The sequence below is a fragment of the Capricornis sumatraensis genome, chromosome 3, assembly GCF_032405125.1.
Source record: "Capricornis sumatraensis isolate serow.1 chromosome 3, serow.2, whole genome shotgun sequence".
Lineage (NCBI taxonomy): Eukaryota > Metazoa > Chordata > Mammalia > Artiodactyla > Bovidae > Capricornis > Capricornis sumatraensis.
Window position 1 is genome coordinate 75286460 of NC_091071.1, and position 144179 is coordinate 75430638.

The 144179-nt window shown below is 36.6% G+C and overlaps 1 protein-coding gene across 4 annotated transcripts; it reads right to left on the bottom strand.

The window, feature by feature from the left end:
• Window positions 1-13642: 13642 nt before the first annotated feature.
• Window positions 13643-99373, bottom strand: LOC138075333 (sodium channel protein type 2 subunit alpha). 4 transcript variants are annotated; one of them, XM_068967022.1, is made up of 26 exons: window positions 99107-99373; window positions 98103-98221; window positions 86287-86376; window positions 85424-85552; window positions 84764-84855; window positions 83611-83883; window positions 78571-78634; window positions 76909-77050; window positions 76561-76767; window positions 74470-74757; window positions 68646-68846; window positions 64075-64207; window positions 59584-59822; window positions 57569-57742; window positions 55387-55743; window positions 49809-50288; window positions 39624-39744; window positions 35553-35707; window positions 33933-34106; window positions 30371-30493; window positions 28899-29180; window positions 27580-27637; window positions 22248-22381; window positions 21775-21879; window positions 16407-16677; window positions 13643-14838 (listed from the first exon to the last, which is right to left on the bottom strand). In XM_068967022.1, exons 1-26 carry the CDS (start codon window positions 99371-99373, stop codon window positions 13643-13645), a joined length of 5874 nt encoding a protein of 1957 aa, XP_068823123.1. The 4 variants fall into 4 exon arrangements, with proteins under 4 accessions (XP_068823123.1, XP_068823121.1, XP_068823124.1 ...); XM_068967020.1 differs by having other exon boundaries at window positions 22248-22385; window positions 27584-27637; window positions 68499-68846; XM_068967023.1 differs by lacking the exon at window positions 84764-84855 and adding an exon at window positions 84951-85042.
• Between the last annotated feature and the right edge of the window lie 44806 nt (window positions 99374-144179).

Genomic DNA, 144179 nt, shown 5'->3' on the forward strand with positions numbered 1-144179 from the left:
AGACAGTATGGTACTGGCACAAAGACAGAAATATAGATCAATGGAACAAAATAGAAAGCCCAGAGATAAATCCACACACATATGGACACCTTATCTTTGACAAAGGAGGCAAGAATATACAATGGATTAAAGACAATCTCTTTAACAAGTGGTGCTTGGAAAACTGGTCAACCACTTGTAAGAGAATGAAACTAGATCACTTTCTAACACCACACACAAAAATAAACTCAAAATGGATTAAAGATCTAAATGTAAGACCAGAAACTATAAAACTCCTAGAGGAGAACATAGGCAAAACACTCTCTGACATAAATCACAGCAGGATCCTCTATGATCCACCTCCCAGAATACTGGAAATAAAAGCAAAAATAAACAAATGGGATCTAATTAAAATTAAAAGCTTCTGCACAACAAAGGAAAATATAAGCAAAGTGAAAAGACAGCCTTCTGAATGGGAGAAAATAATAGCAAATGAAGCAACTGACAAACAACTAATCTCAAAAATATACAAGCAACTTATGCAGCTCAATTCCAGAAAAATAAATGACCCAATCAAAAAATGGGCCAAAGAACTAAATAGACATTTCTCCAAAGAAGACATATGGATGGCTAACAAACACATGAAAAGATGCTCAACATCACTCATTATTAGAGAGATGCAAATCAAAACCACAATGAGGTACCATTTCACACCAGCCAGAATGGCTGCAATCCAAAAATCTGCAAGCAATAAATGCTGGAGAGGGTGTGGAGAAAAGGGAACCCTCCTACACTGCTGGTGGGAATGCAAACTAGTACAGCCACTTTGGAGAACAGTGTGGAGATCCTTAAAAAATTGCAAATAGAACTACCTTATGACCCAGCAATCCCACTGCTGGGCATACACACAGAGGAAACCAGAATTGAAAGAGACACATGTACCCCAGTGTTCATCGCAGCACTGTTTATAATAGTCAGGACATGGAAACAACCTAGATGTCCATCAGCAGATGAATGGATAAGAAAGCTGTGGTACATATACACGATGGAGTATTACTCAGCTGTTAAAAAGAATACTTTTGAATCAGCTCTGATGAGATGGATGAAACTGGAGCCGATTATACAGAGTGAAGTAAGCCAGAAAGAAAAACACCAATACAGTATACTAACACATATATATGGAATTTAGAAAGATGGCAATGACGACCCTGTATGCAAGACAGCAAAAAAAGAGACAGATGTGTATAACGGACTTTTGGACTCAGAGGGAGAGGGAGAGGGTGGGATGATGTGGGAGAATGGCATTGTAACAGGTATACTATCATGTAAGAATTGCATTGCCAGTCTATGTCCGACGCAGGATACAGCATGCTTGGGGTTGGTGCACGGTGATGACCCAGAGAGATGTTATGGGGAGGGAGGTGGGAGGGGGGTTCATGTTTGGGAACGCATGTACACCCATGGTGGATTCATGTCAATGTATGGCAAAACCAATACAGTATTGTAAATTAAAAAAGTAAAAAAAAATAAATTAAATTAAAAAAAATAAAAAATAAAAAAACAAAGCAGATGAGGGCATGCATTTTTTATAGCCAATAATATTTAAATAACTTTGTATGGTGACAGATGGTTACTAGACTTACCATGCTGATCAATTCTGAATACATGTAGACATCAAATCACTGCATTGTACACCTGAAACTGATATAATATTGTATGTCAACTATACTTCAATTTCAAAAAGAAAAAAAAATAAGATTTCTCTGTGTGGTTGGGATATCAGTAATCTGTTTGTTTCTTTGTGAGGGCATACTTTTAATATGTGTGGGTGTAATGAAGGTTTCCAGTTGGTTTAAATTTATTTAATATGCAATTATTTTTAGAGCACTTTTCGGTTCACAGAAAAATTGAGAGGAAGAGACAGCAGTTTCTCATTACCCTTGTGCCCCTAGGCATGCACGGCCTCCTCCATTATCAATGCCCTCTGCCAGACTGGTACCTTTGTTTTAACTGATGAACCTACACTCGTATATCATAATCACCAACCCATAGCTTACATTATCGCTCACCCTCGGTGCTGTACATTCTATGGGTTTGGACAAATGTAAAATGACATGTATGTGTCAATACAGTGACCACTGAGACTTCACTGCAAAGAAAGCAAAGACTTTCTTCTGCTGACTTTGAAGAACAAGTCACCATGGGTTCTATAGCTAAAAGGAAATAATTCTACCAATCAGCACATGAACTTTAAAGAGGACCTCAGGCATCAGATGAGACCTCAGCCCTGGCCACTATCTTGACTTCACCCTTCTGATGCCCTGAATAGAGGGCCTAGGTAAGCTGTCCCCAACCTCTGATCCATAGAAGCTCTGAGATAATAAATAAGTTGTTTGAACCACTATGTTGTGATTATTAGTCAGCAGTTGAAAGCCAATATGTTATCTAATTGGTATTTCATGTGTTGATTTTTAGAACAATTGAATTGAAGCACTTTAGAAAAAATCTACGTATGATTTATATATTGATTATGAAGTAGATTGTGGTATATTTCCAGATGTTTCTAAATAAAAGCCTATGATTAAGCTTTTGTTTCTAGATATTTTTTGCCAGTTCCATATTGAGCCATTTCAAACTGTCTGTACTGGTATCCCTGCTTCTTGTTTTATAGAGGACTTAGTAGTGATATCATTCTGATTTTGTTCAGAGGATGGTCTTTATAGTGTTTGTAAGATTTCTGAGGAAGGCTTTGCTTCCTGTTAGCATGTCTTGGAAAATGGTAACTAACTACTCTATAAATTAGCCCAAGAATAGCTGTACAATACTCTAATTATATGGTACTAATCAGAATGCTTGGATCATATTTTCTCTGGGGATTATATTTTCTTAAGCTATTTCTTCCTTGCCACAATTGGGATTTGTTGTTTATGGGAGCAGAAAGACTTTCCTTTTGTAAGAAGAGTAACTTACTGTGTGGTTTTGGATCTGATGATCTGAAAAAATGTTCTATACATGTAGATAAATGACATTTCTTGTGTTGCTTTGTTAAGAAGCCCTAGCCATATTAGCTCAGGGAGATTATGATCTAATTATTTTATTTTTGATAAGGCTTCAACAAATGTAGCTTTATTAATTTAATACATGATGATCTGTTTCATGAGTCATAGAAAGAAGTTAAGGCACGAGGTGAGTTGGATAATCAAATGTTACTGTGCTCAGGAAAATACAGATACTTTCAAGACTCTCTCAAGTACTCACAGTAATAATGAAGAAATATTTGAAACTTTGTGTTGATATGAATACCTGGACACTTTGCTCGTTAAGCTTTTTATGAGTCTCTGAAATGCTTTCCATTCACTTTTTTCTTTTAGTTTCATAATTTAGTCATGTTTAATTTTTGAACTAAGAGGTCTTCTATACTCAAGAAACGATATCTTAATACACCTTTTGCAAACTGCTTTTTTTCTTGAAGAGGTATGTTCAAATGTAAACCATTGTTTTTCCAGGAATTTTTCCAAATGTACATTTGCTATCTTTCTTTTTTTTTTTTAATCTAAAATAGATGCAAAGTAAGTGTTTTTGCAAGGCTAACTCCTACTCTGCCAAAAGTGTCATGCTTCTCAATGGATGTGGCGCCCTCTAGTGGATAGAGTTGCAATAATATAAACTTTTTTTCAAACAAATTTCCCTTGAGGAGAAATTCGCAAAATATTACCATTTTAAAGTGTACCATTAAGTGGTATTTCGTGTATTAACAATGCTGTGAGACAGCTAGCTCTCTCTAGTTTCAAAACTTCTTAATTATTCCATAAAATACCTCATAACCATTAGCTCAGTTCAGTTCAGTTCAGTTCAGTCGCTCAGTTGTGTCCGACTCTTTGCAACCCCATGAATCGCAGCACGCCAAGCCTCCCTGTCCATTAGCTAATCCCTCCCTATTCAATGTTCTGCCATACCCTTGCAAGCTCTACTTCCTGTCTCTATGGATTTGCTTAATCTGGATATATCATTTAAAAGAAACATACAGAATGTGATTTTTGGTGGCTGGCATCTCTCATTTACATAATATTTTTGAGGTTCATGTCAGTGACTGAACTGAACTGAATATTTCATTGTATGTATATACCACAATTGACTTATCTGTTCATTCACTGGTTGAAATTTAGGTTGTTTCTACCTTTTTGTTGTTACAATTAATCCTATTATAAACTTTTGTATACAAGTTTCTGTGTGAATGTATGTTTCCATTTCTTGTGGGTAAATACTTTGCAGTTTAATCGCTGGGTCATGTGGTGAGTCTGTATTTAATTTTCTGAGGAACCACACATGCGAAAAGGCCAACCAAGACACATCAGAATGTGGTTTTCTAAAATACTGTCATGTTTTGCAAGAGAATGCTTCTTCATGTGGGAAAATAATGACAATACTTATAGTTACTTATATTTCCCTCTAATAATGCCAGTCTTTTACAGAAAGCCTTTCTAGAATTTAACATGGGATAATAATCTTCCTTTTCCCATAAAGACTGACTTCAATGATGTGCTATAAGATTTATCAATTAAAATATATATGATTATTTAGTATGTCAAGATGTTTGTGTGACCTATTGTATTTTGACTTCTAAATAAGTTTTTCTCCTTTTTCTTGACTTCTTTTCATCTGAAAAACATGACTTTTTTTTTGTTTCAAATAACAGGAATTCAGATATCAATTATATCAATTTAGAGGGGAAAAAACATTGTTCCTCTTCAAACTTGATATTTATAAATTTACAGTAATGTTGAATTTTTACATATTAAGACTCAAAGTTCAGAAAGTTGAATAAAGTATAGACTCTAAAATAGGAAGAGTAGTACATTATATAAGGGAAGTTCTTGTCTCACAGGAAACGGAAACCATTTCCTGCTACTCGTCAGTGGAACAAAAGAGAAAAAATTAGGAAGAGAAGGAGATCAGATATTAGTGACCTGATTCTCTCTTCCAGCTCATAGCTAAAAGTAGTATTAGAAGTGGTGGTGGTAGACTGTTACCATTCAAAGATGGATTTAAGTGACTCTCAAGCAGAGGGCATATTCTGCACTTTTCAGGACATAGCTGAAAGCTGGCAAGTAGATTGATACAGCCACCATGGAGAACAATATAGAGGGTCCTTAAAAACTAAAGATAGAACTTTCATAAGACCTAGCAATCCCACTACTGGGCATATACCCTGAGAAAACCATGGCTCAAAAAGACACATGTAGCCCAATGTTCACTGCAGCACTGTTTGTAATAGCCAGGACATGGAAGCAACCTAAATTTCCATCGATGGATGAATGGACAAAGAAGATGTAATACATATATACAGTGGAATACTACTCAGTCATAAAAGGAATGAAATTGGGTCATTTGTCGAGATGTGAATGGACCTGGCATCTGCCATACAGAGTGAAGTAATTCAGAAAGACAAAAACAAATATCGTGTATTAGCACATATATGTGGAATGTAAAAAAATGGTACAGATGAGCCTATTTGCAGGGAGGAATAGAGAGGCAGACATAGAGAATGGACAGATGAGAAGGGGAGGATGGAGTGAACTGGGAGATTAGGATTGACATATACACACTACAGTGCATCAAGCAGATAGCTAGTGGGAAGCTGCTGTATGGCCCGGGGAGCTCAGTGCAGTGCTTTGTGATGATCTGGAGGGGTGGCTTGGGGGTGCCGGAGGGAGATTCAAGAGGGAGGGGATATACGTATACTTACAGCTGATTCACCATGCACAGAAGAAACTCATACAACATTGTAAAGCAATTACACTCTAACTAAAAATTAACTTTAAAAAAGATACTCTTTAATATGACAAAAAAGAAATCCCTACATCTGGGACTTCCCTGGTAGTCGAGTGGTTAAAACCCCGTGTTTTCAATGCAGGGGTTCCATCACCCTGGTCATGAAACTAAGATTCCATATGCCACATGGCCAAAAATAAATACATAAATAACCTATACCAAACAGCATACTTAATAGTAAACAATTAAAATATTCCTCAAACTCAAATGGAAAGTAAACAAGCTAACTATTATCATCATACCCCTTAAATGTTATAATGGATGTCTACGCAGTCTAGTAAGGGAAGAAAATGAAAATGATGGTAATAGGATTAAAAAGAACAGAAATCAGTAAAATAGAAAACTGAAAAACTGTAGAGAAAAATCAGTAAATCACAAGTTGGCATTTTTGAATACATTAGTGAAATTGCGGAAATCCTTATTGACTATGCCAAAGCCTTTGACTGTGTGAATCACAATAAACTGTGGAAAATTCTGAAAGAAATGGGACTACCAGACCACCTGACCTGCCTCTTGAGAAAGCTGTATGCAGGTCAGGGAGCAACAGTTAGAACTGGACATGGAACAACACACTGGTTCCAAATAGGAAAAGGAGTACATCAAGGCTGTATATTGTTACCCTGCTTATTTAACTTCTATGCAGAGTACATCATGAGAAACGCTGGGCTGGAAGAAGCACAAGCTGCAATCAAGATGCCAGGAGAAATATCAATCACCTCAGATATGCAGATGACACCGCCCTTATGGCAGAAAGTGAAGAGGAACTATAAAACCTCTTGATGAAAGTGAAACAGCAGAGTGAAAAAGTTGGCTTAAAGCTCAACATTCAGAAAACGAAGGTCATGGCATCTGGTCCCATCACTTCATGGGAAATAGATGGGGAAACAGTGTCAGACTTTATATTTTGGGGCTCCAAAATCACTGCAGATGGTGACTGCAGCTATGAAATTAAAAGACGCTTACTCCTTGGAAGAAAAGTTATGACCAACCTAGATAGTATATTCAAAAGCAGAGACATTACTTTGCCGACTAAGGTCCGTCTAGTCAAGGCTATGGTTTTTCCAGTGGTCATGTATGGATGTGAAAGTTGGACTGTGAAGAAGCCTGAGCACTGAAGAATTGATGCGTTTGAACTGTGGTGTTGGAGAAGACTCTTGAGAGTCCCTTGGACTGCAAGGAGATCCAACCAGTCCATTCTGAAGGAGATCAGCCCTGGGATTTCTTTGGAAGGAATGATGCTGAAGCTGAAATTCCAATACTTTGGCCACCTCATGCGAAGAGTTGACTCATTGGAAAAGACTGATGCTGGGAGGCATTGCGGGCAGGAGAAGGGGACGACCGAGGATGAGATGGCTGGAAGGCATCACCAACTCGATGGACGTGAATTTGAGTGAACTCCGGGAGATGGTGATGGACAGGGAGGCCTGGCGTGCTGCGATTCATGCGGTCTCAAAGAGTCGGACATGACTGAGCGACTGAACTGAACTTAGATAAGCTGATTACGAGAAAGAGATAAACCACACATTTTCAATAGCAAAAATGAAAAAAGGGATATGACTAAAGAGGGCACAGACATCACAAGCATAAAAAAGGGAAGATTTGAACAATTTATACAACAAATGCAATAACTTAGGAATTCTTAGAGGAAATTCTTAAAAAAGTGTAACTTAGCAAAACTAAAAGAGAGAAAAAAAAAGCAGGAAACAATTTCCATAGCCTTATATTTGTTGAACAGATTAATGTCTTAAATTTAAAACTTCTGCACAGGGAAGACTCAAGTTACAGACGGCTTTACTAGTGAGTTTTATCAATATGGAAAGTGAAAGTGTTAGTCACTCAGTCCTGTCCAATTCTTTGTGACCCCATGGATGTAGCCTGCCAGGTTCCTCTGTCCATGGAATTCTCCAGGCAAGAATACTGGAGTAGGTAGCCATTCTCTGCTCCAAGGGCTCTTCCTGACCCAGGGATGGAACCCAGGTCTCTTGCAAGCAGTTTCTTTACCGTCTGAGTCACCAGGGAAGCCCCATATGGAATGGAGAAATCATTCCACTCTTATAGAAATTCTTTCAGAAATGAACACTTTCTAATTTGTTCTATGAAGACAGCATTATCCTGATACTAAAACCTGACAAGTTATCCAGAAAGAGCACTAAAAATGAGAGACCCTATGAAACATGAAAGAAAGATTTAGAAATTTTAACACGTAACTCTCAAAAGTTCCAGATGGAGAGAACAAAAAATATGACATGAGACTATATCTCTAATGCTAAAAGTTAGTGTTTTTGAAATTTTCTTAAAGATACTGATAAATATCTTCAAATTATATTAGCAGGAATTCTGTCAGATTAACAAAAGTAATTTTATAATGACACAAAAAATCTAAAATAATTAAAAAATAATTATAACTAAGCTGATCTATTAAAAATGTGGCTGACATCTTCAGAAAAAGAAAAACCAAGTCAGCTTGCTGTCCACAAATGTCACTAACAGAATTTCTCATATATTTCCAGAAGGAAATAGAGCACAAAGTGAAGTTCAGTTCAGTTCAGTCGCTCAGTCGTGTCCGACTCTTTGTGACCCCATGAATTCCAGCACGCCAGGCCTCCCTGTCCATCACCAACTCCCGGAGTTCACTCAGACTCGCATCCACTGAGTCAGTGATGCCATCCAGCCATCTCATCCTCTGTTGTCCCCTTCTCCTCCTGCCCCTAATCCCTCCCAGCATCAGAGTCTTTTCCAATGAGTCAACTCTTCGCATGAGTTGGCCAAAGTACTGGAGTTTCAGCTTCAGCATCATTCCCTCCAAAAGAAATCCCAGGGCTGATCTCCTTCAGAATGGACTGGTTGGATCTCCTTGCAGTCCAAGCAGAAGCAAATTTAAAGAAATTATTATAATTAACATCTAAATAAGTCTAAATAACCACTGCCTAAATAGATCCACAATAATAATACTGTTTAATTCATTGGGTGTCAGACAAGGTAGTAGTATTAAAATAGTAGACAATAAAAACACAAGAAGTAAGCAAAGATGAAATCAGCTAGAAATGTCATTGTTCCAGATAAGGGTTCAACTATTGATTGTATTTCACTATTTAAGCATGCACATTAAAATTTTAAAGTAATCACATAAAAAGGAGCAAAGGAGAAGGAGGAAGGAAGGAAGTATGTATCTTCACAACAGTAGAGCTGGAGGGGAAATGATGATAAAATTAATGCAAAAGAGGACAATTGAAAAGAAAAGGAAGAAAAGCTTAAAAAATCAAAAGTACAAAATAAGGTGATTAAAAATAAAATCAAATACATCTGTACATAAATTAAACATAAGATAATATAGGCTATTAATATAAAATGTCAGGTTGGCTTTTAAAAAATATATATGTTCTTTTAAAAAGATATGCTAAGAAGTAAAAATACAGATACCTTTAAATAAAAGAGATGGGAAATGAAATCTCTGTTAAACATTAGCAAAAATCAGTCAATGTTCCCTTATTACTATCATCTTAAATAGGCACAGATGTATCTGATTTCACTGATCATTATCTTGCTTTGGTGCAATCAATCACATCCTTCTGCCAACAGAATAAATTTCAGACTCTAGCATAACTTTCAAATTTCTTCAGCTTTAGCTACACAGTTCCTTTGGACAGTGAAGTTCATCTTTGATCTCTCAGCTCCTATCATAAAGCTAATATGAAGTAGAACTCAAATATTTATTTAGTTCAGGTGAAAGAAAAAAATCATGATTCATGTAACCATTGTGACATTTACTTGCATAATGTCCTTTCCAGCTTTTTTTAGATATATTTTTCTCTGAGAAAAAAACAGAGAGGAGGAACACATTTACACTGTGGATCTAATGTATTGACAACTAAGCAAACTTTCTTTCCCACGTGGCTCTTCTTTTCCTGTTTCCCTCTATTGCTGTGCATGGCAACAACAAAAGACTATTTTTTCAGAGGATAATTTATGAAGAAATCCCTTCTGTTTCTTATACTCCCTTCCTTTCCTCAATTTTCCCATTTTTTCTTCCTTCTTCTTCCTTTTCCCCCTCCCTGTACCTCCTCTCCCTGCTTTTCTTCACTCCTCCCTTCTCTTTGTAAGTTGATCTATATTATTCAGAGCTTAGGAAAACAAGTGATGGTAAGAGGTGCCCAACACAAAAATAGAAAGTCTTTTCTGTTTAGGTTTGTGAATTGACAATGACAAATTAAATGAATATTTTATATAAGCTGCCTCTCATTTGTCCAGACCTAATGGTTCTTACCCAACAGGGCATCTGGACAGCTATTCTATGAGTCCACACTCTTTCCTTAATCATCCTTCTACGCACTAGGGATGGTTGGGGTACAGTTTTGCATGTGTGAGTGTGTATGTATAATCTGAAGAAGCTCTCTAAATTATTCTGATAGAAAATCCTTTCCACCAACTATAGTCCTAGAAGAGAATCCCTGATATAAATGGGACAGTGTCACACCTGAAGATAAATACCTCTCTCTTGTAGAGTACAGCAAATGATATTCGGTATCTGGTGATAAACCATAATGAAAAAAATACTCAAAAGAATACATATGTATGTATAACTGAGTCACTTTGCTATACAGCAGAAATTAAACACAACATCGTAAATCAACTCTACTTCAGTAAAATTTAAAAAACAATAAACACCTCTTTCACTACAAGCACCTCCAATGTCATCATGTTGGGAACTTGTATCTGATGACTTATACAATGAAGCCCTGAAGGGGACAGGGACATTTTCTATAGGATACGTTTTTCATATTGAGCAAGGATACGCTAACTCCTTGGCCCTCAACCTAAGTATGAATCAGCATCAGTGGGGAGCCTTAAAAAATTAGATGCTTAAGTTTCATCCTCAGAGATATGAATTCAGTTGGTCTGACTTTTTGGTCCAAAAGGCTTTTTTTTTTAAAAAGCTTCTCAGGTATTTCTAATAGGTAATCAGAACTGAGAAATCTTTCCCAAACTTTTCATAATTAAATCGTCATTTGGGGAATGTTTATATATTATGCAGAGTGAGATCCAAGCTCACTTAGAACTTTTGCCTCCAAAATTATAGATATGAAGATATATGAACTTTTTGTGGTGCAGCAGATTATTAGAAGTCTAAGTATACAGATTCTGTTATCTATAGACAGTAATAAACAAAAGCTTTGGCAAGCAGAAAAGAAACAAAGAGAATACCCTTAATGAAAAATACTGAGAGCCTAAGGAAGTGATGAAAAGTATATAGAAAAGTAGATCAAGGATACACAGGGAAGGAACCAAAATGGGAAAAGAGAATAACAAGACAAAAACAGAGCAGCGGGCAGACAGGCAGGAGAAAGGATGCACAAGCTAAAATGTTAGTCAATTTTTTATTAATTTTTGTAATTTTCCACTACTCTATCCAATACCATATCTAGGTTTTTGGCCAATATTAAAACTAGATATCCAGTACACTCTTCTTAATTACTTTCCATTCCATGAAAAATTTAAAGGTGAATTATTATATTTAATGTGTATTTTTTACATTTTTTTCTGATAGATCATTTTACATGATAGAAATGTACCTTTAAATGGCATTTCCAAGATAGAAACAAAGAACAATTAAATACAAAACCAAAAGCAAAACCTTTATTCTTTGCCTTGATTGTAATGTGGTTTACCGTTCTTTATGGTAATAGCATTTTCCTGCATGCATTTCACCAACACACTACAAGTCAATAGCTTTAGTATAAAGAATCTACATTTAATGTCGCTTGTGAAAGAAACACAAAATGTTTTGCTGTGACTGGTAATATAATTTCATTTATATGATTTTTGTGGAATAAAGCTTGGATCTCATATCATATCTGATAAAGTTCTAATGTCATATGGGTTGGTAAGAATACAATCTATCTGTGTAAACAAACACTGGAAAAGACTGATGATTTATTGAATAAAAAGACTAGGTGGAAACATCTGATTCAAGCAATGCCAAGAATATCAACTCATCGTTCCTTAAGCCTCTTTCGATGATAAGGCATCACTATGAAAGCAAATAAATGCTGGACTCAGTCTGAGATTCGTTTCACATTGAAATGTGTGCAAAGTTTACAGTACTAATAAAAAGCAGGAATCTACGCTGCATTTTACTCTTCGTTTCTTATTTCGTGAAGTGCTTTAATTTAAAAGTGCTAGGAACAGAAACTAACAATAGTGACTGTGACATCAACCTGAAGATACTTTTAATTTCTCATTTATGTACAAAAAGGCTGAAAAAGAAAATAAAATGAACTTTGTACAATATTTATATTTTCTTAGAAAACTCTAACCATATATTTTCAACAGAATTAAGCAGCTTGCAACCTGTTTGTACATTGGGCTTTTTACCATAGAGTATTCAATTAAGATTGGAAGGATAAAATGCAAGAAGCTCTTCATTGTTTGCTGCAACCTATTGCTTAATGACATGAAGAATGAGGTCTTGGTAGAACAATTTGCTTCACTTTACCACTGACATATGGCTTCCCATATTAGACTTCTGAACAGTGGAAGGAATAAGAGGCAGCAGCAGAGGCAAGATAAACATGCAGCAGTGACAGCATCAAACTATAATGGAACCAGTTACATCATATTACCTGTTGAAAGCTTGCAAACTCTACTTCTGTGGTACATATTTGATGCAATAAATACTGTGCTTAAGTCGTCATCTTTGTTTGCTCAAACATGCACCACTGGGTAAAATTACTATTTACAAAGCAGACTTTTTTATGTTTTAAAGTGACATATTCTATGTCAACCTTACCAAGAGCAGAAGATGGCTAAACAATACTGTAGGAAAAAGCAGAATCAACTTTATACAGTGGTGGTGGGGGATGCTTTTTGGTCAATTCAGGTTTTTAGAAAGGACTGATAGGATATTTTTATTTTATGCCAAAGGACACTTATCAAAAATGTTATAGTCATGCTGCCAGGACTCAGAATGACTATGTAATGGTGTGTGTATATGTGTGTGTGTGTTTCTCTCTGTGTGTATACATATATATGTATATACATGCACATATACATATATACATGTATATGTAATGAATTATGTAAAAATAAAACAACTTTTTAATGCTTGTGGATCCTATGGAACATTTACAGGCACAGTAAAATTTTTCTGGATGAAATATCTTAAAAACATGAACAGCTATTTAAGCACCTCAAAAATCTGAAGACATCCTGACACAAGAAGTAAACTCTTCCCTTTTGTGACGTGATTTTTTTTTTTTTACATGACAATGAGAAGTGCAGCATGCTTTCATTTAAAATATATCCAGTTATACAATAGAGAAACATAGAATTTCTTACCTTTACTCCCTCTCCCCAAACGTAAACCCATTTACAAAAATAGTCACATATAATAGTAAACAACCTGTGCATTAAAAAAAAAAAGTGACCAATTCACAGCATACATTTTGTAAAAATATGGCAGGTGTGGCAGTTAGAACATAAACAGCGGTGACAATTACTGTTATCAAGTGTCACGTGTTGAATTTACATAAAAATTTAACTTCCCTCCCCCCTTTAAATTGGTTCCTAGAGTCTGAGTAGCCATTACTCTCTGCTCTTCAGCAGTGTCAGCTGGTTGTGGACACAGAAACCTCCTGTCGATGCTGTTTCTCTGGTTTGTTGAGTCCCAGTTTGCTGACCAGAGGCCCCTGTCTTGTTATAGGCACTGACCTTAAGTATACATTTGTAAAAACAGTCAGTTTGGCATAGACCTCCTGTCGGAGTCCTGTTGACACCAACACATCACCATCACGGGCTGTAAACAATTGATCACAAAATGGAATATTGTTTCCTTTTACTTTTTACTTTCCCTGATATCTTTCCCTTTGTCTTCCTTTTCTGATTTGTCTTTTTCAAATTTTTCTTTCTCGGGTTTGGTCACACTGTCATAGGAAGGTGGAGACGTGGTGGAAGGGGTCATGTCGGTTTTCTCTGGAGTTGAATTCTCATTTAGTTTATCAATGAGGATATCTTCTTTGATGGGTGTTCCCTCACCTTCTTTGCCTTTGTCTTTCTTATATATACATGAAACTTTTTTAACTTTTTGCTTCAAGAGGTAGCGTCTATAAGCCCTCTGGATAACAATAGCAGACACCTCCTCTTGTTTGCGTTTCAGAGTGGTTGTAATGGGCTCATATGAGACTTTGGAGGGGTTCGATGCCATGAATCTTTCTTCCATCTGGATTCGAAGGGCATCCATCTCTCCACTCTCACCCAAAACACGCTTTGTAAAGGCAAATAAGATGTCAAGGCAGTGGATCCTGTCCCCACTGACCATGGGCAGGTCCATAGCAATGAGCTGGACTTTGTTCGGTTTTGCTATGAGAAGAGGAGGATCCAGGGCAGCTGCAAAATCAGAGAGCTTGGAGAACTCTATGAACTGGGTGGCGTCGGGATCAAACTTCTCCCAAACCTCGTAGAACATCTCAAAGTCGTCCTCACTCAGGGGCTCTGCGCTTTCTTCAGTAGCAACACTGAAGTTCTCCAGGATGACAGCAATGTACATGTTCACCACGACCAGAAATGATATGATGATGTAACTGACGAAAAAGAAAATCCCAACAGATGGGTTTCCACAGTCTCCCTTAACTGAGCTGCCAGGGTGATCTTTTTCAGGGTCACAGTCTGGAGGTCCACTGTTGAGGATAGGTGCTAGCAATCCATCCCAGCCAGCAGAGGTGGTAATCTGGAACAGGCAGATCATGCTGTTGCCAAAGGTCTCAAAGTTGAACATGTCGTCAATTCCAACCTCCCTCTTAACATAGGCGAAGTTGGACATTCCAAAGATGGCATAGATGAACATGACCAGGAAGAGCAGGAGGCCGATGTTAAACAGCGCAGGAAGGGACATCATCAGAGCAAAGAGCAGCGTGCGGATCCCCTTGGCCCCTTTGATCAGACGCAGGATTCGGCCAATCCTGGCAAGACGGATCACTCGGAATAGGGTAGGGGACACAAAATATTTCTCTATCAGCTCAGCCAGAAACATACCTATGGAAAGCCAAGATACAACAAAAATAATGTTATATGTAATGGCAGCAAACGAAAATGTACATTTCTAAGATAAGCACTAACTATTTTTACAAAATGTGGACATGAGAATTAGGTATACACATACACACAAGCACATACTAGTTTTATAAAATGTGGACATGAGAATTTGGTACACACACACACACACACATTTACATATACATAATCTGCAATATTCAGTTAGCAAAATGAAACTGGTATGTTTAGTGCTATAACATTAACAGTTTTATACTAACTGAAGGTATTAATGGTCATTTTTCCCAGTTCAAGTAAAGCATATACCAAAAGACACAATGTATATGGTAGCCAAGTATAGAAATGGATTTATGTTTCTGAATACTAGTTTTATACTAGTATTTGCATAAGGACTAATGGATAAAGCATGTAATTTTAGATTAGGAATATGAGACTTATTCTTCTCAGATGGTTTGATCAATTTTATTTGGGAGGTGGCAGAAGACACAACCCAGGCTTTCCAGACAGACATACTTGGGACTGAATCCTGGCAATGATTTTATCCATTGCCAAATGGTGATAATAGCTATTAAATAGTTTTGTTGGTGGTGGTTAGGCTCAACATTTACTAAGTCTTCTCTTTGTGCTATATATAAGTGCTAAGGGCATTTACTTTCATAATCTCATTTAATCCTCACAACACCACCTTACAAAAATATTTCTTGGGAAACCAGGGATCGGAGAGGTGAGATTCCTCTTGCCATAGGTCACAGAACTGGTAAAGAGTGAAAACATGGATGCACCAGGTCGTCTCCCAGGAGTCTCCTCCCTTAATCACTACATTACTTCCCTATAGCACCATCATTGGGATCAAATGGAATGACACCTTATTTCAAAGTTCTATTTAACTAAGAAAAGTATATAAACAGTGGAATATGACTGTTCTATGTGTATGTACTCTTTCCTCAAACAGGCAGAACTTTACTTCTAGCACCTGATTTAACATCCTACACACAAGCAATACGTATTGATGAAATGAATCTGCTTTGATTTTTTTGAACAAAATGTCTACTTTTGAAAAAGAATATTATGCACTGTAGAAAATTATCTGAACCCAAAGATGACATGAGGCTCGTTTGAGTGCAAATATATATAAGCACACAACATGTTATTCCAATTATCAAGGACAATTATTTGACTACTTCTACTGATTAATATGTGTCCATGTGTGTGAATTGTTTATTCAAAGCAATACTTGTCTATACCACAGGAGTATGACTGTTTATTATGCCAAAGTTGCACTTATTTTCTTCTGGCATGGGACAAGATGATACATGAAAGCTACGTGTATAATATAAATATAAATAATATAAATTGTCTCTTTTTTTTTACATATAGTTTTATGCACAGCACACAGTTAGATAAATGGCAAGCTGAGAATGGACTCTTCATTAGACTTTATTTGAAATTTTGGGATGAATGAGAAAGTATTAGTTAAAAATACTTTAAAGATTTAAAACACAAATTTTTACTCCTAAAAATTTCACTTGAGTGAAAGCACCTCTTCTTACCTACAATAGAGAGAATAACCACCACAAAATCAAAAATATTCCATCCAATGGTGAAATAGTAATAACGAAGAGAGATCAGTTTCAGCACACATTCTCCAGTGAAGAGAACGATAAACACCAGATTAATCCAGTACAGAATGTTGGTCATTTCTTGACTCTGGTCGTCAGTCTCCACCATCATGGTGACCATGTTGAGGCAGATAAGGATCATGATGCTGATATCGAAGACTTGTTTGGTTACAAAATCAAAGACCATCCCTTGGAATTTGTTCTGCAAAAAAAAAGAGTATGTGAAATTCCCTTAGAGACTGAAAAACAAATCAAGTCCAAGTTATCTGATTTTAACATAGTAATACGAAAATATAGCTTTTATTATAAAACATTCCATGTTTGTTTTACACTTGGAAGAAAATTTTGTATACTGGAATATCCAGCTCTTTCCAAATGTATTTGTTCTATTTACACTGTTTATGATAGCAGATTTTGTAAACTGACTTAATGTTAAGAACCACCTTTTAGTTTCTCAGTGCCTCAAACATAACCATGTGTACAGTAGACAGTAACTATTGATCACTATAATGAATCTTTGTTCGGAGAAGGCGATGGCACCCCACTCCAGTACTCTTGCCTGGAAAATCCCATGGACGGTAGGCTGCAGTCCATGGGGTCGCGAAGACTCCGACACTGAGCGACTTCGCTTTCACTTTCTTGCATTGGAGAAGGAAATGGCAACCCACTCCAGTGATCTTGCCTGGAGAATCCCAGGGACGGGGGAGCCTGTTGGGCTGCCGTCTACGGGGTCGCACAGAGTCGGACACGACTGAAGCGACTTAGCAGCAGCAGCAGCAGCATAATGAATCTTTGTTATCTTCTATGTTTGGGGTGAGCATCAAAATTAACTTTGAAGAACTAATGAATGAATACTTTTTTTGGGTCATTCCCCCCCTAGTTTCTTCCTTTATATTCCCCACCCACTATGTGCAGCAAAGCCACAGCATCTTAAATTCTACCTTAAGGTTCAGCTGAGAAGATGCTTTTAAAATTATAGTTCAAGTAAAAGGACATTGGTGTCCAGTTGGTAAAATCCAGTTAAATTCTATATTTTATTTAATAGTATCATACCAGGGTAAATTTCTTAGTTTTGCTGACCCATCTATGGTTATGTAAGATGTTAAGACAAAGGAAAGCAGAGTGAAGTTTATATGAGGTAACTGCTACAAGAATAAAATCATCTTTTAAAAAATTATAGCTTAAAATTTAGATGTTCAAACTTTGCCCTATTCAATCTGGACTTAATTTCCAAGCACTAACTAGCCTTATGTCTTGTTTATGAAGTTAAGTCCTCATCTTGTAAAGCAATTATGTTCACTGCCCCCTGTTTTTTTTTTCCTTCTTTTCACCTCTGTGTGCTCAATATTCATCATCCTAGAGCCTGGAACTTGGCTCACCGCTGCTAGGTCGTCCTCTACCTTCTCAGCTAGAACTACAGACCTTCTGCTATATCTATGCTCACAGTCTGCATTCCAGATGGATGCCTTTATTGGTCTGGATTCTCTGTGCTAATGTTCTGCCCCTGTCCGACTAGAAGAGGTATCCATTAACTCTGGGATATCAAATACTACTGGTTTGTTATATTTTGCAAAACCAACATTTTATTTTTGCATAAATAAACACATGAAAAAAAAATGTATTTTCTCTGAATACATATTTAGCCTGATGGACTGGACTTACATTGTTTCAGCTGGATCTGTTCTTCGAGGGCCTCCTTCAACTTAAATGCATTTAATTCCAGTTCTAAGCCCCTTGTTCTTAGCTCTTGTGTACTGAAGTCTACCTTTCCAAGTCTGGTTATGTTCCCCTTATTTCTACCCTTCTGATACTTGCTACCACTCTTGTACCATACTGTTTTATCTTGTTTATCCCTCTCTGTCATAATGCTTCTGTCAAGGGGCATTATTAGACTCCCCTTCTCAGTCTGGTGCATCCTAACTCAGTTTTAAGTTTTAAGCACTCTGTGATCTGACAGTTTTGTGCTTACATTTTTCATAAAATTTATGACATTTTATTGCAAATGGTTTGCTTTAATTAAAAAATCAATTTTCTTCCACAGATACAGCACCTAGAGTGAAGCAGATTCAAAATGGCTGAAAAGCAGCAACGTGCTATTTTATGTTCATATCAGCATTTTCAGTAAAAATCTCTTTAGATTCTTCGCCCATTGAGTTTTCCAGTGGGTTAGATCAACATACAACTCCACTGCACAGTCACCGTCTCATACTTAAATTTCAGAATATGCTGGAGGAAGCCATGTTCCCTAGAGCCTTATGTTCTCTCACTTTGTCTTGGCTCTTCCTAATGATTAGCAATCCTTTGTCTCTCACTTGCTCCCAGGATAACTTCAAACTTCTCAGAAATTTCCTATTCTCTTGCCCTCTATTCTTACTTCTTTTTTGAGAACACCAAAGTCAATTGTCTCAAAGAAACTCCTCTACCTTTTTGTCATTTTTTATATTATATTGATTTCCACACCTATCTTTTTATATTATATTGATTTCCACACCTATCTTTTTCTATACTACTCCAAAATCATTGGAGGACTCAGTCCCTTTCCCTCTGTAACCTAATCTACACTGTTTTTGAGCCACATCCTGTGCAGTTTTATTCTACATTTATTCCTTTTCTCTTCAATTTCTTCCTCTCTAGAATTGCTGCTTTGCTCTGAAACTAATCTCTCAATCTTTAGAAACTTTACTACTTTAGAAAATTTACTACTACTTCTAACATTCATTCTCTTTCAGAATCCCCTTTTGATTTTCAAATTCTGTAAACTAGCATCTCCAGTTGTTTTTTCCATTCATGTCCCTACTTCTTATTCTGTGTGACACCACTCTTCATCTAGTGTGTAAGGCAGAAACCCATAAGTCATCTTTCTTGCTTCCTTCTTCACTTCTCATATTCAATTAGTAAACCTTTTCATTTCATTCTTATGATAGCTCACAAATCCATTTTATTCATCTCCACACCACTCCGGCTCAGGCTATCACCCCTGAAATAGTTCCACAATGAGTCTGTACTGCACACACTGCTTCTGTCAATGCTGGTTCATGACAGTCACGACACCCAAACTGACCAGGTTCTGCTCAATGGTTTCGCTTTGCTCTAAGGACAAAGACTTGTCTTAATGTGGCCTAAGAAGCCCAGAAAAGTCTGGACCATCCTAACCTGTTCATTCTCACCATGTCCCAAATGAACCCCCACCCTCTGCACTCCAGCCTCACTGGCCTTCCTACCTCAGGACCTTCACATATCCATCCCTCTTATCTTCTTACATGGCCTATAGACACTTCCTCATTCTTCAGGCTTAGGCTCATGCTCAGTAAAGCCTTCTCTGATTAATCAGCCCCTTCTTTCTTATCAGCTCTCATAGCTAAATGGATTCTTTCCTTCTAGGATATTTCTATTTGTTGGTGTGACTATTTGATTACCAAATAGACTCTCTGTTTAGTATTTAATTCCAAATGCTTATCATCATACATTGTAAATGAATGACTGAATTAATTTGCCACATGGTTGCCAATAATATTCTAAGCTAAATGCACTAATCATTTCCTGTGCATCCCTACCCCTACTAAAGTAAATCTACATGTTATCTGATGCAATTAAACAGCCATTAAAATTTTTTTCTCATTATCTACATGTATGTGCTGCCTTACTAATAAATCTCACTCTTTCACTGATTTACCTCTTCTATAATGGTGACATGCACAAGGCTTCACACTCAGCACTTTTTTTTTTTTTGGTATAATTATCTTTCAAAAATGAACCTGTGCTTTAGAGCTCAACTGAATTATGTATGACAATGACAACTCTAAAATCCTTATCCCATATTCATAAGACCTAATCTTTCCAAATGCCTTTACAGAACTTTCAGTTACATTAACAGAATCAATAATTTCACAAAACATTAACTGCTTTACATTCTTTATTATCTGTATGTCCTCCCTCTTTTCCTATATTTTATAGGTTTGTAAGGGTTCATCTACTTGTCTAAGGCCCAGCATTACTTTGTGTCTAATATTTTCCCATCAGTTCAGTTCAGTTCAGTCACTTAGTCGTGTCTGACTCTTTGCAACCCCATGAATCGCAGCACGCCAGGCCTCCCTGTCCATCATCAACTCTCGGAGTTCACCCAAACTCATGTCCATCGAGTCAGTGATGCCATCCAGCCATCTCATCCTCTGTCATCCCCTTCTCCTCCTGCCCCCTATAAGAGTCTCTAAAAATCTCTTTTTCTTCACATTACGATGCTGTTCACTTAACTGTATCGTATTTTTACTTGGCTAAATTAAGATGGATTTATTCGGATTCATAGTGGGCTTGACTCATTTAACCCAGAAAACCTTGTGTTTCCTACTTACTATTTCAAAAATATATCGCTGTTCTCCACTGGAATATTTATTTCCATGACTTTGAAGTTTGTTTTTTCATATAAGCTATTACTCTGCTTTTCTCCTTTATCCATTCAAGTTGTATTATTTCTCAAAAAGTAGGCTCAAATTATACATTCTTTATGTTTTGTCCAATATTACTATCTACTTTCTTTGGGCTTTTGTTATCTTACAAACAGAATAGGGGCATGGCCAGTTATTTTATACCATCACTAATGGAGTCATAGAGCCATGATTCCTGGGGAACACTTGACTACCTTGTACCCTGTATACATTCAGAGAGGAGTTCTGAAACATGAAAGAACTCAGGGACTCTTCTGACAACAATTCCTTGCAGCAACCAAACAGACCAGTAGCCACTGGCAAATATACAATTGCAATCATCATAAAAAGCCATAGAGAATGATGTCATCTGATTTAGGGCAAGATGCTCAGAGGAAATAGGAAATTTTTCTTAAAAACCAGGAACAAACAAGACCTATGACTTGTTTCATTAATGATTCCATTCAAACTGCAGAGCTGGAGAGAATATGGGGCATATCCAAGCTGTATCAATTATCCCAATTGGTCCTCACTGCACTCTGAGAACATTCAATATTTCTACACTATATACGAATATGTTTTCTTCTCTACATTATTAGAAGCTCCTCAGTGACATCAATCCTATGGAATAATATTGGTATATAAGCCTGAACATTTTTACTTATATATATTTTATGTCTGTGTATAAAATATATTACATAATTTCTACATATTATGTATCTAAAAAATACCAAATACTTAGACTATTGAGGCTATCTGGTCACATTGCTAAGGCAGAAACTGTTTTGCAATACATGAAAATCAATATCTAGCAATTTGGGCTATAAAAGTGATAGATAACATAGCTTTTATTAATGATGAAAGTATGCTATTCTTACAGCAGGTCGAGGTATGGGTTTTTGTGGTTTCTTTGAACCCAATTTTTTCATTGCATTGTAGTATTTCTTCTGTTCTTCTGTCATAAAAATGTCTTGACCTCCAAAGTAAAGAAATGAAAGGAAAACTCGTAAAAATCATGTGCTTTGTAGCTATAAAATCCATATTAGTAACTGTGTCAAAAATGTCTCCACATTCTATTCTAAAGTTACTAACTAACGTGTTTTAGATATGCATATAGTCAATGTGTAAATTAGTCAGATTTCTGTACTGGAAATATCAGTACTTTCAGATAGCTGATAGTAATTCAGCCATCTGAATTATCAATCACTTAAAAACTCATAGATGATTAAGTCAAAATAATTTCTGAATTTTATATTCTTTCTTTTTGATGACTGCACTTGGAGCCAAAAGGAAACAGTGTGATATGTTTAGTTAGCACTTTAGAGCAAAGATGAAGTTTTAGTATACTTATCTTTTTTTTCTGCTGGTTGAAGTTATCTATGATGACACCAATGAAAAGGTTTAGAGTAAAGAATGAACCAAAAATAATAAAGATGACAAAATACAGATACATGTACAGATTGTCTTCATACTTGGGTTGTAATTCTACCTACAAAATATAAAAAATGATAACCATTAGACCTAAAACTTGTTTCATAGAAAAGACATCAGTGAATTTTCAATTCTCAAAGCATATCTCTATTACTAGAAATTTTTAAAAAGTTAAACAGATTTTAGGAAAGATCAAGTTTAACACACTTACTGAAGAGTCTCCAAACTCTTTCATTGACTTCAGAAAATGAAACAATTCATAGAAAAGTCTGAATAATTAAAATTCATTTCACCCAATAAATGCCTAGGATATGAATGTACTTTTAAGACCCCAATGGGGCATGTGGGATGAGGACTTCCTCTTCCTATAGAAGAGATGCTACAATTACACTAGTTTATGTTAAAAACTTTCAAATTTTACTTTCTCTGACTCAGTTTCTTCATCAGTAAAATGGAAAAAAACAGAACCAACTCTAGTATGGTAGTTCAGAAGGCTAAATATATTACTATATGAGAATTGTTAGAATAGAACCTGGCCAATAGTAATAGGTAAGAGTAAGGGTTTGATTTCTGTTATGTATTTCTCTTGCTAGACTAGAATTCTTACCATATGTGTTGACATAAGTACATCAGTAGGATCTTTCCATTCTGAAAATGAGTCTATTGATTCACTGTACTTAGCAGGTCTTAAGGACTGTTTCTGTAACAATGATGTGCTCTCTTATCCAACACAGTTCTGTTTTTTTTTTTTTTAAGTATGAATAATGTTGATAATGCTCAACTCTTTTAAAGAAATGAAAGTGAAAGTGTTAGTCACTTAGTTGCGTCTGACTCTTTGAGATCCCATGGACTGTAGCCTGCGAGGCTCCTCTGTTCACAAAATTCTCCAGGCAAAAACTCATTCTATAAGGCCACCATCACCCTAATACCAAAACCTGACAAAGATGCCACAAAAAAGAAAACTACAGGCCAATATCACTGATGAACATAGATGCAAAAATCCTTGATAAAATTCTAGCAATCAGAATCCAACAACACATTAAAAAGATCATACACCATGACCAAGCAGGCTTTATCTCAGGGATGCAAGGATTCTTCAATATCTGCAAATCCATCAATGTAATACACCACATTAACAAATTGAAAAATAAAAGCCATATGATTATCTCAATAGATGCAGAGAAAGCCTTTCACAAAATTCAACATTCATTTATGATAAAAACTCTCCAGAAAGCAGGAATAGAAGGAACATACCTCAACATAATAAAAGCTATATATGACAAACCCATAGCAAACATTATCCTCAATGGTAAAAAGTTGAAAGCATTTCCCCTAAAGTCAGGAACAAGACAAGGTTGCCCACTTTCACCACTACTATTCAACATAGTTCTGGAAGTTTTGGCCACAGCAATCAGAGCAGAAAAAGAAATAAAAGGAATCCAAATTGGAAAAAAAAGAAGTAAAACTCTCACTGTTTGCAGATGACATGATCCTCTACATAGAAAACCCTAAAGACTCCACCAGAAAATTATTAGAGCTAATCAATGAATATACAAAGTTGCAGGATATAAAATCAACACACAGAAATCCCTTGCATTCCTGTACACTAATAATGAGAAAATAGAAAGAGAAATTCAGGAAACAATTCCATTCACCATTGCAACGAAAAGAATAAAATACTTCAGAATATACCTACCTAAAGAAACTAAAGACCTATATATAGAAAACTATAAGACACTGGTGAAAGAAATCAAAGAGGACACTAATAGATGGAGAAATATACCATGTTCATGGATCAGAACAATCAATAGAGTGAAAATGAGTATACTACCCAAAGAAATCTACAGATTCAAAGCAATCCCTATCAAGCTACCAGCGGTATTTTTCACAGAGCTAGAACAAATAATTTCACAATTTGTATGGAAATACAAAAAACCTCGAATAGCCAAAGCAATCCTGAGAAAGAAGAATGGAACTGGAGGAATCAACCTGCCTGATTTCAGGCTCTACTACAAAGCCACAGTCATCAAGACAGTATGGTACTGGCACAAAGACAGAAATATAGATCAATGGAACAAAATAGAAAGCCCAGAGATAAATCCACACACCTATGGACACCTTATCTTCGACAAAGGAGGCAAGAATATACAATGGATTAAAGACAATCTCTTTAACAAGTGGTGCTGGGAACACTGGTCAACCACTTGTAAAAGAATGAAATTAGAACACTTTCTAACACCACACACAAAAATAAACTCAAAATGGATTAAAGATCTAAACGTAAGACCAGAAACTATAAAACTCCTAGAGGAGAACATAGGCAAAACACTCTCTGACATAAATCACAGCAGGATCCTCTATGACCCACCTCCCAGAATTCTGGAAATAAAAGCAAAATAAACAAATGAGATCTAATTAAAATTAAAAGTTTCTGCACAACAAAGGAAACTATAAGCAAGGTGAAAAGACAGCCTTCTGAATGGGAGAAAATAATAGGAAATGAAGCAACTGACAAACAACTAATCTCAAAAATATACAAGCAACTCCTGCAGCTCAATTCCAGAAAAATAAATGACCCAATCAAAAAATGGGCCAAAGAACTAAATAGACATTTCTCCAAAGAAGACATACAGATGGCTAACAAATACATGAAAAGATGCTCAACATCACTCATTATCAGAGAAATGCAAACCAAAACCACAATGAGGTACCATTTCACACCAGTCAGAATGGCTGCAATCCAAAAGTCTACAAGCAATAAATGCTGGAGAGGTTGTCGAGAAAAGGGAACCCTCTTACACTGTTGGTGGGAATACAAACTACTACAGCCACTATGGAGAACAGTGTGGAGATTCCTTAAAAAACTGGAAATAGAACTGCCTTATGACCCAGCAATCCCACTGCTGGGCATACACACAGAGGAAACCAGAATTGAAAGAGACACGTGTACCCCAATGTTAATCGCAGCACTGTTTATAATAGCCAGGACGTGGAAGCAACCTAGATGTCCATCAGAATATGAATGGATAAGAAAGCTGTGGCAAATATACACAATGGAGTATCACTCAGACATTAAAAAGAATACATTTGAATCAGTTCTAATGAGATGGATGAAACTGGAGCCGATTATACACAGTGAAGTAAGCCAGAAAGAAGAACACCAATACAGTATACTAACACATATATATCGAATTTAGAAAGATGGTAATGATAACCCTGTATGTGAGACAGCAAAAGAGACACAGATGTATAGAACAGTCTTTTGGACTCTGTGGGAGAGGGAGAGGGTGGGATGATTTGGGAGAATGGCATTGAAACATGTATAATATCATGTAAGAAACAAATCACCACTCTAGGTTCGATGCAGGATACAGGATGCTTGGGGCTGGTGCACTGGGATGACCCAGAGAGATGTTATGGGAGGGGGGTTCGGGATTGGGAACACATGTATACCTGTGGCAGATTCATGTTGATGTATGGCAAAACCAATACAATATTGTAAGGTAAAATAAAGTAAAATTTAAAAAAATAATACTGGAGTGGGTAGCTATTCTTTTCTCCAGGAGATCTTCCCAACCCTGGGTTCTAACCCAGGTCTTCTGTACTACAGGTGGATTCTTTGCCATCTGCGTCACCAGGGAGGCCTTTTAAAGGAATGTTTACCCATTTCCCATTCCCCAACCCCACCCCCAGCATACCAGAGTTCTTGCAGTTCTTGGCAGTACTTGATATTGTCAGACTTTTAAATGTTGCCAATCAGGAAAGTACGTAGGTAATATTTAATTTTGGTTTAAATTTGCACTTCTCTTTGACTAAACGAGAGTAAGGGTGAATAACTTTCCATACTTTTAGAAGCCAATTGAATTTCATCTTATGTAAAGTGTTTGAATCCTGAGGGATTATATACTAGTATGACCTCTGAAGAACTGATGCTTTCAAACTGTGGTGCTGGAGAAGACTCTTGAGAGTCCCTTGGACTGCAGGAGATCAAACCAGTCAATCCTAAAGGAAATCAACATTGGAAGGACTGATGCTGAAGCTGAAGCTCCAATAGTTTGGCTACCTGATACGAATAGCTGACTCAATGGAAAAGACCCCGATGCTGGGAAAGATTGAAGGCAGGAAAAAAAGGGGGCAATAGAGGATGAGATGGTTGGATGGCATCACAGACTCAATGGACATGAGTTTGAGCAAACTCTGGGAGACAGTGAAGGACAGGAAAGCCTGATGTGCTGCAGTCCATAAGGACGCAAAGAGTAAGACACGACTGAGCATCTGAACAACAAAATACAATAGTGTATGCTAAGTTATTAAGGAAGAAACTGAAAATAATTTGCATGTCATGTAGGTTACTGATTAAAAAGGTGGAGAGAACTTTGAATTAATCAAATAGGTAGGAAACTACCATAGAAAATGAGATAATGTAAGAAAGCCTTTAACACAGTAAGTGGTAATAAATTATAAATTATTAATATTATTCAAAAGAGCCTATAAATGGGACTCCTGAAAATAAAAGAGATAAAATGCAGTGTCAAGCTCTTATAGTTTCTTATTTTTTATAAGGTGAAAAAAGTTCAGGAACTCTCTCTAATTTACCACCTGTTTTTGGTGTCAGGGATATAACATCTTGAGCTTAATTACTATGCTCTGACAATATATGAGAAACCAATCTCTTTTTTAAAATGTGATTTCCTTCCTTATTGTTAAATAGTGAGAAATTATATGGAGATTACCACAAAAAATTTCAAAAGTGCTGATGTGTGTAAGATACATTATAAAAGCCCTTTCTATCATAACATTTAACTTTCCAAAAAGAAATATGATTTTATTTGTTTTTTTTTCTTTTATCATTATTCAGACTTTCCTATCACAAAAAAAAATCAAAAGCTGGAGGAAATCTGAGACAGATGAAGAAAGCGTCTGTAAGGGCTTTTAATTCATGGCTAGAACTATTAGAACCAAAAATAAAATGTCTCTATTTACAAATAGAACAAATAGAATCTACAAATTTTTAAGTGCCAGTTGCTATTCTAGACACTAGGAAAGATATGTTAGAACATTCACAGTGAACAGAGAAACACATTCAAATCAAATTTTGGAAGAAGTAATGTAAGGTTGAATATTTTATTTTTCTAATGTAGATATTCTGTATAAATTGACCCATGGTTTTATTTTATTGACAGTATCAGTAAATTACAACACTGTAGAAATAGTCACTAGATCTAATTAAACAGTTTTCCCTCTAAATAGACTTACATTTCGTGAATCAACTGCTGCATACATGATATCCATCCATCCCTTAAATGTGGCCTGAAAAAAAAGTCACACCATTGAATTTTTTCCCCTTGCAAATTACAATTCTAGAAGAGACTAAATATCAGATTTATTAACCAATATTTATTCAAAAACAGGTATATAAAATAGTTTGAAATTAATATTTAAACTCTTTTGGCAAAGTTTTAAAACATATGCATTGAAAACTCTCCCTTCATGTTCTTTCATAACATCTTTCTATGTGACTTTAACATCTATACTTAAATCATGATAGATTATAACAATGTGCTATCATAAAAGCAATTATCAACAACCATTGACTCTTACGTATATATACAAGAATGTAACATGAAATAATTTCACGTATATAGTATTACCTTCAGACAAACTGAAAAATATGTTGCATTATTTGATCTTAAGGTTGTCTTTTCTGCTTATCTTTTCTAAATGATATTATCATCAACCACCAATCATGATGGTTTGCTCTTGAAATTGCCAAATATACTATTTTGAGGCAATTGTTCTATAAGAAGAAACTTCATAATCTAAAACTATTATACCTAACTGCAATTTACTCTAAAATTTTTGGTTGAAGAGACACAGTAATTCTGAAGACAAGTCACGCACATTTGTTTTTCAGTTTCTTAATGCCACAGGACCCTGCAGTATTCATCTAGCGTTGGGTATCGTGTTAGTGGATCAACTCAGGGAGTGTGTGAACATGACTTAGAGTGGTCAGATGAGAAGCTACATGGAGTTTTATGAAATTATAGCAGGCATAATAGACTTGCTAGGAAGGTTTTCATTTGCAAGAGAACAATCTCCCTATCTTAAAGCATTCAAGCAACAGGCAATAAGATGGAAATCAAGGTAGGAGTCCCTGTGAGGGGAATAGTTGGTTATGGTGTTTCTGAAAGTTGGGTGAGTGGAGACTTGCCAAGAGTTTAGATACTGTCTGGTATCTGAGAAGGACAGAAATCTACCACCCCTCTCCCTACCTTTCCAATCCCATCCTCGGGCCAATGCCTCTACTTTGCTCAGATTGGGGAAGACAGTGGCAAACTACATAGAAATTTCAGTAACAAAGACTTGTTTTGGAAACCTAAGGCATAGTCTGGGAGACTTTAAATTTTATACAGCCATCCAGTCTCCAACATGGTGCAGAAAGACAGTTCATCCATGATTAAGGAAGAATCTAGGCAGATGGGCTTAAGGAAATATGTATTGCAAACAGTGAGTAAGAATTTTATACTCATTTTAGTAACACATCACAGTGAATAACAAAGTGTTTACTTACTACTTGAAGCAGAGAAAGATACCCAAGTCCCACATTATCAAAGTTGACTTTCACATTCTTCCACCGGGCAGTTTGGTTGCTGTCTATGAGGGCCTTACATTCGCTGTAGTTGTTGACCACGCTGACATCAAACATTTCTCCAGTGGTGTAGTTAATACAGTGATAAAACTTGCCAGCAAAAAGATTCACTCCCATGATACTGAATATCAACCAAAAGATCAGGCAAACCAGAAGTACATTCATTATGGATGGAATGGCTCCTAAAAGAGCATTGACAACAACCTGGCACAGCAGTGAGATGGGACGAGAAGTGAAAAGAGAGTCAGATCTATAGGAGAACTAGAAATTTAGGTCATTGTACATGAAAACTCAACAGAGAAAATATAAAAATCATTTTAGTACTGAAAGCTTGATTCTCTTTTTAAAAAACTAAAATGGCTACTGTAAAACAGGTTTTTAAATTGGTAAACTGAAAAGAATTTAATAGCTAGCCATTCCTTTCTATGATACCACGCACACACATTTACAGAAGCACATATATCTCCACATATCATCCATTTCTGGTTGCGTTTGCAACATTCAAAGAAAATCCTAAGTAACTATTTTAAAATATCACAAAACAACACCTAAAAGTTCCTTTCTGAATAGTCAAACCTACCTGAACAGGGCATCATCGTTTCCTCAGTGCTGAGGGTATGTAGTCTCAGCTTTTATGCCTCAGGGGATGACAAATGGCAGTACAAATGCCTCCCAGTTCCTTTCTACCACCTTTCTAAATGAGTGAAAGATTTCCACAGCTGACCTACTTTTTAGCTAGCGCAGCCTTTGTTTGAGAGCAAAAATGCCAGGGTTGGACTTTAAAAGGCTCAGAAGACATCATATGGAGCAGGGAAGAAAAATGATGAGGAAAGATTTGGTGGTTTCAAATTACGGTGAGTGGGATTTTCTTCACATTTATAAACTGGAATGAACATAACTAATGTTGACTCACATCAGAAGTCTACACAACATGCTGGAAATTTCCCACAGAGTAAAAAAGTCTAGGTAGAGGCAATCTCATTGCTTCTAATTAGAAGCCATCATTCAGGCATTATGTTGTGTGAGTGCCTCCAACAGTGTCATTTATGGATGTCTGACAAATATTACTGGTTGATTGGTTACATGAATATGAATGTAGAAGACAAATTTAACCTGGATGTGTCCCGTCTAAGGTTCAAAACAGCAGTTTATACTGAAAGTGTTAGTCGTGTCCGACTCTTTGTGACTCCATGGACTGTGGCCCACCAGGCTCCTCTGTCCATGGAATTCTCCAGGCAAGAATACTGGAGTGGGATCTTCTGCAAGGGATCTTCCTGACCTAGGGATCAAACTTGGGTCTCCTGTATTGTAGGAAGGTTTTTTATCACCTCAGCCATCAGAGAAACCCTGTTTTCAATTATAATTCCAACAAATACTAAAGCATTTGGTCTTACCCTCATTCCTTCAAACCGGGATAAGGCTCTCAGTGGCCTCAGAGCTCTTAGTGTTCTGAGGGATTTGATGGCACCAAGTTCTGAGTATCCCAAAGCATTTGCAGTTAAGCTAACCAATGAGACCTATACAGAAAAAAGCAACACAATTTTCTTAATTATAGGCAAAAAAGCTTACACAACTCAGCCTTGCTGTTTGCAATAAACCAGTTCCAAAACTTAGTGAGTATCAAAATCACTTGTTGCAAACACGATGGCTGGTCAAGGTTCGGATGAGACCTGAGAATTTGCATTTCTTTAAGTTCCCACTTAAGCTTAATGATACTGGCCAGTGAACCACACTTTGAGAACCACTGCTATAAACTTAATGAAAAAGCAGCAGCAATATATGCTCTTTTTATCAAGATTCTTGACAAGAAAATTTAAAAGAATTAAATGTAAAGAAAGAAAAAGAATGACAGCAAAATGAAATTTTCATCTATAGATTTATAAAACTTTATCATTTCTCATGTTATTTAGCAGACCTGAAAGAGAAAAGAAAACCTAGTACACGTATGCAAGCAAAGTATGCAAGATACAGTTGACTCTGAATATAAACACACTCAGAAAGATCTAGATTTCTAAACAGTGGTTTAGTCTTGTGAATGTCAGTGTGAAGGCCTAAGATCATTAATTCGGGAAAACTGAAATCATTAAGTTTAAAAAGTTGAGATTTTAGTATAACTAATTAGAATTTGTCAGAACAATGTTTTCTTTAGTTATTTATACTGATGGCTAATGTAATGTTGATATAAGTTATAACATTACAGTGAAAAAGGAAAAGAATAACTGCCACAGGTGGCACAGAAGTGTCTGATTTCCTTTGAAAATACATAGAAAACCCATTAAAACTATACAAGTTAAAGACAAGATATTTTCTCCTAAAGTGCACCTGAATTTCAAAAGCAGGAAAATGAAAACAGATGTGTAATATAGCTTTTAAGAATATGATGTTAGTGCTATTACATTTTTTTAAGAGAAGTAAATGAGGCACATAAAAATATTTTCCAACACAACTTGACTTATTCAAACTAATTTTCTACATGTAATATGAAATAGAAAAACCATTAAATTTGGAAAAAAATGTATCGATAAAATTTTCTTAAGGAGTTTCTATATTTTTCCTAAAATCTAAATTTTTAGGCTTTGCAAATCTCTTCAAAGACAAAAAAAAGATAAAGTTACTGAATTATCATTTATTGTGAAGATTTTCTAGGTATAAAACATGAGGACTTGTAGTACTTTATCTTCTCTGAAGACAGAATGAAAAAGAGATAGCTATAAATTAAAGAATGAAAAATGAAAGTTAGACATAAGAAAAAAATTCTGAACAGGGGCAGTATTTATTAGCTAAAGAAGTAGTAAACATTCAGTTTTATGTGTCTTGTGTTGCTGAATATGAAAAGGAGATACATGTAGATCTTCTCTTCCTGGTCTTCTTTTTTTGGCCTCTAAATAGTAATTTTCTTCCATTCCATCACTGGCATCTGCAACAAATTTCTTGGGTGAGCTTTTCTTGTCACTTTCCATAGATACTCTTCAACAGAAGAGTATCTTTGAGAACTCTTCAAAAGCTTCTTTACTAAATTGCTAAATCATAGATCTATTAATAAATCTCTTTGAATGGCATCTCAGGTCCTTCAAGCTCTTCTCCAACTTACGTTTCTTATCAACCAATGACAAAGTATCAACCAATTCCCTCATCCTGTGGCACAGAGCTTATCCTATAGGACTACTTGGTGGTTGAACAAGCCCTGCTTGGCATGTAGCAGTGTCTTCAAGGCTTTGATGTCCTTGCTTCATCTGTACCAGCTGACATCCTTCAAATGCCAGTTCACACTGCACTGCCCTCATGAAGCCTGTGCTTCTTCCTCGGTGAAGCAGATGAAACTTCTAATACAGATGTCATCTTCTCATTGTATACATATCTATCCTCACTAGTTGCCTGTAAACTCCCATAGGCCCAGAAAATGGCATACGTATTTGTTTCTTCCATAGAAAATAGATGATTGATAAATACGCTTGACATAAATCAAGGCATTAATTAGCTTAATGTATTATCATAATAATTTTATTAAATCCAAGAAGGTAAACATCAGAATACACTAGGTAACATGAACAGCTGCTCACACATTTCTCTTAAGATTTTCTTTATATTTAGGTAGTATCGACTTAATGCCTTTATTTTTACATGGATATAGTAAACATAAGATATTTTATTAAAAATGTACAGTGTATCATAATCACAGGCAGAAAATAAAGTATCATCTATAATCTCATTATATGAATAAAAGAACTGGTATTGTCATAGTATGTTTCTCTTTTGCTTGTAGTGCTCAAACACATGTGATTTAAAGTATTATTGTCATTTTATTGCCAGTAAAATTTTGATATAATTCTGCATGTAGCTTTATATGTTAATATGAATAATAGGCTTGCTTTATGCAGATTCAGCAAAAGGAAAAGATATTTTAGTCTCTTAAATTAAAAAAAAGCTCTATTTCTTACATATTTTTTCTGTTTGGTGACTAGAAAGCTCCTACTAAATTAAATTGAATTTTTTTCACCTACAACTATAAAAACTAACTTTTTCCATGAAAGAGTCCATTTTTCTCTTTTTCTAGTATACATAACTTTTATATATCATTATATTTCTTTAATTACAGGAGTTATTATAATCAACAGAATATTATCTTAAAGTTCAGTACTTAAAGCACACATTTTTCTTTCCTAAAAATTTCAGTGTCTTTCTTCTTAATTAATCTGAGTATCATTCTATCCCTTCTCTCCAGGTTTCCTGGCCCTTGTTCCCTCTGGCTCTCCTAGTTTTCTCCTAGACAAAAGGCCTTAAACTTCTAGATAAAATTAACTATTAATTTAAAGGCATTTAAGAAATATATCTTCAAAATTAAATAAAATTTATTTTAAAAATTTTGTCTGGTTAAGATCTTCTTCAAAAATTTCCCTCAGAAGTAAGGGAATAAACTCATATTCATACTTTTTAAAGCCTCTTACTTTCTGGCACTGCATTTATTAATATATTATTTTCAACACCAATATAGTTTCATAAAACTCTTAAGTAATTGGCCCATAGCTAATCTGTTTCTACAATCATACAAATCAAGAAGTGTCTCTTGCTACTTGGACTTTCATATTCCTTTGTAATTACTAACCCACCTGTGGGACACACTTTGCAACAGGTTCTGAAGACGACAAAAATGCCAACATCAAAGACGCCCGTGAAGAATTTAAATACAGTTATCTGTGAGAGTGATAAAGCAAAACTTCTACATTTATATATTGCTTTGTGTAACAGGATTTTAAATATTAATTTAACTATTTTGTCTGTGAAACTCTGGCAAAAAATGTTTTGGGGCATTTTCTTATTGGGAAGATGGGATCCATCATTTATATTTGGGGTCTTGCAGTCGTACTGAGTACCTACTATGTGCCAGACACCAAGCGAGGACTAGAAGTTACCATTCACATGCCAGTGAAATGAAACAATAACAAGCAGAATACTCACATCGACAATCAGGAAATCTAGCCAGCACCAGGCATTGGTAAAATACACTTGAAAGCCATATGCAACCCACTTGAGAAGCATTTCCAGGATAAATATATAAGTGAAAACTTTGTCAGCATATTCTAACATGGTCTTAATGGTTTTTCGCTGTTCAATATATATATCTTCAAAGGCCTGTAAATGAAAAAACTCCACTGAATTTCATTGTCATAAACTGTCTCTAACTGGTATTTTATTAGAAAATATCATGCTTGCAAGCATCTTTTCAGGTGCCTAAAGCTGGAAGACTTCATGCTTCCCAGAGCTGCATTTTGCTCTATAGCTATCTATATGCAAGTGACTCTTAACTGGGCATTTCAGTCAACAAATTAATTCAAATAATCTTTAAATTTTGGTATCAGGATATCCCATCAGAGCTTAAAATTTTTGAGACACTGCCAGCTGCTTCTGTCTACAATAGGAGGCACAAAATAATCTGCGAGCATATATGCTTTGCTCAGTGCAGAGTTGCTTGACTGTAACCCTAAAACTGTAACCCTAAACCCAGTTAGTGATGAAAACGTAAGGCAAGGAGTCCCCTTAGCTTGGGGAAGGGGCAAGGACTAGTCTTTTGCTTTCTCTATCTCTCTAGCTCAGTCTGAGCATGAATATAGTTGTCGGGAACCTCCCTTTGCCACTATTCTGCAGAGCTCTTTGGAAAGGGCAAGGGAACTCATTTGCAGGAGTCCCTGAGTCTTCTGGAATGAAAAGAACAATTGTGTATTAATAATTCAATCCCTGTACAGGAAAAACTATCAGGACTTGGTGATCTGGATCAAGGAAAAAGGAGAAATTGGTTTTTATTTTTGTTGGTTTTTTGACCATTCTGTTGAGTGAAATCAGATATAAAATAAGTCTGTAATGATCTCACTTTGCTACTTGTGGGTAATTTAATTTATTTACCCTTCAATGTGGATGGCACTAGTGAATGGGCAGGAACACAGCAATGGAGCTTATGTTGCTGCTGCTGCTGTTGCTGCTAAGTCGCTTCAGTTGTGTCCGACTCTGTGCGACCCCATAGATGGCAGCCCACCAGGCTCCCCCGTCCCTGGGATTTTCCAGGCAAGAACACTGGAGTGGGTTGCCATTTCCTTCTCCAGTGCAGAAAAATGAAAAGTGAAAGTGAAGTCGCTCAGTCGTGTCCGACTCTTAGCGACCCCATGGACTGCAGCCCACCAGGCTCCTCTGTCCATGGGATTTTCCAGGCAAGAGTACTGGAGTAGGGTGCCATTGCCTTCTCCAGGAGCTTATGTTGAGCAGATTGATATTTAGCTGATAATCCCATACCCTGTCTACATATTGATTCTTAATAGGAACTGGTTCTGATGACTAAAAGTTAGAAGGGTCGTTCTTTAAATATTCACAGAAAAAATCATACTGATCTAAATTTGATTCAATCTCAGGCCTGCAGCAGAACAATAAAAGTTGCTACTTAGCCAGCCTCTCACACTGTGCTAAAAATATCATACGGTGTCTCTCATCTTCACAAACACCTTCTTGCGAAAACATGCAAAGGAGGTTGATTGAGGGGAAAGCTACAGGGTTTCAGGTAAAAGTAAAGGAGCAGATCATGTTACCTACCAGTGCCCCGCTGCTGACCAGAATCATGAAGACAATGAAGGTTTCGAACCAGTTATGCTCCACTATCTTATAGCAAGTTTTTCTTAAGTTCCACCAGAGTTTCCCTTTGCCTTCTTCTATGCTTATCTGACAACACTTAAACTTCCGCACACAGTCTAAAATATGTCAAAGCAAATGAAGAAAAAATATCACTCTTTGATTATGCATATTTGTGTGGGTGGGAGATTCACCTACTTGATACATTATAAATAAGTTTATTTTTTAAGCTGGCTTTCACTTGTAGACATAGAAATCATCTATACATTTTAAAATCATTCATCCAAAACCTATTTTTTAGTGCTTATGGGGCTAGTATAATGGTCTAATAGTATAGTACAATGTATTACATTATAAAACCTCAGTATAGAACAAGAGAAAGAAAGAAATCACCAAAGGTTAGTATTTCCATCCTATCCCTATCCTATAATTCCACTCATATTTGAACTTTATATGTGATTTCTAATTAGTTCACTTAATGATACAATGTAAACATTTCCCTTTTAGTCACAAGTAAATAGAATTTTGGAAAGTTTCACAATACTTCTCTAAATAAGATAACCAGAGATAAACAAGAATTGATATAAAGATCCTATTATTATTGAATATGTATGTTTCTGCACCTCCAGCCATTATCAGCAATAATGTAACAAACACTTTGTGGTCTACTAGATCAAAGGCTTCTCAACAAATATTTTTTGCGTACCTGTTTATTCAAGGAATTATACTGGACAATTATAATACTAGAATATGCAAAACACAGTGTCTCTCTAAAAACAGTGTGCATTTCAAGCAGGGATGATTTGTCCATAGATATCATCGTTATAGAAAGAAAAATCTTGTTAGAGTTTACCAGCAGGTTAACTCCTAATACTGAGCTGTACAGAAGTGGATTGGGGGTTAAACTTTGAAGGATGTGTTGCAATCAGGTCTAGTACATAGAGCTGAAAAGGAATGGAGAAGCAATGGCAGGGAAGTTTGGAAACTGTATGAAGCAGAAAATTGGGAATTACCACCAGAAAAGACAGCTACAGCCAATCTGAAAAGGACCTGAAAGATTCAGTTAGAGAACTTAGATTTTGTGTGCTATCTAATGGGGACAACACTGAAGGGTTTATTTCGGGGTTATAAAGATTTACCGGATAAGAATATTGATTCAGAATGATCTATGCCTGTACAAGGCATCAGATGGCTAGAAGACAAAAGATGGACAAGTAGTCAAGAGCCTAGAAGATTCAGCCAATGTAACATGAAAGAAGGTGAAAACAAGGGTAATGGTGGTGACAATGGTCAGGGCCAAAAGAGTCTCCTGAGTTGACAGGACCTGGCAGCACATGTATATGGGGATGCTGGGGTGTGAGAAAGAGAAGATTCCTGACCTAGAGGTTTAACTCTGACAGAGAGATCTTGTTCAATGAATAGAAAGATGGAAACCTCATTTTGAAGAAGCACAGTATTTTAATGCACAGATAATTATCAGATGCTACTTTATAATGTCAGCCAGATCACATACTTTGTTTCATGAAAATGTAATGAAATCCTCTTAAATATTATTAGTTTCTCAAGCAATAAATAAATAGCATATATTTCTTGTTTCTTTGAGGGTGATCTTTTTCACATTTCTGTCTCCCAAAGGATTAAGAAGAGTAACATGCCTTGAAAATATTAGTTGTAATGAACTAGATGGAACTGAAATTAGTTTTTTTTTTCTCCTAAAGAGGATATGAGATGAAAAAATACTGTTTAATATAAAAAGACCAATGTTAGTGGGAAGGAAAAATGCCGAATTTGGGACACTGGTTCACTTCTGAGAGGGAAGCAAAGGAACAAATAAGGAAAGGGTACAAAAGGGGTCAAATCTGTATCTGATTTATTCTTAAACAAAAAGCCTGAAGCAAATACAACAAAAATATTCAAACTGTTAAAGTTGGTTGGTGGTGCTGCTGCTGCTGCTAAGTTGCTTCAGTTGTGTCTGACTCTGTGCGACACCATAGACGGGAGCCCACCAGGCTCCCCAGTCCTTGGGATTCTCCAGGCAAAAACACTTGAGTGGGTTGCCATTTCCTTCTCCAATGCAGCAAAGTGAAAAGTGAAAGTGAAGTTGCTCAGTCGTGTTCGACCCTTAGCGACCCCACGGACCGCAGCCTACCAGCTGCCTCCATCCATGGGATTTTCCAGGCAAGAGTACTGGAGTGGGGTGCCATTGCCTTCTCATTGGTTGGTGGGTGTCTAAGTATTTTTTATTATTGTGTTCTATAATGCTATGGTTGGTTGTGCTTCATACTGAAATGTTTTTTAACTTCACAAAAAACAAATGTTGATATTACCATAAATATTATTATTAATATATTGTGACCCTAAAAATAAGCTAATTGTCTAGGAAAGAATAACAACTAATGCTACATAAATTATTTTTGTGGTATATCTAACCTCTTGAATGTTTTGTAAAGTCATAATTTTTTTCAAAATCAACTAACTTCACTGAAATATGTGCAGAATTTTGGAGGAAAGAGTGGAAAAAAGTGGCTTCCCTCATAACATGCTGAAAAAATATCTCTTCCTCTGAAATAATTTAAAAATTGACAATGAATACATAAATATTTGTTTTCTCTAATGCATTCAAGTCCAAAAGCAATAGGTGTGTGCAACCTACTCATCTGCAAAACTCTTAAATCTATTGACATCAATTTTGACACTTGCATAATCACATATTTTAAAAATTAGCTTAAAGTTCAAATTAAACAGCTTTAATGTTCTTAAATGAAATGAAAATGAAGGGAACACTTCTAGAATTAGTTGCAATTAAATAGCATTACTACGATCATTATTAAAATAAACTTTTGTTTAAGCATTTATTATATGATATTGAATTAGGGGCTAAGACATAGGGTGAATTATTAAATAGATATTAGCCAAAAAATGAGTTAAGGATGAAGTGATTCCTAGGGTTTTAGAGAAACAGTTCTGTACCTACAATAGAGATTTGTCATGGTCTGTGCTATTGCACTAATATTTTATGCCTCTTTGTTTGTAGTACACTCCCACATTGAATCTGGATTGGCACTTTTGCTTTGGTGAACAAAACTGAGAAAACCTGATGTAAGTGGAGGATTGACAAGTGCTTAGCATTTAGGCTTCCTCTCTCACTCCTTTGCTTTCACCATGAGAACAAGCCTGGGCCAGTGTGTGGATGGAGCTGAGTCAGGCAGTTGTCTCATCTAAGACCTCAGCCCTATGACTAATCCCAACCAGGATCACCAAAATCATCTTGCCAGCCATGGGCTTGTGAGCAAAGATACATTTTTTGTTATATGATAAGTTTTGAGTGGTTTGATACACATTATTGTTCCAGAGATAACTGATCCACACCTCAAATAACATAATTCTAGCTTTCTTCACAAAATCCTGTTAGTATTACTCCAGTGGCATGGTGCCCCATACTGTATCACTCAGTATATTTTGATATTTCATTATTGATTATCTAGTATCATTCAGAACTAATAATATATATTTGACCTTGACAGATACAGGTAATTGTTATTCATGGACAGTTCCTTTTTAATAATATAACCACATTTATTTAAGAATGTGTTCCAGTATCAAATGGCAAAGTGTTCATGGACAGTTTTAAATGTAAATTAATCAATTCATACCATTATAACCTGACAAAACAGCAAACAATAAATTACTCCTTCAACTTAAATTTTTTTCTTTTATTTTTTAAAGGTAGAGAGATATATGTATGATTGGTTTTCTTGCCTATCAAAGATTCAACAAGGCCACCAAAAAACCCAGATAGTTAGCAGCATTTCTTAGAGTAGAACGGGATTCACAAAAATAGAAAACTGGATCTGATGCCATAAATTAAATCTTCATTTTTCAAGAATCATTTATGATTTGACATAGAAAAAGCAACCAACAAACACATAAATGTACAGTTGCTGGATACCTATAGAGGATTAGAACGAACCAGGGAGGGAGGGAAGAGATGGCTAGATCAGAGAGGTCTAAGAGCGTACACGCTATGCTTCTCACCTTCCGTAAAACAGGCTTCAGGCTCCAGAGATTCTTCAGGCTCAGCTTCAGGTTGTTCCCCCTCAGCGGGAGCTCCTATATCAACTGTGCTGCCTTCAGAGGAACTAGTTGCATTTAGCTTCTGAAAATCAATTCCACAGAAAAGCTTTTAAAATAGTTTCTTTAATCTATAATATAAAAATTCCAAAGGTGTGCCCTTAAGTCTTCTGTATTCATTTCCTTGATCTGTAATTTAAGAATATCTTAGACATAATGCCAGTCCGCTTTGGTAGAGGTGGGGGGTCACAAGATTAGATACAGCACCACAGTATTTTTTTTCCTTTAAAAATGTGGTGCTAACAACTTAAATAATCTTTGATTAAGCTCCTGTATATAGAGAGATTCTGAAATACAATCATGCAGAGCTTACATAAGCTGCCAGAGTCGTATGGTAGGCTGTGATCCTGCTTTTCTGAAGCAGTTTAGTTGGTTTTATTCTAAAATTGTGACCCAACCAACAGAAGCTGCACAAGTGTATTTTCATGTCAAATGCAGAAAAGATTTGATCAAACGCACATAAATAGCAAAGTCTAAATTTATCCACTTTTCATTGACATGAAAACATATACCACTGGTTGTTATTAAACATATTCTCTAATTTTCTAATTCTGAAAAGAGCAGCACATTGTTAGCTTTATAGCAAGAGCTGATTGTTTGCATTCTCTTTGGCCAATGCACTCCTGTGTTTCATTGTGCATTTGGAAACTACTTGTTACTCTGGCACTCTTACCTCTCCAGTTAATAAAGGCAGAAATGAATCTTTGGTTGTTGTTTTGTTTTCCTTTAAGTTAAATCAAATACCACCGAAAGAAAAATATAATAGAAAGAGGTTGTTTTAAATCTTGAAATGCAACAAACTTTAGCCAAGTCAGGTCGTTCATGGGATCAGCATAAATGAAGGGATCCAGTCTTTAACCCGGTCTTAAAATGCTGCAGGAACGACACAGGACCAGGTATGAGTGCCACATGGAATCAAAGTAGTTTGGGCCACAGCATTCTCGGACCTGTTACAATGTTATTACTATTAGTGTATAACATTAGGAAATGGCTGAGCTGATAGGAGCTACTTTATAAAGGGGATGAGGTAAGCACATGGTATAATGCACATTGAAGTATGTTGAACCCATTCTAAAATAGATGTTGTATTCAGTACTAGAAACACTTTATTTATATTTGGGCTAAGGATTCTATGGACTTCCCTAAGAAGCTGGTTCCTTTATTTTCTGAAAATAATTTCTTTATATAAAATATTTCCTTGGCATAATGGTGCTGATAAAGTAAAAATATTTATACACACTATAGATATAACAGAAAATACTTTTGTGTGTAATTTAACAATACCACTGATAGAAGCATAAATATCATATGTCTCCTCCATTATAACTAGTTCAGGATTATTTTTAAATTCAACCAAACCATTTAAAATTAAGGATTACATACTAAAAGGCACTTGAAGTTTATTGATTTCTTTTCTAACTACCAATTATATCACAACACTGAACAGATACTCAATTATAATATCTTTGTTTTTATAATTTGAATATACAGTATTCTTAGATGAAATATTACATGACTTTTTCTAATTTCCTATCCTTTATAGCTAAATTATCCTATTAATCTTATTTACATGAAGATGTTGCAGTATTTGGGACCTGAAATATTGATCATATTATTTACTGGATATTGAAACATGACATAGATAATCAGAATAAGTGAAGCTTAGTTATATCTAATCTAACTATAAACAGCCCAAACAAGAAATGGAAAACACTAGGAAAAAGGATCACACTTTAATTATGGGTTGGTTAGGCATTAGGGGATGATTCTAGGTTTGCTGTACCCCACTTTGCCAGGATTCCCTAGAGAATTTCCTTGATGATCCATTCTCAGGGCGCTCCATACTGGTGAATGGCTGCATCAGAACTTTCAGCAGTGCCAGGTATATATAGCTCAGGTACTCTCTAAATATTCTTCAGAGAAGGTGGGAGGGAGGTTCAGGATAGTAGGAAAAAGGCATACCAGTGGCCGACTCATGTTGATATATGGCAAAAATCATCACAATATTGTAATTATTTTCCAATTAAAATTAATTTAAAAAATTAAAAATGAATGAATGAATGAGCTTCTTCATAACAGAAGGAAGGCTAGTCCTTGATAGTGACTAGCAGAAGTCACCAGACAACATTCCATGGAATCTTGGTTTAAAATATTCAAAAGTTTCAGATGATCTCTGTAACATCAACTACAATACCTTTCATTTAGTGTGGTGTCTTAGTACCGACACTGAATTAATAGATATCTTTCTAATTGAAGTCAGATATTTGTATAGTTAGAGGTCAGATTATTTTTTAAAGGTGCAACATAAAAGTTTTGTGTTTCTAGAATATATATCTCATCAGACTTAACTCTCCGAAGCAAAGATCATGCTTTGCCATCTCTGTATCCCTAGGAACTATCACTAATGTTTGTGCTTAATAGATGTTCATTGAATAAATGAATGAATGCCCAATTCAGGAACTCTTTTATTCTTCTACTAACTACTTCTAACACCTCCTATCTTTTACGTTCATATTCAAGGGAATACACCTAACATTCTCACATTAGTACAGAGAAACACAAATCTCTTCCAGATTCTAACTTGCGTAAGTAATGACCAATGACCTTTAGAACCAGAAGTGCTGTCTAAACATCAGGCTTCCAATTAATCAAACCTAAGATGAAACTATAAAATAAGCTATTAAAAAAATAAACTGTACTTTAATTCTAGAGTCAGGCAAACTAACACTAACTCGTTTTGACAATGTTTTTCCTCTTTCTACTCTATGTACATGGATCTACAATCCCAGCAGTGAATGGAGTCTCTCCCAAGGAAATCTTACCCTTCTCCATCTTCCTCCTCAAGTGGAATAGCATAGGAGCTACCTGTTACATGTATTACTTGAATACCTTTACTTGGTCTACAAATTAAAAAGCTAGGGTACACAGTAATCCTCAACATCAACCAATCCAGTGTCTAGTTAGAGAAAGAAATGTGGCTTTCATTATCTTGTCAAAAGGCATACTGAAGTTAGTAGCTGGATTCAAGGTCTTCTGTATCCCACTTTGTTAGGATTCCCTAGAAAAGTATTTGATGATTCATGAGTTAAGCCAATCTTTATCAAATTTAAAACATTTAGTAGATGTGATGTGTAAGTAAACATTGTCAGTTCAAGATAGTGCTTGGGATACTGTTGATTCCCGGGTGTCATGACCATGAACTTAGTATTAGTTTGTCATAGTCATATTCTTATATGTATTAATATAAAGCTAAATATACACTGGGACATTTCATTAAAAAGCTCACTTTAAATAACAATCTTGAGATGCAGGCAAAAAATTCTGATTTATAAAACCTTTCCTGACAACATCAATTCAATGAATTTCTTAAAATCACATGAGGCAAATATCATAATATTATAAAATGTGTTAACTAAAACAGTTAAAAGGCATAAAGAGTCTATAAAATCCAAATGAGTCAAATTAAGAATATAAAACTTTTCAGCTTCAGATAAGGTCATAATCATGATTAATTCTAACTACAGTACAAATTCACCAGACTGTCAAATGTACATCATTTATATGGAATTATTAGTACTTATGTACTTAAAAGAATAACTTTCAGATAAAGCTTCTCTATAAATTTTCCAATGTAGGCATCATTTATGGCAAAATGCCACATGAGTAAGAGAGCAAAAAATTAACCAGTTAGAAATAAAACCAATTCTTCTTTGCTTTGGTAAAATTTAGATGTTTAGGTTCCCTTATAATCTATGCTTATTTATTGGAAGACAAGTGAACTGAATGATACTGTTAGTACAGCCCTTCCCTACTCAAACCTTAAATATGGATATCCCCCAATGTCAGGATAGTCAAGAAATTAAACACACATAGAGAATTATTTGCTATGCCTGGCATTGGCAATCATTTATTTTCAGATGAAATATTAGCTGAACTTTTTTTATTTGAGTGAAAATTTCATATTACAGGGTTCTTACTACTGAAAGTCTGCCAGGTTCCTCAAAGTGCTGGGTCATCATAACCATAGGAGTTAAGCAGGGCAGAATTGTATTTTGCTTAATGATCTAATAAATAAATATCAAGATACAATATTTTATTTCTTATTTTTAAACACTACACTTCCAACTTTTACTTTCCACATCATTGACAAATTATTATCAGACATCTGCCAAACTCATAGTCCTTCTCTCAGATAGTAGAAGCATTTTTTAAAACATAACACAGAAAAGGGACAGAAAACATCATTTTCTATGAAGTTTTTCAAAGATACACTTTTTTTTATTATGAAGTTAAGATATTTTTAAGAAAATATAATCAATAAATAAAGTATATAATTTGGACAAAAGGTATGTGCTAATCCTAGTCAATAAAAGAAATTGGGATTTTTTTTTAAAGGGAGATAATTAAAATATAGATTAAATCAAGTATTCCACATCTATTTTGGTCACCAAGAATGACAATTCTTTGATCCATGTGGATCCTAGTTCTAGTCTGTACTTAAGGAATTCTACATTATTTTATGTGAAAAATCTTAATATCAAAGTAATGAAAGTGATGGTTATGGTTCCTATGGGATAGCCCAAAGTGACACATTAATAATAGAAAGGAATTATTATTCTTAGTAAGGAAAAGCAAATTCAAAACTGTTATTATCATCATATTACATTATTCAGATAATCACTTTTGTCTTTATAACAGACATGTTACAAAATTCTATAATCCATAAATAGCAAAGTTTTAAATCTTTCTTGGGATGGCAAAAATAACCCTTAAGTCCCAAAGACTCATGTTTGGTCAATTTTTTTTTGCTTACATTAAGGCTATTTAGAGCTTTTTAAAAATCTTTTAATCACTATCCCACTGGAAAACTTTCCCTTGAAGATTTATACATTCTCCAGGATAAAATTATAGATGGGTTTTACTGAAACCATTCTACCACTGCTTATCCAAACCTTCTCTACACAGCCTGCTCTCCTCTCCTATTCCTTGTACTAGAATTCAGCATACTGCCCTATCAGGGCTTCTCTGGTGGCCCAGTCGTAAAGAATCCGCCTGCCAATGCAGGAGACTAGGGTTCCATCCCTGGGTTGGGAAGATCCCCTGGAGAAGGAAATGGCAACACACTCCAGTATTCTTGCCTGGGAAATCCCATGGACAGAAGAGCCTGGTGGGCTACATTCCATGGGGTCACAAAAGAGTTGTACATGACTTAGCAACTAAACAACAATAATAACTCAGAGAATAAGAAAACTAATCTTACCTCTAAGAAACTAGGAAAAAGAAGCTTTATCTTAAGGAGTCAAATTTCATACTTTTCTGAAGAATTAATGCATAACAGGAAAAAACAATTCTTTCTAGTTACTGTGTATATGGGTATCTGTTTTATTTGGGGTCTTAATTTATAGGATTACTGATATTGGTCTCATTCCTCTAGCATATAGGGCATTATCTTTCATTAATGTAAAGTGCCAGTGACTTAATATTTTGTTCTGAAATATTTAAAAAATGCTCCCCCAAATCCATGATCGTTGCTCCACCCAAAGAGCCAAATGTGCTTATGTTAGGGTTGTTTTATGCTTTTAATGGCAGAAGGAGAGGAAGCTGCATCTAAATTACAAAGCATGTAATTAACATTCCTTGAAAGAAATTAAATTGGGTTGAGCAATTTGGTTGACATATTTTAGGAGAAAACTGTGATTTAAACATCAGGAAATGAAAGTTCTGCTAAATGGAGCCTATAGAATGGTGTTACACTCACTGCCTTAGCTGAATGACTAGTAGGTCCCTTTATTTAATAAATATGAAAGGAATAGAGTTCACATTGGTTTTCTTTCTCTATGAGTTTGTGTTGCATGATATATTTAAATAATATTCTTTAAGAGAAAGTTCCCCAGAAGTTCTAGATGAAATAAAAGAGAGACAAAAAAACCAATACAATGAAGAAAGTAGATATCAGATCTTTTTTCAGAGTGAATATACCATCTATAACATTTCTGTTTCTTTTTCTTCCTTCCTTCTTTCCTTCCTATCTTTCCTTTTTGGTGTACAAAAGAAATTCATTTCCTTTTCTTTTACTCTCAGGAGTTTTAGGGGTAAATATCAACTGATTCTCCAGGAGACTTGTATTCTAAAGGCAAAATACTCTTGGTCAAGTGCTAAATAGAGCAATACCATTTTCTCTGAAATGAAGCAGATAAAAATTGTACCAGTGTTGCTGGAAGCAAAAACATAACATTCCATTTGCATTATTATCACATTAAAACATCCCTTAGAAAGTGTGCACATGAATAAGGGATTGCTCTAACTTGCAGATTACCCTTCAGAAAAATTTAATATGACACTGAACAACAAATTACCAACAAAGTACACTCATAAGGGCTTCATTTACTTAAGAAAAGGGCAGAGGAGTGAAAGCATTCTGCAAGAGCTTTTCAAAGAGTACCTTATATTTCTCCTTTAGACCCTTAGCATGTTCAAAACTCTGTAATGTTAAATGGAATTAAATAATCTATAAACGCATGCACTTTTATTTTTCACTGAATGTAATTTCTATAAAAATCTATGTAAGAAAATTGGCAGCTACCTTAGTTTTAAAAAAGTTAGGGTTGCCAGACTTGCCTGACCATGCTTTATGACTCAGCATAAGAGCAGCTGTGCATGTTTTTATTTTACTGCCAATGGATGGGCAAGGAATGTAGCTGAGTAACATGCAGGCCAGTCAAAATTCATTTAGAAACTAATCATATTTATACATGTACAATTTGCTTAGGTAACCTGGGTAAAAGTGGTGGCAGGAGTCTCTGGCTGGTTAAAAAACACCAGAGCTGCATTCTTGATGGCTCCAGCTTGCTTTTACCCCTGTGAGAAGTAAGAACGGTAAGCAGTGAAGGTCACCATATTGCACTAGTAAATTTTACTTTGAAAAATAATCATTCAAGCATGGCTTAAATTATTAAAACTCTATAAAAGAAATCAAGCATTGGAAATCAAAAGTATGAAAGGAATGACATTACATACGGTCGAAGTAACTTGAGTTAAAGCATATAATTATCATATGAATTTAAAATGATATACTCTAGAGAATCTACAGAAAGCTGTCAAAGAATCACACAAATTTGGCAAAGGTAAAATAGAAGAGGATTTAGTTCAAACACCTCAATAACCTCTGTGTCCATTTGGTTAGTCTGCCTTATAAGAAGGGATTCATTATAGGCATTACAAAAATTAAAACATGCTCCATTTTTTCCTTTAATATTTCATATCAGTTAGAAAGAATATCATTTACTATGAATATCTTATTCCATTTGTTAATACTTCACATGTGATATTTAATACCACAATCCAACCCTACCAATTAAGAAAATGACCAGACAAAACTAACTTGAAGGCAGAACCCTAAAAAGATATCTCAGGTGGGAATACTTGTAATTTTTGGATACTTATTTCAGTTCTCTTTTGTTTCCTAGTATAGAGTTACCAAAATGCCAGAAGATTGTAACTTGAACATAGGCCCTTCCTAGACTATTGCTCTAATCCTTTATTTGTTTATGAGTTTATATTTAAGAAGTTTTACATAAAGCCATAATTGAAAATTTTACCAAATAATAAATTTTAAAACACAAGTAGCAATCTCTACACAAGTATTGAAAGGACTACACAGCTAAAACAACAAAATAATTCTACTTTCAACTGGCAGATCAGCTCTCTACCTCCAATTCTGAAGTAGTGACTTCACATGTGTTATTTTGGAATACCTAACTCAAATGGAAAACACATGAAAAAGTCTAATGTTTACAAGAGAAACTGAGAAGAGAGTTTTGATTTTTCCTACTATAAGCCCCACCTTACTAGATATTTCTCTAATGTGAAACACAATGGTTTGAGATGAGGCAAAATACATGCTCTTTTGGAGAAGTTTGAGGTTTTAAAATTTCTGAAAATTAAGAATAGTGAATGTCAAGTTATCCTTCCTCAAAAGATACTCAAACTTAGCCAAAGGTTTAAATGGACTGGTGACGTCAACATTTGATTCTTCACTATTAATTTTTAGTTAACATCATAAGTTAAACATGTGCTGTGCTGTGCCTAGTTGCTCAGGCATATCCAACTCTGCGACCCCATGGACGTAGCCCACCAGGCTCCTCTGTCCATGGGGATTCTTCAGGCAAGACTACTGGAGTGGGTTGCCATGCCCTCCTCCAGGGGATCTTCCCAACCAAGGGATTGAATCCAGGTCTCCCACACAGCAGGTGGATTCTTTATCTTCTGAACCACCAGGGAAGCCCAAGCATACTGGAGTGGGTAGCCTATCCCTTCTCCAGGGGATCTTCCCGACCCAGAAATTGAACTGGGGTCTCCTCCATTGCAGGTGGATTCTTTGCCAGCTGAGCTAAATTAAACATACATAAAAATAAAAATTGGCCTCCCTTACTCTAAGGAGATATTTACTATTAGGTAAAATGCTGACTTTAGTGTCTGGGCTTCCCTCATGGCTCAGATGGTAAAGAAGCTGCATGCAATGTAGGAGACCTGGGTTGCACCTCTGGGTAGGGAAGATCCCCTGGAGAAGGGAATGGCTACCCACTACAGGATTCTTGCCTAGATAATTTCAGGGACAGAGGAGCCTGGCAGGCAAGTCCATGGGGTTGCAAAGAGTCAGACACTGAGTGACTAACCCTTAGTTTCTAGAAATTTATAATACAAAAAATTAGGCCCCACCATTTCAGCATAGCCCAGCCAAACACACTTATCCAAATTTAATTAACTAGATATTAAGATATTATTCAGCTTATTAGTGTACATTTGAGTTCAACTAATTACAGCAATTATTTGCTCTGGGCTATAAGGTTTTTTAAATTCCCCCTTGAATCTCATTGTTATTTTATGAAACTAATACCTATGGTCTTGCTACCTAAATGTTACTTTTAGTAACTGTATTTAAACTTTCTCTGAAGTTAATGTTTAATACCTACTTCCACCTAATCACTGAATTAGCAATACTATCTTACAGAAAAGAACAAACAGAAATAGCATCTTTTTCCATAATTATATAGGATAAATACAGTAAAACTGATTAAACAATCTAAGGCTCCTTTTTTAGAAATATATTTTTGCTTTTAATTTTATTAACTGATCCCTAATTTTTGTGACACTGTTTCACTACTTAAATTACATCCTTCAGTGTCCAACTCTCCCAAATCATCATTCTTTGGATGAGAATAATAATAGAGGTCTTTCTGTTTCTTGCCAATCAATTCAAACAACAACAAAGAATAAATCTTTGTTTTTGGTTGTTATTTTTATTTGTTTATGCAAGTGTTAATTGCTGGGAATTATGGCTTCATTTTTATGTAAACAAACATTAAGGGTTTAAATTCCTTCTCTTTATTCCCAACTCTGTGCTTAGTAATCTATAAATAAACCAAGAAAATATCCTGGTATTTATACTCATCTAGTAAATCAAAGAATTGGAAAATTTAGAATTTTACATTTAGACAGCATGCACTGTGCTCAGTAGGGTTAAAAATATTTTCAACCTGATTCTTCATCACTACCTTCACTTCCTTCAAAACACTGTTTACTTCTGGAAACATGAAACTACAAGCAAATATCAAGCCAAGATCCCAATGATACTTCCATTAAATATATGCCTGTGAAAACTAAATAAAATCACATTTCATGTTATTCCATAAAAGCAAAGAATGTAGCAAAATGAGGATTGGAACTGCCCCTCACCAAGCACTCTTCTAGTATATGCAATAAAATAACATTGTGGGAAGATTATAAGGAAGAAAGTGGATAAACTGAGGCATTTTTCACAAATCAAAAATTATTTAAAATCTTTTAAAAAATTCATATTAACCTGAATATTATCAGCAACTCAAAATGGTGACTACTTGAAAGAATGTTAACTATATTTTGTTTAGCTATATACTTTTATATTGTCAATTAATCTATCACCAATTTTGCCACAGAAATTGTATCAATAGGTATTTCCTATTTTCTTATAGAAAGAAAATAATTTTTAGAAGTCTGGATTGTTTAAAGCAAACATAATACCAAAATATCTTCTTATGTAGAAATTCCTACCTCTTTGCTTTCTTCCATATCTGACTCGCTGCTGAATTCTTCAGTATTTAAATTTTCAAAGTCAGACTCTCCGACAGCAATTGGTACAGTCACAGTGAGGCTGGGGTTGTTAATGAAGGACATGTAATCACTTTCATCCACGACATATTTTTCTACACTGCTGCCTATGCCACTGGTAGTTCCATTGCCATCTTTGAGATAATTGAGGTCTTTGCCTATTTCTATAGTGGTATGGTTGGAAATACAGCTGTCTTTTTTGTTATTTAGATCTTCAAGAGGTTTAATTTCATCTAAAGCTTTCTGCTTTCTAACAAAGGCTTTCTGAATAAATTCACGTATTTTTCTTTTAACAAAATCGATTCCTTTCTGCATCCTTCCCACAGCAATCTGGAGATTATTCATTTCATTATCATCATCAGTGGCGGCAAGATTGTCAGAACTGAATGAACTCAAGAGTAAGGCCAGGAAGAGGTTCAGAACCTAAAACACAATAGGAAAGCTGGTGATCAAAACATTCCATTATTTCTATTGCTCCGAACTACAAATTTTCCAAAGTTGTTCTTACACCTCATTTTTTGCTAATAGATATTCTTCCTAATTTATGATAAACTATCCTGGAAATAAAATACCTAGCCAATAATATTACATTAACACTATTTACATTTTAGTCATTGCAAAATTACTAAAACCACTGCTGTTAAAGCTTCTATATTAAGTTCATTTCCAAATGAAAAATTTTTGCTATCTAGATAACTATACAATGAAAAAGGAAAAAAAAAGTTTTATTTGGGATGCTAATTATTTTCCCCATGTAACCTGGGTTTTCCAGGACACTGATAATTTATTATACTTTTATTCCTGAACCAAAGATGATTCCACTATATTTAAGTATTATTTTATTTATATGTTTGTACATATTCTTGCACTTTAGATAACTTATCAATTTAGAAAAATATATATATTTACCACTAAATCAAAAATCTAAGTTTTTGGTTCAGAAAATCATGGCCACTAGATTTATACAGTAGTTGCAAATAGTATAAAGAAATGGTTACAGACCACTGATTACTCTAACAACTTGAGTCTCCAAAAATAGGCCCCACTGATATGGGTTAGCAAAAAGATTAGTGACCATAAATCTGCTATGTACACTCAAAAAGAGGTAATTTACTAAGAAATAGAGCACTCTCATGGGCACAAGACCAAGTATATGAGTCCTTGATCACTGAAACAGACAGAACAATGACAAAAAAGGATATGGCCCTGAAGGGGTCCAAAGATAAAAAGGAAACAGTGCAGAAGAGGAATCCTAGGAAAGGTTTTAAGTAGAACTCCAATGAAAAGGATGCTGCATTCTTGCTGGATTCCTACCTTTCTAATAGGTTAATGAGCCTCAGAGTTCCTTTGTCTAACCAGTTATGAGTCAGTCTAACCAATGGTGTTAAGAAAGGTAAAAAAAACCTATAAGATCCAACAAGGACTGCACATAATTCTGTGAGTCTATACTGACATCTTTCAGATGCTACACCATGGTTGCTAGTATTCATACCAAGACCTGCTCCTTCACATCTGAAATTTACCAGAAAAGTTATATTTTATTGTGATTTGCCTTGAATGTATTATTTGGATAAAAATAGATGAAAGAGAAAAAATTAAATGCTACATTTTGGGTTTTATCCCTAATAAAACTGAATTTTGGTGCCATAATTTTTTCTAGATTTGATTTATTAAGGTTCATTAATGAACTTTTTCTATTAGGAACTTTTTCTTGACAAATATTAGTCAACCTTCCCAGAGTGAGATCCAACTATAGTTCCTCTCAAAGCTTTGGAGCAGGTATCTATTATGTCATTTACTGTTATATCTTATGGTCCATTCCCTTTTCATATTAGAATTCAAGCATTGGGTAAGAATCAAGTTTATGTCAATTTTCTCAGTGCTAAGCTTACAAGACTGTTCTAATGATTCAGCTAAGGGATCCATGTGGCCCTCACAAAGCGACTGGCACATGGTAAACCCTTGAGACAGTTTAGCTGTTATATCACTGTTACTATGATCCAACCTACTCTCTGTTATACTATCTTTCAATTTATCTTTTTTTGTTTTCAGTCTCATCTCTGTTTCTAGACCTCCTTTATTACCAAAGGGTATTGATCAGTGTAACAGCTGACCAAGGTGGTGGGTGTGACCAAAGGCAATTTAAAGAAACACAGTTCAACAAGCTTACTCAGGAACTGAAACCTGGGCTCCTGGTTCACACATGGTCATGGACAGACTTAATAGCTCACTGAGTCAGACTGTTTCTTTCATGTGTCCCCAAATTATTCTCTTGGAATAATAATTTCCATTTGGGATTCAAGATTGAAACATATTGCCTGTATCAATACCTTTTCTAGCCTGATTTTTAATTGGTGAGAAAAACACCCTTTCACATCCCTCTTGTGTGCTAATGGCCCACTTAGAGATAGAGGTGGCTACTTCTAGATGTGGTAATCTTAAAAAAAAAAAAAGTATTCTTTTTCTGCAGCACCTGTCTTGAACCTGTAAGAGGATTTCTGGCCATAGTGTTAGCAAACCAAGATGATAGCCTGGAAAAGGCAATCTATAGCCCCACCTCTGTCTTGTCTGTGGGCTAGGCAGTGATTAAGTAATCGAGCATTACATGGGAGTTTATGTGTATTTACAGGAGGTTATGTCACCTTGTCTTTGGGAGACATTAACCTTTTTGGTGAGGATGAGAAGGAAGAATTGTAAAAAGCAGTGCACCAGGTCAGTCAATCTTATTTAAGGAAATGTGATATGAACATACCTCCTTGATAGTGATAAACAAGACAGGTATTATTACTACTTTAGTTACTCTAGAAAAAATATACAAGATATCACAAAAGGAGGAATACTTTTTAACTTATAGTAAATAAGGAGATTCTTTAATTTTTTTAAAAAAGGTACAGAATTTAAATATATGACAATAGATAGAAATTATTATTTTATCTGTTATACCATGTTAGGTATATGTAGCAATCCAAATTAACATAAATGACATCATAGGTATGAATACTTCCTGAAATTCTCTTTCCAACTTGAATCCTTTGTACAGTTAGAGAGATGTGCCCTATTTCAGTAAACAAAAGATCATATGTGTTATGTTGAGTTTCTTTAAATTCACTGTGTTTTCTGGCTCCATAAATTCTACCCAAATTCCACTTGCTCATTGCCACTTTCCTGATAAAAACACATCTGCAGCGTTCAACTGTCTACAGGAAAAAATATTCAATTTGGTAATGTATAATCAGCCTTTTCATAAATTAAACTGTACTCAGTCTGGCCTCAAACACTTTCTGCTACCCCCACTATGAATTTTCACTGCTTGTGTCCAGTCTTCTCACTCATTATTGTCATAAAGGATTCTTTTCTCTGCCTTCCATTCTCTTCTTCCAATGTATGTCAGATATATAAATGAAATCAAACCAAATCTAAAATACAAACCAATGACATTTTCTCTGTTTTTCTTCTATGTAGCCCTGTGATCGTTTCTTCCTGTTCCATGTATTCTTGCATCTTCTGAAAGCAAGCAAGTTTTATCTAGAATTGTAGTGGTCTTAAAATTATTTGATACTCATCCCTTCAAAAGTTAAAGTCTAATCCCTTTTTCTTAAATGTGAGCTCTTTTTAATGACTAGTCGATAGAATACTGCAGAAGTGTTAGAATGTGACTTCAAGATTAGAACATAAAAAGAGCTTTCTCCTTGCCCTTTGCTTTGTGTCTTGTGCTCTGGAAGAAAAAGCCAACTGCCATGTCACGAAGGTAATCAACTCTATGGCGAGATCCATGTGGAGAGAAACTGAAGCCTTCTACCAACAGCCAGTAAGGCTGAACTGGGACCTCTCAGCAACAGCCGTGAGAGTGAGCCTTATTAGCAGTCACTTCTTCAATCTCAGTCAAGATAACTGTCCCCCACCAACATCTTGATAGAAATCTTTTAACTAACCCAGGACCAGAACTAGATAAGTGGTTCCCAAATTTCTGACCTACAGAAATTATGAGATAATTAATAAATGTGTATTGTTATAAGCCACTGTTCACATTTCTGAATTGTACACTATTCATGTTTCTTGTTATTCTAAGAACAGGTCAGAGTTAACAACAGGATACTGAGAAGACTGAAATGTTGCAAAAAATAGAAATAAATGATAATTTTTGGTTTTTTTCCCTTTCCCTTTTCTCCTCCTCTGGGGGACTGAGCCAATCAGTCCACACTAAAGGAAATCAGTCCTGAATATTCGTTGGAAGGACTGATGCTGAAGCGGAAACTCCAATACTTTGGCCACCCGATGCGAAGAACTGACTCATTTGAAAAGATCCTGATGCTGGGAAAGACTGAAGGCAGGAGGAGAAGGGGATGACAAAGGATGAGATGGTTGGATGGCATCACCAACCTGATGGACATGAGTTTGAGTAAGCCCGGGAGTTGATGATGGACAGGGAAGCCTGGCGTGCTGCAGTCCATGGAGGTGCAAACAGTCGGACACGACTGAGTCACTGAAGTGAACTGACTGGGGGATTGGAGGTTACTTTTAATGTGAGAGAATATGAAGTCTATAAATTGAAGACTTTAAAATATTGGTTACGATAGACCTTGTTCTATTCCACTGAGCTGGGGCCTGATCAAGCAACTTAGTATAATAAATTTAACATATGAGAGTCTGATCCCTCTCAAATAAATCTATTGTCCTTTCTTCCCCAACCACTGGGTCCACTATTTCCTGGCTTGGGATGGTCTACTTTCTTCACACATCTCAATTAAAGATATGTGCAGGTCTGAACTCTTTGACAAAGCCTTCTGTGATGATCCTCGCCATCGCAAAGCAATGTTTCCATCTTGTAAACTTTACATATAACACTTTGCTTTCACATTTTTTTCACTTACTCTTTTTATTCCTGTTTGAGTAAATGTCTTATCACTGTGCCATATATATCATCCTACCATTGTTCCCAGGCCCCCAGGACTCAGTAGAGGTGTGTTGGGCATAGTTCATTTTACACAGAAATGATAACAAATGATTACTGAGTCAGTGTTATTCGTTCATACTGTCATTTCTATGCAACAAATACTGATGTGCTTTTAATGGACAGATGATCGCTATTTTTTTTTTAACTCCAACTTGCAGAGAACCCAAATGTGAAACATTTTCAAGTGACAATATTGTTAGTATTTATAAATAAAATGAATGACTATCTAATAGCACTGCCATGCTTTAGCACAAGAACTGAAAGATAAAAGCCAAAAATGGCCCTCTCTTTGGAACAGTAAGAGATATAGAGATGAAGAACAACTTTGGTTCAAAAGATATTTTAAGAGTTTGTGTTACATGTCAATTACAGTTCAATATAAAGGGAAAAAAATTAAAATAATGTAAACAAATATTAAAAAGAGTTCATGTAGATTTCTATAGTCTGATCTATAACTGACTCCTGCCATCATGAAGAACTGAAATTTGATTTAAAAAAAATATACAAAACATTCCTGATGGTTACATTATCTTTTACTGAAAATGAGAAAAATGTTTTACCACATACCACCAGGTTTCCAATGACCATGACCATCATGAAGACAGTAAGGCACATGGTTTGCCCGGCGACCTCCATGCAGTCCCACATGGTCTCTATCCACTCTCCACACAGCACCCGGAACACAATCAGGAAGGAGTGGAAGAAGTCATGCATGTGCCAGCGAGGGAGCTCACAATCATTGGAAATCTTGCAGACACATTCTTTGTAGCTCTTACCAAAGAGCTGCATGCCGACCACGGCAAAAATGAAGACGATGATGGCCAACACCAGGGTGAGGTTACCCAGAGCCCCTACAGAATTGCCGATGATTTTAATTAGCATATTCAGGGTGGGCCAGGATTTTGCCAACTTGAAAACTCTAAGCTGAAGACAGAAACAAGGTCATTACTGCTCTGCATTTGGAAGAATCTGTATATTTGTTTATAGGGAAAATCTACAGTGTCTCAGTTTTAGGTGATGGGTTATTTGTGTGCCAAACTATTGTCTATATTCTTCATTCTGAAATAGTATATATTGTAAATAAAATAAGAATACAGTGTTTTTTAAATTGGCATTTAAATTCCATAATCTTATATAAACATTTATATTATTCTTTTTGTTTTTCTGTAAGGAGCTGAAATACCTAGAATTAATGGTGATTAATTAGCAGAAACTGCTTCAGAGAAGTAGAGGCTCTAGTAGAGGCTCTCATTATTTAAAAGCCCCAAATGGATATATTTTTCGGTGTACTTGAAATATCATGCTGAACTGCACAAATGTAAACAACATTAACACTTAAATTAGGTAAGATACAAGGGAAAACCCAACTAATTTCTTTAAATCTTAGACTGCTTTGACCTTTAGCGTGTTGTAATATTGGCTGTATTTTAAAGGAGATTTATTGTACTCAAATAAGAAATACTTGGACTTGTATGAAAAGCTGTATTTTGTCAACTTTTAGGTCTTCAGTGATTTAATTAATCAACTCATTATAGGGTGTCATAGAAGCCTCTAGAGTACTATTTACCATTAAACAGCATCAGCATTTTATTTCTGATGCTTCAGTAAATGTCAGGCTAAGAGTAGTGCATTATTTAATGGCAACTAAGTGATCCAAAAGAGCAAAGATAAGAACCAAAAATTTTAATTTATTCCCTAAGAATAATTAATCCAAAAGAGCCTGATATACTAAGCAAGACATTAGTGATATTATGCTTTGTACCTTCCTAAACTGCATCACATTATCATAAAGACCTACTAAGCTTTTTAAAAGTAGTTGCCCATATTTACTTGTTATATAATCACTGCTAATTTTTTTTTTATCCTTCTAGCTTCAAATTAGATCCACAGCTAAAGACTAGGAAAGGAAATCACAGCTCTAAGGATCTTAACAAATATTTGAAAGTAGTAAGGAAATTTCTAAACAGACTTGATCACAAATTCTTGAAACTAATCACCATTAAGATAGGTTGCCTATAGGAATCTGTCTTTACCAGCTATACACAATGTCTGTTGTTTGAAAATAAATCACAAAAAGTTGGAGCCAACTCAAATAAACAGCATAATAAAACATATCACATTTTAAATGGAAATGGGTCAAGTGATATTTTATCTCTTAATTTAAAAAGAGGCCTAAACTTATCAAATATAAAGAACAAATGAAAGAGCCTTTCCTAAAATTAAAATGTTATACAGGCAACTTTTCTTAGAGAGTGGATTTGGTGACTTCCTGACCTGGCTAAAGGCACAGATGAATAGGAGCTCTGTCCTCTTTTCTGTGAACTTTACCCAGTCCCTAGTCTTGTACGGGGGCAAAGTGGGCAATTCCATAATCTCTTAGCCGCTGGTAGAAAAAGAAGCCAATCCAAAGCCCCAATCAAGCCCCTTATTATGTTTAAGCAAACCCCATATAGCTGAGAGGTATGCATTGTGTTGTTTAATTTGATTTGGGATTATGTATGACCTCCATTTTCTCTCTTCCCATTAGCCTTGACATTCACTTACTAAGGAGAGAATTATTGGCTGTTCATTTGAATTAAACTTAATCTGTGCATTAAAACTGTAATGAAGAAGAAACTACCATCTGTTTTGTTAGAAATATATTCAAAAAAAATTAAAGCTGTGGGAAATCTTTCAATTTTTACAAGAAAAGAGTGACTACTAATTAAATTATTTATAAAAATATTATGGTTACTCTTAGTTAATTTACCAGTCGAAATGATCGGAGAACTGACAGTCCTTCCACATTTGCCAAACCAAGTTCCATTAAACTAAGGCTCACAATTAAACCATCAAAAATATTCCAGCCTTCTTGAAAGTAATAATATGGATCCATGGCAATTATCTTGAGAAACATTTCTGCTGTGAAGATCCCAGTGAAAACCTAAGTGAGAAATATTTATTACACGAACGAAGACTCTTGAAAGCATAAATAACTATTAAGCAATTTAATTTATTCCCAACAAATCGCAATTTAGTTCTGAGTTTTAAAAATTGGTTTAGACCCAGGAAATTAGTATCCTCAAATGGTTTGTATTCAAGTTGATATTTAATTGTTTACTATAGTTGAGGTTTATCAAGTGATGAAGAATATAAGAATTAACACAATAAAACTAATATTTCACTTTTATATTCTTAAGTGAAAGGTTCAAGTAACTCATTGCAGTCAACACCCTGACTTTGCCTCTGATCTCCCTAGCTTTCCAAAAACTCACCAAATGATTACCTATTAGGGCATTCATTCTAACCCTAGAACCAGATTGACTGGTTTAGAAATGGTTCTGTAACTCCAACCAGGCTGATGGTATTCAATACTTGGGCTTGTGTTAGAAATACCAGTTAAGAGGCATACTCCTTCTGCTTAATGAGCTGTGTCAGTAGGATAGAAGTTGGTAGAACACTGCCATCAATAGAATATTCAGCTAGAGATGAAAGAAACATACTGGGAAAAAGCTGGCAAGAAGCTAACTCCCAATGACATTGATTGAGAATTTGAATCTAGACAGATTAAAACCTGGAGCTATGCCCAAATGGACTTTAGTTACTTGAAGTAATGAATTATTTTTTAAAATTTATTTTGCTTATTTTTGCTTAAGCCCATTTGAACTGTTTCCTAATACTCATCTCCAAAAAGCTTATTTTATCACTTGCTCACTTTTTTATAGATAATGTTGAGGTGATTCTTACATATATGAAAACATTTGGACTAGGTAACATTATTGTCCTTTCCTAAAGTTCTGTGATTTTGGGGCATAGCTTAAAACAGTCTGTGAAATATCTTTTAGAGTCTCTGATACAGTATTTAGAGCTTTCATTGCTCTGTCAATTTCTCATGGGTATAGATCCCCTCACTGTAAAATGCAGACATTCATAGTATTTACCTGAGGGCTGACTTTGTGGGTACCTAGAAAGTGGGATTTTATGTAAACCATTTAGTACAATGTCTGGTACAAAATAAGTGGTCAGCATATATATTGTAACTTTATCAGTTAAGACCTATCTGGTTATAATAGAACAATAATGGTTACTTCAGAGTCTAAAAATATTGTGTACCATCCTTCAGAATATATCATTTACTATCTATATAGAACCTGTTTATATGTTCATTTATCAAGGTGGGAGGTTCATGGGAACTTAATTAACCTCTTACATTAATATCAATATATGTTACCTGAATTTATTCATATTGACTTTCATTTCTATCACTCTACCATGTAGCCACAAATGTTAGTATAGAATTTTAAGTTAAAAAATATGCAAAACTTATTTATAAATTCCTAAATGTATAGGACAAATTCAAACAGAAATAATAACCTCTATATGATGTTTCTTCCCTTAAAAATCCATCTACAGGTATGAACAGATATTTTTAAATTATCTGACTTAATTTGTTTGACAAATGTAAACATGTCTGAAAGAGTCTATTCTAAATACCTGAGGAACACATCAGCATTTTACCATAGATCTATGTCCCCTGTAATTCAAAATGATCTTTTTAATGAATTTATATTTAATTCTAAGTCAAACTATAAATAAAATCTTTGACTCTTTTCTATTGCTTAACTGAAGCAATATAATTTGTTATAAAAAAAAGTAATGCTGAACTTTTGTTGCCCAAGCAAATATGGCCAATTAATTCATATTTAATTTGAGAGTGATATGTGAAATTCATTAAAGTAACCATCAACTCTTTCAATGAGCAGAGTAGCCTTCAGTGAGCCTTACCAGGTTCCCAACTGACAGCACACTGCTAAACTGCTCCGTCATGGGGTAATGCTCCATGGCCATGAAGAGGGTGTTTAAGACAATGCAGATGGTGATGGCCAGGTCAACAAAAGGGTCCATCACAACCAGGTTGACAACATGTTTCACCTTTAACCATGGCTTACAGCAGTCCCAAATCAAACACATGTTAGCAAATTTATACCAGCACGGTGGGCATTTCTGTCTGGATTCTTCAAGTTCTGGAAGAAAACAGAATACTTATGAAAACTGCTTCCTCCTTTTTAAGAAGCCTTTGGTTTAAATTGAAAGTGACTCTTAAAAAATTCTGAAGTTGTTAAAAGGCATTATAGATTAATCTGATGGTTGAGCAGGAAAGCACTGATAGACTAGCCGTCATAAAAAATGTGGACGGGCTAGTAAACTTTACAAATATATCTTAGTTAAACATGGTTTCCAAGATTCTATCTATAACATTAAACTATCTGATAATTATCTTTAAGGCTACCATAAATTAATGGGTAGGACTTGTGTCGAGTATACTTAAACGTCATCTATGTTCCAGACAGAGCACTTATATTATGAAAGACTTCTCTCAGGAGAAGTCTTTAAAACCTTTATTAGTCATGATGAATTTCAGTTCCCTGGATTAGATATGTTTTTTGGGTATTCTAATGAAAGACTTTTCTCAGTATCACCAATCTTAAAAGTTTCTGGTTAAACCTAATTAGATATAGTATTATGTATTAAACTTAGCAAGACTCTTTTCTCCCCCTACATTTCTTGATTTAACTGGACGACACAAAAGAAGAGGAAATATCCACCCTAAGAAAGTGAGATCCTTGCTGTTTCACAAAATGTGACTGATGCACTACTGGTAAAATGCAAGAGGATTTTAGATGTCACATATGTATAATCAATAAATTTTCATGAAATGCATTTATTTTAATGTGTTAAAATAAGAATCACACCAAACCTATGATAAAAGATTTCATATAAAAGCACATTTACTGAAGAAAATAGTATAATGATTTCAAAAAAGAATTTCAACTAAATAATAGGAGAGAGAAGACAGAAATGCACGGATCTGTAAGGTGATGCTCAAAATACTGAAAAAGTAAATATTGGCAAAGAATTTGGGAGAATTAGAAAGTGGGAAATTATCTACTATTTTTCTTTGGTATATTTATCTCAATCAATTATTGAGTGAGAAAAGGATGCAGATGTTGTTTTCTGCCAATATCACTATCACTTGCTCAGCCAAATATGAGACCTGATTAGCACTGATGAGCACTAAAATTGAGGAAAAATTCTTTGTTCATCAATAGCATAACTGACTCTGGTTGGTCAATTTAGTATTCCTACTGTGGCAACTGGAATATCTCTCCAAATCTGGGACAGTTTACTAGGAATTAAACTTTTTAAGGGAATTCATACAATGGACAAACACTACCATAGGCAGTGATTTTTGCTTTGCTGATAAACATTTACTACTAATTTTATAAAGTTTGTTACTTCACTAAAGTAAATTAATTTCCGGATTATTTTTTACAGAATTCCATTAGAAGGAGATTCTTCAACTGTGTCCTTAGATACTGAAATACTTTAAGTGCCCAATTTATTTCCATTTCTCTTAATATGTAACTTTGTAAACAATAAAGAATAGTAAAATTGTAAATCAGAAGAAAAACATATAGTTTTTATGTGCTGTTTTGTACATGCTTTTAAGACTCCCAAATAAACTCATACTGAAGATAAAAGGACAATATCATTTACAGTAAATAACTAAAGAGAACTGAAAAAATCTCTTTGCCTATGTACAGTCAGCATAAGTATTTTTTAAAATGCTACTTGCAATTTAGTAGATAAAGGAAGCAAATGGAAACTGTGTGGAAAAAAATAAGAGGAAAGTTCAAACGGGAAAACACAGCCAGTGTTGCTCATCTTGACACCAGGAAAAAGTGGAGCCGAGTTGTCAAGTTCTAAAATAAAATCATTCAATTACTCATGCCAAAAAGGAAAAAGAATTATCACACTTTGAAACAAAACAAAGCACTCAGGCGAGAACTACAGCCACATCTCCATTATTCCTGGGTGGGTTATCCACACTGAGACGCATTTACAACTCAGTTGAGATCTTTGCTGGTTTCCCTCGATTCCCTAGTCTTCCCCCTCACCTCCCATCATTCTTCCCAAAGATGTGACCAGGAAATATTTCCATGTGGTTTTTGCATTTTAAAAACCTGAAAAGGGAATAATTCATTTCTGTGTATCTCCTACAGCGTCATTAAGTAGGAGGCTATTCATAACCCTGGACAATGGAAACTGAGCTGTAGTTCAAAAGAGGGAAAACAAAAGTTGTCAGCGTGGGTCAAGAAGCCTGGTTGAAAAAAGCAAAGGTGAACTAAAACACGATTAGACTTAGAAGAAAGGATCCTTAAATAAACAGATTATGTCAACCTAAGACACTTTCCCACCATTATCAGGAACCAAAAAGGACTATATTAAAGACAACTCTAGTTGCCTGTGTGCACTATGTAGCTAACAACCAGCCTTGATTAATGCCAGATTCAAAGTGTTTAGATATAGCGAAAAAAGTCTGCTTTGCATTCTACACAACCAATGAAAAATAGAATGAAAACTCAGCCATGTTCCTCGCAAAAATATCAGGTTAAAAGATCTGCAGATAGTAAAGCCAAACACTCAGTCTCCTGCTTCCTAAGTTACTCTTATCTCTAGGACATCATTTCACTCTAAGCAAGTCCATGAGACACATATTCATGGAGGGCGATATGGGAATGTGTGCATTCATTTTTAACTCTGTATCTTAGTGGATAAGTTCAATTTTGTGGTGGTGGCTTGATGTTTTTAAGTAACTTCTCAGGTTAATTCAAACTTGCCATCAGTAGTGCAAATTAGTGTTAATTCAAACTTGCCATCAGTAGTGCAAATTAGTGTTAATTAAGACTTACCCTGTCTCCTTGTCTACTTCTTGCTTTAGGGAGCAGACATGCTGCTGACATCGGTAGCAGAACCACTGGCAGCTTCCTCTCAGTGGTTTTGCTATGGCAAGGAGCAGAAGACCAGAGAATCTTCAAAAGATTTACCTGGAGGGACAGGGAGGAGCAAGCTACTGGCAGCTGGGGGGGAAGAGGGAGTGCAAGCTAACGCAGGCGAGGTTGGGGAAGAACGTACTGAGTTTAATATCCCATAGAAATCAGTGAAAAGATTTCTGATACTGCATTAGGACTTTACGAATGTTGGGACTGTAGTAACTGACATGGCTGTGATATATATGGCCATCTACATTGTGAGATTTTCCTGGCTGTGACTCTCAGGTTTTGGGTATTGATATTAAATATCACGGGATCTTTGCATTCAGACTGGAAAATAATTATTCCAAGAATCTATCCAGTATTAATAGAAACTGCGACTAACAGAGAAACACGCGCACATGCTTGTGTTCTCTCTTTCTCATTCTCCATCTTTCTTTTTCCTTCCACACATATACCCACGCACACACACTTGGGAGGGGAAGGAAAGGGAGGGTTATAAAGTGAAAGGGAGAGAAGGGCAAAGGAGAGCAAGGGAGGATGATAAAATACGTTTTATATGAAAGTATTTTCCAAGGTGAAATTGATAGTTGATGTTTGAATTCATTAACAGCACAGAAAGGGATAAACATGTGCATTAACAAAACAATGATAAAGCAATCGGTAATACTAGTTATTGACTGCCTTTTACATGCCAGGAACACAGGTATTTTATGGATGAGGTCTTGTTTAGTCTTTACAACAATGTTACTCTAAACATCATTATCAATATTTTACTGATGATGAAACAACTACAGAGCCACATGTAGACACAGAGCCAATAACTGATCACAAACCAAGCTGTCCCCAAATTCTTTTTTCGGAATTATAACATCCAGACCTCTTAACAGAATATTAATTACTCATATATAATCAGGAACTAAAGAGAAAGCTGAGATATTATTAAACTCTGATCAGAGAGAGAGGCAAAAGTAGTTTTACAAAATTTTGAAAACTTGGCTTCAAAGTGGTTAATATTAAACCCTAATTTCCACTTTTTTCATTTATACTTCTGGTTAAATCAAACGAGCTTATAGCTTAAGTCTCAAGCAGTTAATACAATTCAACTGTGTTAGCATCACTATAAAAATAAACATTTATCATTACATTCCTTTTGATGTCATGCACATGACAAACTTCAACAGTTTAGGAACTTAATCTACCAAGGTTATATTCCAGGTATACCTTGAGTTTGCAGTAGTTTCCTGGAGGCTAAATGTAAAAATCTATATGAAACAACAGAATCCATGTATTGCATATAGAATTTACTTTTATTTAGTAAAAGAAATAATAGTATGTGGTATCAATTCAGGAAGAAATTAACTCTTAGAATTTATGAAAGTTTTTTATCACCATTACCAAAGCACCACCAAGTAATTGTGCTGTAAGACTTTTGACATACCTTCCATGGTGTTGGTCAAAATACTAGCCATACTCATTGCTCTTTGCCTTGCCGTAGGATCTTCCAAAAGATCCATGGAAACATGGTAAGAACTGGACCGTCTCTTTCTTATTTCTGTTTCAGTAGTTGTGCCCTAAAAATAAAATTTCATATGAAATAACTATTATTTTTAAAGGGCAGCAAAACCCAAAGTATTCCCGCAATAGGTGTTATTTAGCTAAATATTCACTATGCTTTGTCAGATATAAACAGCTCACTAAGACATTGCTAGAATCATCGTTCTTGGGAAGGGTTGGAAAGCCCATCATATTCTCAGAATTCAGGGATGCCTGGGTTTGTGATCAAGATGGACTTTTCTAATTCCTCCAGCTTGGAGCTTTGGGCTGGAGGGATCTTGCTTCTTATAGGACAGAACCTTTTAGCATTTCAGTCAATCCTATCTAGAGCTTCAAACTGAAACATATTAGTCCTTGGTTTACTCACATCTTATTAGATCTTTATATATATTCATGTGGTTTAATGAATGAAAAGAACTTTACAGGTTTCCCTAATATGCATCAGTAGTGGCTCTCCTAAAGTGTGAATTCCATATTAAAATGCTTCTGTTCATTATAGACAGGTACAGATACAGGACTGCACATATGATTTTGTATAGAGCAGATGGGACGAGATGACCTTTAAGCAACCCCATTTTTTACCTTCACACTTTGCCTTTCCCTGATGAGGCTAAATACTTTCAATTCTAAGAGACAACTTTTTTATTTAAAAAGCTTTGTTTCAGAGAGGGGTTTTTTTTTCTCATGAATTTTACTTTTCTTTCATAGTAAAATTAATTTTAGGGTGACCTAAATGAATGTTCATCCTCATTAATGACAATCCTATTAATGGAGTGGAAATTCTGCTTTTGACTATGTATGTATTAGAGGTAACAAGGTTAATAAAATAATGTTAATTACTGATAGCACAATAAAGTAGGTGAACAGTACTCATATTGCTATATAAATAAGGAAAATCCTCAGAGGAATAAAAGTGACTTCTTCTTTATTATTAGCACTCATACTTGCATTAGAAATGCTTGAGCGTTGCCCCTTTTTTCTCCTGTGATTGTTAACTTCACTATCAATTGAGTGGAAACTCTGCTTTTGACTATGTATGCATTAGAGGTACACAGGTTAATAAAATAATGCTGATTACTGATAGCACAATAAAGTAGGTGAACAGGACTCATATTGCTATTTTATAAATGAGGAACATCCTTAGTGAAATAAAAGTGACTTTATATTATTGACTTCCCTGGTGGCTCAGATGGTAAAGCGTCTGCCTGCAATACGGGAGACCCAGGTTCGATCCCTGGGTTGGGACGATCTCCTGGAGAAGGAAATGGCAACCCACTCCAGTATTCTTGCCTGGAGAATACCAGGGACGGAGGAGCCTGATAGGCTACAGTCCATGGGGTCGCAAAGAGTAGGACATGACTGAGCCACTTCACTTCACTTCACTTCTTTATTAATAATAGCACTCAGAATTGCATTAGAAATGCTTGAGTCTTGCCCCTTTTTTCTCCTATGATCACTAACTTCATTGTTTGAACTCTTGAAGTAGGAATAAATTTCTGCCCATATTGAAATTCTGGTGAGTTTTTTTGGAACAGAAAAGAATCAATTCATTATATCATTGCTAAAAATCAAAGATCCCCCATTATGATGTCTTGCGTTAAATTAGAGTTTCAATGCCAAGGATGGGTTCTCTTGTAAGTGTAAGATAAAGTTATAAAATTTAGTTTAATTATTATTTAGTTAATTATTAAGACTATAACATCCTATTAATGTTGCATCAGAACTGAAAATATTTTGCCTCATCAGAGAAAGTCAAAGTTTGGAGGAAAAAAATGGGGTCACTTAAAGGCCATCTGGTTCCTTCTGCTCTATACAAAATCATGTATGTTATCCAATATTTGTCTAATTTTTAGTGTTAGATTTCAAACTCTCTAATGATATTACCAAGGAAATTCTTTCTTAAATTAGATTGCTTCAATTGAATTAATGTGAAAATGCAGGATACTGTGTGCTCTGGAAGGCAGCATTTGCCCACAGCTGTTTATTTTCTGTTCTTCTTTCTCTCTGCAGTCTTGCAAAGCCACATCTTTAGTCTGCCTCAGCAGCTCCTGCTATACTATGGTGTGGTGCCCTGCCTCACAGCACTTGATTGCAACACTGAAGGATGGACACCAAGCAGCAGGAAATAGATACTAAACTAGGCTCTGTTTAAACTGCCCGAATTTACCTTCAGAGATTTATTCCACCCTCTGTGATAGGACAGGAATGATAATTACTGATAAACACTAAATATTTTCTGATGGACTGAAATTCTCTTGCATTTATGTAAAGAAGTTGTAGATTTATTTTTGTGTTCTCAACTAACATTTATCAAGATCAGAAATACTCATACTTCATTATGTGTGAGAACCATGTGGGATGCTTGTCAAGAAAGAAGAAATTACTGATTCCTGGCCTTTTGGTCTGGGTCTGAGTAAACCTGAGTGGGCCCAGAAGTCTTCATTTCTTTCTTTAAACCACTTTTGTGAAGTATTATCAACATGTAAAAAGCTATGTATACTTCACGCTCACAACTTGATGAGTTTAAGGATAAGTATATACCTGTGAAGCATCACCACTATCAGTTCATAAACATTTCCATCACCTTCTACAGTTTCCTTCCACCACTTTATCATTGTTGCTGTTGCTGTTTGGGTTGAGAACACAGCGTAAGATCTATCTTCCTAGCAAATTTTAAGTTTACAATTCAGTATTCGTAGCTCTAGTCATTATGCCATACAGTAGATCTCCAGAACTTATTTATCTTGCATAACTGAAACGCTGGACCCTTTGGTTATCAAACTCAGAGAAGCAGAGGAGAATGGTAGCTGCCAGGGGTGGAGGGAGGGGAAAAGGAAGAATCTCCATTTTAAGAAGTATCCCAGGGAATTCTGAGGCAAGTAGTCTGATGATGAAATTTATCTTGAGAAACACTGGGTAAAAATGAAAGTGTTTGTTTCCTTAACGATCTCTTCTTTTCCATTTAAGAAAATTTAAAGAAAATTAATGGGAGGTAATATTGCAATATGGATAGATTGTAGGTTCAGTACCCAGCATACATAGGGTCAAATCCTAGCTCCATCATACATAGGCCTCAGTTTCCTCTCTGTAAAATGGAGATAATATTAATAACTATGATAAAGTATTATTGTGAGGACTAAATGAATTAATGCAAGTAAAATGTTCTGGACACTGTCTGGTACATAGGCATGATTATTTTTTAAGAGAAGTTGATATTCTTTTTGCATTTTTCCAGATTTTTCACAACAAAGTTATATTTTTATTCATAGTTTGATCTGATTCTAGGATACTTGAATATCTCTCTGGGAGAAGTGGTGGGGAGAGGCCAGGCAACAAAAATAAAGATGATCAATGGCTGTTTCTATAATCAAAAGTAAGAAGTTCTTCTATTAGGTGACTGAAAGCTGACTCCATATGATTTTAATGTGACTGACAGAGCTCATCCAACTATAATGAGTAAAATTTTGCAAAAAAAAAAAAAAATCATACAAAGAAGACTTTAATATGATTTGGTTAACTATAAAGTACAACCAAATTGCTAGAATTTTTTATACTGGCAAATGAAATCTTAAATCTTATTTAATACCAAAGTTAAAAAGCACTTATGTTTTACAAAGGAAATATCAATAATATATCCCAGTGTCTTGTATTTAGCTAAAACTAAATCCCACTAAGTTCCGTATGCATGATCTATGGCCATTATGTTTATCAAAAAACTCAGGACAGTAACATAAAAATTGAAATCTGCTCTAAGTTATAACACATTACTTTACCAGGTACTTCGAGTGGCTCCTTTACCATATAAATGTACGATGGTCATTTGATTGGGTGCTAAAATGTTATAGCACCTGGACATGCCAAGAGGAAGAAGGTTGTGTTGCAGAATTTAGATGCATTTAGTAATACTATCTACCTCAAGTGCAGGTATCAAGTTCTCCTTTTAAAGGATCAGAAATAACAAGATGCTAAAGATGGGTATTTATATCATTTCTTGCATTTATTTTGCTTATATTAATTACAAATAATGCATGATAAATTGTTGCTGTATTTTCGGCAAGTTTGATAGTGTGGTAATAATGATGGAAGACTTCTCATTATAGTCTATGAGATCCAACCTATTTTTTAATTCATTTGTAGAAAAGTCTGAAAGGAACAATTTGACAAAATAAGTTCATAACTTAACTGAACTGACCCTTGGCCTTTGAAGAGTAGACTCACTAAAACTCATACAGGTGGAAATAGAAAGCCATTCCTGCCTGCACCAGCCACACCTCCCTTCCCAACAGCTGCAGGTTTCACTGGTCTCACCTCTGGTAGGAGCTGCCCAGCAGGAGATGTGAGGGCAGAAGGGCCCCCGACCAGGGAGACCACTCCATTGCAGTCCACAGCGCTGTGCATCTTCCCGTTCATGGGCAGAATGGGGAGCACCCTGGAGGCACGGCTGGCCTGGCTGACGTTGCTGTGGCGCCGCTCCCCATGTCTGTGCGGCACAAACAGAGAGTCTCTTCTGCTGTCATTGTCCTCAAAGGTGCTGTGCTCATCATCCGCAAAATCATTCTCAGAGCCAATATCCTTGGCTCGGCCTCTGAAGCTGAAAAGGCTCGCCCTACTGTTGCGTCTTGGAGAGAACAGGGAGCCACGGATGCTCAGTAGAGACTATCAGCAACAAGGAAGGATACAAAAACAGATGAACAGAATTAAGTGTTCTGGAAAATATGAGCCAGGACTCATCATGTCATAAAGCTGGCTTACCTAAGGAAAGGCACTGGATGGGTGTGATCAAGGGCTTATATGGTAACTGCTGGTGGCATTCTGGAACTTTCTCCTGGGTTCAGCTCTTTTATTTTGCTTTCCCTGTTTCATTTTCATCTTCTGAGCTCTGATTGTCTGTCATTTTCTTCTACTTTACCCATGACTTCAGAGAGTCAGAAGTATCCCTGAAGACTGTTTAGTTTCATTTCTGGCACTCAGAACTGAAACTTTTACTAAACTCTTCTCTAGAAACTATTCTTATTTGACAATCCAATAGAGAGCAATTAAGTACACAACTACATTTAGTTCCTTTGAAGTCAAAACTACACCAGTAAGAGTGCACTAGTGACCACATGACCACACCCCAATGCAGATCTCACCACAGAGAAAAATGAAATCAATCTTGCTAGTAGGTCTGTTTAATTATAGTAACAAGGAGCAATTTCTCCCCTTCCCCTTGCATATTTTATAACAGTCCTCATAAATAATTTAAACAAATCAAACTGAAAGAATGTATGATTCATTCCCTGATTTTCACTCTTTTGTCTGTCTCAAGAAATCTGAAGAGCACCATATTTACAAAAACCTGGTTTTCACTAAGTGTCTAGTCACAATCATTTAACAATTTTCTAGATGGCTACAATGTCACTGGCATCATTCATTTTACCTTGATTCTCAAGCACAGTAGCATTGAGCACAATGAATCCTATGCTGTTTACTGCTGCTGGGCTGCTGCAGCTTCACTCTAGGGAGCACTTGTTGCTGCTTCTCCAATGTCCATTTGTCCTTTGTCTGTTGGCAGTACCCTGATTGTCTTCAAGAAATGGTCTCTGGCAAGCCCATGATCCAGGTCTAGCCAATGAGTGTATTCCATGCCTCTGGCCATGGAGACAGTTTAAAAATAGGTAGGGGACTCTGAATGGTCCACTGACAGTCACCAACTTCTTTTGCAATGGAAAGGGGTGCATTTTTTATTGAGGTTGCTAAAAACCACTGACTATAAGTTCGGAGCCATGGTGGGCATCTTATCACCATATTGGAGGAATCTGTAGATGTGGAGAGATACTTCGCCCTAATAACATGTTTTGAGCCCTAGAGTCCAGCTGTGCCTAAAGCTACTCATCGATATTATTTTCATGATCTAATTCTCTTTTTTGCTTAAGCTGGCTTAAGTTGGATTTCTATGATTATTAATAGAATACCAACCCATCATTTAAGCATTACTAGTTTCATCTTTTTATCTCCAAAGGATTTAAAGCTAACTAAAATTATTATTTTGTACCTATATATATTTTACATTACCTGACTAATAAGTATTCATTTAATTTTATTTTCAGCTAAAGAATGATTTTCTCAGTGACACCTATGAACATCTATAAAATGTCTGTAATCTTTAAATATTATCTTATATTATATGATCTTAGTCATTATTTACAGAAAGAATCACATCTAAGAATACTGATCTACTCTCCCAGAAGAACTTATTTCTTCTTTTCCTACACTCATGCTTTTTCATCCTATTATCAACTTCATTAGTAAAATAATTTATTTCCTTTATTATTTCCATATGAATATTTTTAAAATCTCTCCTACACTATCCAGTTTCTTTCATGTCTCCTTTCTCTATTTACAAGGGACTTTGAATTAGATATAAGGACATAATATCTACAGAACTTATGACCTACTGGTTATCATTACCTCAGAAAGAAAGCCAGACAATAAATGCTTGACAATAGGAAATAAAGTAGAAATTATGTATATGTACCACTCTTAGTTTATATGTTTATAGTACAAGTAAGTACTGCCCTCAATTAGTGCCAGTAGATGATTTGGAGAGAAATAAGTTTAAGTTATACAATTAGACACAATGTTTCTCAAAGTTCAAAGGTGTATGTGGCAGCTATATGAAAAATTGTTCTCCATGTGTTAGCCTCAACTTCCACTGCTTACATTAATTACATAAATCTATAGCAATCAATATGCAGGTCAGGAAGCAACAGTTCGAACTGGACATGGAACAACAGACTGGTTCCAAATAGGAAAAGGAGTACGTCAAGGCTGTATATTGTCACCCTGCTTATTTAACTTATATACAGAGTACATCATGAGAAATGCTGGGCTGGAAGAAGCACAAGCTGGAATCAAGATTGCTGGGAGAAATATCAATAACCTCACATATGCAGATGACACCACCCTAATGGCAGAAACTGAAGAGAAACTAAAAAGCCTCTTGATGAAAGGGAGAGAGCAGAGTGAAAAAGTTGGCTTAAAGCTCAACATTCAGAAAACTAAGATCACGGCATCTGGTCCCATCACTTCATGACAAATAGATGGGAGTGGAAACAGTGGCAGACTTTATTTTTCTAGGCCCCCAAATCACTGCAGATGGTGACTGCAGCCATGAAATTAAAAGACACTTACTCCTTGGAAGGACAGTTATGACCAACCTAGATAGCATATTCAAAAGCAGAGACATTACTTTTCCAGCAAAGGTCCATCTAGTCAAGGCTATGGTTTTTCCTGTGGTCATGTATGGATGTGAGAGTTGGACTGTGAAGAAAGCTGAGCACCAAAGAATTGATGCTTTTGAACTGTGGTGTTGGAGAAGACTCTTGAGAGTTTCTTGGACTGCAAGGATATCCAACCAGTCCATCCTAAAGGAGATCAGTCCTGGGTGTTCATTGGAAGGACTGATGCTGAAGCTGAAATTCCAATACTTTGGCCACCTCATGCAAAGAGTTGACTCATTGGAAAAGACTCTGATGCTGGGAGGGATTGGGGGCAGGAGGAGAAGGGGATGACAGAGGATGAGATGGCTGGATGGCATCACTGACTCGATGGACATGAGTTTGGCTGAACTCCGGGAGTTGGTGATAGACAAGGAGGCCTGGTGTGCTGTGATTCATGGGGTCACAAAGAGTTGGACACGACTGAGTGACTGAACTGAACTGAACTGAACTGAACTGATAGCAATGAAATGTCCTGTTTCAAATAGAGGATGGATGGACAGTAAGAAAACAATCTGCCATAATAAGTGGATCTTTGGTTTATCACAAATACAGAGGGAAATAATAACTTCAGAAGGCCAACAGTATCTTATAAAGGCTTTAGAAATAAAATATCCAGATTATCTTGAGCCGTGGTTGGAAACTGCACTCTTGAATTCCTTCTTTCCCCTATCCCACAATAAGAAGTCTTAAGAAGTCTAAAAAGTATTTCATACAGTCAACCTACTCTGAGGAAATTATAATCCAGTGGTAAAAGTATGTATTATATTTTTTTCATATGAAAATATCAATGGTTACCAGTACAATTGCCTATCATGTCCCTATAAAACAATAGTTTTTTTAATACATTTGGGCCTTGTGCCCTTGCAAAACTTAGCAAAAGCTATGGACTCTTCACCACTGTACCCAGGCTCACTATTTTCAGTATTACTTACAGGGTCTTGCAAAGTGAAATTAGTATGACTTCAGCATCCTTCCCTTTTTCCCCCTCCTTTTCTCTCTCTCTCTCTTTGTATCGTCATTGCCCTCTCCATCTTTTTAATTTGTTGCTTGATTACTTATTTATCAGATAAAAATCTTCAGTTCTATTTTTATACAAATACCACTTCAGAAACAGATATCCATTTGAGCCAGATATTACATGTTGTATTAGTCAGTCATCACCTATGATACCCAGCTAGTTAGGAAGCAGAAGTTTTAAGAAGACAGTATGGGGAAAATGTTACGTCTTTGGATAACATGTATAGAAAAAGGTGAGCTAGAACCTAACATTTTCAGACTTTACTATTCTGCCAAAATTAGTTCTATTGGCCTCAAAATAAAGCACACTGGGGTGACTCTCTGTGGCATCTGGTATCTGGTTTGCAGTTTCAAATTTTGGTAGTTTTTCCCCAGCTAACTATGTTCCTTCTTTTCTCCCTATCTCTTTTCCCTCTTCCCTTCCTTCAAAACAAACAATACTCTAAAAGGGAGATTTGATTTTCTTTACATTCACGTTTATTGAGATTCATGTCTCTACTAACGGAATCTTAATTATTATGACAACAACATGAACAAGGGTGAGTAAATGCTGGTACTTATTTTTAAACAGGTTCTACTTCAAATTTGAATTCAACTGCACTAATCCTTTCATTTAGCATATCTCATAATGTTACCTAGACTTAGAGTGAATGAGGCTGACCTATAAAAATTATATACATATTAAACATAATATTATGTGAGACTGTGGATACAAAGAACATATATAATCCTAAATATACATATCTTTTAAATGAAATCAAATTGTAAGTTTTCTCATCAGTTTCTTAAGACTTTTAAAAAAATATTCTTTCTAGTCAGCCTAATACAGCAGAAAGTCCAAGGGTTTCAGTGTCAGGCCAACTGTGAATGCCACTTCAACCTTTAATAACTATATGACATATAGTTTAATAACTATATGACATTGGGCAATTATTTAACTTCACTGAGCTTAAAAAGAGGTGAAAACAGTCATATTCAGAGTTGTTAACATTAATTACGGTAGAAGAAGAAGAATGCCAAACACAAAACAGGCACTCAACAAAGAATACCACCCCTCCCCTTGTCTTCACATTTGCAGATTGGGGATGAGGCTGACAGTACCCCCTAGGGCTGCAGTGAGTGGCCTCAGTAAGTTTATACTGTAAGAAGCAATGCACCATGTAAGTGTTAGCCATTATCAATGCTGTCGGTGTTCAAACTGTTACTGTTAATTGTATGGACATGAAGTTTTTCAGTACCAAAAACCTGTAAATCTTTTGATAATTTTAAAAACAATTAATGATCCTAAATTTCAAAGTTACAGCAGCTGGTGTTGGTAGATAAGCCAGAAGCATCTAGATAACATTTTCTGTACTATATAAGTCAACATATTATTTTCATTCAAGTCTCCTTAAACATGAGACACAGGTAATCAAGTGCAATTAACCACAATTGTTTATTTAGCATCATAGATCTTCCTCAGTGTGCATCTACCTAAAATTTTTGATGACACTTTTAGAAAAGATGTTGCTCCGGTTTCCCTTGAAATAAGAACACAAAGAATACATTCCTCATATGAAGTTGGCACGTGGATGGGAACAACTGCACAGATGGTCTGAGAGAATCCACTCTTCAGTTCTAGGAAGCTGCCACTCAGAAAACTGACAGTTACTGGTTCCAGGCACCACAGCTAAGAAGGGACAGGAACCATCTGCTGATTATTCCTCAGGTGGAAAATTGCCCTGAGATGCTTACCAGTCTTTAGGGAAATCTCAAAATCACAAATCTTCCCAAGTGCAGTGGGATCTCTGCTCTAAAAATGCTTTCCTGGAATTCCAAAAAGTTGTAAAACTCACAAATTCCTTGAGATGATAACCAAAACTTATTCATCAATCATTACCATTCTGAAAGTATCGTGTCATCAAGGAGGAAGGCAGTTTTATCTCTAACCAAATTCTGGCATATTTTAAATACATGTGTTTGCTATAACAAATGCAATTTATATAATATCATATGTTTACCTGATGTGGAGAGGAAAACCTCTTTTCATATGTCAGCCTGCTTCCTTCTAAGGAAAACCGGAAACCTTTTCTTCTTATGCTGTCTTCAGATTCAGATTTGTGGACCCCCTCTTCCTTTTCTTCTTCTCCGGATTGTTCTTTCTGTTTCTTCTTCTTCCTTCTGTTTTTCAGCTCTTTTTCACTCTTGGAGCTCAACTTTGATGCTACTGAAGAACTCTCTGAGAAAACCCCGATCCCACCAGCACCGCTGAAGTCTCTTGATTCAGCTGAAGCTGCTGCAGCTGCTGCCTAGAAGGGTCCAAGAGAAATGGCAGTTGCGTATAAACTTTGAAAACCTCTATCCATGTCACTGCTTCACTTATCTTTGGTATCATGAATATGTGATTTTAAAAAATGATTCTCCACTCTAGTATGTATTTTGGAAAACAGCTCATATATTGTCATTGTCGGGCTTCCCAGGTAGTGGTAGTCGTAAAATTCCCACCTACCAATGTAAGAGACACACAGATTCAGTCCCTGGGTTGGGAAGATCCCCTGGAGGAGGGCAGGGCAACCCCCTTCAGTATTCTTGCCTGGAGAATCCTATGGACAGAGGAGCCTGGCAGGCTACAGTCCATAGAGTTGCAAAGAGACAGACATGACTGAAGCAACTTAGCATGCACACACATTATCATTAAGCCAAAGAATTAAAATTAAGAGAAAAGTGAAAGATGACACATGTGACTTCAAAGAAGATCTTCAAGCTGTGTCTTCACACTACACATTCTAATTATCTAATAAAATGCACAAGACACTCAAATATCATAAAGATTTTTTCTATTATTTAAACAATGTCATAAGAAGCAAATAATTTAAGAAGTAAAGGTTTCCTATTTTAACCTGATCTAGCACACTTCCACTTGACAATGACTTTTAGTGCCAGTATAAATATTTAAATAATTCAGTCAAGTATTTTGTTTTAATAAACCTTTTTTTCTCTTTGACTTAAAATGATTATTTCACTAAGAAATGCACAATGAAAACAAATTAGAGACTGTATATAAGAAAACCCTCGATCATGGCATCTGAGTGAATTTATAAATTACAACAGTACAATTATTGGAAAGATAAAGTGCTCAATATTGTTGCTGCTATTCCAGTATAATTTTATTTATCTGATCTTTATTACATATTAGGATACTCAGTGTTAAAAGGGAATTGTACTCTACATTCAATAAAAATGAATATAGGTGATTGGATTAACAACATTAAGTCAAGAACATATAACTAGAGAAATTATTTTGAAACTTCATAAAGTCCGAATTATAAGATTTACAGGGTAGTGGGCACAGAACGTAATGATTTAGCATGATTATGTACCAGTGTTTCCTTTATGCAGTCCACAAGCTTACATTTGAATTCTTCAAATAGAAAATAAATGTTAAATAGGTCTTTGTCTTTTTTTCCAAACTCTATAAAATAATCTTCTCAGTTTGACCTTGGTTTTCTGACTTTCCCCACCTCTAGTGACTCTAAGGAAGAAGCAACCAGAACTTAATTCTGCTTCCTCAGAAGATTAAGAAAATAGTTCAAATGAAGGCATGTAGGTATAACTACTTTTTGAGCTTGAGTGAATGAAGGGTCACAAGGGAGAAAAAAACTGCCAATAATCTCATTATAATTTGCTATGTTCGTATGCTATTACTATAGTTAGGTGATGTTAGCGGCTCAGTCATGTCTGACTCTTTGCAACTCCATGCATTGTAGGCTGCCTGCCTCCTCCATCCACGGGATTCTCCAGGCAAGAAGACAGGAGTGGGTACCCATTCCCTTCTTCAGCATTATCTTCCCAACTCAGGGATCAAATCCATGTCTCTGGCATTGCAGGTGGATTCTTTACAGTCTGAGCCACCAGGGAAGCCCAAGTAATCATCAAAATAAAAGAATAAGTCTCTAATTACCAAATAGGCTCTTAACGCTTATTAAACACATATAGCATGTTTCTAATGTCAGTTATCACTGCTGATTTTGTGTGTTTAAATGTCTGTGATCTTGACAGTATGGTCAGAGGATGGAGATAAACACAAAGGGGCTCTATGTTTGCTACTATACCTGAGCTTCTTCCTGTTGCTTTTTAAGCTGTTCGAGCATCTGCTGAAATTCAGCCTCTTTCTGTTCCGCCTCTTCCAGCGTTGCCTGATTCTGTTCTTCATAAGCCATGGCCACCACAGCCAGGATCAAATTTATTAGATAGAAGGAGCCCAAGAAAATGACCAGCACAAAAAATATCATGTATGTTTTCCCAGCAGCACGTAGTGTCTGTAAAAATGGAAGAGATATTTTATTAAATTTTATACAGAATGTTACAAGCATGCACTCTCAGTAATAAAGTATTTTACAGCAGTTCTCTTGATCTCAGGAGTTCATGCTTCCCAGAAGAATCATTTCATCTGTTCTCACCAGTTGATAAAGGTTTTCCCAGAAGTCTTGAGTCATGAGACGAAATAAGGACAGGAAAGCCCAGCTAAAGGTGTCGAAGCTTGTGTAGCCATAGTTGGGGTTTCGACCAGCCTTCACACAGATGTATCCTTCTGGACACTGGCTGTGATTAGGTGAAAAGAAAGAGGGGACATCAGTCACTGAAAGTTGGATGGCTGGTTTTCCTGTTTTTATAGACCCTGATGTCTATTTCATGCAACACAAGAAAAAGCAGATTGTTCTCACTTTACTCAGTGCTGAGTCCAGGACTAAGGGGACTGATTTACATAACAACAGGATCTGCTAAGTCTATTTGTGGATTTCTCTGTGATTCACGATTGCCATTATTATATTTATCATGCCTCCCTATAAGAGCAATCATATTATGATTACTATCTTCTGAGATTTGTGAAGATGAACAAAAAATTAGTCTGCAGGGGAAAATTTTATTTTCACTGAAGATATCTAGAGGCAGAAGTGTGTTGAATGTGGAGGTAGGAAAGAGGGGTAAGAAAAAGATGGGAGGGGTGCATACCAAGAGGAGTGAATGAGTCTGCAGAGTGAACATTTCACAGTATGACCTTAATGATTAAGCTGACCTGGACTCAACATTGTGCTTGACACTCTGGGCTGTGTGATCTTGGGCAAGTTGCTGGTTTGGAACACCTTCCATGTAAGAAAAGGCTAATAACAGAACCTGCCTCCAAACTTACAATCACTGAATAAGGCATCATATGTAAAACACTTAGTACAGTACAGAGAAGAGTTAAAATCAATCTGTTTTACTTATCATTAAGATCTGGAAATAAACGCAGCACAATATCATATGAGCTAAATGCAAAGCTTGTTCCCATTGGGGATTCTGCTACAGGTACTAGTTACTAATGTCCACAATAGCACCTCCCTCAGAAAGTACATCAGACTTCCATTTGTGATTCTAAAATCTCGTAAATACAGAAAGAACTATTTCTCTGAATTTTACTCCTAGCTTTAGCTCCAAGGAAAATGCTTCTTAAAAACAAGCATTCACATAATGCCAGTTACGATAATTAAAAGTACTTATTGAATGCTGTAATAGCTATACATTCATTAATCCATTTAATTCTCACAGCCACCTTATAATTTATTCCCACTTATCCCATGGGGAAATCAGGGCAAGGAGAGGTGACATTATATGGTGAGGTTCCAGCTTGAATTTGTGTAAACTCTCCGGTCTATGCTCTTAACCACTTTGCTAAAATATGCTAAACGTGGACTCACCATAGATCAGATACTGATATTATCTTCAGATATATTTTATGCCATGGAGACCACATTAGTATATATAGAATATCACACTTATAAAAGAACACGGTTATGAATTCTATTAACTTGAGCTTTTTATGTATATGTATTGTTTTTCTTTCTATTTTCCATTGAAATAATTTGGAAGATTAGCTGTGACCTAGTATGGAAAAATAATTGCTGCATGAGTGTGTGAAGGAGGTGAGAATCCACACTTATCCCAGCTATTTTGAGTCAGCGTGAAGTGGAATTTATGGAGGGCTTTGAGTGAGGAGCAAGTGGGGGCAGGGTGGGCAGGAAGTGGCAGGTTAAGGCCTAGGGAGCAGTGTGGACTGAGGCTCGACACAAAACAGCACTTACCCTGCGTCAGAGCTGTTGCCACAAAGCAGAGCATCATTTTGCCCTTCCAAAAAATAAAAGTGACCTATTTAAAAGAGCAAAGAATAGAAAGAATTATTTTTAAGAACCTTCAAAACGCTTCAGCCACTATGTCTGGGTAATAAAGCTTACATTTTTTTAAAGCATAATAAAATTGATAAAATAATAAATATGTGTATGAAGTGAAATGAAGTGAAAGTCACTCGTGTCTGACTCTTTGTGACCCTATGGACTATACAGGCCATGGAATCCTCCAGGTCAGAATACTGGAGTGGGTAGCCTTTCCCTTCTCCAGGGGATCTTCCCAACCCCGGAATCTAACCCAGGTCTCCCGCATTGCAGGGAAGCCCAAATATGTGTATGGCTAAATGAAAATAATAACTAATACTATACAAATATCACAAACATTTTTGATTAAACAAATGTTTAGAAAATCTGTTTAAAAAGAAATTTCTTAAGATGTAACTATTATAGCATTCCTTATCAGTATTTATGGCAAATATAACTCAAATCACTTAAGTAAGTGTTAGTCTCTTAGTCATGTCCAGCTCTTTGCGACCCCATGGACTGTGGCCCGCCAGGCTCCCCTGTCCATGGAATTTTCCAGGCAAGAATACTGGAGTGTTATTCCTTTCTCCAGCGGATCTTTCTAACCCAGTGATCAAACCCAGGTGAGATAATTAAAAAATAGTTGTCAAACTGATATTTTTTACTTGGCACAAAAAGTGAGAGAAAGAAAAGCCTTGTTGCTTCTAAATGCTGCCATGAAATAACATTTTAGTCTACATGTTGTCAAAATGGATTCAGACATGTTTTTCCCGCCACTTTTAACTTAGGTTCTTGTGAAAAGTGGGCTTAGTTGTTTGCCCTTTCCATGATGCTATAAATAAGTTCTTTGTTTTGAGTTTTGGCTTGATTATTGTCTTTCAAGATAAACTTGTCCCTTTGGAGATAAAGATTTTCTAAGTATACCTGGTTTTTATTCTTAAGGAATACCTTATACATGACGCTAATAAGTTGCAGAGAATATCTCAGGAAACAGACAAATGCATAAACATACATATTTACATATTCACATACAAAAACACACAGACATAAACACATTTAAACACACACACATATCCCTCACAAATTTATTTTTTAGTTTTCAGAAATACTTAAAGTCTATATTCAAAGAATATCTTAATTGATTATATAGGTCAATCTGAGTCATAGTTTTATGAAAAAAATTAGATCATTACCTCATAACATATATCAAAAAATAATAATAAAGATTTAGAAACAAGTCCATTAATATAAAAATATGAAGACTTTCTATAATGTAGAATATATGAGGCTGTTTTATATGTAGAATATCTAGATGAAAATTTGTATTATCTCTGAATCCAGAGGCATTTATAAACTTAAATATGGGGGGAAAAAAACCTCAAAATTTGATGACTTGATTGCCTAAAAATCAAAGTCATTTAGGCATCAAAACAATGAGAAGAAAAACAAGCTAGAGAATACATTTGCAAAAAAAAAAAAAGAAAAGCAAAAGGTTAACATACTTGATAAATTATCGAATTCTTATGAATTTCCCAAAATATACTATACTTTTATAGAATAATGAGTAAAAATACCAACAGATAATTCACATTATATAAACATATTAAATGCTAATGCTACTGATAAACATATTATAAATTCTACCACATTAATAATTAAAAAGAGGATATACTTTTCTCTCTACCATACAGTAACAGTTAATATTAATGGGAATTCAGTAAGATAGACACTGCTATAGGAGTTATATCGTTTGATCTCTCTAGAGCAGAATTTGAGACTATGCCTCTCTAGCCATCTTTCATGCAAAGATGGGCACATAAAACACAGAAATCATATGGACCTAACAGAAGCAGAAGATATTAGGAAGAGGTGGCAACAATACACAGAAGAACTATACAAAAAAAAAGATCATCATGACCAGATAAGCATGATGGTGTGAGCACTCATCTAGAGCCAGACATCCTGGAATGTGAAGTCAAGTGGGCCTTAGGAAGCATCACTACAAACAAAGCTAGTGGTGAACTATTTCAAATCCTAAAAGATGATGCTATTAAAGTGCTGCACTCAATATGCCAGCAAATTTGGAAAACTTAGCAGTGGCCACAGGACTGGAAGTGGTCAGTTTTCATTCCAATCCCAAAGAAAGGCAATGCCAAAGAATGTTCAAACTACCACACAATTGCACTCATCATACACGCTAACAATGTAATGCTCAAAATTCTCTAAGCCAGGCTTTAACAGTACATGAATTGTGAACTTCCAGATTTTCAAGCTGGTTTTAGAAAAGGCAGAGGAACCAGAGATCAAATTGCCAACATCCATTGGATCACTGAAAAATCAAGAGAATACCGGAAAAACATTTACTTCTGCTTTATTGACTATGCCAAAGCCTTTGACTGTGTGGATCACAACAAACTGGAAAATTTTTAAAGAGATGGGAATACCAGACCACCTGACCTGCCTCCTGAGAAATCTGTATGCAGGTCAGGAAGCAAGAGTTAGAACTGAACATGGAACTGCAGACTGGTTGTTGCTGGGAAAGGAGTATGTCAACATTGCATATTGTCACCCTGCTTATTTAACTTAATGCATAGTACATCATGCAAAATGCCAGGCTAGATGAAGCACAACCTGGAATCAAGACTGCCAGGAGAAATATCAGTAACCTCAGATATGCAGATGACACCACCCTTATGGCAGAAAGAGAAGAACTAAAGATCCTCTTGGTGAAAGGGAAAGAGAAAAGTGAAAAAGTTGGCTTTAAAATTTAAGATTCAGAAAACTAAGATCATGGCATCCGGTCCCATCACTTCATGGCAGTAGATGGGAAAACAATGGAAACAGTGACAGATTTTATTTTGGGGGGCTCCAGAATCACTGTAGATGGTGACTGCAGCCATGAACTTAAAAGACCCTTGCTTCTTGGAAGAAAAGTTATGACCAAACTAGACAGCATATTAAAAAACAGAGATATTACTTTGCCAGCAAAGGTCCATCTAGTCAAACTTATGTGTTTTCCAGTAGTCATGTATGGATGTGAGAGTCGGACTATAAAGAAAGCTGAGCACCAAAGAATTGATGCTTTTTAACTGTGGTGTTGAAGACTCTTGAGAGTCCTTTGGACTACAAGGAGATCCAATGAGTCCATCCTAAAGAAAATCAGTCCCAAATATTCCTTGGAAGGACTGATGCTGAAGCTGAAACTCCAATACTTTGGCCACCTGATGTGAAGAACTGACTCATTGGAAAAGATCCTGATGCTGGGAAAGATTGAAGGCATGAGGAGAAGGGGACGACAGAGGATGAGATGGTTGGATGGCATCACCTACTTGATGGACATGAGTTTGAGCAAGCTGCAGGAGCTGGTGATGGACAGGGAAGCCTGGCATGCTGCAGTCCATGTGGTCGCAATGTGTTGGACCACCACTGAGTGACTGAACTGAACTGAACTAAGCTTTAATATGGTCAAACTCTTTAGCATTCCAAAATTCTATTAGTATAAATCTATCTGAAAGAAACAATCAGAAATACATGAAAAATTTATGTGCAAAGATTGTCACTATGCTGCTATTATAATATGAATAAATAGGAAAGCCCATAAATAATGAAATTATTTGTTTTATTTATTCACTTAGCCAGTGAACCTTAATCCCTCCAGTATAAATCTTCATACCAATACTAACTTTTAAAACATTAATATAATGTGGGAAATGATAAATTTTCATATAGTGCTAAAAGTCATGAAAGATACCTCAGACTAAGCATCCCTGTAGAATACTGATAATCAAGAGAACAATTGAAGTTGGCTAGTTAATTGTACACAGAGAATGAGGAATGTGGACATTACAATGACAAATTCAATGCCTTCAGTAAGAAATTATACTGAAGTATGTGTGTGTGTTTAATTGCTAAGTCATGTCTGGCTCTAGACTCCAGGGACTGTAGCCTGCCAGGCTCCTCTGTCCATGGGATTTCCCAGGCAAGAATACTGGAGTGGTTGTCATTTTTTTCTCCAGAGGATCTTCCCAATCCAGGGATCAAACCCACATCTCCTTCACTGGAAGGCAGATTATTTACCGCTAAACTATTGAAGCCCTATACTGAAGTATATCATTACTATGTTTTTAAGTCCATCTCTAAAATAAAATTAAACAATTCTAATACAATGATTGATACCAAAGAGATAAGCTGGAATAAAAATATTATAAAGGTAGGTTTTGAGTTTATACTTTCTCATTAATAAGTGATGCTGGACTAAGGCTGCTTAATTTAATTTTCTGATGAGTACACAAATTCAGATTTCACCTTGATTTTTCTACTCCCAGATACATATTAAGTGCTCAGTACATATATTGAGTCAAATTCCTCAGTCTTCTTAGCAATCCATATCAGTAAAATACACTGAATACTTAAAATTACTGATTTATTTATTAAGATGACTGAAAACTCTTGATCAATGTCTTTCAAATAAATATTTTTGTTTATACAGCATTATATTGTAGTGCTCTCAAGACTCATTCGGGAAAAGAATATGTCTTCACATGGTAGCTTTTATCATGTTGATCAAAAGATAAGGGAAAAGGAGTAAGGTATCATTTGATTTCTATATCATATATATTGCATGCATGTGAGCTCAGTCGCCTCAGTCATGTCTGACTCTTTGCAACCCTGTGGACTGTAGCCCACCAGGCTCCTCTGTCCATGGGATTCTCCAGGCAAGAATACTAGAGTGGGTTGCCATGTTCTCCACCAGGGGATCTTCCCAACCCAGGAATCAAACTGGTGTCTCCTGCATTACAGGTGGATTCTCCACCACTGAGCCACCAGGGGACTTCCCATCATACATATTAAGTTATTTTAAACTGGTCTAACTAATTTGGTTCACATCAAAATTGAGACAATTTTCACTATATATACTTTTTTTTTAATATTTAAAGGACTAAATAGTTTAATGGTTAAAAGAGTATATCTTACTTTTATCTTCAATATATTCATCCCAATTAAACATGCTCACTGTCCTATTGAAAGTGGTACCGTTCCCATCCAATGAGTTATTAAAGAAGGAAGTGATGTTTAGTTCAAAGGAAGAATTATCTGGGGGCCACTGCAAACATTTGTTTCGCAGGTTGCCCATAAACAGCTGTAATCCTATTAGTGCAAACACGCTTAGGCAGAACACAGTCAGGATCATTACATCTGAGAGCTTCTTCACCGACTGGATTAGGGCCCCCACAATGGTCTTCAGGCCTACAAATAAAATCAAAGGGAGAAATTTAAGTATACTATTCAACAGCTATGTTATAGAGAAAAACATCAGGAGCATGTCCTGGAAAATAAAGGTGTCATGCAGAATGCCAACAATATTAGTTTAATGTTTGTGACTGAATAACACTTTCATGAAAAGCCCGCCAGCTGGTGAAAATGAATGAAAGCAGAATTTGTATTTTCATTAGAAAACTGTGAATGGAAACAAACCAAAAGTATATTTCCAAATATTCCTCAGAGCAAAAGAAATGGTTTTGATATTCATGCTTAAACATCAACCTTGTATAAAGACTTTGCTTTTATTTGCAGATGTCTTACTCCCTAACCTCTCACTGGTTTTAGAAAATCTGTATGAATAATATTGTAAGAAATCTTGAAGTCACTGAATTATGAGGTTATATATTGGTGAATTCTATCAGCTTGAGAATGGGTTAAAAAAGGAAGACATCTGAAAACTGAGTCCCATGCAGCACTCATGCTATCTCTCGCTCTTTTATTTATTTGAAGTTAACATAATTACCAATTTTAGACCTAACTGGTCAAATTTGCATCAGTTCAAATGCCTCATAGTTTAGCTTCTATGCGGAAAGCTTGATGTTACAGGACGCAAACCATGTAGCCTGTCACTGCAAATGCCTCATGCAAAAACTTGTTAAACTCAAAGGCTGATTTAGAACTGATCATTTTAAAGAAAACAACTAGTAAAAGCAAAGAATCAAATCCATCCAAAACCGGATGTATCGATTCTTGCTTTTTTACAAACATTTGCAATAAGTGAAAAGCAGCAAGGCTTACGCACAAAAGCTGTGATTGTACCACTAATGCTGCTGAAGTCAGCCTCGGTGTTTAACCTAGCTCTCACCTGGAATGACTGAAATTGTTTTCAAAGCTCGGAGAACTCTGAAGGTTCTCAACGCTGAGACATTGCCCAGGTCCACAAACTCTGTCACATATCTGTAATAGGGAGTTCACACACAAACACAATAACAGAACACAAGAAACAGTTGGAGATATAAGGGGCCTACCACCTTATACCAGTTTCTTCTTACCTGGAATTACAGAAATAGTTTTCAAAGCTCTCAAGACTCTGAAAGTTCGAAGAGCTGAAACATTGCCTAGGTTTACAAATTCTGTTACATACCTGTAGAATTAAATCAGAGTTATTCAGAATTTAGGGAAATCTAAGTTGGTCTTTCAACAAGACCTTTTCAACTTCAATGAGTGTTGCCATCATATTTTCCAATTAAGAGGAAAATGGCATTGTTGTTGATCATAATCTCTGTTACTTGGGAAACATTTTATTGCTTTATACACTAATTGAAATCAAAGCCATGTAATTTACTATGATAGTCCCTAACTTCTCCAAAGTGCATAATTTGATTGGAAGAAAAAATATCCTAAATTCACAGGATAACCAAGAAACATGCTTGATTTGTTAAAGGAAGCCACCAAGGAGAAATACAGTATAGGCTTCCACTAATGATTTAGTCTTCCTGGACAGAAAATGTATTAAGGTACTTACGCAAAAGTAATGACTGTGAAATCCAACCAATTCCATGGGTCCCGTAGAAATGTGAAATCTTCTAAACAAAAGCCCCTTGCAAGTATTTTTATAAGTGATTCAAAAGTATAAATTCCTGTAAAGGTGTACCTGAGAGAAAATAGCCAAGCCCACATTAAAGATCCTGAAGGTAATTTACATGTAAATATATTAAAGGAGAAAAACAACAAATAAAAATTAGAAGGTTCTATATAGGTCTATATTGGTCTTCTCATGATTTAGACCATAGTTAGGGCTTAAGGAAAAAAAAAAAAAAAGAAATGTTACATACTGAAAGACATTTTCATTGACTATATATGAGTATTATACTTGCTTACATTAATCAATTTTAAGCCCCAAATAACATGATTCTATACATATTAAATGAAATACTCTGGCTTTGGTCTAACTTAAGCAAGTAGTTATTAATACAAAAATAAATTAAGACTTTTTTGTTTAATAAAGTGTGCATCATTAAGAGCCACGAAATATAAAGTAATAAATCATAGAAAAGTGATAGCTATGAGGAAAAAAACATGTAAACTATGTATCAATTTATCATCAGATACTAGCAATCACTGATGATCTTGAAAACAGTGTGAGACTCATGAGGAAGATAAAGGGCAGTCAAATCAGTGCAGTAATCTGAGTAGCTGAATGAGCCAGTGCGAGCTTTGCACTACAGAAAATCAGTGGTTGAAATCAACTTGAGTCATTGTGTAACCGGTTTGGAGTAGCCAGTACAATTTGCTGAAGAAACTGAAGAGGTGCGAAGGTGATAGAAGCACAATCCAAAACATAAAGGGACAACAATATTGCAAGATTTTAGAAAATCTTCTACTTACTCCACATTTTTTGTCCAGTCTGGAGGGTTACTCATGGTCATAAATACACAGTTGGTAAGAATAGTGCACATAATGAGTACATTGAATAAAGTAGAGAAATACCGTCAAGGAAGACAAAGGTCAATGTAAACTTTCACTTTCATACACTGCTATGTCTTTTAGCATTATGAAGTTTGGAACTTTTATGACCCTATGATTTTATTATTGAGCTTGCTTTTTCCATTTCCATAATTTCAGCAACTCCATACTCAAGTCATGTCAGGCCAAGCCATAAACTATTTTGAGGCTATTTATGTCATTTTGGTATTGAAAAAGATTAAACACAAAAAATCAGTGCACTGGTAAATAATTCATCAATTTGTTTTTCTTTAAAGACTCAACAACTAAAGTGCAAGCTCAGCACATATGAAGACTCTGACAAAAATTCAAAAGGAGATTTCAAGTAACAGTTGTTCCTCATTATCTGTGGGGGATTAATTCCAAGACCCACAGTAGATACCATAATCCAAGGATGCTCAGATCTCATAAGGCCCCTCTGTCTCCATGGGTTCTGTCTCCTCAGATTCAAACCATGGATCTTGAACACTGTACACCATCTACTATTGGTTAAATCTGTAGATATAGAACCCACAGATACAAAACCTACAGATAGGGAGGGCCAACTGTAACTGGATGTATTATAATCCATCCTAAGGATAACCTGGTTGGAATATTCTTAATAAAATTCTAAGTGGAGTATATAATACGCAGTGATTGATCATTAAATTCCAGATAGTAAAAAATAGATGACTGGTGTTAGTACTGGCATTTCGTGGGTTTGCAACTGTGGCCAAATTTTTTTCCCCTAAGCCTTGGTTCATTTTGCTACATTACGGAAAAAGAAAAAGCATTTCATAGGATTGCTGTCAGGATCAAATTAGTTAAAATATATTAAATCTCTTGCAACTTAATGTGCCTTATATGGTAGATAATCAATAAATTACTTTCCTAGTTTCCTAAATCATAGGGAACACTACTTACGACAAATATCCGGTTTTTCTCATTCTACCCCACTTTGCCCATGTATGTAGAGATAGCCAATGCCCTTCACCCTCCTTTGTGATGAAAAACAGCAACAAAAAAATTCTTTAAGAAAGTATTTGGTAGTCAAATATTTGAAATAACTTTCTTTCATAGTTAATAAAGAGCACAAGAGGGATTCAGTTGTAGTTTTGCAAAACAAGAGCTTTATCAAGGTACATTTAGAAAATGGATAAAAATTCCAGAATGAATAAATGCAATTAATGTCCCTTCTCACTCTACTTTTAATCATAAATTTTCATATTACTTACACATAGCAAAATATCACATGATTTTAAGTGCAGTAAAATAGAACAGCGTTGTATTTCCAATATGTTGTGTTATGTATTGTGCTAATCTATAAAAGGAGTTTCTTTGCACCTTCAACTGACTTTAGTCAAAGCAATCACTGATTTTTCATTTTGACTGGTAGTGATGCAGGGCACATGCTTAATTAAGGCTTGTTCAAATGTGTCCACATGAAAACACTCATAAGGATCAGCCACGTGAGGGCACTACAACCTAGAGAACACAGAAAAACACCAGTTCAAAGAAGAAATATTTTTCCTTTCTTGCTAAAAAGAAACAAAAAATAAGATAAATTTAAAGTTGACTTCATCATTAGTATATAAAACTAGAGGATCCTGTGTCTGTTAGGTTGCTGGCCCTACTGAAGGGGGCGGCAGAGGATGAGACGGCTAGATAGCATCACTGACTCAATGCACACGATTCTGGGCAATGGCACCCGACTCCAGTACTCTTGCCTGGAAAATCCCATGGATGGAGGAGCCTGGTGGGCTGCAGTCCATGGGGTCGCTGGGAGTTGGACACAACTGAGCAACTTCACTTTCACTTTTCACTTTCATGCATTGGAGAAGGAAATGGCAACTCACTCCAGTGTTCTTGCCTGGAGAATCCCAGGGACAGGAGAGCCTGGTGGGCTGCCGTCTCTGGGGCTGCACAGAGTCAGACACGACTGAAGCAACTTAGCAGCAGCAGCAGCAGTGTATGGCAGAGGAGCCTGGAAGGCTACAGTCCATGAGGTCACAAAGAGCTGAACATGACTTAGCAACTGAACAATTATAACCTACTGTAGAAAACAACCCCTTGGCAGACTGGCATCATTCAAAATACATAGTTCCCAGCCTCAAACATGGCCAACACAATCTTAATATTTCTCCATTTCACTGTCCCCACTACTCTGCAAAGATAATTCTGAATATTCTCCACTTCTTTGATCTCCAATCTTCTTCCTTCGCTACCCATTTCAAACTCATGACCTTATTTCCTATTTTATTGAGAGAAGAGATAGCATCAGAAGGTCATATCTTTACTTCCTAACCCCAAAGTGACAAACTCTCTGTATTGAGATTCTTTCCTCCTTTCCATTTCAATGGAGGGAGTTGTCAACCCATCTACCCAAACTCTGGACACCTTCCACCTTTCCAGAACACTTCAGCAATCTCTTATCACTTTCTTCTCTTATCTTTAATATCTCCATTAGTAACTCTATCTGATCTTACAGTCAACACAAACTTGCTTAATTCTCTCTTAGAGAATACTGTCCTATAGCCCACAATCCTCTAACCACTTATAGACTTCTCTTTTCCAACTTCACAGCCAAACTTCTTAGAAGAGATGTTTATCTTTACTTTCTTTCATTTATCTACCACATCCTCAGCCTACCAGTTTTCTTCCCAAATATGACAAACATCTTCATGTTGTGTAACTGAAAACAAAAGGATAATTTTGAGTTCTTATCTGACTTGTCCTCTCAATAGAGTGTGACAAGCCTGATTCTTCCCCTCTTAATTATGTTCTCTTACTTTTGCTTTCATGAGATCCCAATCCTTTGATTTTTTATGCTTCATGGGCAACAATTTTTTAATATCCTTTGAAATGTTTTATTTTCCCTTTTAAAAAGAAGGACAGAGGATATCCAAGTCATTTTCCCTCTCTTGCTGTATTTATCCTAGTAGAGCTCATTAACACACATAGCTCCAAATATATTTACATACCCACTGATCTCAAGTGTTTTTCTCCAGACTAGCCCTCTCTAGCTTGAGGAACTATGGGCTTCCCTGGTGGTTCAGATGGTAAAGCGTCTGCCTGCAATGCGGGAGACCTGGGTTCAATCCCTGGATCAGGAAGATCCCCTGGAGGAGGAAATGGCAACCCACTCCAGCACTCTTGTCTGAAAAATCCTATGGAGGAGCCTGGTAGGCTACAGTTCATGGGGTCACAGAGTCGGATATGACTGAACTACTTCACTTTAGCCCTCTCTTCTGAAGTCAGTAATCCATATCACCCAACTCCATATTACATCTGCACTTACATGCACTTATTTCATTGACACTTCAAATTTTTTTGATTTCTAAAAATAAACTAACAATTTTTTTTCCTATCCCTCTTCTCTTCTCAAACACTGCTCCTTTGACATCTCTGTATCATAATGTCTCATGATTTAGCCAGGATGAATGTGAGATTTTGTCACCTGATGAGAACTGACTCACTGGGAAAAGACCCTGATGCTGGGGAAGATTGAAGGCAGGAGGAGAAGGGGACAGCAGAGGATGAGGTGGCTGGATGGCATTACCAACTTGATGGACATGAGTTTGAGCAAGCTTCCGGAGTTGGTGATGGACAGGGAAGCCCGGCGTGCTGCAGCCATGGGGTTGCAAAGAGGAGGACATGACTGAGAGACTGAACTGACTGACTGACTCAGCCAGGAACCTAGGAGCCATCTTGCATTTTTCTCTTCCCTGAACCTCCACATTCAACTTAACACCAAATATTGTCAATTCTACCTGCTATGCCTGATTTCAGTGCACTTTTCCCACAATCCTCATAACACTACCTAGTCTAGGTATCCATCAAATCCAATGTAAATTACTGAAATTTCACCCAAGCTGTTCTTTCTGAACCCATGCTTGACTCTATTCAATCCTTTCTGCACACTGTACCAAAATGACCTTTGTAAATCTAATTTGGATCATTTCAGTAGCTTCCCACTTCCTTAGGATGATGATCAAATATATTAACAAACAAACAGTAGAGAGTCTAGGAGGTCTAATTCTTGTCCACCCTAAGCTCAGCTTCCTTAGTCGTCATCTCACTTTCCCAAGGCTGATATTATTGCCATTGTTTTCGGTCATGGAATGAAGCAAGCTCTTTTTCAAGTCAGGATCTTAACAAATGTTACCTCTTTCCCCTGAATATGCTCTTTACCTCACGCCAACTCAAACTTTTCCTCCAGCACTCAGATTAGAAGTTATTTTCAGTAAAATCTGTGCACAATAGCACCTTTCCTGATTAGGTCTATCAGGAATATATCCTTGTAGCACCAGATGCTATTCTTCGAGTGCCTAACTGATTTTTTTTTCCACTAGATGGTCAACTTCATGAGGTCCATGTCTATATGGTTCACCATCATACACTCTTGCCATCTTGTAGGATCAGTCGACTATTGAATGATGTTAGTTTGGAACCTTGTTTACTACTAAGTGAAGTACATTTTTCCTTTTTAGTGATATATTTATAAATATGGATCAAAAATACAGCATGAAATTTGTTTCCACATATATCAAGTGCACAGGTTTCTACATTTTTTGAAAGAAAGAACACTGGATAAATACAAGTGGAAATTAAAAGGCTCATGAGATTTATGTCACGTAATACACTGAGCCATGGTTTTATGTCCCTTAAAAATTTCCTGCTTATAATGATAAAATTTAAGCATATATAATAAAGTAAAATATATATTTAAACTTTAATAAATAGAAAGAGTAAATATTACCCAGTAAGTCGAAATGAATAAATTGTTACACTCAAATTAGTGTTTTGTACATTGAATGACTATCAATAAATGACTATTTTTAATTAAAAAAATATATTTAACTTTACAGTCTTGACAAATGATCAAAAAGGAGCCCAAATGAAACTATTTTTCTTTTAAATCAAATAAGAGATAACTAGAGTCAGTTTTTTATGCTTTTCGTTTAATAGATAATCTCCAAATAGAGAGTTTCAAAATCCATTATTTTTTAAAATCACTATAAATTTATTTTATCAGTCTCATACCTGGAAGTCTCATACCTTTAAGTTACCTGGAGTCTGGTGAGTGATTTAAATAGTAAGATTTCAGATAATGATAACAAATATACAAATATTAAAAAAAAGTATAGACGTGGTATTGGTGATACCACACACTGAAAAAATATGGAAATTCCACGTCAAGGCAGATTTCAAAGGGCCAGAACTAGTAACAAAATGCATATGTTGTTGTTTAGTCATTAAGTTGTGTCCAACTCTTTTGCAAGCCCGTGGACTATAGCCCACCATGCTCTTCTGTCCACTGAATTTCCCAGGCAAGGATACTAGAGTAGGGTACCATTTCCTTCACCGGGGAATCTTCCTGACTCAGGGATTAAACCCTTGTCTCTTACATTGGCAGGTGGGTTCTTTACTACTGAGCCACCAGGAAAGCCCAAAATGCATGTATTTATTTTCTAAATATATAGCACATAAAGTACATTTTTTCAGAAGAACAATGAATCCTAGAATATTATTTCCTTATGAGACTTTGTATATAAATAAAAGTAGAGGCAGGGTACCTCATATAATATCAAGAAAAAAAGGATTTTTTAAATCTATTAATTTCTCTATAGCAGGTATTCATAAAAATGTGTTAACCTTTTGATTGGTAGCAACCTGTCAGTTGGCAAGTCTTAAATATTTCCTGTGTGTATGATGAGGAAAGACGTCTTCATATTCATATTGAAAATGCTTTACATAACCTCTGACCTGGGAACTAGATGATTAAAGTACTGGCATGCCTACCCCTATATCCACGTGGGTAGGGTGCAGCAGCTTGAGTTTTAAAGCAATAAACTGTGGATCAGATGCATCCTTTACCAGTCACATGGGCTTCAGCAAGTTAATTATTTAAGGCTCAGTTTTTTTATGCAAATACAGATAATAATACCAATACTTTTCTTAGTGAATAGTTATCTTTATTACTATTAATCCTTTGTTTATTAAATATAAAAACATAGGGCATTTCTTTGTTTTCTTAAGGAAGGGAACGGCATTGTTCTGTTCAGGGATTTTGTAATAATACATAATATCCAGAGAAGCTGCAGAGACATTTTTTACTTAAAATGTATATGAACTAGAGGCAGAAGATAGTTTTATCTAAAAGATTTCTAACACAGAGAATTTAAGCAAAGTAAGATAGGCCTCTTTCTACCTAGTCGTACATATTTGCGAGGCAGCAGAAATGTCAACTAAATGTCACATATATACTGTTAACTCTTGAATTGTTTAATTTTGTTATTAACAAATTCCTAACTATGTGATGACACGTGGTAACTTTTGAGCATTGAAAGCAAGAGAAACAGAAACAGTAAGCTGTGCACCCTCCTTTCCCACAGACCTCTATAATATTTGTACAGAAAACCATGTTGTTTTTGATTTCTAATAGATACCATATAATTTTGGGATGAGCTAAAAAGCTCACTTCCTGTTTCATCATTAGTAAGTTGGAGCCACTGAAAACAACCTTTGAGATACACAGAAACACAGGTAGGTAAATTATGTACCTCTAATACATAATTTATACCTGACGGCTTAGAAATCTGTTAGAAATAGCAAAGATAGATAGAAACTGCAGTTTCTGTTAGATAAAAACTGCAAAGCATACTGGGCTGATAATCAAAGAAAGTCTGAAGTTTTGGCCTTGCCACTTACATAAAATGTAGTCTTATAAAACAGTGACTAAACATGTCTGGGCCTCAATGAACTCATCTGCAAAGTGAGATTGTGGTTGGGACTGACCACATTATGTTTCTGCCACTCAACAGCTTCTAACTCTGGTGCTGTATAAACATTCTGTTTGCAAAATCAAGCCTCAAGAGACTAGAGATTTGTACAGAATTTTTGTGTGGAATTCCTTAAATAATATGAGACTGTTTCTTTGCTAATCTTGCAGCACTTGCTCCTAGAATTGTAGCTAGTACTACCAAGAATAGCTGTCCTAGCTACAAGTCATCAAGTTCCTACCAAGTGCTGTATCAACCCTGAATATTCTCTGGAAGGACTGATGCTGAAGGTGAGGCTCCAATACTTTGGTCACCAGATATGAAGAGCCAACTCATTGGAAAAAGACCCTGCTGCTGGGAAAGATTGAGGGCAGGAGGAGAAGGGGACGACAAAGGATGAGGTGGTTGGATGGATGGCATCATCGACTCAATGGACATAAGTTTGAGCAAACTCAGGGAGATAGTGAAGGACAGGCAGCCCACAGAGTTGCAAGAGTCAGCCATGACTGAGAGACTGAACAACAACCCAGTGCTAGTCACAGTGTCAGGTACTTCTCTAGTTATTATTAATGTTTAAATCATGATTGCAAAATATAGATGGACAAAGTGAGATTCAAAACATCTGGAGTAACTCGGACCAAGGTCATAGAGCCAATAAGTAAATCTCAGAGGTAGTGTTTGAATTCAGGTTTTCTGATTCCAAAATCTGTTTTTGATTTTCCTAACCTGTATGAATGATGGGCAGTTCTGCATTACTGTGTGATTTGGAGTGTTTTAGGTCTTTCTCATCACTTTAAATACCATCTGTACAGTAACATCATGATGACTACATCTCTGTTTTACCTCCAGCCCAACCCTTTCCTGAACTCCAGACTTGCATTCCATTTAACATCTCTGCTCCTCCACTGAGTGTCTAACAGGCTTCTCAAAAACAAATAGACAAACAAATGTTCAAACTCCAGCTCTTGATTTTACCCAGCATATCTCTCCACCTAATGTTGTCTGTCCCAAGCTCAAGGAGCTACACTTTTCTTTCTTGACCATGCTAAACACCTAGAGTCCTCCTTAGTCCTGCTCATTCCCTCACACCCCACATTCAATTGATCAGCATAACCTTTCAGCTTTTCTGAAAAACACAACTGAATTTGATGACATTTGCTACCCTCATCGTTTCCACCAAAGCCACCAGCATCCTCTGCCTTCATAAAGGCAGTAAACCCCCAATCTATTTTCTTACTTCCACCCTTTCCCCTCAGACAATCTGTTCTCTACACGGCAGCCAGAGTGATCTTTTTCAAATCTGACTCAGGTGATGACATTCTTTTGCTGAAAACCCTCTGGTCTTCTCTCTCCATCTCATTCAGGGTAAACTGGGTGTCTTACCAACCACCTACAATGTCAGCCCTGACCTCCACTTTCAATGACCTCATCCCCTTCTACTCTCTACCTTTCCCACTCTCCTCCGGGTACTCTGGGCTCCTGGTTGACTCTCGAATACACCAGGTACACTTCTACGTTCATCCTTTGCCTTCATATTTGCTATTCACATTTCTCCTTAGATTTCCACGTTGCACTTCTCACTTCCTTTGGATCTTTACTCAGATGCTATCTTTTCAGAGATTTAAAACAGTACCGTGCTACTCTTCTCTTTTTATACAGCTTTATTTTTCTTGATAGCATTTATCACTAGCTGACACTAGCTGAATTGTTTGTATTATCTCTCTCCTCTCAAACACACATATACACATGAATACAGCTACTTGACAGTAGGGACTAGCAGGTTTTATGTTGCATCACAGTGTCTAGAAGAACATTTGCCACACAGTAGGTACTTAGTAAATATTTGCGAATGAACAAATGAATAACAAATGCAAAGTGGAGGAGAGTGTGCATATTAAGCTAAAATAATAAAAAACTGACATGCAACACACTGAAAATTCTGATAGGAAATTTTAGGAATAAGGATACATTTTTACTTGTTTACTATCTAGAAAATATAACCATATTTTATTTAACTATCAAAACAAGATAATAGGCACATCAAAAGGATTTTCAGTTTTCAAAATATACTCTGGGAAAAATAGAGTAAGCTAAGATTTTTCTGCCAAAATCAAGACACAAAGCTAATTTGATATGCAAGAATGCCTAATGAAGATAACAGCTCCTTAAGAAATAAGTCAAGGTTTTCATTGGATATAGAGATACCAGTCTAGGTTTAAAATGCCATTTTTTTTTTAACTGTGAATGACCATTTTATGGATTATAAACTAATGATAATAAATACACAATGCCCTCTTAACTATGCCTAAAATGCAGATAGCAACCTCAAGCATTTTTATCTTATAGCAAAAGGCACTTAAAATTAGAAAACCAGGATTTGAGCTTAGGATGTGCATTGTGAGGAATAAGACAAAGTCACTGAGAAAGTTACCTGCCACTGTCCAGTATTATTTACAGCAAAGTTTACTAGGACATACCGTCAAATGTGCATTATCACCAAAAGACCAAAGAATGTGTCTATCTTCTATCTCTACTCCAAGGTAAGATAGCTGAGACAGAATATTCTAATTCAGGCAATCAGAGATTTTTTAAAAATCTACTTTTTCTGCATTGGAAGAAATGTGTAGCTCCATGCCATTTGTAAGGTTCTAGGAGAGTCAAACATTCAGTTCAGCAAATCTTAGATTTATCTGGCTGCCTTCACATTTCAACTTACACCACTGCAGCCCTCCTGACAGCTGTGCCCCTTGAAGGTTTTCTTTCTTCTGGGAAGTAAGTGCAAACTTTCAAATTCTTCAAATTCAAATAGTATCCTGATTCCTAAAGAGAGCCCACCGTAAACTTGGTCTTCAATGCCCAGAGTCTCTGATCAGAACTTCTAAATCTACTCTCATCCTCTACCACTGGAAGTTTCTTTTCCCAGAAGGCTTTAGTGTTAAGATTCCTGGGTCTTCTAACTTCCTAGAATTTTTTGGAGTGGCGATGATATAATAGTTTTCATGAAATTTTCAAAAAAATATGCTATCTCCCCACAAAAGTTTAAAAAAACAATAACAACAACAGTCCTGCCTTTTTTCTTTAATACTGAGCTTTCTTAATGTTATTTCTTCATTCATATTGAAGGCAAAATAGATTTTTCTGACCTCTTCAAAACTTCCATTTTGTCACTTGTTTTGCATCTAATCATTTAACTTCTTGACTCATTTGTCACTTACTTCTTCAATTCATATTCTCCCAGTATTTACTATAAACAGAGCAATGGGCTAAGTCTGAATATTTTGACATGATTTCATGTATAAATTGCAATTACATAGGGATGAACAATTATTTTTAGATACAACGAATAATTTATGGAAAGATTTATTCAGAGTACAGATTTTAACTACTCAAACATCATAATGGACCATAACTTATAGTTCATGACACTCAAATCTAAATCTCAACATTATTATTCATTCCTAAAGCTTATTATTCATTCAAAAACATTTTTTTCTTTCTGTAAAATGTTTCTTTTATTTGAATAGCAGAAGTAAGGAATCATTATTGCTTTAAAAAACTCACAAGAAAATTATTAAATCTTAAAACATAAATATGAAATTAAAATATGTCTATGCAAAACCTGGGGGTAATGGAGAGGAATGACCCAGAGGTTGAAAGGAAACTGAATTCCAGAATGCCATGCTTCTACAGATGTCATTTGCCACATTGCCAGGCAAGTCTCGGGACATGTTTCACAGCCCAACACCCAGAACTGAGATGAGTTCCCTGTATCAAGTTTATTCTATCTCCTGAATGCCTTATCTTATCTAACTCCCTACCATATCAAATTGAATTATTTTCTAGGCCTGCTAGGGAAAGTAAGCTTTTACACTGTAAGCCTTGAAGGAGGCCCTGGACTGACCATGTTGTAAATCAAAGGCGATGACTCTTTCTAATTAGGAAACAAAATTTAAAGTTGTCCTATCTGAGACTTTGCTTCAGTTTCGGTTTCCCCTTCCTTACCTCTGGTTCCTGACATGTATCCATTCCTTATCCCAAGGCTTCTGTGTTCTTCCTGTCAATGTCCCTGACTGACATAGCCCGTCTTCCAAACCTTTGCCTCCTTGGTTTTCCCAGGCCTGGCTTTCAGTCAGACCACTGTCCCTGGTCTGGAAGAAAACTTCTCACTTACAACTACTCTATTTAGTGTAAATCAAATCACTATCTCCCACCAAGGTGTCATCAATTCCATTTCTAGGAAGTAGATACTTCATAAGGAGAATAGAGAATAAAAGGAGAATGTATGTGGGAAGAGATAACTGCAGCAGGACCTGTGCGCTGAATAAAACACAGGAACAAGTGACCAAAAAAAAGAAAGAAAAATAAAATAGAAAATCAATGCAAATGACACTTGGGAAAAGAATTGGAAGAAATAATTGAAAGACTAATGCATATACAGTCATATCACAATGATAAACATTTGTAACTCAAAGCTTTCAAATACTAAAGTGAAAAGTAGAAAGTAAAAATTAAGATCAAAAAGAAATAAAATTGTATAATTCAAATTATGCAGATATATTCCAAATGTAAAAGTAGTAAAGAAAATTAGTTCACAGAGTTTATCCATTATATAACCTTGTCAAGTCTGAAGACTTATAAAAGGAGAGCCTGGTAACACTGTCAAAGTTAATGAAGAAGCCTTGGATGTAGTAGGCAATTCAGAAGGGAGCAGAGGAAGAAAGAAATAAGTAGTGAGTCAAGGAGAGGAGAAATACTTAGAAGATGGGGAAAAGTGGTTCACTTACCTATGATCCCATTTGGCAATAACGCTAAACTGTTGAGGAAGAGGAAAAAAAGAAAGAGCACATAATGTTGCCAACCACATACATTTTTGAAAAATTCCCAGCTCAGTAAGTTAGTCAAAGAGCAAAATCATATAAGTGACTGAAAAAAGGATATGAATGTACCAAAATCTTAATAGCTAATTTTCTAATAGGGTTGAAGGGAGTTAAAATGTACAGGGCAGGGGTGGCACTGAATCGAGAGATTGCTTTCCCTTTATTCAATACTATAAATGTCTGAAAAAGAAAACAAACACATAAAACAGAATTTAGAAATGCAATATTAAAACTAAGAACAATTTGAGAAAAAAGTGATACAATTTTTTAGAAATACGATTTTATAAAATAATAATAAACTACCAACATATGACATGATGCTACGTATTTTCTCTTTCTGAATGCTATAAACTCCCCTAATTTTGTGAGAGATATGAGGGTTTAAAGAACATAAAGAAAATGTATAGTTATTACCCAAGGAATATTTAGCATCACCATCAAGTTTTAATATCAGTATTTTCAAACTGTACTTACAATTCACAAAGAGCTCAAGAATGAGGCTTTGATTACTTTTTCAATTTGATAAAAGCCTTCTCACAGGAACTTCAGTGTTTTCTGGAGGTGCTATTTGATCAAATGTTTTTAGGGGGCACTGAGAAGTCACCTGCTTTTATTTCTTCTTGAGGGAACCATGGAATGGGCAAAATTTATGATGTTAAGGAATAAACCTGCTGAAGATCAAAGTACCTTTTGTAGAGCTAGATATTGTAAAGAGGACTTTGGATACTACTGAAGATATCGTTTTTAATGCATAAAAAAAAAACTCCTTGTCTTTACTTTCTGCTTCACCACACTGTAAGGTCAGCAGACTTTTGCCCTTCCTCATTTCCCCCACTGCAAGATGCTCTTTCAGCTCTCTGCCTGTCCTGCCTGGCTGTGGGTTTGAATAAGTGCTTCCCAAAGACTCTAGGGCAACAGGGCCATGGCATGGTCAAGCCCATTACTACCATAGGGATGCTTCAGACAGAGGGGAGGTGGCACAACATTCTCCACCTAACATGCCTGGCACTAGCCCAGAAGCAATTAGGAGTAGAGGAAATAAAGGCAACTTGACTAAGAACTCACTTTCTTATTGATATAATAGGGATCCAGATCCTCCAGCGGCTCTGACACCATCTCTGGAGGAATGTCTCCATAAATAAATGGAAGGGATTTTCCTGCTTCCAAGTCACTATTTGGCTTTGGGCCACTTTCATCATCCTCATCCTTGCGCTCTTGTTTGGGTCTCTTAGCTTTCTCTTCTGCAATGCGTTGTTCAATAGCAGCAAGGGATTCCCTGGTAAAGAAGCGGAAGCTGTCAGGTCCTGGTGGTACCAGCACTGACTGTGCCATCTTTTCATCCTGCTCCTTTAATCACTGTTTAGCTCCTTGCATAAGAAAGTGCTATGGAAACAACAGAGAGAGAGAAAGACAGAGAGGGGAAAAAAAAAGCAATGGTCATTAGGATAAAAGGGCAATGACATGATATTGAGATAACATACCTATAAACGAAGCTATCTGTAATATTTTACTAAGGAAGCTGCACTTGGCATTCAGGGGATTCGCCTGCATGCGTTCGTCTGCTTGCATGGAGATCTATCTTTCACATTCAGTAGGTGTCTATGAGGTAATCTAATCTCCCACTCCCAAAATGTTTTAAGTGAAAATATCCAACTCGGAGCTCAGAAATGGATAATACTGGTTTGTGCTTGCTGCTTCACTTGTGTGAATTATTTTGGCAGCCATCTTTTTCAGCATCCTTTCTGAAAAAAGAAAATATCAGAGATCCGTAACAAGAGATGAATAATCACTCAAAATTGTAGAACTGGGGTGTATGAAGATCTTGCATATATCTCTCCTTTTTTTTTTTTTTTTCCGTGTTCCTTTTGGCCCACTCTCCATGCTAAAGAGCTGATTTGAAAATCAATGCACCTGGTAAAGAGCTCTGGAAATCCTGAAATGCCAGGCTGTGGAAACCTAGGTAGATTCTCCTTGAAAGCAAGGAGCGGGAAGGAGCAGGGGATGCCCAGTTGTATTTGGAATTGCTCGGAAGCTACACAGGAAGGGACCTGGCTCCTGCCAAACCAGGCAGGAAGTCACCCACGTCAGAGGTCTGGAGCTTGGACCCCCTGGTTGAGCACCTGCTGCTCGCTAGTGTAATTGCTTCTTAAATTAACAAATTTGCAGTACCTTAGGAAATACTGTAGAGATAGCTCATTTTCTCAAATGGTACCCATTTCTTAAAGATCCACATAGCAGATTTGGACTTCAAAAAATAATAAGTTTAAGATAGTTTATCTTTAACATGAGCTCCATTTATTTTGGTTTTTGTGGTAACATAAATGTGGTTTTCCTGTATTCTAACCATATTTTACTGGGCTAGCACATATAACTTAAGTGAGCACACCAATCATTTCAAACGTTATCTCTGCATCAGTGGCAAGAGTTTCTGTGCTTTCTGAAATAATATAACCAAAATCTTGACTCCTGAATGCCACCTATATACAATCACTTATCTATTTTCCTTCTTTGCAAAATATCAGTCCATTTTAACCCTTACCCTACAGGAATGAGCATTACCATTTAATTATATGAGGTGCATTATCTAAGAGTAAAATTCATTCATATCCAGGTCACTCCTGCAGCATATGTCAGACCAAATAGGGAAATCTAAAATAACATAATTACTGCATCATTTCCACATTTTTTTTTAAGTAGACCAGGACCTTTCAGCCACCAGCTAGCAGACTGCCCTCTTAGAATCACAGTGCCTCTAAAACATCCCTCATTTTCCTCACCCATCCCCAGAGACCCTTATGCCTAGCGACAGGCACAGGAATGAAGAAGGTCCCGGCACACTTGAGGGAGGAAACTGCCATGCCTGGATGCTCTAACAGAAGAGACATGCTAAAACATGCAGCCAGCAGCTTCAAAATGAAAGTGGTCCTCTGCAGATTCCCCCAGGATTCTACTGTAAAGGTAGAGAAGCATCACAGAAAATAAGCATAATAAGAATATTAAAACATTACCCCTGCAGAGTCTTTTACACCCAGAGTTTAGGATTGATAAGCTGGCACCAAGAAGACTGCAGCTAAAATTCCATCATGCTTTTTTTTTTCTTTTTTTCTTTTTTTCATTTTTTAAAAAAAATTCTCCTTCAAAGACCACACCTAACTTCCTGTGAAAGGATTCTGGTAACTGAAGTAAGACCAGGCATTTCCTGTGTGTGGACTACAAAATGGCATTATTATAGCTACCACTAGAGGGCAGAGGAGCTGTGAAGAGAAAACCCTCAATGTACACACAGAAGCGTGTTTGAAGCAGCTCAAAGCTCTCAGTAATGGAGCTCTGATCTTCTAAAGGCTTTTCTTCGAACGTTAAGACTTATCCGGTTTCAATCACTAATTTTGTTAATGAATAATGCTTCTGTTCATGCTTTTTATTTGCTAAGCCAAAAGTCACTGAATGGATAAAAATAATTCAAAGTAAAAAGAAGGTAAATAATAAAGGGTTAAAAGTAAAAACTTATGAAACAGCAATTATATTAATGAAAGTCTTACCTACATGGGATTTAACATTAACCTCAGCCCGAGTCTCTGAAATCCAATAAAGGCCTTTGCTAGTTCAACAAAGAGCTAGCTAAACTAACTTTCCCTAGAAATAAAATTAAACTAATAGGACACCAATCTTATTTCATCTCTAATTTAAGTGGCTGAAAAGTAACCAGAAGAACCTGAAAGCCAAAAGGAGGCTAAATTCCAGTACTTAGATTAATAACATAGTTAAGATTTGAGGGCTAATATGTGCCAGTCACTGACTGGGCTGAGTTTGCATATACTGTATCATTCCATCTCCCCATAATCCCATCAGATAAAGGCTTTCATGATCCTTATTTCAAAATCTAAGAAAGGAAATACATCGAGGTTAGGAAGTTACCTCAAATCACACAGTCAGGATTCAGACTAAAAATCTGTGAGCTTTATTCAATTATACACAACACAAAAACCGAAACACCTGCTTATGTAAGTAAATCTAAAATAAAGATTAAATAAAATCAGTAAGAGGAAATGATTATAATCAGAGACAGTCATAATTGTAGTGCTAGTGGTAAAGAACTCGCCTGCCAGTGTAGGAGACACGGGAGACTAAGGTTCAATCCCTGGGTCTAGAAGATCCCCTGGAGTAGAAAATGGCAACCCACTCCAGTATTCTTGCCTGGAAAATTCATGGACAGAGGAGCCTGGGGGCTACAGTCAATAGTGTTTCAGAGAGTCAGACCCAACTGAGCAACTGACCACATCTACATTTTTTGCATATTTTCTGGCTTCACCATTTTCATTAGAAAGGGTATTTTTTTAAAGTGTCAGACCTGTGATTTTCTTTTTTCAAACTTTAAACTTTTCACTTTGTATTGGGGTACAGCTGATCCAACAATGTTGTGATAGCTTCAGGTCCACAGCAAAGGGATTCACTCCCACACACATATCCACTCTCCCCCACGCCTCCCTCCCATCCTCCCAAGCTGGCACATAACGTTGAGCAGAGTTCCATATGCTACACCATAGGTTGGTTATCCGTTTTGAACATAGTGTTGTGTACATGACCTTCCCAAACTCCTTAACTATCCCTTCCGCTGGCAACCAAAAGTGTATTTTCTAAGTCTATGAGTCTCTTTCTTTTATGTTCGCAGGTAAGTTCATTTGTATCTTTAGAAAAACTGCTGAAGATGGGCAAGAAGCAGATATTGCCAAAAAATAATATTGTAATTCATTCTAGCAAGGCTGTTTTGGTAATAGAAGCAAAAGAATGACCCGAAATGGCTTAGGTAAGAGAAAGAAAGAAAGGAGGGAAAAAAAGGAAGAAGAAAAGACCAGGAGGAGGGGTGGGGGGAGGAAAGTGGGGAGGGAGAGAGGGAGGGGAGAAAAAAGAAGAAAAGAAAGGAAAAGGAACGTGGGAATTCATTGCCAAGGTTTGTTGTCTAAGGCTATCTATAGGCATAAAATGCTTTGAAAGCCCCACTGATGTTACCAGAATCTAGTTATGCTGTATGCTTTGGCTCTCTCTAACTTCTACGGTGACGGCTTTTCGCTCCTTGCTATAGTAACATGCTATAGCATCTCTGGCTTCCCAGTCTCCCAGATTTAAGTCCAACAGGGACAAAGACCCAGAAAAAAATCTCATTGCATCTCATTAGCTTCAGCTGGGTCACATGCTTATCCCTGAAGCAATCACTCTGTCCAGGGAGATGCCATGCTTTGTGCTTTGATTGGCTTCTCCTAAGCCAGTGCCTCATCCTGGAACTAGGAGGAAGTTCTACTTGAAACCTATGAACAGTGAGGATTGTGGTGGTGGCACAGCAACATTCCTGAAATGCAGAGCTTGTGTACTATTACTGGAACAAAAGGGGGTTGATTCTGGTCAACAAAAACAAGCAAGCAAATAATTATGCACGCTGGTCAGAGAGTGGTCATATTTGCCGTGTCTCAATACTCAAGAGAGCAGCTCTGTGTGTGTTTGTGTAGCTGTATATACACATATGTATGGAGAGCATAGAGGGTATGTGTATACATTTACATCATTTTCTAGCTTCATCATTTTCATTAGGAAAAGTTTCATTGCCTTCCATGTATATCATTTTAAAAACTTAGAAACCAGGCAAGAAATTTAGATTACTTCCTCAGAGTAACTTGTCCTACCACAATGAAATATTTTACAAATCTCTATGATGAGCACTAACTTCGTTTAGCAAATGAACACAAGCATACTACAGAGATAGTTCAGGTTTGGTCCTAGACCACTGCGATAAAGTGAATATTACAATAACGCCAGTCACAGGAATTTTTTGGTTTCCCAGTGCATATACAAGTTGTGTTTACACTATATTTTAGTGTAAGTGTGCAATAGCTTTATGCCTTAAAATGTACAGACCTTAATTGAAACTTAATTTATTGCTAAAAATTACTAAAAATTCTAATCATCTGAGCCTTCAGTGAGTCATAATCTTTTTGTAACAGTAACATCAAAGACGACTGATCATTGATCACCATAACAAATATAATAATAATAAAATGTTTGAAATGTTTTGAAAATTACCAAAGTATGACACAGAGACAGGAAGTGAGTAAAGACTGTTGGAAAAATGATGATGATAGACTTGCTCAGCAAATGGTTGCTGAAAACTTTTAATTTGTAAAAAACACAATAAAGCAAAGTACAATTAAAAGAAAAACAAGATATGCCTGTATCTAAATATTCTAGTCTTATTTTACAGATGTGCTCAACAATAGACTACCTTGTTATACAAAAGAGTCTATTAATAATTCAAAAAGTAAACTAAGAAGTAAAAAATTTACAAACTGTTTTGCCAAATATTTGGGGGGCAGTGACCAACATAGATAGTGCTTATTTTTTGCCAGGCATTATTTTAAGAACTATGTTGTTGTGTTGAGGTGTGTTACTTGGTTGTGCCTGATTCTTTGCAAAACTGCAGCCTGTCAGGCTTCTCTGTCCATGGGATTCTCCAGGCAGGAACACTGGAGTGGGTTGCCATGCCCTTCTCCAAGGGATCTTCCTGACCCAGGGATTGAACCTGGGTCTCCTGCATTGCAGGTGGATTCCTTACCATCTGAACCACCAGAAAAGCCCAAGAGAAAGTGTTAGCCTCTCAGAAGTGTGTGACTCTTTGCAACCCCATGGACTGTATAGCTTGCCAGGCTCCTCTGTTCATGGAATTCTCCAGGCAAGAATATTGGACCATTTAATGTTTATAACTATCTGATAAAGTGGATATTGTGATCATCCTCACTTATAACAAGAAGAAACTGGGGTATCAAGAAGTTAAATAATTTGCAACATGTATAAATTCTCACAGTTAGAAGTGTAATCAGGATTTGAACCCATGCTCCCAGGCTACAGAATCTATGTTCTAACCATCATGTGCTGCTTCTTAAGTCATTTTCCAGAATTATTCACTCTCACAAACACTCCAAGATATGTAAGTTTACATTAGTTGTATGGTCACCCCTTTCTCTCCCATTACTCCTAGTCAGTGACTGTGTCATAGGATATTTAAAAGGATAAACCAACAATATTTTACCAAAACACCCAAGACATACGATGAACAACATCTAAATATTTTTTCCATTTCAAACTGACTTTTGTAAAATATAGATAGGAATCATAGTCTCTTGTTTCTGATTTTCTAGGATAAGATTTTCAGAAGTCACGCATATTAGTTTCTCTTGCATTTGCTCTGCCCTTGGTTAACATCATACTGACATTTTATGGGAATGCTAAATGATATATGATACATAGTTTTTAAATTTCATTAGTTGTACTAGTTTATAGGCAGAAGATTTTGTATTACAAATTTCAAGGCCAGAGGCTATATTTAGGAAGACCTATAAATAATGGGAAAGGCAGGCAATGTTATTTTAAGTAGTTGGAAAAATAGTTAGAATTGGATTTCTAGATTCTGATGACATTTCTATGTTTCCTTTTCAGTTCCTTCTTTTTAAAATTTGTCTCATGTGTAAAAGAGGACCATTAATTTTCTAAATTGAAATATAAAAGAAAAATTAAGCCGTTATTACACATAATGATATCTATAAAATAGTATTACATTTATATGAAAGGGCAATAACAAAACAAAGAAGTAATAAATAGTATATGACTTTAATTCCTTTCCATGAAGATCTACATTTATATAAATAAGTACTCTAAAGTTAAATTCACATGAAGAAAATTATTGGCTTATTACATTTCATAGATAAACAAATAATTATAAAAGTTTATATCATAATTACTGACTGTGGATAGTGTTTTAAAAACTTAGAGGATTTAAAAACCAAGAGTTAAAAAAGCTGAGAAAGACTAAGGGATCTCTTTTTTTGAAAGTGATCTTTTAATTCTATTTTACAACTGTTATTTTGAGTTTTCTTCAGCATATTAATACTGGTAACAAGCCAAGGAAAGATATGCTAAATATTTCCTGAAGATTTATTTTCTGTATTTTCTAGTTTCTTTATTCCATAGGTTTGAGTCTATTTTCTCACAAACTCTTTGGTTGTCACTTGCTGTGTTTCTGCGTATCCTTATCTTTTTAACCTTGATCCACTAGCTCATTTCTGTAACTAACAATTTTCATAAGAGCGAGAAAAATCTGAATAACTAGACTTACGTGTTTACAGATTAGAGAAAGAACATAGCAGAAAATAAAAGACATAGGCTCAGTATGTACTGTTCAGTATTCCTTTAAATGACTGTTATGTTTTAAATACATTTTGTTTTTCTTCAACAGAAATGTACTCTGATGTTATCGTGATGCCTGGGAAATATCATTCGATGTAACAATAATCACTTTCAAAAAATTTCCTGGGAAAAAAAAACATTATATATGAGATACGTCTCTATTTTTATACAAGCATTTTTATTTTATTGAAAGTAGAGTGGCAGCTTGTTTCTACATCCTTTCTTAATTTTCAGATGTATTAAACAGAGATTCACATCTGTGAACTACTTCAACTCTGCCTGAATACTTATCAGCTGGAAGTCCACCTCTAATCTGATCGCATACCTGTTTGCTTTTCGATGGATTAATCATACTGGAATTACAGAATTCTACTTCTGGATATTAATAGTCAAGCAAGGAAGAAAATTTCCTAAGGTATGTTCCTCCCTATGAGAATGAGACATTTCCATGTGCTCCAAATTCTTTAATATTTCTAGCTCAGTTTTCTTCAGTCCTTCCGTGTCACCGAGTACTGCTACCCAAAACTGTCCCTCTCAGCCTCCATCCTCTTTAATAGGAGAGAAAAAAGTGCCTTCTAAACTGTGAAGTGGGATAGTAGATCTGAATGTCGGGGCATCTTCCCCAGGAAAGAACAAGCAAGCAGAGCCAAGAGCAGAAGGTCTTTGGAATGAAAAAACAGTGCTCTCAAAAAATAGGTGCATTCCAGAGTGTCCTAGATACAAAACTTGTGCATGCCACTGTGTGTGTGTGCACGTGTGTGCGCACATGTGATGCATGTGTGTGCCTCAGAGCAATAGAGAGAGATGAGAAGGAATGCATAAAGAGGCCACAGATTTGTTTCTTCATGTCACGTTAACACGGTCTAAATTCTGGCAGTCTACTTGGTTCTACTGGCTACCACACTTGATTCTTGTAATATTTCGTGAAAGAAGTAGTAGTATTGTCACTTTCCTAATGTGTGGTGTGACACAGGCTTATGGTAGGCCACGTAACCTGGCATGGTCACACAGAGCCTGCATTTAAATTCACATGGGTCTGATGTCAAATTCTAAATAAACTTCGTTGTCCCGTTTTCCATCAGAGTGAGAAATGTACCACTGATTCACAAACTGAGAAGGGTATTGTGAGATACAAATGATTTTTTAGGTCATGGATCCCCATCTATAGCTCAGATATTCATAAGATACTCTACGCCCGTGGGTGTGTGAATGCCTGCGTGGGTGCTCAGTTGAGTCAGACCCTTTGGGACCCCATGGACTGTAGCACCCCCAGGCTCCCCTGTCCATGGAATTTTCCAGGCAAGAATACTGGAGTGGGTTGCCACTTTCTCCTCCAGGGGGACTTCCTGAGCAAATGATTGAACCCGCATGTCCTGCATCTCCTGCGTCATCAGGTGAACTCTTTACCACTAGCATCACCTGGGAAGCCCACCCTAGACCCACTACTGTTAAACAAACTGGTGGCCTACCAGGAATTACTGTTTCCCCTTCATAATCTTGCTATCGTGAGGCTAGCTTGACTGGAATAAGATTTAAACTCTCTTAACCTCAGATTTCACATCAGTGGAAATGAAGGCTCATTTTGAGTTTTATGAAACAAATTTAAAAAGAATAAACTAAGCACTATGATTGAGACATAGTAGATGCTTAGTAAATGCTGGGTATTTTTTTTTTCCTTTTTTCAGAGACGTCTTAATGCTGTTGCTTGTCATTTCAACTTTTTGTTAAAGTTATTTCTGCAATGCCCATCTCTCCATTGTCCCATCTTCCTTATTTTATCCCATCTTTTGTGGTTTCCAGGGTCTAGCATAGTACTTATCTGAGATAAAGTGTTCAGTAAATTATCAATGAATTAACAGTTGTAACCCCGTATTTATTCAGGAGTTTTCTTGGTTGGTCTTTGTTTTCTTCCAGGATAATTTTTGTGTCATGACACCAACTAATTTTAGATTTCTGATTTTGTTGTTGTTGTTTCAGTTATATAGGACTTTACAAGTGACTTCTTACATCTATGGCACGTCCATATACTGAGCTACTCTACCTAATCCATGCCCTTAACCTAAAGTCAACTACTATCTTCACTGCCTCCTCTCTCCGTCCAACGCATGTGCATTCGCACACCACACACATGCACACGCATACACACACACACACATGTGCACACACACACATATGCACACACACACATGTATATAGATATGTTTGTTTCTGCTTCTCTAGCTTGTTTCAGCAGCCCAGAAAGTTCAAGATTCATGTATCTACCTTTCACAATCTTATCAATTCATCACAAGCCATTGTTCTGGAAATTTTTCTTCCTCTTCTGAATTTCCATTATATCAATATTTAAAGAAGAAACAATATCACAGCATTAACCTCTTAATGCATACATTGACATATGTTTTTCTTTGCGTTAATCTGTCCCTAAAACTACTTCTTGGCCAGTTTTAATGAAAGTATAGCCTGACATCTGTCACTTTCATCTAATTATTATCAACTGATTCTTCATTGCCACTTTATATTATAAAGCACAAATTCTCCTGGCTGATATTTAAAGAATATTCCAAATGTCCTTTCCAGTCTTTCCTCCTGTCAACCCTTATTACAACCTGTTGTAAAGACACAATAATTTGTTCAAGTTTTCCTAAACTTGCATCATGTTTTCTATATTTTCACTTCCAAGCTAGTGTTTATGCTGTTTTCATGACCTGAAATTCACTATATTAGCAATTCAACCTGATAAAACAATAGCAGTTTTAAATCTCAAGTACTACATTTTCCATAAGTACTTCCACATCCTTCCATCTGAATACGTCCTTTCACTTTTGAGCCAAATAATACTTGTTTCTTACACACTATTTGATGTATTAATGTGACTGCTTTGAAGTAAGTCTATGAAGCCCTCCTTTTGGTAACTCTAAAAGTTCATAAAGAAATACCTTGTACAAAGTAGACAAAAGAACTAAACAACAGAATATTTCCAAAAGGCAGTATTGAATAATCTGTGGCACTAGTGTTAAAAAACCCGCCTGCCAATGCAGGAGATGTAAGAGTCATGGGTTCACTCCCGGGTTGGGAAGATCCCCTGGAGAAGGGCATGACAACCCACTCCAGTATTCTTGTCCTTGAGAATCCCATGGACAAGAAGCGTGGCAAGCTACAGCCGATAGGGCTGCAAAGAATCAGACACAATTAAAGCGACTTAGCATGTGACGTTGAAGGGGTCCTGGATGTAAAACAGGCTCTTGTGACTCGAGAGAACAGATCTAAGATGAATATGTCATAGGAAAAAATTGATTCACTATAAATAATAATGTTCAAATTATTAGACCTGCATAAATCTAAAGAACTACTCTTTAATAAGAAGTAATTCTCAGTTACTGGAGATACTCAAGCCAGTACTATAGAAAGGATGCTTGTCTGGGCAAATAATTGGAATACATAATTCCAAAAATATTTTCAACCTCCAGATTGTATGATTGCCTAAAAAAGCAGAGTACCTAATTATCTTTTACCAAAGTGAGAAAAATGAAGGCAGAATTAAATGAATTATTATGATTTTTTACATAAATTCTGGATTAGAGCTCATTCAACATCCAGAAGTCAGTGAGAAGACATGTTGCCTCCCTGATCAGTGGTTGCTGCTGCCTGGTGGTGAGCAGCATGAAGGCAGGGAGCTTATCTGGAACTGCTAACCACCTCCTTCTCCATTTCTCATTGTATCATGTGGTTTCCCCATAAATATGTGAAACTGAATTAAAAATGAGACTTAATTTGCATTTGCATAACTAGACCAAAAGAGGTCAGAAAGAGGACACAGTAAAAAAAGGATCTTAACAATAAAAGCTGACTTGCTTTAAAAATAACAATCAATTACTGCTTTTTGGACTACAATAAGAAAAACACTGAAAAGCAATACTAAGAAGTTTTTTTTGCCTCTTTTTAGAATCAAGAATGAATCTATTTATCTTTGTTGAGTTCACATTGTAAGCAATATATTTTCAGCAAAAATGTGAAAATATATGTCCAGATACATGTCTTCTTTTTTAAAATTAGTTGTGTTGGTGGTCCAGGCGCTTAAGCCAAGAGGGCTATGGCTGTAAACAATTTTGGATTTTTTTTCTTTGGGGGTTGTTGCCTATTTTCCAGGAAGATAATTTAGAGTTCTTTTTTTTTTCCACCAAACTTCTTTGGCACTCAACTTCTAGTTACACTTGATTTATGCAACATCACTCATTTTGAGGTACTCTAACTGACTTACTGTTATTTGGTGAGCACCAGGCTTCTGAAGAAAAGGCAATGACTTTGGTGCCAGAACTAGTTTGCATCTTTACTCTGCTACTTTCCAGCTATGGTTCTTTGAGCAAAAGTACTTAGATTATAGTGAGAATTGAAGAAATAAGTAAATTACCCAGCACACACAGAGGATGTTACTTATCCCACTTTTTTCCTACACCCTTCAAGTTCTTCCAAATAATACTGTATGAGGCAGAATAAATAAGTCTACGTATAAAGCTTGAAGTCCAATCTTTTGCAATTTACAATCCAGTCCATCATTTAACAAATAAAACTTTTAAATGCTCACTAAAGGCCACTGTTGTCCAGATGCTTCCAGACAATCTGCCTTTATGGAGCTTATATTTTATGTATCCTAATAAAACAGATTATGTATAAGAAAATTACATATAGAATATAGAAGGCAAGAGGTACATGCTATGAAAAAAAGAAAGAGAGAGGAAAAAAATAAATAAATAAACCAGTGTACAGAGTAAGGGAGAAGAAGGCTATGGGGTAACTTCAAATAGAGTGGTCAAGGAAAGTCTTGCTGAGGAAATAACATTTAAGCCAAAGCCCTGAAGGATTCCCGGAAGACAGCCATATCATAAGCCTTCCAGGATGATGGGATTCCAAGCAGAGCCAACGCATTGCAGAGTTACAGGAAAGTACTCACGTTTGGAGAGGCCTATAGCAAGGTAAGTAACACTGAAAGAGTGAAATGACCGCACAAAAACACCACCATGTCAACAGGAAGAAGAAACTGGAACAGGTAGTGGGGACAGTGCGTACACCAGCAGACGCTGCCAGCCTCAGTTAGGCCTGCCATCTGGTTGCCCAGCAGTTTCACCGGGGACACCTGTGACATAAATGTCAAGATCAGAGCCCAAGCCAGACCCTGAGAAGCAGCGATCAAAACAGATAGAAAAGCTCACTGCCACTCAATGCCTTTAGCCTGAGCACAAAAAGGGATGTTGAAAGCAGGAGAGCCATTCCTGACAGCTCAGAAAAATCTAAGCCTGGATGGCCATCTGCAGGGTGGGACCCGAGAACCGAGTTATGGATAGCTATGGGGAGTACGAGGCCAAATTTAGCAGCTAGAAACAGCTCAACGTCAGTAAAGCAGTCAAAGCAAAATGTTGCCTATCCTTGATGCCTAGAAATATTTGCTGCAATTTTAAAAGATCAGAAAAGGGGTATTTTTTGTGAACCAGGATGCAGTTTTAAAATAGACCTGTTAAACGATATAACACCAATTAAAATTAAAACTATGTAACAGATACTGCTACAAAATTTTTCATTTTTATGTGTAAAAAGTGTGCTGGTATCACATTTGTCTATTCAATCTGTTGGCAGCTATCTTCACTAGCAAATTCCCTGGCTTCTAACCACTCCTAATACATTTTAGAGAGAACAAATAGAGAATCAGCCACTCTGCCCTGAAGTCTTAGGGGCTCCCTCCTTACCTTTTCCCTCCCTCCCGTCTCTCCCTATTTCTTCTTTCATCCCCCTCCCCGCTCCACCCTAACCTTTAAAACAAGAATAACTTCCATCCTGACCAAAATCATAATGTTGCTGTTGGGATGAATTCTGATTATTTCCAGTAAACCATTTTTTGAACTTTAAAGCATTATAACATTGTTTATCCTTTTTCTTAATATTATTAAAACATAATTTGCCAGTAGAAATGAATTGAGACTGAGTTTTTTAAATGAAATGACCTCTTGCATTCTATATTTGAAAGTTTCCCTATATAATTCCATGTATGTGATTTATAGAAGTATGGTTAGAACTCATAAGATGGTTAGATTTTATTTATTTTTTAAATTTAAATTTATTTATTTTAATTGGAGGCTAATTACTTTACAATATTGTATTGGTTTTGCTATACATCAACATGAATCCGCCACAGGTGTACACGTGTTCCCCATCCTGAAACCCCTCCCACCTTCCTCCCCGTACCCTCTCTCCGGGTCATCCCAGTGCACCGGCCCCGAGCATCCAGTATCATGCATCGAACCTGGACTGGCGATTCGTTTCTTATATGATATTATACATGTTTCAGTGCCATTCTCCCAAATCATCCCACCCTCTCCCTCTCCCACAGAATCCAAAAGACTGTTCTATACATCTGTGTCTCTTTTGCTGTCTCGCATACAGGGTTATCGTTAAGATGGTTACATTTTAAAGAGTTCTCTATCCATGCACATAGATGCGCAAGCTCACACATGACAGGTCACATGATTTCCATCCCACCACACTACTGTAGCAGTTTCACCTGAAAACTAACGGAGGAAAGACAGCAGGTCTGAGAAGGGAAAAGGGCAAAGTGAGGAAAACATACCACCTCCCCCAGTAAAGTGACCATTTGCCTTCTGCATATTCATTTCCAGGCTCATATTCATGAATGACATTTCCCATTTGCTTTTCTCACTTCCAATCAGACAAAATATAATGAAATCATTAAAAGCAAGAACTGATCTGTAAAAGCAGCCTCATCACTTGGAAATTATCAAAGGGCAAGAAATGACTCACACTTTTTAAAAAAAGTTCAAATCTTGATCACAAATTGCAAACTGAAATTTCTTTTGGTTTCTTGTAAAAAAAAATACACACAGAGAGAGACAGAGATAGATAATGGTTTGAGTTCTATTAATACAAAGAAAATGTTCATCCAAATAAAAGAATTTGTAAATTAGAAGACATGATTTATATTCAGAATTAAACCTCTACTTTCTTTATGGCACTGAGAAAAAAATTTCCCCTTGTATTGGCACTATGCTGTTGCTGCTAAGTCGCTTCAGTTGTGTCCAACTCTGTGCGACCCCAGAAAGGCCAGCCCACTAGGCTTCCCTGTCCCTGGGATTCTCCAGGCAAGAACACTGGAGTGGGTTGCTATTTCCCAATGCTAATTAAAATCATAGATTTTGTGTGTGGAAGGGGGCCACCAAAGAGATCATTTAGTCAGACTACTTCAATTCATTAAGGATTGAACTAAAATCAGAGACAGATGGCTTTGTCTCAGATCTCGGAACAGAGATTTCACAACTTTCCTTGGTTGTCTATTCAACACTTTAATCACCACCTAACTTACTCTTTAGTTATAAGCTCTGTTAATATTAACACTATCCAGACTATTTCCATCAGTGTTTCATTGTATAGAAAGAGAAGCACCATATACACCCCTGTATGGGATTTATCAAGGTAAAATTGCCAAAACATTTACTTAGCATTCTGTTTATTAACATTGAAAGGATAGTACCTTTTAGTTCAAACAAGATACAGTGACTCAATAAGAACTGTAGTAAAATAAAACCATTAGCTAATAGTAAGCATGATCCTTACAATTCTAACCCTGTAGTCTGCTGGTAACTACAAATTGTCACTTGCCGAGTACATTTTGCCACATGCCACTTGGGAGATTGAATCCTGTACTGCTATAGCTGTTGACCTTCAAAAAGCCCTGAGGGGCTTTCAGGGTGGGGAATGAGGCACTTTGTGCTCCAGGAAAACTGGCGGAATAGGTCTTTAGCTAGATATTTTCAGGAACTGATATCATGATCCCAATCCTCACATCTCCTCCTTGACATCAGCTCCTCTGAGTAGCAGAAAAACTTTGGTAAAAGAAGTGTTGATGGTGCGAACTCCTCTTTCACCAAAACTACATATATTCAGTTCAGTTCAGTTCAGTTCAGTTCAGTTGCTCAGTCGTGTCCGACTCTTTGCGACCCCATGAATCGCAGCACGCCAGGCCTCCCTGTCCATCACCAACTCCCGGAGTTCACTCAGACTCACGTCCATCGAGTCAACGATGCCATCCAGCCATCACATCCTCTATCGTCCCCTTCTTCTCCTGCCCCCAATCCCTCCCAGCATCAGAGTATTTTCCAATGAGTCAACTCTTCCCATGAGGTGGCCAAAGGACTGGAGTTTCAGCTTTAACATCATTCCTTCCAAAGAAATCCCAGGGCTGATCTCCTTCAGAATGGACTGGTTGGATCTCCTTGCAGTCCAAGGGACTCTCAAGAGTCTTCTCCAACACCACAGTTCAAAAGCATGAATTTTTTGGCGCTCAGCTTTCTTCACAGTCCAACTCTCACATCCATACATGACCACTAGAAAACCATAGCTTTGACTAAAGTAATGTCTCTGCTTTTCAATATGCTACCTAGGTTGGTCATAACTTTCCTCCAAGGAGTAAGCGTCTTTGAATTTCATGGCTGCAGTCATCATCTTCAGTGATTTAGAAGCCCCCCAAAATAAAGTCAGCCACTGTTTCCCCATCTATATCCCATGAAGAGATGGGACCAGATGCCATGATCTTCCTTTTCTGAATGTTGAGCTTTATGCTCAACATTCTCCTCTTTCACTTTCATCAAGAGGCTTCTTAGTTCCTCTTCACTTTCTGCCATAAGGGTGGTGTCATCTGCATATCTGAGGTTATTGATATTTCTTCTGGCAATCTTGATCCCAGCTTGTGCTTCTTCCAGCCCAGCATTTCTCATGAGTACTCTGCATACAAGTTAAAAAAGCAGCCTTGATGTATTCCTTTTCCTATCTGGAACCAGTGTGTTGTTCCATGTCCAGTTCTAACTGTTGCTTCCTGACCTGCATATAGGTTTCTCAGGAGGCAGGTCAGGTGATCTGGTATTCCCATCTCTTTCAGAATTTTCTACAGTTTATTGTGATCCACACAGTCAAAGGCTTTGGCATAGTCAAAGCAGAAATAGATGTTTTTCTGGAACTCTCTTGCTTTTTCCATGATCCAGTGGATGTTGGCAATTTGATCTCTGGTTCCTCTGCCTTTTCTAAAACCAGCTTGAACATTTAGAAGTTCATGGTTCACATATTGCTGAAGCCTGGCTTGGAGAATTTTGAGCACGACTTTACTAGAGTGTGAGATGAGTGCAATTGTGTGGTAGTTTGAGCATTCTTTGGCATTGCCTTTCTTTGGGATTGGAATGAAAGCTGACCTTTTCCAGTCCTGTGGCCACTGCTGAGTTTTCCAAGTTTGCTGGCATATTGAGTGCAGCCATTTCACAGCATCATCTTTCAGGATTTGAAATAGCTCAACTGGAATTCCATCACCTCCACTAGCTTTGTTCATAGTGATGCTTCCTAAGGCCCACTTGACTTCACATTCCAGGATGTCTGGCTCTAGGTGAGTGATCACACCATTGGATTATCTTGGTTGTGAAGATCTTTTTTTGTACAGTTCTTCTGTGTATTCTTACCATCTCTTCTTAATATCTTCTGCTTCTGTTAGGTCCATACCATTTCTGTTTTTTATCGAGCCCATCTTTGCATAAAACGTTCCTTTGGTATACCTAATTTTCTTGAAGAGATCTCTAGTCCTTCCCATTCTGTTGTTTTCCTCTATTTCTTTGCATTGATCACTGAGGAAGGCTTTCTTATCTCTTCTTGCTATTCTTTGGAACTCTGCATTCAGATGCTTATATCTTTCCTTTTCTCCTTTGCTTTTCACTTCTCTTCTTTTCACAGCTATTTGTAAGGCCTCTTCAGACAGCCATTTTGCTTTTTTGCATTTCTTTTCCATGGGGATGGTCTTGATCTCTGTCTCCTGCACAATGTCACGAACTTCCATCCATAGTTCATCAGGCACTCTGTCTATCAGATCTAGTCCCTTAAATCTATTTCTCACTTCCACTGTATAATCATAAGGGATTTGATTTAGGTCATACCTGAATGGTCTAGCGGTTTTCCCCATTTTCTTCAATTTAAGTCTGAATTTGGCAATAAGGAGTTCATGATTTGAGCCACAGTCAGCTCCCGGTCTTGTTTTTGCTGAATGTATAGAGCTTCTCCACCTTTGGGTTCAAAGAATATAATCAATCTGATTTCAGTGTTGACCATCTGGTGATTTCCATGTGTAGAGTCTTCTCGTGTTGTTGGAAGAGGGTGTTTGCTATGACCAATGCATTTTCTTGGCAAAACTCTATTGGTCTTTTCCCTGCTTCATTCCACATATGAAGGCCAAATTTGCCTGTTACTCCAGGTGTTTCTTAACTTCCTACTTTTGCATTCCAGTCCCCTATAATGAAAAGGACATCTTTTTTGGGTGTTAGTTCTAAAAGGTCTTGTAGGGCTTCATAGAACCATTCAACTTCAGCTTCTTCAGCATTACTGGTTGTGGCATAGACTTGGATTACTGTGATACTGAATGGTTTGCCTTGGAGACGAACAGAGATCATTCTGTCGTTTTTGAGATTGCATCCAAGTACTGCATTTCAGACTCTTTTGTTGACCATGATAGCTACTCATTTCTTCTAAGGGTTTCCTGCCTGCAGTAGTAGATATAATGGTCTGACAGAATGTGGTCCACTGGAGAAGGGAATGGCAAACCACTTCAGTATTCTTGCCTCGAGAACACCATGAACGGTATGAAAAGGCAAAAAGATAGGATACTGAAAGAGGAACTCCCCAGGTCAGTAGGTGCCCAATATGCTACTGGAGATCAGTGGAGAAATAACTCCAGAAAGAATGAAAGGATGGAGCCAAAGTGAAAACAATACCCAGTTGTGGACGTGACTGGTGATAGAAGCAAGCTCCGATGCTGTAAATAGCAATATTGCATAGGAACCTGGAATGTTAGGTCCATGAATCAAGCAAATTGGAAGTGGTCAAACAGGAGATGGCAAGAGTGAACATTGACATGCTAGGAATCAGCGAACTAAAGTGAACTGGAATGGGTGAATTTAACTCAGAAAACTACATATATTGACCTTCCCCAACTATCTCTTTGAAGCAGTTTCTCAAAACTATTGGAGGTGCTTTCTCCTGGGCTGCAGTCCTTATTTTGCCCCCAATAAAATTTAACTTGCAACTGTGTCATGTTGGGCATCACTTTTTCAGTTGACATTGCTTTTCTGCCTATTCTCTTGCCCAAGTTCTTCTGAAGAAAATGTAATGTTAACTTGATTAATCAGCTCTTGAGAAAACATTGTAATTAAAAGCCATAAACACACAGGCTTTTTTTTTTTTTTTTGTAGTTTTAATTAATTTATTTTTAATTGGAATAATTGCTTTACAATATTGTGTTGGTTTCTGCCATAGATCAAACATGAATCAACCATAGGTATACATATGTCCCCTCCCTCTTGAATCTCTTACTTCACTTCACTCCTGTAGTTGTCACGGTGCCCTGGTTTGGGCTCGCTGAGTCATAGAGCCAATTGTCACTGGTTATTCTTTATATGGCAGTGTGTACGCTTCCATGCTACTCTCTCCATTATCCCACCCTCTCCTTCCTCCCCTGCCATGTCCACAAGTCTGTCTCTCTGTCTGTGTCTCCACTGTTACCTTGCAAATAGGATCATCAGCACCATCTTTCTAGATTCCATATATTATGCATTAAAATACAATATTTGTTTCTTTCTTTCTAACTTACTTCACTCTGTATAATAGGCTCTAGGTTCATCTACCTCATTAGAACTGACTCAAATGCATTCCTTTTTATGGCTGAGTAGTATTCCATTGCTGGAGAAGGTGATGGCACCCCACCCAGTACTCTTGCTTGGAAAATCCCACGGACAGAGGAGCCTGGTAGGCTGCAGTCCATGAGGTCATGAAGAGTCAGACATGACTGAGCGACTTCACTTTCACTTTTCACTTTCATGCACTGGAGAAGGAAATGGCAACCCACTCCAGTGTTCTTGCCTGGAGAATCCCAGGAATGGGGGAGCCTGGTGGGCTGCCATCTATGGGGTCACACAGAGTCGGACACGACTGAAGTGACTTAGCAGCAGCAGCAGCAGCAGTGTTCCATTGCATATGTATACCACGGTTTCTTTATCCATTCATCTGTTGGACATTTAGGCTGCTTCAATGTCTGAGCAATTGTAAATAGTGCTTCGGTGAACACTGGGGTACATGTGTCTTTTTCAATTATGCTTTCCTCAAAGCATATGCAGTTGTTGGGACATATGGTAGCTTTATTCCTAGTTTTTAAGGGGTCTCCACATTGTCTTTCATAGTGTCTGTATCAATTTACATTCCTACCAACACTGTAAGAGGGTTCCCTTTTCTTCACACCCACTCCAGCATTTATTGTCTGTAGATTTTTTGATGATGGCCATTCTGACCAGTGTGAGAAAACTCAGACTGTTATCATGTTGTAGTTGTCTGTCATTCAGTATAGAACACTTTCTACTTTTTCTTATGATTTCTTTAATTCATAGATTGATTTAAGTGTTGCTTAATTTTTCAAATAAAGGACTTTTTCTATATAATTTATTGTTATTGGTTTCTAATTTAATTCCATTGTAGCTAAATAACCAAATAGATTGAAACTTACTTTATGGCCCAGCATATAATTTTTGGTGAATGATCTGAAAGAAAGTGAGAGTGAAGTTGCTCAGTCATGTCCGACTCTTCAACCCTTTGGACTGTAGCCTACCAGGCTTCTCTGTCCATTGGATTCTCCAGGTAAGAATATTGGAGTAGGTTACCATTTTCTTCTCCAGGGGATCGTCTCAACCCAACACTGAAGCCGGGTCTCCCACATTGGAGGCAGACGCTTTAACCTCTGAGCCAATGCTCTATATACACTTAAAAAGAATGTGTATTGGCTGTTTATAATAAGCAGGACATGGAAGCAACCTAGATGTCCATCAGCAGATGAATGGATAAGAAAGCTGTGGTACATATACACAGTGGAATATTACTCAGCCATTAAAAAGAATACATTTGAATCAGTTCTAATGAGGTGGATGAAACTGGAGTCTTATACAGAGTGAAGTAACTCAGAAAGAAAAACACCAATACAGTATACTAATACATATACATGGAATTTATAAAGATGGTAACAATAACCCTATATGTGAGACAGCAAAAGAGACACAGATGTATAGCACAGTCTTTTGGACTCTGTGGGAGAAGGTGAGGGTGGGATGATTTGAGAGAATAGCATTGAAACATGTATATTATGATATGTGAAACATCACCAGTCCAGGTTTGATGCATGATTCAGGGTGCTCAGGGCTGGTTGCACTGGGATAACCCAGAGGGATGGGATGAGGAGGGAGGTGGAAGGGGGGTTCAGGATGGGGAACACATGTACACCCATGGCTGATTCATGTCAATGTATGGCAAACACCACTACAATATTTTAAATCAATTAGCCTCCAATTAAAATAAATAAATTTAAAAAAAGGAAGTGTATTGGAATAAAAGGTCAGAATATAGAATATTCTATAAGTAAATTAGAGTCTCATGTTTGATAACTGAGAATACTATTCATCTCCTATATCCTTACAGATTTTCTTTTGTACTGGTTTTATCAACTACTGAAAGAAGATTGTTAAAATCTCTAAAAATAATTGTGCACCTATTTGTGTATTTCTCACTTTAATTCTGTCAATTTTTTCTTCTTCTGTTTTGGGGTGTTTGTCATACACATTTTGTCATGATTTTGTCATGAACATTTAAGACTGTTATGTCTTATTACAAATCTGACCTTTTATTCCAATGAAATTACCATTTTTATCTGTATTAATACTCCTTGTCTTGAAGTCTACTTTATTTGATATTAATATCAACATTTCATCTTTCTTTGCTAAGTGTTTACATGCTATACCTTTTGTCATTCTTTTATTTTCAATCCACCTGCATTATTATCTTTAAAATGTGTCTCTTATAAATAGCATATCATTGGATTTTGTGTTTTATCCAGTCTGCTGAGAATCTCAAATGTAATGAAAAAGACCTATATAAGAATGTTCATAGCGCCTTTTTCATAATAGTTAAAACTGAGAAACAACTCAAATGTCCATCAATAGGAGACTGAAAAATAAAGACGTATTTATACAATGGAGTATTACTTGACAATGAAATTGTTACGAACTACTTATACATACAACAAAATGGTTGAATCTAAAAACAAAACACTGTGTTGAGTGGAAGAGCCCAAGAGAAAAACACTACATACTTTATGGCTTCACTTATGTGAAAGTCTTTGAGCAGGCAAAACTAAAATACGGTGATAGAAGTCAGAACAGCAGTTGTCTCTGGGGGCAGAAGGAATTTAGCAGGAAAGGACACTGGGGAAATAGAGATGTTCCACATCTTGATCAAATGGCGGTTACACAGGAAATACATTTGTCAAGACTCAACCTAATTATATTTTATTTTATGCAAATTGTACTTTAAAGAAACCATGATAAGCCCAAGCTCTGCTGCCTGTCTCCTACTTCCTGTTTTCCAGTAAGTCTGTGATTACATGAAGTAGATTTCAGTAAGCTGAGACAGGCTACCCATCTTTGTTCACTCTCTTGTGGACCCTCTTTCACCTGATAGAGTGTTCCCATCAGGTACCTTCAATTTACTCTCTCTATGTGGTCAAGATAAGAGCATAAGCGCCCTTGCTACGGATTCACACTTTAAAGGGCAGTATGAGCCAATTATGTATCTAAGATAATTAGTTCTAAGATAATTGGGAGTTGGCTCTTTTTGGCCTTTGATCATATCACTATCAATATTCCTTGTCCCCTAGAGAATTCAATGCCTAATTAAGTGCTCCAAATAAACATGGAAATTTAAATGACAGCACTGAGTCCAGTAGCAGCACAAGAAAGCAACATACAAAGACAATACAACTAACAAGTGGATTTGTTTGTGATAAATTTTTAAAAATTTTACAAAATGTTTTTATATATGCTATATTTATCACTTACAACAACCGCAGAGGGTAGCTCAGGGAGGTATGAATAGCTTCATCTTCCAGATGAAGAAACTAAGCTTTTAGTCAGCCTATGCTATTGGCCACAGCAAATACATAACAGATGCAAGACTGCAACCTGCATATTTTGACTTACCTCCCCCACAAGAATTTATTTTATGTCCCTTGCTATTTAAAAAAGGTTAAAGTCATTGACTGCTGAAGATAAACAAAAGCTTCTTAGATGAGGTAGAATGTAGGCTCAGCTTTAAAGGTTATACCAGAAGAAGAGGACAATCCTATTGGAAGGGAAAACATAATCAAAGGCCCAGCCCTGTATGGTCTGGCTCTAACCGACATGAGAGAACAAGGCAGGTTGGAGAAAGAGCAAATGAAAAGATCTAACTGGACTAGAGTGGATGTTCTTGCCCAGAGCAAATTGCATGTCTAATCAGGGAAGGATAATAGAGGTGAGAATGCAAAGTGTCACAAAGAATGCCAAAGGTCAAGAGGTGGCTTCAAGATGGTGAAGGAATAAGACTGAGAGACCACCTTCTCCCCTACAAAAACATCAAAAAATCATCTGTGTGTAGAATAATTCCCACTGAACACTGGCAGAGGACCCAGACATCCAGAAAGGCAAATTAATCTCCTCAGAATGAGGTACCGCAAAAGATGAAAATAGAGACAAAGGGTTTCACGATGGGTACTCCTGTCCCAGGGAGGGAGTCCTGAAGGAGAAGTTTCCATACAATAGGAAACCCTGTCACAGGTGAGGTAAGGGGGGAACTTTGGATCCTCAGAAGGAAGCTCAACAAGGCAAAACAGAGAAAACTCACGACAGAGATCAGGCCAAACAGCAATTCCCAGCTAAGAAGGGGCTCACAGGCTTGTGTTCACCTGCAGTAAGTGAGGGCTGGGTGCAGAGACTCGGGCTTTGGGCCCCAGTCCTCAGGGAGAGGACTGGGGCTAACTGCTGTGAAGATACTCTGAGGGGGCTAAAGTAACACAGCAGAGACAGAATAGGAAAAACCCTGGGACCGCCAGAGAAACAAGAGTATTCCTGCTAGAAGGCTCTAACTCTTTGTGCTAACTCCAGGCATTCACAGGACCAAGGAAAATATCGAAGCGGGGCAATTCAGCTGCAGTCTACCGTACCAGAAATGGCAAATTCCACCAATCTGTGAGTGGCTGCGAATGGCTACCCACATCTTCCTGGGATCCTGAGCAGCTCAGCTCTGCCAAAGGTGTCACAACCCGGGTTCAACTCCTCTGGGGGCATGCACAACCTGCTTCAGGCTGTGGGAACCCCTATGTGGCCCAGCCGTGGTCAGCACTCCACACACACCCAGCCGGCATTTGCAGTATCCCTTCCTCTCCACGGCGCAACTGAGCGAGTGAGACTGAATAAGCAGCCACTTTCCCTCCCCCGTGACAGGGCAGAGATCAGACACCGGAGAGAGATCTACAAGCAGAGGTAGGACCAAAACCAAAGCAAAAGCACGAGCAAAGGAAAGGGTTACATGTGCACAGTTTAAATACCCTGAGACTGTGCCCTTTATGGAAAACAGCAGCCTGCAAGAGCAAGTTCAAACTGGAACAAGGGAAGATCTCAGTCTGAACTGACTCCACTGTGCCCACAACAGGCCCAAAGACCTTCCTAGGTATATTGCAGGACTTTCCGAGTACACAAATTGACAGGAGCAGGAAGATGGAGGAATCACTAGGTCTTTCCTCTCACTATCATTCTCTATATATTTCTCGTCCCCTATTTTTTTCCCCTTTTATTCTCATATTGTCCTAATATGGTTCTTTATTATTCCTTTAATTTCTATTTTTATAACCTGCTTTTCTCTGTGTGTGTTCAGTTGCTCAATCATGTCCAACTCTTTGCGACCCCATGGACTGTGGCCTGCCAGGCTCCTCCATCTATGGGAAGTCTTGGTGCTACTGTAAGAAGTCAGGCCTGAACCCCAGAGGCAGGAGACTCAGCTCCAGGACTTTGGACCATTAGAGAACTTCCAACCCCACCGAACATTAACAGATGTGAACATGCCCAAAGGCCTCCATCTTAATACCGAGACCAAGCTCTACTCAAGAGCCAGCAAGCTACAGTGCAGGACATGCATGCATGCTTGCATGCAAGGTTGCTTCAGTCGTGTCTGACTCTTTGTGACCCCATGGACTATAGTCTGTCAGGCTCCTCTGTAAATGGGATTCTCCAGGCATGAATACTGGAGTGTTTGCCATTTCCTTCTCCAAGGGCTCTTCCCCACCCAGGGATCAAAGCCACAACTCTTATGTCTCCTGCACTGGCAGGCGGATCTTTATCACTAATACTACCAGTGCAAGGCACCCCACACCAATCCTTCACAAAACAGGAGCACAACCCTGCACGTTAACAGGTAGGCACCTCAAAGCCATACTGAACCCATAGATACCCCAAAACACACTACTAGACACAGCACTGCCCTCCCGAGAGACTAGATTCAGCTCCATCCACCACAACACAGGCACAAGTACCCTCCCCCCGTCAGCCAGGAAGTCTTCACAAGGCACTGGTCTAACCCCACCCACGGTAGGAGACTCCACAACTAAGAGGAACTATGACCTTCTGCCTACAGAAAGGAGACCCCAAAGCCAGTAAATTAAACAAAATGAAAAGACAGAGAAATATACAACAGATGAAGGAACATGGTAAAACCCCACAAGACCAAACAAATGAGAAAGAAATAGTTGTGTAACTGAAAGAGAATTCAGAGAAATGATAGTAAAGATTATCCAAAATCTTGAAAACAAAATAGAGGCATGGATAAATAGACTAGAGGCACAGAATGAGAAGATGCAAGAAATGTTTAACAGGGGCCTAGAAAAATTAAAAAATATACAATCAACAATGAAATAACTGAGATTAAAAATACACTGGAGGGAATAAACAGTAGGGTAACTGATGCAGAAGAATGGATAAGTGACTGAAAGATAGAGTGATGGAAATAATTGAAGCAGAGTGGAATAAAGAAAAAAGAAGAAAAAGAAATGAAGACGGCCTCAGAGACCTTTGGGACAACATTAAGTGCCCCAATATTTTACTCATTTGCCCTAGAAGAAGAAGACAAAAGGAAAGGGTATGATAAAATATTTGAGGAGATTAGAGTCCTTAAAATGGGAAAGCAAACAGCTACCAAAGTCCATGAGATCAAGAGAGTCTCATACAGGATAAATCCAAGGAGAAACACATTAAGGCACATATTGTTCAAACTAATAAAAATTAAACACAAAGAACAAATATTAAAAGCAGCAAGGGAAAGGCAACAAATAATATACAAGGGGATCCCCATAACGCTAACATCTGATTTTTCAACAGAAACTCTGCAGGAGAGAAGGGAATGGCAGGATATACTTAAAGTGATAAAACAGAAAAGTCCACAGCCAAGATTATGCTATCCATCAAGTATCTCATTCAGATTCAAAGGAGAAATCAAAAGTTTTACAGACAAGCAAAAGTTAAGAGAATTCAGCACCACCAAACCAGCTCTTAAACAAATGCTGAAGGAACTTCTCCAGACAGGACACACAAAACTAAAAGGCCTATAAAACTTACCTCAAACAATAAAGTAAATGGTAACAGGATCATACTTATCAATAATTACCTTATCTGTAAACGAGCTAACTGCTCCAACCAAAAGACACAGAGGGGCTGAGTGGATACAAAAACAAGTCCCCTATATATGCTGTCTACAAGAGACACACCTCAGACCTCAGGGACACACACAGACTGAAAGTGAAGGTCTGGAAAAAGATATTCCATGCAAATGGAAATCAAAAGAAAGTAGGAGTAGCAGTAGTCATACCAGATAAAATAGACTTTAAAATAAAGATTGTTACAAGAGAGAAAGAAGGACACTAAATAATGATCATGGGATCAACCAAAAAGAAAATATAACAATTAAAAATAGATATGCACCCAACACAGTAGTGCCTCCATACATATAGCAATTGCTAACAACTATTAAAGGGGATCTCCTCACGGCCACTGCTCCTGACCTTGGATGTGGGGTATATCCTCTTGGCTTCAGCTCCTGACCTTGGACATAGGGTATCTAATCTCAGCTGCTCCAGTGCATAAGCATGGTTGCTGCACCAGCACACATGCAGCCACTGGCCAGAGCCAGCTTTGCTGGAGCAGCCGTGAAGAAATACCCCACGTCCAGAGCAAGAGAAACCCGGTAAGATGGTAGGCACTGAGGGAGGGCATCAGAGGGTAGACAGACTGAAACCACAATCACAGAAGACTAGCCAGTCTGATCACATGAACCTCAGCCTTGTCTAACTCAGTGAAACAGCCATGCTGTGTGGGGCCACCCAAGATGGATGAGTCATGGTGGAGAGTTCTGACAAAATGTGGTCCACTGGAGAAGAGAATGGCAAACCACTTCAGTATTCCAGTCTTGAGAACCCCATGAACAGTATGAAAAGGCAAAAAGATAGGACACTGAAAGATGAACTCCCGAGGTTGGTAGGTCCCCGATATGCTACTGGAGATCAGTGGAGAAATAACTCCAGAAAAAATGAAAGGATGGAGCCAAAGCAAAAACAACACCCACCTGTGGATGGGACTGGTGATAGAAGCAAGGTCCAATGCTATATAGAGCAATATTGCACAGGAACCTAGAATGTTAGGTCCATGAATCAAGGAAAATTGAAAGTGGTCAAACAGGAGGTGGCAAGAGTGAACGTCAACATTTTAGGAATCAGCGAACTAAAATGGACTGGAATGGGTGAATTTAACTCAGATGGGCAGGAATTACTACTATGGGCAGGAATCCCTTAGAAGAAATGGAGTAGCCTCATAGTCAACAAAAGAGTCTGAAATGCAGTCCTTGGATGGAATCTCAAAAATGACAGAATGATCTCTGTTCATTTCCAAGGCAAACCATTCAATATCATGGTAATTCAAGTTTATGCCCCAACCAGTAATGCTGAAGAAGCTGAAATCGAACAGTTCTATGAAGATCTACAAGACCTTCGAGAACTAACACTCAAAAGAGATGTCCTTTTCATTATAGGGGACTGGAATGCAAAAGTAGGAAGTCAAGAAACACCTGGAGTAACAGGCAAATTTGGCCTTCGGGCACAGAATGAAGCAGGGCAAAGACTAATAGAGTTTTGCCAAGAAAATGAACTGGTCATAGCAAACACCCTCTTCCAACAATGCAAGAGAAGACCCTACACATGGACATCACCAGATGGCCAACAACGAAATCAGATTGATTATATTCTTTGCAGCCAAAGATGGAGAAGCTCTATACAGTCAGCAAAAATAAGACCAGGAGCTGACTGTGGCTCAGATCATGAAATCCTTATTGCCAAATTCAGACTTAAATTGAAGAAAGTAGGGAAAACCGCTAGACCATTCAGGTATGACCTAAATCAAATCCCTTATGATTATACAGTGGAAGTGAGAAATAGATTTAAGGGCCTAGATCTGATAGATAGAGTGCCTGATGAACTATGGAATGAGGTTAGTGACATTGTACAGAGGACAGGGATCAAGACCATCCCCAAGAAAAATAAATGCAAAAAAGCAAAATGGTTGTCTGAGGAGGCCTTACAAATAGCTGTGAAAAGAAGAGAAGCCAAAAGCAAAGGAGAAAAGGAAAGATATACCCATTTGAATGCAGAGTTCCAAAGAATAGCAAGGAGAGATAAAAGAAGCTTTCCTCAGTGATCAGTGCAAAGAAATAGAGGAAAACAACAGAATGGGAAAGACTACAGATCTCTTCAAGAAAATTAGAGATACCAAGGGAACATTTCATGCAAAGATGGGCTCGATAAAGGACAGAAATGGCATGGACCTAACAGAAGCAGAAGATATTAAGAAGAGGTGGCAAGAATACACAGAAGAATTGTCCAAAAAAGATCTTCACAACCAAGATAATCCAATGGTGTGATCACTCACCTAGAGCCAGACATCCTGGAATGTGAAGTCAAGTGGGCCTTAGGAAGCATCACTATGAACAAAGCTAGTGGAGGTGATGGAATTCCAGTTGAGCTATTTCAAATCCTGAAAGATGATGCTGTGAAACGGCTGCACTCAAATGCCAGCAAACTTGGAAAACTCAGCAGTGGCCACAGGACTGGAAAAGGTCAGTTTTCATTCCAATCCCAAAGAAATGCAATGCCAAAGAATGCTCAAACTACCGCACAATTGCACTCATCTCACACTCTAGTAAAGTAATGCTCAAAATTCTCCAAGACAGGCTTCAGTAATATGTGAACTGTGAACTTTCAGATGTTCAAGCTGGTTTTAGAAAAGGCAGAGGAAACAGAGTTCAAATTGCCAACATCTGCTGAGTCATCAAAAAAAAAGAGAGAGTTCCAGAGAAACATCTATTTCTGTTTACTGAGTATCCAAAACCTTTAATGTGTGGATCACAATAAACTGTATAAAATTCTGAAAGAGCTGGGAATACCAGACCACCTGACCTGCTTCTTGAGAAATCTGTATGCAGGTCAGGAAGCAACAGTTAGAACTGGACATGGAACAACAGACTGGTTCCAAATAGGAAAAGGAATACATCAAGGCTGTATATTGTCACCCTGCTTATTTAACTGATATGCAAAGTACATCATGAGAAATGCTGGACTGGAAGAAGCACAAGCTGGAATCAAGATTGCCGGGAGAAATATCAATAACCTCAGATATACAGATGACACCACCCTTATGGCAGAAAGTGAAGAAGAACTAAAGAGCCTCTTGATGAAGGTGAAAGAGGAGAGTGAAAAAGTTGGCTTAAAGCTCAACATTCAGAAAATGAAGATCATGGCATCCGGTCCCATCACTTCATGGGAAATAGATGGGGAAACAGTGGAAACAGTGGCAGACTTTATTTTTGGGGGCTCCAAATTCACTGCAGATGGTGACTGCAGCCATGAAATTAAAAGACACTTACTCCTTGGAAGGAAAGTTATGACCAACCTAGACAGCATATTCAAAACCAGAGACATTACTTTGCCGACTAAGGTCCATCTAGTCAAGGCTATGGTTTTTCCAGTAGTCATCTATGAATGTGAGAGTTGGACTATTGAGAAAGCTGAGTGTTGAAGAATTGATGCTTTTGAACTGTGGTGTTTGAGAAGACTCTGAGAGTCCCTTAGATTGCAAGGAGATCCAACCAGTCCATCCTAAAGGAGATCAGTCCTAGGTGTTCATTGGAAGGACTGATGTTGAAGCTGAAACCCCAATACTTTGGCCACAGGATGCAAAGAGCTGTCTCATTTGAAAAGACCCTAATGCTTGGAAAGATTGAGGGCAGGAGAAGAAGGGGATGACAGAGGATGTGATGGATGGATGGCATCACTGACACAATGGTCATGAGTTTTGTAGACTCCAGGAGTTGGTGATGGACAGGAAGTCCTGGTGTGCTGCAGTTCACAGGGTCACAAAGAGTTGGACAAAACTGAGTCGCTAAACTGAACTGAACTGATTAAAAGTGAAGTTGACAGTAACAGAGTCATAGTGTGTGTGTGGGGGTCTTTAATACACCACTCACACCAATGGAGAGATCATTCAGACAGAAAATTAATAAGGAGATACAAGCTTTATGATACATTGGACCAGTTGGGCCTAACTGATACCTACAGGGAATTTTATCCAAAAACAGTAGATTTCACTTTTTTCTCAAGTGCACATGAAATATTTGCCAGTATAGATCACATTTTGGGCCATAAATAAGCCTTGGTAAATTTTTTAAAAATTCAAATCATTTAAAGTATCTTTTCTGACCACAATGCTATAAGATTAGATATATACTATATGGGAAAAAAAAAAACTATAACACAAATACATGGAGGCTAAACAATACACTTCTGAATAACCAATAGATTACTGAAGAAATAAAAAAATGCCTAGAAATAAATGACAATGAAAACACGATTACTCAAAACCTAGGATGCAGTAAAAGCCGAGCCAAGAGGGAAGTTTATAACTATGAAAGCCTACCTCAGAAAACAAAAGAGACATAAAATAAACAACCTAAAGCAACCAGAAAATGAAGAATAAAAACATCCCACAGTTATAGAAGGAAAGAAATCATTAAGATCATAGCAGAAATAAAGGAAAAAGAATGACAGAAACTACAGGACAGATAAATAAAGCTAAACGTTGTTTTGTTGAGAAGATAAACAATACTCTAAACTGTCAGCCAGAATCATAAAAAAAAAAAAAGGTGGGGGAGGGCAAGAAGACTCAAATCAATAAAATTAGAAAGGAAAAGGAAGAAGTTACAAAAGAGAGCACAGAAATACAAAGGACCATAAGAGGCTACTATGAGCAACTATATACCAATAAAATGAACAACTTGGAAGAAAAGGAGAAACTCTTAGAAAAGTACAGCCTTCCAAAACTCAACCAGGCAGAAATAGAAAATATGAACAGATAGATCACAAGCACAGAAATTGAAAATTTTAATAAAAAATTCTTCTTACAAACAAAAGCCAGGGTAGAAGGCTTCACAGGTGGATTCTACCAAAATTTCAGAGAGCTTACACCTATCCTACTCAAGCTTTTCCAGAAAACTGCAGCAGAAGCGAAACTCCCAAACTCATTCTATGAAACCACCAATCACTCTAATACCAAAACCAGACAAAGGTGCCACAAAAAAAGAAAATTACAGACCAGTTTCACTGATGAATATAGATACAAGAATCCTCAACAAAATTCTAGCAAACAGAATCCAACAACACATTAAAAAGATCATACATGCCTCAACATAATAGAGGCCATATATGACAAAGCCACAGCAAATATTATTCTCAATGGTGAAAAACTAAGGGCATTTCTTCTAAAATCAGGAACAAGACAAGGGTGCCCAGTCTTACCACTATTATTCAACAGTTTTGGAAGTCTTAGCCACAGCAATCAGAGAAGAAAGAGAAATAAAAGAAATCCAGATTGGAAAAAAAGAAGTGAAACTCTGTGTTTGTAGATGACTTGATTCTTTACATAGAAAGCTCAAAAGATGCCACCAGAAAATTACTAGTACTAATCAATGAATACAGTAAAGTTGCATGATACAAAATTAATACACAGAAATCCCTAGCATTCCTATACACTAACAATGAAAAATCAGAAAGAGAAACTAAGGAAACAATCTCACTCACCATTGCAACAAAAAGAATAAAATACTTCCCGAATAAATTTACCTAAAGAGACAAAAGACCTGTATGCAGAAAACTGTAAGATATTGATGAAAAACATTAAACACAACACAAACAGATGGAGGATATACTATGTTCCTGGATTGGAAAAATCAATATTATGAAAATGACTATATTACCCAAAGCAATCTATAGCTTCAATGAAATCCCTATCAAACTACCAGTGGTATTTTTCACAGAACTAGAATAAATAATTTCACTATTTGTATGGAGACACAAGAGCTTGGATAGCCAAAGCCATCTTGAGAAAAAAGAATGGAGCTGGAGGAATTAACCCTCCTGACTTCAGACTATAATAAAAGCTATAGTCATCAATACAGTGTAGATTGGCACAAAAACAGAAATATAGACCAATGGAACAAGATAGAAAGTCTGGAGATAAACCCATGCACGTATAGGCACCTTATCTTTGACAAAGGGGGCAAAAATACACAATGGCGAAAAGACAGCCTTTTCATCAGGTAGTGCTAGTAAAATTGGGCAGCTACGTGTAAAAGAATGAAATTAGAACACTTCCGAACTCTTTCCACAAAAGTAAACTCAAAATGGATTAAAGACATACTTGTAAGATCAGAAACTATAAAAATTTTAGAGGATAAAACAGGTAGAACACTCTTTGACAAAAATCGCAACAAGATCCTCTGTGATCCACCTCCTAGATTAATGGAAATAAACCTAATGGGACCTAATTAAGCTTAACAATTTTGCACAACAAAGGGAACTAAGCAAGGTAAAAAGATAGCCTTCAGAATGGGAGAAAATAATAGCAAATGAAACAACTGACAAAAAATTAATCTCCAAAATATACAAGCAGTCATGCAGCTCAGTACCTGAAAAACAAATAACCCATCAAAAAGTGGGCAGAACTAAACAGACATTTCTCCAAAGATGACATAAAATGGGTAATAAACACATGGAAAGATGTTTAACATCACTCATTATTAGAGAAATGCAAATCAAAACAACAATGAGGTAGCATTTCACACTGGTTAGAATGCCACTGTCAAAAAGTCTACAAACAATAAACGCTGGAGAGGGTGTAGAGAAAAGGGAAGCAGTTTACACTGTTGGTGGGAAAGGAAACTGACACAGCCACTATGGATAGCAGTATGGAGGTTTCTTAAAAAACTAGGATCAGCAGATGAATGGATAAGAAAGCTTTGGTACATGTACACAATGGAGTATTACTCAGCCGTTAAAAAGAATTCATTTGAATCAGTTCTGATGAGATGGATGAAACTGGAGCCGATTATACAGAGTGAAGTAAGCCAGAAAGAAAAACACCAATACAGTATACTAACACATATATATGGAATTTAGAAAGATGGCAATGATGACCCTGTATGCAAGACAGGAAAAAAGACACAGCTGTGTATAACGGACTTTTGGACTCAGAGAGAGAGGGAGAGGGCGGGATGATTTGGGAGAATGGCATTCTATCATGTATACTATCATGTAAGAATTGAATCGCCAGTCTATGTCTGACGCAGGATACAGCATGCTTGGGGCTGGTGCATGGGGATCACCCACAGAGATGTTATGGGGAGGGAGGTGGGAGGGGGTTTCATGTTAGAATTTTTGTAAGAAAGTAAAAAAAAAAAAAAAAAAAAAAAACTAGGAGATTCCTTAAAAGTTATCATATAACCCAGTAATCCTACTACTGGGCATATACCCCTTACATACATGTATCCCAGTGTTCATTGCAGCACTATTTACAATTGCTAGGACATGGAAACAACTTAGATGCCCATCAACAGATGAATGGATAAAGAAACTGTGGTACATAGACACAATGGAACATCATTCAGCTATAAAACGGAATGCATTTGAATCAGTTCTAATGAGGTAGATGAACCTAGAGACTATTATACAGAGTAAAGTAAGTCAGAAAGAGAAAGAGAAATATTGTACATTAACCCATATATGAATCTAGAAAGATAGTACTGATGATCCTATTTGCAGGGCAGCAAAGGAGACACAAAATAAAGAACAGACTTATGGGCACAATGGGGGAGGAAGACAGTGGGATGACTTGAGAGAGTAGTATTAAAACATATACATTACCATACATAAAATAGATAGCTGGTGGGAATCTGCTGTATGATGCAGGGAACACAAACTTGGTGCTCCTTGACAACCAAAGGGTTGGGATGGTTAGGGAGGTGGCAGGGCGGTTTAGGAGGAGTGGGATGTATGTATATCTTTGGCTGATTCACAGTGATGTACGGCAGAAACCATCACAATATTGTAATTATTCTCCAATTAAAAATAAAATAAAATTTTAAAAAATGCCAGAAGTCAGTGTAATTTGCTGAAGCCATTAAGAAGGAAAATGAAATATTAAGGGGAAAAGTGTCTATTATAAAATATCTTAAATATTGTAAAATATTAGTACATATTTAAGATTACAATTTTAGTACAGTAGTGAGAGTGGATAAGCAACAATTAGGTTATAAAGACGAGTTTACCAGGTGGCTCAGTGGTAAAGAATCTGCATGCCAATGCAGGATATGCAAGTTTGATAACTGCCTTGGGAAGATTCCTTGGGGGAGGAAAGGCTCCCCACTCCAGCATTCTTGCTTGGAAAATTCCAGACAAAGGAGCCTGGTGAGACACAATCCATGGGGTTGCAAAGAATTGGACACAACCGAGATACCGAGCACGCGTGCACATGTTATAAAGAAATAAAGAAATTTAGTACACAAAACTTGTTTAAGAAATTCACTTTCAAGGGAAGAAAAACCGAACCAAAGAGCTCATTTTTCAGTGTAAGAAAGAGCTATACTTGCTCAAAGGCACAACAAAAGGAGTTAATGAAGAATAGGAAATTAAAGATATTGAGAGAGTACTTGCTTACGGGGAATTTCTCTTGGAATATGAGGTAGAACAGGGTCAAGAACAAAGAATAAGTCATTAAGCTTTGAAATCAAGAAAAATATCATTAAGTATGGGACAAAATCAGAGTAAATGGATAGAAATACGATTAAATTAAGGTTCACAATGGAGAAGATCGAATTCATTTGATCACCTTAATCTTTTGAGTAAAGTCCTATGCAGATACTGATCTTAAAAAAAAAAGAAGAAGAAAAGAAAGAAAAGACTTGGATTGGAAAATTCAGGAAAGAATAATTTTGTTGTTCAGGTGCTCAGTTTCATCCTACTCTTTGAGACCCCATGGACTGCAGCACACCAAGCTTCCCTGCCTTCACCATCTCCTGGAGCTTGCTCAAATCCATTTCCATTGAGTTGATGATGCATCTTCTGTTGTCTCCTTTTCCTGCCTTCAATCTTTCCCAGCATCAGGGTCTTTTCTAATGAGATGGCTCTTTGCACCAGTGGCCAAATTATTGGAGTTTCAGCTTCAACATCAGTCCTTCCAATGAATATTCAAGACTGATTTCCTCTAGGATGGACTGGTTGGATCTCCTTGCAGTCCAAGGGACTCTCAAGAGTCTTCTCCAACACCACAGCTCAAAAAGCATCAATTCTTCAGTGCTCAGCTTTCTTTATAGTCCAACTCTCACATCCATACATGACTACTGGAAAAACCATAGCTTTGACTGATGGACCTGTATCAGCAAAGTAATGTCTCTTCTTTTTAATATGATGTCTAGGTTCTTCATGAACTCCTTATTGCAAAATTCAGACTTAAAGAAAGTAGGGAAAACCACTAGGCCACTCAGGTATGATCCTAATCAAATCCCTGACGATTACACAGGGGAAGTGACAAATAGATTCAAGGGATTAGATCTGATAGACAGAGTGCCTGAATGACTATGGACATAGGAAAGAATAATAGGTCATATGTGAAGTGAAGTCTCTCAGTCATGTCCGACTCTTTGCGACCTCATAGACTGGGGCCTACCAGGCTCCTCTGTCCATGGGATTTTCTAGGCAATAGTACTGGAGTGGGTTGCCATTTCCTTCTCCAGGGGATCTTCCCAACCCAGGGTTCGAACCCGGGTCTCCCGCATTGTAGACAGACGCTTTACCGTCTGAGCCACCGTCATAAAATTAATTAATTAATTATCACTGATAAGCAGATTTCCAGTTTGTAAAAGAAATGATATTACAATTTTTTTCACTTGCAATATTTTTCATTAATGATCAGTTAAAAAATAGAGGCTATTCCTTTTGAGAGATAACTATAGTACTTTTCATTGCACAGATTAAACAATACTCAAAGAAACAGTAATAGTAAATTACTATTTATTACAAATCAACACTTGAGTGAGACAGAAAGATCATCCCCTTTGTCTTCTTCAAACAATTAAAACATTCAATGTTATATGTAGCGATGTAGAATGATAAAGTTATAAATGATCAAGCATGTGAGGAAGGTATGCAAGGAGGTACTGGAACACAGCAATATTCTCTATTAAGGATAATTTGCAACAACAACAGCAAAAAGTCTGTATGAGCATGCTCCAAATCACTCTCACCTCATAAATGTACCCCTACTTGAGGTAATTCAGCATATTTTATTTTTGGAAATGATACAGAATCAATAGGACAGAAAAAGTAGGACAAAGTCAAGGATAAGTCATTTACAGCACACTGTCTACCTACTGCATAAATTATGTCTTCCTACTATTTCAGACCTGGAGTGAGAGGAACTTCTTGTTTTCTAAAGAAGGAAATAGTCTTGTCAACCTCTAGCTCTAATTTTTTAAATATATCATCATCAATGGTTCTAATAATGTGAACTAGAACCATTATGTAGCTTTGCAGAGATGTAGTCCATTTTTTTCATTTTAATGGTAATAAAATTGAAGCTTATATTAATCGAATTTAAGAGTATAGATAGTATCAGATCTGTGATCAGAATTCTGTTTTTCTAACTCCCAGTCCAGTCTTCTTTTCACTAGTAATGATTTGTTATCTCTAAAGAAACTGTGAGATTTAAAAAAGAGAGAGAGGGAGAGAAGAAACAAAAGTTATTTGAGCTGAAAATAAAAATGGGACTTTATTAAATATTAAGTAAACAAAACTACCTATTTATTCAAGTCAGTCAATACTTCTGTTAAATCTCTTTCCTTTATTCATGGATAATCTTAGGATTTGAAGGCATTTACTTTTGGATGAAACAGTCTCTCAGTCACAGACATGTAATTCCTCTCCTTTCCATGCACCACCCTCTCAACTGCCAGATGCAAGTGAAAAGAGCACTGCACATTCTGAAATGAGTTGGGGAGGGAGAATGTGCATCATTGCTGGAAACTAGGAAGACAGATCTGCACATGCTGTAAGTGTCTTTCCAGATATAGATCAGCAGCAGCAGCAGACTGAAAGAAAACCAAACATATGCGGAACTGCGGGCATAAGGAAGATCAGTTTTTACTCAGAAATAAATGAAAGATGTGCCCATAGAATAGCATAATCACTGCTGGAGCCTGTGACAAATGTTGGAAGAAGAGTATGTTTTGCAGCAATCATAGAACACTACAGATTTCACCAATATTTCTAGGATGTTCACTAGATGGCAAAGTCCATGTGTAGCTTACAATATGTGCAGACAGCCATGTCAAGTAAAGAACAGGAATACTGCTCTCTGTGAAGACAACTGAATTCAGGAAATGCCTTACTTCTCAAGATTTGATTCTGGCTGCCAAACCTACCAGTCCCTGCTGTGATTAGCTCTTATTTTCCTTTGGCACAGGACCTTTCAAATGGCAAAGTTATAACAATTGGGAATTTAAATCTTTCTCTTCTGCCTAAAAGATCTCTAGACAACTACAGGAAATCAACAACACTTGACAGAATCATCACAAATCCATTATTTACAGCATAGAATTTTTTCTAGAAGGGCAAATGAACAGAGAAAAATGACCAGACATATGATTGTTCAAAATAAGGTGTATGTTGGTAATAATCGACGGAGATGCCTCCTTATGAAACAAAATTACTACGAAACAAGACATGCTAATGTTGAAATATACTCTAATTAAGAGGACAGCTTAAATATGAAAGAAAAGCTGACAGCAAGAGAGTCCAACTGGAGACTGCAAGGATACTTCTGTGCAAGTATGCTCGGTCACTTCAGTCGTGTCCAACTCTTTGTGACTCTATAAACTGTAACCCGCCAGGCTCCTCTGTCCATGGGATTCTCCAGGCAAGAATACTGGAGTGGGTTGCCTGCCCTCCTTTGGAGGATCTTCCCAGACCAGGGATCAAACCCATGTCTCCTGCGCCTCCTGCACTGTAGGTGGCTTCTTCACCCACTAGCCACCTGGGAAGCCCAAAGGATAGTTCCCAAAACAGCTGAATTCATAAGTACAACACAAACAATAAAAAGTAGATGTGAAAATGCTGGAAGTTAAATACACTAAATAAAACAGAAGGCAAACTCAAGACAATCTGGAAAAGACAATCTCTTTCAAGAGATTAAAGAGGGAAGAGAAATGAGATAGAAATCATTATTAAAAATATAAAAAATCTATGAGGCAAAAGCCAAGAAGATACTATAATTAAAACTAGAAATTCAGAAGGAAAACTAAAGCAAACATGATAGTTTCAACAATTTCTAATCTCCAGAAAGAATGAAATCTTTGTATCAAAGACTCTGTACATCAAAAGGGACCAGCAAAGTGAAGTGAAAGTTACTCACTTGTGTTTGACTCTTTGTGACCCCGTGGACTATACAGTCCTTAAAATTCTCCAGGCCAGAATACTGGACTGGGTAGCCTTGCCCTTCTTCAGGGGATCTTCTCAACCTAGGGATCGAACCCAGGTCTCTTACATTGCAGACAGATTCTTTACCAGCTGAGCCACAAGGGAAGCCCAAGAATACTGGAGTGAGTAGCCTAGCCCTTCTCCAGCGGATCTTCCCAACCCAGGAATCGAACGGGAGTCTCCTGCATTGCAGGAGGATTCTTTACCAACTGAGCTATCAGGGAAGCCCACATCAATGAAAACCAACTGAAACTCAGACATATTCTGTTAGGCTAGAGAGGGGAATAGATGAAGATATAACTCTTTTAATTATGTGGAATTAAAAAATGATTCATTTCCAAGAAAAATAGTTGTATACCGAATGAAATGTCTACCATTTTTTGGGCTCCAAAATCACTGCAGATGGTGACTGCAGCCATGAAATTAAAAGACGCTTACTCTTTGGAAGAAAAGTTATGACCAACCTAGATAGCATATTGAAAAGCAGAGACATTACTTTGCCGACTAAGGTCCGTCTAGTCAAGGCTATGGTTTTTCCCGTGGTCATGTATGGATGTGAGAGTTGGACTGTGAAGAAGGCTGAGCACCAAAGAATTGATGCTTTTGAACTATGGTGTTGGAGAAGACTCTTGAGAGTCTCTTTGACTGCAAGGAGATCCAACCAGTCCATTCTGAAGGAGATCGGCCCTGGGATTTCTTTGGAAGGAATGATGCTAAAGCTGAAACTCCAGTACTTTGGCCACCTCATGCGAAGAGTTGACTCATTGGAAAATACTCTGATGCTGGGAGGGATTGGGAGCAGGAGGAGAAGGGGACGACAGAGGATGAGATGGCTGGATGGCATCACGGACTCGATGGACGTGAGTCTGAGCGAACTCCGGGAGTTGGTGATGGACAGGAAGGCCTGGCGTGCTGCGATTCATGGGGTCACAGTCAGACAAGACTGAGCGACTGAACTGAATTGAACCAAATGCAAGTGTTATTACCCTGTGAAGGCATTGGAGAAACAGTCTCACACAACAAGAGGTAAGAAAATATATATCAGCAATGTATCCTTCATAAAAAGATGATTTTAAGATATACTTTGGCTCTACAGAAGATGATGAGGAAAAAACGGTGAAATTGTATATAAAAGAACTCTCAGGATGTAGAGTTAAACCATAGAGCAATATGTAAATCACTGTTGTCAAGATGGTTATAAAACAATAGACTTTTTAAGAAAATTTATATAAATTTTTATAAAATAACAGATTACCTTTCAAAACACTAGGGAATAGTTGGAAAGTGAAGGAAAAATTATTTTTATCTTATAAGGGAATAGCTAATAGATAGTTTCATTTATGATGGTGACAATTTCTTTTAAAATTATGGAATAAAAAGAGGCTATAAATGTAATCCAAAAACTAGAAAAAATAGTGAGAGAAAAAAGGAAAGTAAAAAATGATAGTTGATACAGTCCAGGAAAAATCAGGAAAAACCCTAAGAATAAAAGTAGAAACGACAAGCTATTAGAAAAAACAGAAAGGCCAAATATACCTAAAATTTATGATAATAAATTGTGATTTGGTTTATTCACATTAAATAACAAAAAATACCAAATTAGATCACAAAGTAAAAGCTGAACAGATGTTGTTCATTTAAAAGAAGCATAGAAAAATTTGCCAAAATTAAAAATAAAAAATGGGCAAAAATATAACAGGCAAATACAAACAAAAATGTAGGTTTTTACAGTGTTATTAGAGACAAAATATATGTCAAGGCAAAAATAATAAATGGATAAATAATGTAATTTTATATTTATAAAGGTAGATCTTCCAGTAAAGTTATACTAGTCATCAATTTGTAAAGTGAATAGTAGTACATTGTTATGCAAAACTTGGAAATTCGACATAAATCAACACAACTGTTGAAGATATCATTTCTCTCAGTTTTTGAGAGATCAAGTATAAGAGTAAGATAGAAGCATTGAAGATTTGAATAAAATAATTGTTACTGTTGTTTTAATCACTAGGTACCAATCCTTCTACCATACAGAGAAAACTTCTTTTATAATTTCTAAAACTGATCAATTGCATAGCAACAAACAAACTAAACAAATAAAATATCCTAACTTAATAAACTCTAAAAGGTAGAATTCTCAGACCTAGCCCACATTCCTTGACTACAACACAGTATAAAACATATCTTGAAATTTATAAATCTTTAACATTCTCTCTGAAATGTATAACATGCATGAAAATGAAATTGTCAATATCGTATAAGAAGTAGAAAACATGATCAGACAAATTATAAGGCAACTAATTGAAAAAATATGTAAAACTAAGTTATAATAACAACAAAGGTGTTGCTTTACAGAAGTTATTGATATCTTCTAGAAAATAAATATTGACATTATACAGAAGCACTTTATTTCCACATTTTTAAATTGACTCAAAGCAGAGGTAAAGAAATTATCTGAAAGACTTAAGAAACAAATATAAACTTCATAGTAAAACCTTACCAGAAATGGAATCTACAACCAACACCACTAGTGATGTGCAACCCCATAGACGGCAGCCCACCAGGCTCCCCCGTCCCTGGGATTCTCCAGGCAAGAATACTGGAGTGGGTTGCCATTTCCTTCTCCAATATGTGAAAGTGAAAAGTGAAAGTGAAGTCATGTCTGACTCTTAGCGACCCCATGGATTGCAGCCCACCAGGCTTTTCCGTCCACGGGATTTTCCAGGCAAGAGTACTGGAGTGGGGTGCCATTGCCTTCCGCGAGTGATAACAGATACAAAAATCTTAAACAAAATCTGTTCGTTACTTAATAGTACACCGAAAAGGAACATCCAAAATAGCCATGAAAAAATAATACAATATTAGAAAATATATTCATGACATATATTATGTCAGTGAATCAATAGAGAATATGAATTATATCCAGATGCTAAAATGGCATTTAATGTCTCATATTTACTTATAAATTATCATACATTCTTTTTGTCAGAGAAATAAAAGAAATCTTCTTACTTGTTAATGTCTGTTTCAAATCAAAATTACATCAATACAATTATATCACTATTTTTCTTAAGACTTAACCAAGGTCAGGAATTTGAGAAACCATAAGCTCATGGGAAAATGATGAATGACATGCAACCAGAGATTAAATTTCTTGGCTGAACCTTATCCAAGTGATCAAGGTTTCCATCATCAGTGACAAATCATGCTGATAGCAGGCACCCCTCATGGTATGAGGAAAAAACACCCGACTCTGGGGTACTCTTCTTCCTCATCCATAATCTGAGTGTGACATGAGAAAACATCAGACAAAACCCAAATTGAGGAATATTCTAGGAAATATCTGACCACTCCTCAGCAGTTTTGAGGTCAAGAGAGACCAAGAAAGATTGCAAAGCTGTCACAGATTCCAGGGGACAAAGGGGCAGGAAGACTAAATGCTATGCTTTGTTCTGGGTCTGACCCAGAACGGAGCAGTCTAACACCTATAGTCAGTTAACAGTATAGTGCAGTGCTCATTTCTTTGTTTTAATAAATGTCCTATTTTTTTTTATAAGAGGTCTCCATTAGTGGAAGCCGGGTGACAGATATGTGGGGTAATGCTCTGCACTATCTTTGCAACTCTTTTTCAAACCTAAAATTAATCCAAAATAAGGCCTTCAAAAACATTTAAAAAACTGTATTGGTTGAGTAAAGTGTTGTCTTAATTCTGCAATTAAGGAATTGATGCATTCTACAAGATACACATCCCTCACTATTGTGACACCAGGATAGTATTGCAATCTACACTTTATTACTTCCTCCAGATATTTGGTCAATTTACTTTTTACGTTGCATTTTTAAAGTTTGATAATAATGATTATAATATTTTAATAATAATAGAGGGAAAGACCACAGATATTTGTGTGTATGCATATGTGTTTGTGTGACTATCACTGATTAATTCTGTTATTGATTATAAACCTTGTTCAGTCACGGAGTAAGAGAATTCCTTATGAATGATATCTTGAAATAGAGACTGTGTGTGTGAGAGAGAGACAGAAAGAGAGAGACCCCTACAACTATATTTATTACTATTCTCTGCAATTTTAAAATATATTCTGCATCCATATTCTTTTACACATCACCAGGTAAACTATTAAAACACAAAATTTAAAAGCCATTTAAGCCAATTACATTAAAGCAAACAATTAAAAACTATTTTAATGATTCACTTAAAGTAGAACATAGTTATGCTGTCAAAGTAAGACATTTCAAATAGTACCTTCATGACTGTTTTAAATGACTGCAGCTCAGCAAATGTACTGATCACCTTCTATGGAAGACAGTATATGTAGGAACTGGATAGATCAGTAGGCTGATAAGACACACATCTGTTCTTATGCGGTAAACAATTTTACATGATAGATGACCCAGGTGCACATAAATCTGTCTAGTCCACATTATGACAAGTGTGGAGAGAGCTGCAGGATGCAATGGAAGTTTAGAGGAAAATGTGGCATTGCATGTGAAAACATCAGAGACAGCTTTAAAAAGGAAGTGACATTTGAGTTAGATCTAATTAGGACAAAAGTTCACATATGTATTCTGAAGCATGGAATATTATTAAAAAATTGTTTCATTGGAACCCTGGAATCTATTGAGGGCAGAAATATATTCAGTGGATATATCTTTCAGTATGATTAATTAGAAAGTCATATATTTTCTATATGACTATATATTTTATAGACATATATTTCAGACATATCTTTTATAGACTATATATTTTATAGACAGAATTTTCTACAAATAAAGTAATAAAGACATATATAGGCCTTTAAAGACAAATATCTAAGCTGAAATTTAGAAGACATCAATGAAGACTCTGGAACAGCTAAACTGGGTAATTTCAATTCAACTATAGTGGTTTAATGACATGTCATCATAAGATGTCCCTTGTATTTCTCTTCCCACACAACAACAAAAATTTGGCATCTGTCCACAAGCAAAACTACTTCTGTGAGAGCACTATATGCCAAAGACCTGAAATAGCGAAAGCAACACTGAGAAAGAAGAATAAGCTGGAAGAATTGCATCACCTGATTTCAAACTATATTACAAAGATATAATGGTCAAGACAGAAAGACACTGGCATAAAAATGCACACATACACCACTGTAATAGAACTGAGAGCCCAGAAATAAACCCTCACATATAAGCCAACTAATATTTGACAAAGAAGCCAAGAACACCCAGTGGGGAAAGGACAGCCTCTTCAATCAATGGTGCTGGGAAAACTGGAAAATCGCATGCAAAAGAATGATACTGAACTCCTGTCTTACACCACATACACAAATTAACTTGAAATGAAGAGTTAAAACATAATATCTGAAACTGAAATTTACTAGAAAAAAATAGGAATTTTTTTGACACTGGTCTGGCAACAACTTTTGTTGGGGGGAGGGATATGACACCAAAAGCACAAGCAACAAAAGCAAAAATTAATAAAAGGACTGCGCCAAACTAAAAGGCTTCTGCACAGCAAGAGAGACAATGAACAAAACGAAACAGCCACCTTCAGAATGGGAGAAAGCATTTGCAAACCATATACTAGATAAGAGGCCAATATCCAAAGTAATATAAAGAACATATACAACTCAATAGGAAAAACTCAGCCTATTTTAAAATGTCAAAGGACACGAATAGGAATTTTTCCAAGGGAGATATTCAAATGGGCAACAGATACATGAAAAGGTGCTTGGCATCACTGATCATCACATCATGGAAAAGTAAGTCAAAAACACAATGGGATATCACTGACATCTATTAGAACAGCTATAATCAGAAAGACAAGAGATAACAAGTAGAGGTGAGGATGTGGAGAAAGGGAACCCTTGTGCACCATCCATGGGAGTATAAATTGGTACAACCACAATAGAAAACAGTACAGCAGTTCTTCAAAAAACTGAAAATAAAACCATCATATAACCTAGCAATCCTTTTTTTGACATATATCCAAGGACATGAAACCAAATATCTTAGGGATAGCTTCATTCTCTTGCTTATTGCAGTGTTGCTCACAATAGCCAGGACACAGAAATAACCTAAGTGTCTATCAATGAATGAAAGGATAAAGCAGATGTGGCGTATATCATATTCTATATACAACTGAATATTATTCGTCCATGAGGAAGAAAAGTTCAGCCATTTGTGACAATATGAGTGGCTTGGGGAATTCTGTTAAGCGAAGTCAGTCAGAGAAAGACAAATACTGTATAATATCACTTATATGTGAAATCTAAAAAACCCAAACTCTTAAAAAAGGAGAATGATGGTTATCAAGGCCTAGGGGTACACAGTGAAGAAAATGGAGAGATACTGGTCATAGAATATAAACTTCCACTTGGAAGATGAACAAGTTCTGGGGATCTAATGTACAGTGTTGTAATTATTGTTTAAATTATCATTCACAATAATGTATTACATAGTCAAAAATTTAAGAGAGTAGATCTTAAAAATTCTCACCACAGAAAAAGGAACAATAATTATGCAGTATTATAGAGGTGTTAGTTAACACTACATTAGTAATATTTTGCCAACATATGTGTATCAGATCAATATGTTGTATACCTTAAAGTTACACAATGTTATGGATCAGTTATATCACAATAAAATAGGAAAAAATCCTGGTGATTGATGTATATTAAATAGTAAATAATTTTATAACAGTTACAGAGTTAAAAGGACAAATATAAAGTCAGTATTCCTAACTTATTAAGACAACAAAAGAAAATTATTATTCACAATGCTAAAGATTTGCTAAACTGTCACTTCTAGTCATCTCTAAACAAGGGAATAGATTTAACTTTCTATGATACAGTCTCTGAAGATTACACAGTGAGGATACAGAAATAGTTGAGAAAGAATAGAGTCCCAGGCCAAACAGCTGTAAAAATGAAAACTTTATCACACCTGTAAAAATGAAAATTACACTTTCCTCCTCAGGGTTGTTGCAAGAATTAAAGGAATCTACATGGAGAAAGTTCAGGACACATAGTATACACTGGATCAATATTCAATTTTCATTATTTT

Coding starts and splice junctions, on each gene's coding strand:
- LOC138075333 (XM_068967020.1), bottom strand. CDS start 99,373: ATGGCACAGTCAGTGCTGGTACCACCAGGACCTGACAGCTTCCGCTTC. Junction 35,708..39,623: donor TGAAGCCTGTTTTACGGAAG/GTGAGAAGCATA, acceptor GACATATTTTAG/ACTGTGTGCGGAAGTTTAAG. Junction 16,678..21,774: donor AACCCATACCTCGACCTGCT/GTAAGAATAGCA, acceptor TTTTTTTTGCAG/AACAAATTCCAAGGGATGGT.